Source organism: Argopecten irradians, chromosome 8 (genome assembly GCF_041381155.1).
Source record: "Argopecten irradians isolate NY chromosome 8, Ai_NY, whole genome shotgun sequence".
Classification (NCBI taxonomy): domain Eukaryota; kingdom Metazoa; phylum Mollusca; class Bivalvia; order Pectinida; family Pectinidae; genus Argopecten; species Argopecten irradians.
In genome coordinates this window covers 35,687,931-35,823,952 of record NC_091141.1, presented here as the reverse complement: position 1 = coordinate 35,823,952, position 136,022 = coordinate 35,687,931, and the positions used below count along the sequence as shown (strand labels likewise).

The 136,022-nt window shown below is 36.0% G+C and overlaps 3 protein-coding genes and 1 long non-coding RNA gene across 5 annotated transcripts; 1 reads left to right on the top strand and 3 right to left on the bottom strand.

Annotated features, from left to right (window-relative positions):
- Positions 1-30,668: 30,668 nt before the first annotated feature.
- Positions 30,669-35,714, bottom strand: LOC138330230 (uncharacterized). Of its 2 annotated transcripts, XR_011209542.1 has the most exons (3): positions 33,874-35,714; positions 32,609-32,760; positions 30,669-32,009 (listed from the first exon to the last, which is right to left on the bottom strand). It is a non-coding gene; the product is annotated as an uncharacterized lncRNA (long non-coding RNA). The 2 variants fall into 2 exon arrangements; XR_011209541.1 differs by having other exon boundaries at positions 30,669-32,760.
- A 29-nt stretch (positions 35,715-35,743) lies between these two features.
- LOC138329861 (inactive phospholipase C-like protein 2) lies at positions 35,744-106,757 on the bottom strand. The gene is given in 20 exon segments (XM_069277151.1): positions 35,744-35,775; positions 36,020-36,166; positions 36,441-36,579; positions 37,195-37,373; positions 37,692-37,871; positions 38,880-38,985; positions 39,455-39,553; positions 40,047-40,079; positions 40,081-40,213; positions 41,280-41,403; positions 42,688-42,773; positions 46,758-46,767; positions 50,692-50,785; positions 53,931-53,997; positions 55,043-55,176; positions 56,049-56,178; positions 56,621-56,663; positions 69,146-69,364; positions 70,509-70,658; positions 106,481-106,757. Coding segments are annotated over 20 exon segments (2,382 nt in total).
- Positions 106,758-106,979: 222 nt separating this feature from the next.
- On the top strand, positions 106,980-124,693 carry LOC138330229 (ubiquitin carboxyl-terminal hydrolase 44-like). The gene is made up of 17 exons (XM_069277694.1): positions 106,980-107,077; positions 109,307-109,429; positions 109,908-109,985; positions 110,421-110,461; positions 110,993-111,151; positions 111,311-111,361; positions 111,940-112,006; positions 112,406-112,548; positions 114,798-114,987; positions 115,433-115,554; positions 116,104-116,253; positions 117,053-117,146; positions 118,369-118,501; positions 118,793-118,861; positions 119,143-119,251; positions 119,631-119,827; positions 120,203-124,693. Exons 2-17 carry the CDS (start codon positions 109,319-109,321, stop codon positions 120,670-120,672), a joined length of 2,184 nt encoding a protein of 727 aa, XP_069133795.1. The 5' UTR covers positions 106,980-107,077; positions 109,307-109,318; the 3' UTR covers positions 120,673-124,693.
- A 980-nt stretch (positions 124,694-125,673) lies between these two features.
- LOC138330228 (ruvB-like 2) lies at positions 125,674-135,462 on the bottom strand. Its single transcript, XM_069277693.1, has 15 exons — positions 135,339-135,462; positions 134,796-134,850; positions 133,993-134,117; positions 133,605-133,677; positions 133,070-133,199; positions 132,547-132,613; positions 131,311-131,417; positions 129,646-129,739; positions 129,113-129,236; positions 128,666-128,760; positions 128,056-128,174; positions 127,487-127,606; positions 126,891-127,020; positions 126,350-126,467; positions 125,674-125,803 (listed from the first exon to the last, which is right to left on the bottom strand). Exons 1-15 carry the CDS (start codon positions 135,345-135,347, stop codon positions 125,778-125,780), a joined length of 1,392 nt encoding a protein of 463 aa, XP_069133794.1. The 5' UTR covers positions 135,348-135,462; the 3' UTR covers positions 125,674-125,777.
- Positions 135,463-136,022: the final 560 nt, after the last annotated feature.

Genomic DNA, 136,022 nt, shown 5'->3' with positions numbered 1-136,022 from the left:
TCTGTTGTGTACACTGTTACACTGACCCGATCTCTCTGTTGTGTACACTGTTACACTGACCCGATCTCTCTGTTGTGTACAGTTACACTGACCATCTCTCTGTTGTGTACACTGTTACACTGACCCGATCTCTCTGTTGTGTACATGTTACACTGACCCGATCTCTCTGTTGTGTACACTGTTACACTGACCCGATCTCTCTGTTGTGTACACTGTTACACTGACCCGATCTCTCTGTTGTGTACACTGTTACACTGACCCGATCTCTCTGTTGTGTACACTGTTACACTGACCCTGATGACTCTCTCTGTTGTGTACACTGTTACACTGACCCGATCTCTCTGTTGTGTACACTGTTACACTGACCCGATCTCTCTGTTGTGTACACTGTTACACTGACCCGATCTCTCTGTTGTGTACACTGTTACACGACATGACCCGATCTCTGTTGTGTACACTGTTACACTGACCCGATCTCTCTGTTGTGTACACTGTTACACTGACCCGATCTCTCTGTTGTGTACACTGTTACACTGACCCGATCTCTCTGTTGTGTACACTGTTACACTGACCCGATCTCTCTGTTGTGTACACTGTTACACTGACCCGATCTCTCTGTTGTGTGTACACTGTTACACTGACCCGATCTCTCTGTTGTGTACACTGTTACACTGACCCGATCTCTCTGTTGTGTACACTGTTACACTGACCCGATCTCTCTGTTGTGTACACTGTTACACTGACCCGATCTCTCTGTTGTGTACACTGTTACACTGACCCGATCTGTGTTGTGTACACTGTTACACTGACCCGATCTCTCTGTTGTGTACACTGTTACACTGACCCGATCTCTGTTGTGTACACTGTTACACTGACCCGATCTCTCTGTTGTGTACACTGTTACACTGACCCGATCTCTCTGTTGTGTACACTGTTACACTGACCCGATCTCTCTGTTGTGTACACTGTTACACTGACCCGATATCTCTGTTGTGTACAATGTTACACTGACCCAATCTCTCTGTTGTGTACAATGTTACACTGACCCGATATCTCTGTTGTGTACACTGTTACACTGACCCGATCTCTCTGTTGTGTACACTGTTACACTGACCCCGATCTCTCTGTTGTGTACACTGTTACACTGACCCGATCTCTCTGTTGTGTACACTGTTACACTGACCCGATCTCTCTGTTGTGTACACTGTTACACTGACCCGATATCTCTGTTGTGTACACTGTTACACTGACCCGATCTCTCTGTTGTGTACACTGTTACACTGACCCGATCTCTCTGTTGTGTACACTGTTACACTGACCCGATCTCTCTGTTGTGTACACTGTTACACTGACCCGATCTCTCTGTTGTGTACACTGTTACACTGACCCGATCTCTCTGTTGTGTACACTGTTACACTGACCCGATCTCTCTGTTGTGTACACTGTTACACTGACCCGATCTCTCTGTTGTGTACACTGTTACACTGACCCGATCTCTCTGTTGTGTACACTGTTACACTGACCCGATCTGTGTTGTGTACACTGTTACACTGACCCGATCTCTCTGTTGTGTACACTGTTACACTGACCCGATCTCTCTGTTGTGTACACTGTTACACTGACCCGATCTCTCTGTTGTGTACACTGTTACACTGACCCGATCTCTCTGTTGTGTACACTGTTACACTGACCCGATCTCTCTGTTGTGTACACTGTTACACTGACCCGATCTCTCTGTTGTGTACACTGTTACACTGACCTGACCGATCTCTCTGTTGTGTACACTGTTACACTGACCCGATCTCTCTGTTGTGTACACTGTTACACTGACCCGATCTCTCTGTTGTGTACACTGTTACACTGACCCGATCTGTGTTGTGTACACTGTTACACTGACCCGATCTCTCTGTTGTGTACACTGTTACACTGACCCGATCTCTCTGTTGTGTACACTGTTACACTGACCCGATCTCTCTGTTGTGTACACTGTTACACTGACCCGATCTCTCTGTTGTGTACACTGTTACACTGACCCGATCTCTCTGTTGTGTACACTGTTACACTGACCCGATCTCTCTGTTGTGTACACTGTTACACTGACCCGATCTCTCTGTTGTGTACACTGTTACACTGACCCGATCTCTCTGTTGTGTACACTGTTACACTGACCCGATCTCTCTGTTGTGTACACTGTTACACTGACCCGATCTCTCTGTTGTGTACACTGTTACACTGACCCGATCTCTCTGTTGTGTACACTGTTACACTGACCCGATCTCTCTGTTGTGTACACTGTTACACTGACCCGATCTCTCTGTTGTGTACACTGTTACACTGACCCGATCTCTCTGTTGTGTACACTGTTACACTGACCCGATCTCTCTGTTGTGTACACTGTTACACTGACCCGATCTCTGTTGTGTACACTGTTACACTGACCCGATCTCTCTGTTGTGTACACTGTTACACTGACCCGATCTCTCTGTTGTGTACACTGTTACACTGACCCGATCTCTCTGTTGTGTACACTGTTACACTGACCCGATCTCTGTGTTGTGTACACTGTTACACTGACCCGATCTCTCTGTTGTGTACACTGTTACACTGACCCGATCTCTCTGTTGTGTACACTGTTACACTGACCCGATCTCTCTGTTGTGTACACTGTTACACTGACCCTATCTCTCTGTTGTGTACACTGTTACACTGACCCGATCTCTCTGTTGTGTACACTGTTACACTGACCCGATCTCTCTGTTGTGTACACTGTTACACTGACCCGATCTCTCTGTTGTGTACACTGTTACACTGACCCGATCTCTCTGTTGTGTACACTACACTGTTGTGTACACTGTTACACTGACCATCTCTGTTGTGTACACTGTTACACTGACCCGATCTCTCTGTTGTGTACACTGTTACACTGACCCGATCTCTCTGTTGTGTACACTGTTACACTGACCCGATCTCTCTGTTGTGTTACACTGTTACACTGACCCGATCTCTCTGTTGTGTACACTGTTACACTGACCCGATCTCTCTGTTGTGTACACTGTTACACTGACCCGATCTCTCTGTTGTGTACACTGTTACACTGACCCGATCTCTCTGTTGTGTACACTGTTACACTGACCCGATCTCTCTGTTGTGTACACTGTTACACTGACCCGATCTCTCTGTTGTGTACACTGTTACACTGACCCGATCTGTGTTGTGTACACTGTTACACTGATGTGTTGTGTACACTGTTACACTGACCCGATCTCTCTGTTGTGTACACTGTTACACTGACCCGATCTCTCTGTTGTGTACACTGTTACACTGACCCGATCTCTCTGTTGTGTACACTGTTACACTGACCCGATCTGTGTTGTGTACACTGTTACACTGACACTGTTCCGATCTCTCTGTTGTGTACACTGTTACACTGACCCGATCTCTCTGTTGTGTACACTGTTACACTGACCCGATCTCTCTGTTGTGTACACTGTTACACTGACCCGATCTCTCTGTTGTGTACACTGTTACACTGACCCGATATCTCTGTTGTGTACACTGTTACACTGACCCGATCTCTCTGTTGTGTACACTGTTACACTGACCCGATCTCTCTGTTGTGTACACTGTTACACTGACCCGATATCTCTGTTGTGTACACTGTTACACTGACCCGATCTCTCTGTTGTGTACACTGTTACACTGACCCGATCTCTCTGTTGTGTACACTGTTACACTGACCCGATCTCTCTGTTGTGTACTCTGTTACACTGACCCGATATCTCTGTTGTGTACACTGTTACACTGTTCCGATCTGTGTGTTGTGTACACTGTTACACTGACCCGATCTCTCTGTTGTGTACACTGTTACACTGACCCGATCTCTCTGTTGTGTACACTGTTACACTGACCCGATATCTCTGTTGTGTACAATGTTACACTGACCCGATATCTCTGTTGTGTACAATGTTACACTGACCCGATCTCTCTGTTGTGTACAATGTTACACTGACCCGATATCTCTGTTGTGTACAATGTTACACTGACCCGATATCTCTGTTGTGTACAATGTTACACTGACCCAATCTCTGTTATACACTGTTACACAAATGTATCGTACATTTATCCTCAAAATAAAGTGAGCAAAAAACAAAAATAAAAGTGTCTAGGCAACAAAAATAATGGCAAGTACCTGAATATGACTAGAAAGTTAATATTATGTAGGTTATTGTGTAATATATATAATAACTCCTTCATTATCTTGTAATACACATGTTTATCTATAGACCCAATATACATATCTTCTCAACTTTTCTGACGATTTATAAGAATGTTTTTAATAAATGTTGTTAGTCATGCAGACTTTCAATGCCATAATGGAAGGTAACAATTTGGAAACTTTCGATAACAAATCTATGGTTGGTGAAAATCCTACGTGACTTTGTAAAAGTCGGCATATCAGTTCATAAGTCTAATCAATATTGCGGTTGGAGTTCTTACTCTATGAGGCTTTACACTACGTATATTGGGCCTAACACATTCAACATACAAACTTCTTGGGGTACACATGTGAGACTGCAGTGTGTATACATGTGTAACAAAACCTCACTCATTTACACATGTTATTAAACCTTATTTACACAAAGTTGTGTACTAAAACCGTCCTTATCTACACGTGTGTAACAAAACTTCCTTCATTTACACATGTGGAACAAAACTTCCTTCATTTACACATGTGGAACAAAACTTCCTTCATTTACACATGTGGAACAAAACTTCCTTCATTTACACATGTGTAACAAAACTTCCTTCATTTACACATGTGGAACAAAACTTCCTTCATTTACACACGTGTACTAAAACCTTCCTTATTTACACATGTGTTACGAAACCTCCCTCATTTACATGTGTGTAACAAAACCTCCCTCATTTACACATGTGTACTAAAACCCTCCTTATTTACACATGTGTTACAAAAGTCATGTGTACATGATATTTTGCTACTTGCAAACTCTCTCTGCTACAAATGAACCATATTATATATCTCCTCGTTTGCACGTTTAAACAGAAACCTTTCCAGGAGTCACAAGAATTATTTTGTGTATATGTATGTGTGTAACATAAACTCCTTATTGTGCACATGTGTAAAACACAAATCCCCTCATGTAACATAAAATTCATTATGTAGTACATTATCTAAAACGAAATGTTAACAAAATTGTCTCTATGTAAGACAGAACTTGATGCTAAAAACAGATTACTACAGAATAAAAAGGTGTTATTATAGATCAATTAACATTATACAGGACATCCTTGTTAGTGAACCTCGTTAGTACCCTAATTACTACTATACCTACAACAGTATCACAGTTAACTAACAGCCAATCAATGAAGGTGTCACAATTAATGCTTCTGTACAGCACACACACAATCACTCGGAAAGTCGTTGATCAGATATATTGTAACAAGAGATATCCCAGAGGGATCTTTGCGGCAACCATAGAATGATCCATGTCTGTGGAAAAAATATCTTTTTCTGGGTTTTTTTCTGTCTTTTTTTACTTTTTTTGGTCATCTTTTTCTCCAATTCATCAAAAAAGTGTTACTATATAGGGTCATAGGGGAACAATTGCAAGGAATACAAGAAAGAACCCTTCAGTACTTTCTGAGAAATAGTGTCAACAAGAACTTTTTGGCAGATGGACAGACGCGAAACCACAGACGAAAAGTGATTAAATAGTCCACCATCAGATGATGGTGAGGTGACATAAATAGATTCAATGTTCACAAAACTATTGTAACATAACTCTGTTTAAAGAATATAAATAAATATGAAATTTTATAATAAATGCAAAATTGGTTTTGAAGACGTTCATATAATTTGCAAATGAATAATTTCTTGGATCACATAACCACTTGCTTTGATTCGTATTAAAAGCACAGCATGGACAAAAACTACACGTTTGAATATACTAAAACAGACAAAAATCAATCTCACATTATTACAATGTATTCATAATGAAACCAAATGTCTTAAAAATAAGAACACTTTAGGAATTATATAAGAGGCTTCAGTAGAGACTATTTACATAATGTTGCTATTATGCTGATGAGAGATTCTTGGCAGAGATACAATGTATTTTGACACCCATGTACCGTTGAATGATCTTTATCCGTTTTTCTATCACTCTAAAATGAAATCTGTACTCTAAGTGACAAAGAAGAATCTAAATGTAAGCTTTGAGAAATATCCTATCACTACTATCTGTGATAAAGCAAAAATTAACTATTAATTGTCAAAATCTAAAATGGCCGTCTGTTGTTCACCTTGATCAATCGGTCACAAAATGCAGTATAATTGAGACCTATTGGGAACCGAAATTCTATTTTTGCATATTACAGAGTTATCTGCCCTTGCAGGAAGGTAGTTATGCTTCCGAGTGTTACTTTGTACTTTTCAAATAAAATAACATAATTTCATCCACAAAGTAATGATGTCATTATCAATACCAACCCGCAAGGGAGATAACTCTGTAATATGCAAAGGCGGAATATGGAGTTTGAAAAAATCTTAGCAGTAATTTCTGAGAAATAATGATGAAAACTCCAATAGTCAATTACAATGGAACCTTTATATAAGCCCTGCAAGCATAAAGGTTTGTTCAGTACTGGTTTTCATCTAGCTGACCTCACCTATTACTATAGGCTATCTACAAATGTATAGACTACTATGTAATGAAAAAACAGCAATTATGGCAGTGTGTGGTTACTTTAATATTAACTCATTCACCCCTGAAGACGTCTTTAAACTCTTCTAAATCAAACACTAGAACAGTCCACTGTGAAATTTCGGGGGCAAATGAGTTAAGACAGCTTTATGCCAATTAAATGTTATTCCTGTCTAAACATAACAAAAGTAATACACATGTTAATTAAATTCCAATTACAGTTAGAATGATCTTTTTTATTTTAGATGAATAAATAGCTTGGTTATAAGTTAATGTCATAAAATAAAAATAAAATAAAAATTGCACTTTTATAAATAAAAATGAAAATGAATGTCGACTAAAAGGTCACAAATCAAATAAAAATCATTAAAATTAAATTTAACTCAGTGAGGACAATAATCTCATTTCTTAAATTAAAATTGTGCGATGTATGAAACTCTACAAATTAATGGTATTATACTACATTTCAAATTATGGAGGTTTTTAAATATTTTTGGCTTAAGACCGTTGATAATTTTCACCTGATAAGATTTGAGGAATTTATACAATTATACAGAAAACTGTATGCCATATATTTATGATGAACAAATTTTTTAAATTGAGCAAGTCAGTAATTCACTCTCCATGCATTTATACAAATCTACAATTCACCGTCCAATTTATACAAATCTACAATTTTCTCATTTATACATGGACAGTGCATTTTGGAAAAAAAAGTTGTATGACAGAGGAGTAACGTCCTGAAAAACTTCTGCATTTAATAAAATGTCCTACATACCTGTACATTTGTGCTATGGCTATGCCCTTGCCAACTTCCAACATATTTTGCACCATGTCAAGTGCCCTATTCCTAGCTTCTATTAGCCATTATGGTTATAAATATTGATACTTGTATCATGTTTTTTATCCACATTTTCATCCGCAATGAACAAACAACCTATCAAAAACAGTAAAACTTCAAAATTAAAGAATTGAAATGAAAAACATTTTGTTTACTTCATAACAGAATGGTTTTGAGAATGATGACATGGTCTAATTAAATTATACAATTAATTAGCTATGATAATATCAATTCTACAACTTTAACAATAGTAAATTACATTTGTTCTTCGAAGGTTCAGTATATATATTACAAGAGGTGATTGCTCTGCTTAAAATGAATATATGGACCTATACCATCAGTGAATTAAAACAAAATTGACATACATGTATGTAGACCAAAATCTGCTATACATAACATATTTCATTGCTAATACATAAATCTCCTAAATAGATGGAGGGAAAATCAGACTTGAGCACACCGTGGACAACTAACACACACAAACACTTACAATATAATACACATCTTATTTACATAGGTATAAAATGTACACAATGCTTTTTCTCCATGGTTACATATAGCTATATATAGAACAATTTGTGATCTAGATTTCTACAATATAATAATCTCTTGAGTTCTATACATTACATATATATATATATCTCGGGATATCGATTATAATTCTATCATGATATATTCTGTCCCTTTTATAATATATACATTTTAGTTATGCCATATATCGTATCTCTATGTACATAATAATAGATCATTACGGCTTTATATGATGAGCATTCTAAAAATAGCTCTGTAATACATCGAGAACTGTTATTGCTAATTAAAAGATAAATTAATTACCAGCTCAAAACAAACGGCTATATAATTATAAACACACATCACAAAATCAAATCCAGATAATCATCGTGAATAATATAATCATGATAACCATTGCAATGTAAAAAATATTTGAGTAATATACTTAAGAATTAATTTTAACAATGTTTGGTGTAAATAATACTTACAATCTTATATGAAAAAAAAAAAAAAAGTTTTGTAAGACGATCCTAAATTCAACAGTAAAAATTTTCTTACCGATATTAAAAACAAATTACGTGAAACTTGGTTGATACGAACTCGGATAATTCGACAACCCGGCCTAATACGAAGTACTTTGCCGGTCCCGGCCGAATTCCCTCTTTATTTTTGTTTAAAGAACTTGCATAATTCAAAGTCGGAAAACTCAAAGAACTCGGATAATACGAAGAAAATATTGCGTCAGAATGACAAAAATCATACGTAAAATGTTCTTATAACTCGAACTGAGATTTTTTGGACAAGAAATTGCCGAAAATGCTGATTTCTTTTTCATTAATCTATGGTAACCATAGAACGGCATTTCAAAATATATATATATATGTTTTCTAGTTATAATTTGAAACTAGTTTACATATACCAAGTAAAGAGATAGTCAGTAGACATGACAACTCGCTTAATTCAAACACTCGGATAACTCGAAGTTTTATCTCAGTCCCTTTCAGTTCGTATTAACCGAGTTCCATTGTACAGTTGAAAGAGTTGGTTATACGTTGTTGTTGAATGGTCAAACGATGTCTCCGTTCATACATGGATATCATTACAACAAAAACAGCTTATAAGATCAATCTTAGTATTTTATACCACATAGTAGGCTATTTCTAGGGGTCAAAAATTCAAAAAAATTCTGTACAAATTAAAAAACTAAAACATAGTGATTTTAAGTTTTCACAATCTGGCTTTCAAGGTAAGCATGATTAAACCTTTCCTTAATATTCCCCAGATTAAATTTTCGTTAATTCAGCAAAAGTAACAGACTATACACTATTGAATGGTTATTAATTCATAGTCTGTGCATATCTATATGTAGCTTTCCTAGTAACAGCCAGTCAGAATCATCATGGAGTTGCTCAGTCATGGAATAAGTCAAAAGGACAGGTCCTAACAGTTTTATAAAGTAAAGGTGGTATGTCTTCAGGACAATCTTGTGTATGGGACTAGCCAATTGGGTGTTTTGTATGTGTTTTGTATGGAACCAGCCAATTGTGTGTGGTTTGTATGGGACCAGCCAATGGTGAGTTTGTATGGGACCAGCCAATGTTGTGTTTGTATGGGACCAGCCAATTTCATATGGGACCAGCCAATGGTTTGTTTTGTATGGGACCAGCCAATGGTGTGTTTTGTATGGGACCAGCCAATGGTGTGTTTTGTATGGGACCAGCCAATGGTGTGTTTTGTATGGGACCAGCCAATGGTGTGTTTTGTATAGGACCAGCCAATGGTGTGTTTTGTATGGAACCAGCCAATTGTGTGTGTTTTGTATGGGACCAGCCAATGGTTGTGTTTTGTATGGGACCAGCCAATGGTGTGTTTTGTATGGGACCAGCCAATGGTGTGTTTTGTATGGGACCAGCCAATGGTGTGTTTTGTATGGGACCAGCCAATGGTGTGTTTTGTATGGGACCAGCCAATGGTGTGTTTTGTATGGGACCAGCCAATGGTGTGTTTTGTATGGGACCAGCCAATGGTGTGTTTTGTATGGGACCAGCCAATGGTGTGTTTTTTGTATGGAACCAGCCAATGGTGTGTTTTTGTATGGGACCAGCAAATGGTGTGTTTGTATGACACCAGTCAATGGTGTGTTTTGCATGGGACCAGCAATGGTGTGTTTTATATGGACCAGCCAATTTCATATGGGACCAGCCAATGGTGTGTTTTGTATGGGACCAGCCAATGGTGTGTTTTGTATGGATCCAGCCAATTTCATATGGGACCAGCCAATGGTGTGTTTTGTATGGGACCAGCCAATTTCATATGGGACCAGCCAATGGTGTGTTTGAATGGGACCAGCCAATTTTGTGTGTTTTGTATGGGACCAGCCAATGGTATGTTTTGCATGGGACCAGCCAATGGTGTGTTTTGTATGGGACCAGCCAATGGTGTGTTTTGTACGAAACATCCCAATTTCATATGGGACCAGCCAATGGTGTGTTTTGTATGGAACCAGCCAATTTCTTATGGGACCAGCCAATGGTGTGTTTGTATGGGACCAGCCAATGGTGTGTTTTGTATGGAACCAGCCAATTTCGTATGGGACCAGCCAATGGTGTGTTTTGTATGGGACCAGGCAATGGTGTGTTTTGTATGGGACCAGCCAATGGTGTGTCTTTTATGGAACAAGCCAATGGTTTGTTTTGTATGGGACCCCCAATGGTGTGTTTTGTATGGGACCAGCCAATTTTGTGTATTTTGTATGGGACCAGCCAATGGTGTGTTTTTTTGTATGGGACCAGCCAATGGTGTATTTTGTATGGGACCAGCCAATGGTGTGTGTTTGTATGGGACCAGCCAATGGTGTGTTTTGTATGGGACCAGCCAATGGTGTGTTTTGTATGGGACCAGCCAATGGTGTGTTTTGTACGAAAATATGGGACCAGCCAATGGTGTGTTTTGTATGGGACCAGCCAATGGTGTGTTTGTATGGGACCAGCCAATGGTGTGTTTTGTATGGGACCAGCCAATGGTGTGTTTTGTATGGGACCAGCCAATGGTGTGTTTTGTATGGGACCAGCCAATGGTGTGTTTTGTATGGGACCAGCCAATGGTGTGTTTTGTATGGGACCAGCCAATGGTGTGTTTTGTATGGGACCAGCCAATGGTGTGTTTTGTATGGGACCAGCCAATGGTGTGTTTTGTATGGAACCAGCCAATGGTGTGTTTTGTATGGGACCAGCCAATGGTGTGTTTTGTATGGGACCAGCCAATGGTGTGTTTTGTATGGGACCAGCCAATGGTGTGTTTGTATGGGACCAGCCAATGGTGTGTTTTGTATGGGACCAGCCAATGGTGTGTTTGTATGGGACCAGCCAATGGTGTGTTTTGTATGGGACCAGCCAATAGTGTGTTTTGTATGGGACCAGCCAATGGTGTGTTTGTATGGGACCAGCCAATGGTGTGTTTTGTATGGGACCAGCCAATGGTGTGTTTTGTATGGGACCAGCCAATGGTGTGTTTTGTATGGGACCAGCCAATGGTGTGTTTTGTATGGAACCAGCCAATTTCATATGGGACCAGCCAATGGTGTGTTTTGTATGGGACCAGCCAATGGTGTGTTTTGTATGGGACCAGCCAATGGTGTGTTTTGTATGGAACCAGCCAATGGTGTGTTTTGTATGGGACCAGCCAATAGTGTGTTTGTATGGGACCAGCCAATGGTGTGTTTTGTATGGAACCAGCCAAGGATGTGTTTGGTATGGAACCAGCCAATTTCATATGGGACCAGCCAATGGTATGTTTTGTATCGAACCAGCCAATGGTGTGTTTTGTATGGGACCAGCCAATGGTGTGTTTTGTATGGAACCAGCCAATGGTGTGTTTTGTATGGAACCAGCCAATGGTGTGTTTTTGTATGGACACCAATATGGACAGCCAATGGTGTGTTTTGTATGGGACCAGCCAATGGTGTGTTTTGTATGGAACCAGCCAATGGTGTGTTTTGTATGGGAACCAGCCAATGGTGTGTTTTGTATGGGACCAGCCAATGGTGTGTTTTGTATGGAACCAGCCAATGGTGTGTTTTGTATGGGACCAGCCAATGGTGTGTTTTGTATGGGACCAGCCAATGGTGTGTTTTGTATGGAACCAGCCAATTTCATATGGGACCAGCCAATGGTGTGTTTTTGTATGGGACCAGCCAATTTCATATGGGACCAGCCAATGGTGTGTTTTGTATGGAACCCGCCAATTTCATTTTGGGACCAGCCAATGGTGTGTTTTGTATGGGACCAGCCAATGGTGTGTTTTTGTATGGAACCAGCCAATGGTGTGTTTTGTATGGAATCCAGCCATTTTCATATGGGACCAGCCAATGGTGTGTTTTGTATGGAACCACCAATTTCATATGCCAGCCAATGTGTTTTTGTATGGACCAGCCAATGGTGTGTTTTGTATGGAACCAGCCAATTTCATATGGGACCACCAGCCAATGGTGTGTTTTGTATGGGACCAGCCAATTTCATATGGGACCAGCCAATGGTGTGTTTTGTATGGGACCAGCCAATGGTGTGTTTTGTATGGAACCAGCCAATTTCATATGGGACCAGCCAATGGTGTGTTTTGTATGGGACCAGCCAATGGTGTGTTTTGTATGGGACCAGCCAATGGTCGTATGGGACCAGCCAATGGTGTGTTTTGTATGGGACCAGCCAATGGTGTGTTTTGTATGGGACCAGCCAATGGTGTGTTTTGTATGGGACCAGACATTGGTGTGTTTTGTATGGGACCAGCCAATGGTGTGTTTTGTATGGGACCAGCCATGGTGTGTTTTGTATGGGACCAGCCAATGGTGTGTTTTGTATGGGGACCAGCCAATGGTGTGTTTTGTATGGGACCAGCCAATTTCATATGGGACCAGCCAATGGTGTGTTTTGTATGGGACCAGCCAATGGTGTGTTTTGTATGGGACCAGCCAATTTCATATGGGACCAGCCAATGGTGTGTTTTGTATGGGACCAGCCAATGGTGTGTTTTGTATGGGACCAGCCAATGGTGTGTTTTGTATGGGACCAGCCAATGGTGTGTTTTGTATGGGACCAGCCAATGGTGTGTTTTGTATGGGACCAGCCAATGGTGTGTTTTGTATGGGACCAGCCAATGGTGTGTTTTGTATGGGACCAGCCAATGGTGTGTTTTGTATGGAACCAGCCAATTTCATATGGGACCAGCCAATGGTGTGTTTTGTATGGGACCAGCCAATGGGACCAGCCAATGTGTTGTTTTGTATGGGACCAGCCAATGGTGTGTTTTGTATGGGACCAGCCAATGGTGTGTTTTGTATGGGACCAGCCAATGGTGTGTTTTGTATGGAACCCAGCCAATGGTGTGTTTTGTATGGGACCAGCCAATGGTGTGTTTTGTATGGGACCAGCCAATTTTCATATGGGACCAGCCAATGGTGTGTTTTGTATGGACCAGCCAATGGTGTGTTTGTATATGGAACCAGCCAATGGTGTGTTTTGTATGGGACCAGCCAATGGTGTGTTTTTGTATGGGACCAGCCAATGGTGTGTTTTGTATGGGACCAGCCAATGGTGTGTTTTGTATGGAACCAGCCAATGGTGTGTTTTGTATGGGACCAGCCAATGGTGTGTTTTGTATGGGACCAGCCAATGGTGTGTTTTGTATGGGACCAGCCAATAGGTCATGTTTTTTTTTGTATGGAACATGGGACCCAGCCAATGGTGTGTTTTGTATGGGACCAGCCAATGGTGTGTTTTGTTTGGGACCAGCCAATGGTGTGTTTTGTATGGAACCAGCCAATGGTGTGTTTTGTATGGGACCAGCCAATGGTGTGTTTTGTATGGATCCAGCCAATGGTGTGTGTTTTGTATGGGACCAGCCAATGGTGTGTTTTGTATGGGACCAGCCAATGGTGTGTTTTGTATGGGACCAGCCAATGGTGTGTTTTGTATGGGACCAGCCAATGGTGTGTTTTGTATGGGACCAGCCAATGGTGTGTTTTGTATGGGACCAGCCAATGGTGAACCACCAATGTGTGTTTTGTATGGGACCAGCCAATGGTGTGTTTTGTATGGAACCAGCCAATGGTGTGTTTTGTATGGGACCAGCCAATGGTGTGTTTTGTATGGGACCAGCCAATGGTGTGTTTTGTATGGGACCAGCCAATGGTGTGTTTTGTATGGGACCAGCCAATGGTGTGTTTTGTATGGAACCAGCCAATTTCATATGGGACCAGCCAATGGTGTGTTTTGTATGGGACCAGCCAATGGTGTGTTTTGTATGGGACCAGCCAATGGTGTGTTTTGTATGGGACCAGCCAATGGTGTGTTTTGTATGGGACCAGCCAATGGTGTGTTTTGTATGGGACCAGCCAATGGTGTGTTTTGTATGTACCAGCCATATGGGACCAGCCAAATGTGTTTTGTATGGTATCCACCAATTTGTATGGGACCAGCCAATGGTGTATGTTTTTCATAGGGTGGATGGTCTGTTTTGTATGGAACAGCCAATGGTGTGTTTGTATGGGACCAGCCAATGGTGTGTTTTGGTATGGAACCAGCCAATTTCATATGGGACCAGCCAATGGTGTGTTTTGTATGGAACCAGCCAATTTCATATGGGACCAGCCAATGGTGTGTTTTGTATGGGACCAGCCAATGGTGTGTTTTGTATGGGACCAGCCAATGGTGTGTTTTGTATGGGACCAGCCAATGGTGTGTTTTGTATGGAACCAGCCAATTTCATATGGGACCAGCCAATGGTGTGTTTTGTATGGAACCAGCCAATTTCATATGGGACCAGCCAATGGTGTGTTTTGTATGGGACCAGCCAATTTCATATGGGACCAGCCAATGGTGTGTTTTGTATGGAACCAGCCAATTTCATATGGGACCCAGCCAATGGTGTGTTTTTTTGTAATTTCATATGGGACCAGCCAATGTTCATAAGGGACCAGCCAATGGTGTGTTTTGTATGGAACCATGCCAATTTCATATGGGACCAGCCAATGGTGTGTATTTGTATGGGACCAGCCAATGGTTGGTGTTTTGTATGGGACCAGCCAATGGTGTGTTTTGTATGGACCAGCCAATTTCCATATGAATGGGACCAGCCAATGGTGTGTGTTTTGTATGGTATGGGACCAGCCAATTTCAATATGGGGTACCAGCCAATGGTGTGTTTTTGTATGGGACCAGCCAATGGGAGATGCCTATGTGTGTGTTTTGTATGGACCAGCCAATTTCTGATTTGTATGGGACCAGCCAATGGTGTGTTTTGTATGGGACCAGACAATGGTGTGTTTTGTATGGAACCAGCCAATTTCATATGGAACCAGCCAATTTCATATGGGACCAGCCAATGGTGTGTTTTGTATGGGACCAGCCAATAGTGTGTTTTGTATGGGACCAGCCCATTGGTGTGTTTTATAGAGAACCCAGCCAATGGTGTGTTTTGTATGGGACCAGCCAATTTGTGTGTGTTGTATGGGATGTGGCGTTTTGTATGGACCAGCCAATGGTGTGTTTTTGTATGGGAACCAGCCAATGGTGTGTTTTGTATGGTACCAGCCAATGGTGAGTGTTTTATGGTGTGTTTTGTAAGGACCAGCCAATGGTGTGTTTTGTATGGGACCAGCCAATGGTTGTGTGTTTATATGGAACCAGCCAATGTGTGTTTTGTATGGGACCAGCAAATGGTGTGTTTTGTATGGGACCAGCCAATGTGTGTTTTGTATGGGACCAGCCAATTGTGTGATTTTGTATGGAACCAGCCAATGAGTGTGTGGTATTGCATATGGGGACCAGCCAATGGTGTGTTTTGTATGGAACCAGCAATTTATATGGTATGGGTGATTTGCCAGCCAATGGTGTGTGTTTTGTATGGGACCAGACCAATTTCATATGGGACCAGCCAATGGTGTGTTTTGTATGGGACAGAGCAATAGTGTGTCTTTGTATGGGAACCAGCCAATTATCATTTGGACCAGACATTGGTGTAGTGTGTTTGGAATGGGACCCAGACAATTTGTGTTTGTATGGGACCAGCCAATGGTGTGTGTTTTGTATGGAACCAGCCAATCGGTGTGTTTTGTATGGAACCAGCCAAATTTCATAGGCTGGGACCATGGCCAATGGTGTGTTTTTGTATGGGACCCAGCCAATTTATAATGGGACCAGCCACTGTGTGTTTTGTATCGGGACCAGCCAATGGTGTGTTTTGTATGGGACCAGCCAATGGATGTGTGTTTGATATGGAAACCAGCCAATGGTGTGTTGTATGGGACCAGTCCAATGGTGTGTACGGGACCAGCCCAATTTGTGTTTGGGGGGACCAGCCAATGGTGTGTTTTTGTATGGGACCAGCCAAATTTTTATATGGGACCAGCCAATGGTGTGTTTTGTATGGGGACCAGCCAATTTCATATAGGGACCAGCCAATGGTGTGTTTTGTATGGAACCAGCAAGCCAATGGTATTTTGTATGGGACCAAGCCAATGGTGTGTGTTTTGTATGGGACCAGCCAATGGTGTGTTTTGTATGGGACCAGCCAATGGTGTGTTTTGTATGGAACCAGTCCAATGGTTGTGTGTTTTGTATGGGACCAGCCAATGGTGTGTTTTGTATGGGACCAGCCATGGGTGGTAAGGTATGGTACCAGCCAATGGTGTGTTTTTGTATGGCTTCACCAGGACCACCATGGTGGTGTTTTGTATGGAAGCCAGCCCAATTTCATATGGGACCAGCCAATGGTGTGTTTTGTATGGAACCCAGCCAATTTCATATGGGACCAGCCAATGGTGTGTTTTGTATGGAACCAGCCAATGGTGTGTTTTGTATGGGACCAGCCAATGGTGTGTTTTGTATGGAACCAGCCAATTTCATATGGGACCAGCCAATGGTGTGTTTTGTATGGAACCAGCCAATTTGTCATTTTGTATGGGACCAGCCAATGGTGTGTTTTTTTGTATGGACCAGCCAATTTCATATGTAACCAGCCAATGGTGTGTTTTGTATGGAACCAGCCAATGGATACAAGCCCAATGGTGTGTTTTGTATGGGAACCAGCCAATTTCATTATGGGACCTGCCATGGTGTGTTTTGCATTGGACCAGCCAATTTCATAAGGGACCAGCCAATGGTGTGTTTTGTATGGAACCAGCAAATTTCATATGGGACCAGCCAATGGTGTGTTTTGTATGGGACCAGCCAATTTCATAAGGGACCAGCCAATGGTGTGTTTTGCATGGGACCAGCCAATTTCATATGGGACCAGCCAATGGTGTGTTTTGTATGGAACCAGCCAATTTCATATGGGACCAGCCAATGGTGTGTTTTGTATGGGACCAGCCAATTGTCATAAGGGACCAGCCAAATGGTGTGTTTTGTATGGAACCAGCAAATGGTGTGGTTTGTGCATATGGACCAGCCAATGGTGTGTTTTGTATGGGACCAGCCAATTTCATATGGAGGACCAGCCAATGGTGTGTTTTGTAAATGAACCAGCCAATTTCATATGGGAAGCCAATGGTGTGTTTTGTATGGAACCAGCCAATTTCATATGGGACCAGCCAATGGTGTGTTTTGTATGGAACCAGCCAATTTCATATGGAACCAGCCAATTTCATATGGGACCAGCCAATGGTGTGTTTTGCATGGGACCAGCCAATTTCATATGGGACCAGCCAATGGGACATTTGTGTTTGAATGGGGACCAGCCAATTTCATATGGATAGGACAGCCAATGGTGTGTTTTGTATGGGACCAGCCAATAGGTGTTTTTGTATGGGGGGGGACCAGCCAATGGTGTCATTTGTATGGACCAGCCAATGGTGTGTTTTGTATGGGACCAGCCAATGGTGTGTTTTGTATGGAACCAGCCAATTTCATATGTGGGACCATCCAATGTGTGTTTTGTATGGGACCAAGCCAATGCGTGTCATAAGGGACCAGCCAATGTTGTGTGTTTTGTATGGGAAACCAGCCAATTTCATAATGGGATCCAGCCAATTTCCATATGGGACCTGCCAATGTGTGTTTGCATTGAAACTAGCCAATTTTCATATGGGACCAGCCAATGGTGTGTTTTTATGTAACTGGCTCACCAGCCAATTAATGTGTCTATGGGAAGCCAGCCAAATGGTAGCCCAATGGTTGTGTGTTTTGCATTGGGACCAGCCAATTTCATATGGGACCAGCCAATGGTGTGTTTTGTATGGAACCAGCCAATTTCATATTTTAATGGGACCAGCCAATGGTGTGTTTGTATGGAACCGCAAATTTCGTATGGGACCAGCCAATGGTGTGTTTTGTATGGGACCAGCCAAATGGAAGTTTTTTTGTATGGGACCAGCCAATGGTGTGTTTTGGCATGGTGACCAGCCAATGGTGTGTTTTTGTATGGGACAGCCATGGTGTATGTTTGTATGGGACCAGCCAATGGTGTGTTTATGTATGGCACGGACAGCAAATGGTGTGTTTTTGTATGGGACCAGCCAATTGGTGTGTTTTGTATGGGACGTACCAGCCAATGGTGTGTTTTATATGGACCCAGCCAATGGTGTGTTTTGTATGGGACCAGCCAATGTGTGTGTGTTTTGTATGGGACCCAGCCAATGGTGTGTTTTTGTATGTACTACCAGCCAACTAGTGTGTTTTGTATTGGGACCAGCCAATGGTGTGTTTTGTATGGGACCAGCCAATTATCATATGGATGGGACCAGCCAATGGTGAGTGTGCTTTGTATGGGACCAGCCCAATGGTGTGTTTGTTATGGAACCAGCCAATTTTCATATGGGACCCAGCCATGGGTGTGTTTTGTATGGAACCAGGGCCAATGTTCATATGCAGACAATTTTATTATGGGGACCAGCCAATTTCATAATGGGACCTGCCCATGTGTGTTTTGTATGGGACCAGCAAATTTTCATATGGAGACCAGCCAATGGTGTGTTTTGTATGGGACCCAAGCCAATTTTATATAAAGGGACCAGCCAATGGTGTGTATTTGTATGGGGGACCAGCCAATGGTGATATTTGTATGAACCAAGCCAATATGGTGTATTGTTATGGAACCAGCCAATTTCATATGGGACCCCGAGCCCAATGTGTGTTTAAATGTATGGGACCAGCCAATGCGTGTGTTTTGTTATGGGACCAGCCACTGGATAGTTGGTGTTTGTATGGGACCAATCCAATGGGTGATGTTTTGTATGGGACCAGCCAAAGTGTGATTTGTATGGGACCAGCCAATGGTGTGTTTTGTATGGGACCAGCCAATTGATGTGTTTTTGTATGGGACCAGCCAATGGATGTGTTTTTGAATGGGACCAGCCAATTTCTATATGGGACCCAGCCAATGGTGTGTTTGTTATGGGACCAGCCAATTCCTATGGATGTTTTCATATGGGACCATCTCAATGGGGTGTGTTTTATGTATGGGACCAGCCAATGGTGTGGTTTTGTATGGGACCAGCCAATGGTGTGTTTTTGTATGGTAACCAGCCAATTTCATATGGGACCAGCCAATGGTGTGTTTTGTATGGGGACAGCCAATGTGTGTGTTTGTATGGGACCAGCCAATGGTTGTGTTTTGTATGGGTCCAGCCAATGTTGTTTGTATGGGACCAGTCCAATGGTCGTGTTTGTATGGAGACCATGGCCAATGGTGTTAAATTTGTATGGGACCAGCCAATGGTTGTGTTTTGTATAGGAACCAGCCAATGGTGTTGTGTTTTGTATGGAACCAGCCAATTTTATACAGGGGACCAGCACAATGGTGTGTTTTGTATGAAACCTAGGCACAATTTGTGGTTTAGTTATGTGGACCAGCCAATGGTGTGTTTTGTATGGAACCAGCAAATAGTGTCATTTGTATTGGGAGCAGTCCAATGGTGTGTTTTGTTGTATGGAACAGCCAATAGGTGTGTTTTGTATGACGACCAGCACAATGTTGTATTACTAGTAGCCAATAGTGTGTTTTGTATGGGACCAGCCAATAGTGTGTTTTGTATGGGACCAGCCAATGTGGTGTTTTTGTATGAGACAGCAAATGGTGTGTTTGTATGGGACCAGCCAATGGTGTGTTTTGTATGAGAGCAGCCAATTGTGTGTTTTGTATGGGACCAGCTAATGGTGTGTTTTGTATGGATCCCAGCCAATTCATATTGCGACAAAAGCAATGGTGTGTTTTGTATGGGACCAGCCAAATGGTGTGTTGTGTATGGGACCAGCCAATGGTCCGTGTTTGTATGGGACCAGCCAATGGTGTGTTTTGTATGGGACCCAGCCATCTTTTTTATGGATCCAGCTAATTTTCATATGGAACCAGCCAATTTCATATGGAACCAGCCAATGGTGTGTTTTGTATGGCAACAGCACATTTTATATGGGACCAGACCAATGGTGTGTTTTGTATGGGACCAGCCAATAGTGTGTTTTGTATGGGACCAGCCAATAGGTGTTTGTATGCGACCAGCCAATGGTTTTTTTGTATGGGGACCAGCCAAGGGTGTGTTTGTATGGGACTAGCAATGGTGTGTTTGTATGGGACCAGCCAATGGTAGTGTTTTGAATGGGACCAGCCAATGGTGTGTTATGTATAGGGAAACGCCACAGATGGTGTGTTTTGTATGGGGACCAGCCAATGGTGTGCGTTGTAATGGGACCAGCCAAGTGGTGTTTGTTGAGACCAGCAACTGGTCTGTTGTGTTTTGTATGAGGACCAGCAATGGTGTGTTAGTATGGGAAACCCAGCCAATGGTGTGTTATGTATAGGAAAAGCCAATGGTGTGTTTTGTATGGGACCAGCCAATGGTGTGTTTGTATGAGACACAGCAAATGGTGTGTTTTGTATGAGACCAGCAAATGGTGTGTTTGTATGAGACCAGCAAATGGTGTGTTTTGTATGAGACCAGCAAATGGTGTGTTTGTATGAGACCAGCAAATGGATGTGTTTGTAATGAGACCAGCAAATGGTATGTAGGTTTTTTTTAGAATTAGGGGATGTGTTTTGTTTCTGACTAGCTAACTTATTCAGTTTCCTGACCCACTATATTATGGTGTTGTACAACTGCTTGACAATTTTTTCAGCTTAAATTTGATCTGCTAGGAATCATCCACACCATTTTGTTTTTCATCCTTAATCAATCCTGAAGAACTGGCAGCTTCTTTCATCTGTAATTAGAAAACCAAAGAATTAAAACTAGAAAATCAAATTATTGCTATTAGAAAATCATAGAATTGTATTCAGAAAACCAAATAATTGTAATAAAAAAATCAAACTTTCTTACACATCAACAAAACATCAACATCAGGATATGAACAGTCAAACCTGTCGATGAAGACCATCTAAATAAGTAAGAAATAAACGGTCTTTATAGACAAGGGGTCTATATCCACAGGTCAAATTGTGTGAAAATTGACCAGTTGGGGCTCCTGGAAAGTAGTCTTATTAAGAAGATGGTCTTTATGAAGATGTGGTAACTAAGGCAATGTTGACTGCATTGTGCCTTGTTTTTAATTTTTCATTGTTTTCAGCAAAAACCCAAAGATAATAATGCATGGATGGTAAAATTTGCGGAGGGTTTTTAATTTTGCTAAATATGCAGGTTCATTCAAATTACGTGAAAAGAAAAGCCCCACTAATAAGTTCCAAACAGAAAATAGTGAAACTTTACAACTACGAAATTTAAGAACGATACAGTAGACAAATGCTAATTTTAAAACCGTTTGATATTGTTGGTGTCTCAGATCTTTGACATAAACATCAAAATTAATATATATACCGTATTCGCTGTAATTAGCGCCTAGGGCGGTGGTAAATAATTGTAACAAAGGGGGCGCATTATTATTGAACCAAAATATTAGTTTTAGACGAAAAAAGTCAGCCATATTTTAATTCTTTCTGTAAATATGACTCCTTAATCTTTTACACTAAACATGCACATGTCTTTTAACCTTTAAGATGTATTGTTATGTCATGATTCACATGTAAAAGACTTGAAAGTTGTAATATTGGATACATTGGTTATATCAGCGGCATCACGTGTTGTAAAACTCAATGCTATTTCCATGGGATGGGAACGTTTATACAACACTTCTCAAGAAAAGGGGAGGGGCACTTACAGGGGGAGGGGCGCTAATTATGGGGAATATGGTAGTAAGCAAACAAGCTAGCTGAATGAAGGGATGGGTGGTTTAACCTTAGAGAAATATGTGAGAGAAAGCTTTCCTTATGGTGAAGATGGGACCATTACCTGTCTTAGATAATCTTGACATTCCTTCTTTGCCTGTACCCATTAGGGTAGCCTGATGACCCTTAGGACCCGCACATTCCAAGCAAAATTTTCCGTGGCCTGAAAATTTAGATCATAAGTCATAAGAAAGATAGCAACAGCTGTTTAAGGCAGCCTATAGCCTATGAGAGCTTAACCTAGCACATGTGGTCCTCTTGAAATGCCATCAAAAGCCAAATGCCATGTTTACCTTTCAGATATTGCTACGATAACATCAGCTCGGTTTATTGTACTTAACTCAATGTCGTACAAAATGGGTGATAAATACCATAAAAATCAATGCAATTTGCAATGATATTTCAATATATTTCATATTCAGCTGGTTTTAAGTAGTTTTGCATTAACTGACTGTAATCCAATACATAAATAGAACTAAGTATTTTTGGCCTACCTTTGTCCATTGTTTGAATAACAATGACGCTTTACCTTTTAGACATCTTCTTGCCTTGTTATTGACCCGCTTGATTAAAGTTATTTCCCAAGTCATCATGTGCCAGATCTTGTAGTCCAGCCTTCTGACACAGTAGTAACTGCAAGAGAAATACAATCAGTAAATATCAATATATCTAGTGAAATTTCCTATATATAACAAACTAGCCTGACATTTGTTTAACCTTAGCTGCAGTTGCGTTGTACAGGCTTAATCAGCCATTTTTTTTTTGCATATTTGTACCAAACACAAATACTTTTCAACAACCTAGTGGATCAAGAACATTGAAATCTTATCCCAATTAAAACTATGACCATGGATCCTTATCGTCCCTGTGTGCCAATTTTGAGGGTCCCCGGTGGCCGAGTGTTTAAGATGTCTCAACATATTACCACAAGCCCTCCACGTCTGGATCGCGAGTTGGAATCCCGTGTGCAGGTCAGTACTGACCGCTGGTCGGTGGTTTTTTCTCCTGCTTTCTTCCAACAACAAAAACTGGCACATCCCTACATGACCCTTGCTGTTAATAGGAGATTAAACCCATGCCAATTTTCAATGAAATTGAATGATTTTAAAATTTTGACCTTTGAGGGGACACTGCGGCCATTTTGGATTTCCATGCACTCTTCAAAACTCTGACATGATTACTTCAGTGTCCTGAAAAATATTCCTTTACAAACAATTTCTTTGAGATCAGACGGATAATTCAATCACTTACACGGGTCATGACCGGAAATCTGCAGAATTCAATCACAGTTTTTACACAGATCCACCAGCTGAATGGATAAAGTGAAACTTGAGTTTCTAGAGAATAATTAACAATTCTGTAATACTTTTACTCACAAATATCTTTGATTGCAACTCAGGATTTGACACAAAAATGGGTCAATAATTAGGTACAAATATGTAATACTCAGACATGATCATACTTTTACATTCTTAGATACTCTCAAATTCGTCAATGGATTCTGAGTATAAAATTCTTCTAACCCATGAATAATTAACCAACTATATTATAGGGATTACATTATCCTAACAATCTTCATTAAAGTAAAATTGGTATTATCGGTATATTTGAGCATATACAACAAATTACTATGTTCTCTTCATAAAGTAAAATTGCTAAATGGATACTCTTGATGATTCTACACAATTTTGTTTTTCTAATTCTCCGCAGAATAGAGAAAAACATGCAATTCTTGCACTCATTATAGACCACTCATAGACTTCAGGACCTACAGTCTAGAGTACTGATATTCAAAGCATGACTCAGATTTCTATCTGTACACAATTATTGGAAACTTTTCAGTTCTATCTTATCAAAATTCACTGCTTTTCGGACGCAAGCTTTCATTATGTGACGGTAAATTAGCGAAAGGTCTGCAAAATAGCAAGTATCTGCGGCACAATGTATTTCTAGTATTTGGCGTTTCATCCTCATGACTAATGCTCCTCATATCCCAGTATACAGAATTTTTAGTTTCAAGGATCTGTGCAGTTACGCAGGGATGCAATGTGTGTATAACACCAGTGAATAGTATGAGAGCCCAATTGATAATATCCCTCGCAAAATTGCATTTCATGGGTATACAAAAAACTGTGTGTTTTACATCTTCCCAGAGATAATACTGAGTAATAACCTAAACTATAGTAAGTCAGCAAACGTGTTAGTACTTCTGAACCAAAATCGCCAAACAGATCCCCCCGCCTAGTATGTGATAGAATTCCACAGGGAAATCCTTTTGTTTCGCCTGATTCAGTAAGTTATCTGTCTGTTCTGTCCAAATATTGAGTTGACATTTGACGCCAGACATAACTATCCGCTTAGTGGCTTCATAACACCACATACTGTACATCAATATCTCTCACCAATAATGCGACTCCCTCTCCCGAAACTAAAAGAGTGAACCCAGCCCCTATAAACCCACAACTAAGATGTGTGATACCCATACCACGCCAAACACACCCGTCTCCCCTTACAACTAACAGTTCTCTCCTTTATGGCTTCCCCTCCTTCTTTACAATCTGTCAATGGAATCGATAATACAAACCACATTATTCTTACAATTCACTCCCGAAACACATAAAAAAATTTTAAAAAACGATAATATTCTAAATCATAGTACTCGTATGTAAAGAGGAAAGGCAATTAGTCATAAATAATGAAAAGATATGTCACTAATGATGGGGTTGAAATAATGTTACACATATTCATAGATTTGTTCTGTATATTGTTCTTTTTTTAATATCCTCACTGTCCAATTTGACTGGACTTTATGATCCTGATACAATATTAAGAATACCGAGGTTTTAACAAAAAGTTTTCTGACGAAATTGAGGTGACTTGACAAAGGTTCTAGTCAAATTTGACGATGATTAAAATTCGTTCACTATGAGGGAAAATGTTCAAGTCCATGTACGCTGGGACAAAGCAATACAACCTAAGGCTCCATCTTCCTTGACTATCTCACAACAGGCATGAACCAATGTCACATGAAGTGTGGACGTTATGACTGGTTGGAACACTGATTTTGTCATTATCAACAGGAGACATTCTAGCATATTAAAATATATTATGGCTTCCACGAAGTAAGTTGCATTTAACGATACTATATTTTTCCGTTCAAACAAAATGAAACTACATATTAAACTTATTTTTTTTATAGGAGATAATACTTCTTCTAATCTAAACGATGACTTACCTCCTTGTTTTATAACCATCTGATAGTGATGATTGTTCTGGTCGCCATTTGGACACGACGCGTTGCCTTGTTAGCCGTTATACCTGATGCGTTTTAATTTTGGCGTATTGGACCAATGGCCGCATGCCTCCTTAAAATCCGACAGCGGTCCACCCTGGACATCCTCTCTGTAAGTCGGAGGTACCTTCTCCTTTAATGGCCCATATTCGATGTCATGAAAACACAAAGTAACACTTGATAAATATACAATTAATATTTTTTTTTTTTTCCTTTAAATATACAATTAATATTTGATAATATGTGTAAATTACAGAAGTGGCTCTAATTGGTCATCATGCCCCACATGCTTCTTCAGGTGGCGCACCACCAATGCGCATTCTCTTTTGAATGAATTTAATGATTTTTTTTTCCTTGAGAGAAGTAATAGTAATTAGTCACAGTATGTAGCTTTTATTGCAGGAAAATATCTAAATTTTATAATTGTTGTCTTATTTCTTTTTGCAGTTGTAGTACTGTTAACAGGAATATTGATGGGTTTCTTTCATCTGTAAAACCGCTCATGAATTTTTGAATCTGTGTAATTTTGTGCAATGATCTTCGATGTTAGCTCCGACCAGCGTGAATGGATACACATGAGATGGAGGAGCACATGGCTGCCTGGCATTTGGTCAATTTAAGCTTATGGATAACTTCGCTCAGTGTACTGTTCATGTATAACAGTTTTCAATTCCGATATGTATACACTACCCGAAGGGTGATTCGGGAGCTAAATCGCGCCGCGAGCGACGAGCGACAATCGAGCGAACTCGCCCGGAACTCGCTGCGGATCCGCGCAAGCGAGATCGCTCCCGCGGCGGTCCCGCTCCGCAAGCGATTTAATGCTCGCTCCAGCAGCGATCCCGCTGGCAGCGAGATCATCCGCTCCGGTAGCGATCCCGCTCCGGCAGCGAGATCATCCGCTCCGGCAGCGATCCCGCTCCGACAGCGATATGATCTGCTTCGGTAGCGATATGATACACTTCGGCATCGATTTGTCACCAAGCGATCTGTTGGTAGATATTGACATCGTTTCAGCTTTGACAAACATGCCGCGATGATTACTTAGCATGACACAATCTAAAACTAAAGGGACGAGTATAGTTAGCTAACGAACTAACCTTCTTCAACTTGCTCATCGGAAACTATGAAGAAATTGTTTTAAAATAGAATGATGTGTTAACACGTGCTTTGTGAATCAATCCTATTCAGTATTTAATAAAATATACTATTGATAATATATACAGTATATGTCCATGTGTTGTCTTTCCAAAATTTGACACTAATTCAAGATTTGATATATACTGATCTATTATTAGAATGTGTCGTATAGTTTCGTCGTTTTTATCAAAATACCCCGTTTTTGGCATGATGACATACAAATGGTTGTGAAGACAAATTCAAACAATATGCATATGGCCTGTAATTCAAATGTCTTTAACTAACTGGTATTTTTTACCATCTGAATGATGTTTTTACGATATTGCCTCTTTTAGTTTATACTCAGAATATATACAGTAGATATTTTTAACCAATTCAAATTAATGTCAGATAATTCCTCTCAAAATCCTTATTTACTTTTACCATGCAACGTTATAGAATGCTTTGCTTCATGTAATTACATGTATATGTATGTAGTTTATTTATTATGTAAATTGTCTAAGTACGCCATCATTAGCTGGACATACCTAACGTTTGATGAAAATATTATTTGTATGAAGTGTTTTATACGATGCAAATTGTTTGACACTAAGATAAAAATAAAACAATTGACTGGATGTTGTTACTTGTTACTCGATATCTTCACTGTGCAATATATATTTATCTGGAAAGACCTGAAATCGACCAGCGGGGAAACAAAATACGATGAATATGCCTGTTCAATGTAAAAATACCAACTTCGCATATTCCAGCCAAAACGGTAAGTGCCTGTCATTATATTCATTTTTTCGATACCTTCTTTACTAGTGCTGATAATCATTTTTCAGAGTGTAGGACCGCCATCTTTGCTGTTACTAGCTAAAACGATGTACCATGAACCCTGTTTATTGGAGAATGGCATAGTGATATGTCATGTAAAGGAAAAATATTCTCAACTATCAAAAGAATAGTGCAACGATTTTTCACTTTGCAATTGTTCACGCTAAAATGAAGTGAGTACTCCTTTCAAGATCTAGACGCGATCACTTGGAGTATCAGTACATTTTATTTTATTTGAGTGTCACATATCAAAATCACATAAAAACAACCGAGTTTTCATCAGAGTACTAGTACATATGAAAATATTATGATAATGATATCCACACAAACTGACTTATGAGACACTAATTTGAAGTAAAAAAGGGGGAAAAAACACACACATACACAATTATGTCACACCGAAACGGGTAAAAGAAGTAAAACTGAAAATGAATTGACCGATCGCCATGTGTAATATAAACACGTCTCGTGCTCACAAACGCACGTGTTTCTTTTCAATGTCGGAGCATACATCGTAGCACACACAATACAAAATGCAAAGTCATGTGCGACTTGACTGACAGCTGGCGATCTGTCAATTATATGAAGTTAAAAAACACATATTTTATAAGGTACATGTAATATTTACCTAGCATGTTTTGTATGGGCGGACTGTAAGTTATGATTATCATCAAGTTCAAAGAAATGAGGATTAAAATTAAAAACACAATTATAAAGATCGCTTCTAAAATATCAGTTATTAGTTAACAGTTGTCGGACTCCTAAGATATCCGCCTTTTGGTATCAGAATATATATTGTGGTAACGAGACTTATTTGGTGCGTGACGTAATCGACCCGCAGCTCATCACTATCAATATTTGCATACAGCGCCCGACACGCCTACCTGTGATTTTCAAAACCTGTTTCATAACCATTATTGGTCAACTTACACTCATATACATATCATGATATACACACTACATGTATGTCGCATTCGGATGCATTATGCAAGAAAAAGACAAAACCCAGAAAAAATATCATTACTGTTTATTTATTTGTTCATTTATCTTAAGGTGTTTTAACTACTTGTTCGACGAAATTCGTCGTTCTAAGTAAGATAATAAGAATTAATCATGAGGATGATTAAAATATACATGTATATATATATAATTAGGTTTACGAAATTGTTGTGTCCCCTTGGAAATATAGGATGAGTAGCAACGTTTAATATTAAATAATTTCAATTTTTACATGTTATGCGATTACCATTCTTTGTATAATTCTCATTATTAAAATGTGATACTTTGCACATTTACGTCCTCGTGCAGATACGGATCCAGATACGCCGGAGGAGACGCCATCGGGGATCGTTATTTTCAGCGTTCAAAATTAACGCCTGTCCATCTGCCCTTGACCGGCAATTTTATAGTCAGGTAGACAATTTGTATAATGTAGCTGGTCCTTTGACAGGCAACTTTTGGTCCAGATAGAAGATATAAAAAAACATAAATGGCAGTAGAATTGAAGAAAGGTTGAAGATCAAACTGTACAAAACAAATTTTGGTAATATTCTGGTTTTCGGCCAATTTTGTTAAGAGCCTACGATACTAATCCGGATATGCAGATATATTTTGTTAGTAAAACTATTACTTTGCTAGTAATTATGTAAGCTATAGAGATGAATTGTAACTTTGTAAGGACCAGTAACTTTTAGGGTCAGCCGGTCCTTAGGACCAGCAGGAAAAATTATTTAAGGGAGAACAATGGTTATTTTGCCGATTTGTTATCTGGAACGGGTTTTTTTTTCTTATAAATAAATTTGTCTTGAACTACCGTTTTCTTATATGCTTTTCAGTTAAAAATGCCAATCAATGAGGGACCAACTACGATGAACGACCTAAACCTGTACAATTTTACCTGGATACGGAGGCTGGCTGAAGATAGAGGATTATATATATTTAATGGGGATACAACTTTCGTTTAGATTTCTTACTTTTGCAATTTCTAAAGACAGCTGGAATAAGTAACACATAATTGTTATAATCATCTTACTGATTTTTTTTTTTTTTTTTCACTTCTGTACTTCTCTCTCTCCGTTTTAGTGTACACGGAATGGTTTGATGTATAAAACTTGCAAAACGCACCATTGGATAAAATTTAGAATGGACAAAGTACGATTTCCATTACGGTATTAGAGATAATGCGACTTTTCTTAGAACACACCTGAAGCCCCAAGCTTTGAACCCTGACCTGTGACGTCATGAGGACTCTACAGACTCTAAAGTAGTAGCTATGTTCAAAATGTAATAACTTTTTGTGTCCATTATGATATATATTCATTAAAAATGAAATTATTTGAAAGTAGCAGCTATATTCAAAATCTACTACTGGATGTATGCATTCTGATATACAACGTGTGTTTATTATTTAAAATACATATAATACAAAATATCAAGCGGTTTTTTCCCTTTACATAAAGTGGGGTATCACATAAAGTACATACCTATAAAACTTGAAAGTTTCATGAAACAGCCTATAGCCTCACCTGTAATTATCTCCTATTGTTCTGTCTTTCACACGTAGTCTCCATTGGCCAACAAAATACCTTACCTGTATACCTAAATATTCAGAATGTTGGCTAAGTGTGAACCTTATGCATTATGTTGCGATAAGTTGTAACACTTAAACAAAATAAAGAATCTGAATCTGAACATCGATTTGTAAGGCACAAATACCTGTGTACATGTCCGATACATGTTTAATATATTCTCAATCACAGATATAGTTCGGAATACACTTGGAAATAGGGATTTATACCATACATATATTGATGTACCTATCGTAGATGAATTGCCATCTCTGCATAATTATACACAATAAAATGTACATAATAAGTATATCCGCGGTGTTTAGAACTACATATACATGTACACGATTATTATATTGCTAATCACCAGTATATATCTTTGTCATTTAATTCTACTGTAATTTGGCGGTTCTAATTCTATATAACAAGTTTTTGAGAACCGTCATATCACAAATATTTATAATTTATCAGGAGTGGTATTTTTCGACCAATTTGGTTTTGATGAAATAAATTCAGCTTTCATATAATACAGTACATCCGACGACTTGTTGATATTTTCGCTCAAGTTCATTCATTAATGTCTTTACTTGAAAATAAAACATACACGGATCAGACGAAAAAAATGAGGCTGAAAATGTCAATGTCTTATACCAATAGCAGATATCAAGTATTGAAATCAGAATACTTCCGAATATAGCCAATGTCGTGCTGCGTTAATCTCTATACCTGTATACTGCTGTAACTAAAACGCGTGGTCAACCCTGGCTAATTAGGGGGCTAACCAGATTATGTAAGAAGGGTGTTTAGTGACCTGTCACGCTTTGTTGATTAGCACACGTCACGTGTCAAAATATCAGTCCACAGGTAAGTTATAGATGGACCATCATGTAATTGCCGTATAATGTCATATTCGTAAACAATTATAAGTCCTTGGTTTACAGTAAAATATACCGTTCGTACATAACATATACAAATGTAACAAGTGTATCAAGCACTACATGTATTTACTTCAGAAACACCCATGTATGCACTTCAGAAACACCCATGTATGCATTTGTACATGAAGATATATGTTTCTGGTTACATGTATATGTATTTTTATACCAGAAACTGCAAAATTATTTACAAATGGCATGTCGAGAAAGAACAATGCAAATGTAATGCACAATGTCAGGAATTTAACATTTCTGATAGTTGCTAGATTTCGGATATCCAATTCTTTAACCAATAATGATAATCTATATGACCAATAAATGTACTGTTGAAGATTGTTTAAAAAGAAGAGAAACACGTTTACAACTATAAATGAATTGTGTATTATATAATTCAAACTCGCAAGTTTTTTTTTTTTTTTTTTAACCCCCCGCCCTAATTTTTGTCTATGATCTGCGTGTATTGAACAACGAAATACATTATATACATATTTTGTTTCTTTTCGTTATGTTGAATTGGTTCTTGATTATACAGAAACATGTTCAAATGGATGATTAAATATGACCATTTTTTTCCGAATTCTTCTCCTTTTAAATTACATAGTGAAAATTGAATATTCTCGAAGTTTGATAATTAAGTAATTTGTTAAAACAGAGATTAGATTTCTAGTAAAAAGATACCGAGCCGTGCATGTTTAAAAGTTTACGCAAGGCAGAGATAATGATAATTTCATTATTAAAATCTCTGCACAAGGTGATGCCTTTAGACTGCTTATACATGTGTATTTTAGCCTACTGTATAGACCACTACAATCCGCAGGTGTCACAACACTTGACCATTAACCGACTTATTAACAACATAATTATGGGTAATTGGAAGTCGTGGGAAACATCCTGTAGCTTTCGCTGACCACAGGGGGTCCATCTCCATCCATACAGGTAAGAGTGACACGCGAGCTGATCCTCTGGTTGTACCTGGAAAACAAAGTACCTGGAAAGTGTCACTCAAACTGATACTACGACCAATCAAAACAATGCCCGCTCATCAGTCGGTGACTCTGTTGTCATGGCCTTGACTATTATCCAGTTTTATATGTCAACACGAAGAAAATAATTTTCAAGAATGAGTACCAGGTTTAGTTTTAAGTACTGCTAGTAACGACAGTGACCACTGTGCACACACACGGTCTACGTTAAAAAAGCTATGTTTTCAATCAAATGAAGTTGGTGATGGAAACTTAATTCCATAAGCAGATAAGCCGAGTTCTATTATTAATCAAGGTTAATCACATTTTACATTCGGTATATTACACCACGACAGAGACATACATAGTATACTATCTAAATCTCTGCGAAAGGATAGACCATTGATTATTTACTCATGATTACATGATAAGAACTGTGAACACTCGCTGTTTTCTGCCAGGTAAGGTAGGTCACTTATATCCGAGACATAAGAAACATATATTATTTCTTGAGACATAAATGGTATAAATAGCTATCTAAATCTCTATATGAAATAAAACAATTTGATTGAGTCGATTGATTGATATCAATTCCACTGGGATACCAACCTACAGGTATACAAGGGAGTCCATACAGGGATGTCACAGGTAGGTCTGATCAACCAACCGTGAAATACACACCCGTGTCAATGGTTGTCCCATGCCTTGTCCTGGGGCGTAGTACAGGTGTGAAGGCTATGTTACATAATTACACCGGACACCTGAGAATATGATGTGAATGATGAACAATTTAAAGTGCAACATTGGAGCGGTAGGACTACCACGTGCACGCGGCCAGTTATTTGGTTATTGTACGCAAAAAGCAAAGCTAGAATAAAACTAGAATAGTAAGTTTCGTATTCAATTTCGAGACCTCACATGAACCAAGCACTTAAAATCGTATACGTACATATGTATGCAGGCTAGTGCAGACCACATATTAATAGTTACAACATATATCTCAAGTTCCTTGTTCAACATTTATATTTGCATGTCGTTCTAAAGAGCCTGAATACATATGTAAGTTATGTTTGAATAGTTATTTATCGTTGAAAATGCCAACCAGAACACATTACATATGGTATCGAGAATCCTAAAATACTTAAAAGTGTTGCTTAAAATATGATGAAATGTAACTATCAATTGACTATTTTGCATATCATAAAGTGAATCTCAAAACATCTGACGAAAAAAATATTCAAAATACTAACTTTTTGACTCTGAAAACTGGACGAAATTCGAGATTTAGACACTGTATAATGCATATGGCTGCCGTGCGCTTGGAACACCGTAAGGTGCTTAGTAAGCTTGTATTATGAACAACATGCGAAATCAATAGTAAGGAAACATTTCTACTTCTCATTGTTTTGTTTAATCCAAACTGATTTCTGCTTAGAATGGATTTGTATCGCTTATTATTAAAGTAACCCGTATTCATGAATAGTCTGTTTCCTTATTATCAAAGTATCAATTTATTGCCCGCTCTGTGCATACTTTTTGCATAGTATAAATATATACTATCTGTATTAGGGCCATTATATCATTTTATTTATCTTGTACGTACAACTTAATATATATATTATACGTACAAGAAAGTACATGTATCATGAACGTACAACTCAGTATCTATGGCTTGTACATGTACATACAAGACATGTACGTACAAGATAACACCTTATATGTATAAGATAAATAAAATGACATAGTGGCCCTAATACGCCGCCGTGGGCTTTAGATGATACGTATATTTTAATTTTAAAAGCATGTTTTCGTGATTTACTGAAAAAGTCCTTTCCTATCATTATAATACCATCAACATATTGGTGATGACTTACCTATATCTACACCGTAGACAATTCAAACAAATTTGCCTAATAATCCATCCAATCTGGTTTGTAATAAAGCTGTAATAAAATCGTTTGAATGTTTAAATTTTATGTATGTTCAGAAACTTCTACACATGATATGTTCAAAGGCCTATTGAACTCAGTTTCTGTCAGCTGTCAAACTAATGTCAAAACTTCTATTCTTCTGACCATAAACATATATCGACATTCTCAAAATGGTTTATTTATTCTAACACTGAAACACGATCGTAAGAGGTTTGGAACAATGTGATACTTGCGTCTATAGGAGAACTGTTGGTAATTATACGACAAAAGAGGGTAAGAGCTTCTGAGAAACTTTGAAATTACATGTATATCGCTGAAAATATCATCAGTTAAAACTAATGACGCAATATCAATTAACTATGCGATATTGTGTATACGTCATGTACATAAATGTATATCTGGATAATAATGTCGGTCACAATGTCTTCCTTTCCCGATGATTTCAATATAACTGCGTTCGAAATATATATTTCTGGTTCAATCCTATATACCCCGTGACTTCCGGTAGAGATAGACTATCAAAAGATTTAAAATACAAATGAAACTAGAAATTTTGTTTTATGATTTAGACCTCGTAAGCCAGACAGAAGTAACCAAATGATGTCAACGAGGTCAGTTTATTAATTCTGATCATGGAATCACTGCTTATTCGTGTTTGTGTCATTATAAAGATATAAAAAGCAAGACCATCAGCGTGTGAATGTCATTATGACACATGTATTCATCTGCTAAATTTTGGGACAAAATTGTTAAAGGGTTAAAATCAAGATGCAGATAGTTGTGCATAGATCTATTTAGTTTTATTAGAAAATATAAAGCGTACCAAGTAGTACACATGATTATTGATCATTGAGTAATTTCACCAACGTACGTTTGGAATCCATGTCAGATTTAAGACTATTTATATATGTTTTCCGAGTATTTTGTTCTGCTATATATTTGAAAATTATAGCTTGTTTTTAAAAAATGTCATTATCAACAGGGACATGTGTAATCAAAACAACATAATCCTTGATCCCGGTATACGGTTGGCAATGCAACTATACAAAGTACATGAAAGTCTCCGCGTTAACTTCACGTTGTTAAATTACACTTACGTAATTGAAACGTACATGGTATGGATGTAAGAGTAAAGGCTCTTTCATTCTTCCGGAATCGTTATTTTGTATAATAGATAATATGATTTCCCGATATTTCACTCTGTACTTGTATATGTCTGTTCCAAATAAATGTCACAATGACCTTATTCAACTACAAGATACTACAAAAGGAATTTGTACTTACCGTGAACATTCAGCGTAATTCTAACATCTTCCTGTAAACAATTCATTTATGTGCACATATAGTCTTGTTGTCGATTCTTTTCCATTTTGTTAAAATAGATTATGAATATGAAAAAAGAAAATGATATACATTGTATAAGACTTACCATGCCATGACTTTTCGAAACTGCTTAAATGTCGTACTAGTAACTGTTCCCGCTCCGAGACAGATATGATCGGCGGGCGAATCCGCTCTGAGGGCGAGCGGTCTCGCTCCATGAGCGGGCGAATCCGCTCTAGGAACGAGCAGCCGAACTCGCTCTACGAGCGGGCGAACCCGCTCGTAGAGCGGGGAGGACAGCGGGCGGATCCGCTCTGTGAGCGATGGATCATCCTCCCGTCCCGCCGCGATCCCGCTCCAACCTCGCCGCGATCCCGCTCAAATTCCAAGCGAAAGCTCGAGCGATTTTTCGCCCGCGGAGCTATTTACTCCCAAATCACCCTTCGGGTACTGTATATTCTATTCTGAATTAATAGTTATGTGATTGGAGCTAGTGTAAAAATGTGTAAGCCAAGCCATGTACTGAAGAGAGTCAATTATATCAGATTATAAAAGACTAAAGATTCTTGAGGGACATACGAATTACAAAAATGAAGATGTTCCACAGCTGAAATTCCCGTCCCACAAATTTACCTATTAACTTAATAAATCAATATTTTTGTCAGGAATTTAAATTTTCTTTCATTGCATCTGCTCCAGCATGGGGCCTGAGAATGCCAATTATCCAGACTGAGTTGGTATTTCTTCAAGGATCATTAAAACTTACCTGTTTGCATACATTCGAAGGGGACAGTGTACTGAGCTATAAATTCATCTCCTATAAACTCATCGTCTAACACAGCAAATCGGACGAGGGCAAGCTCAGGTAGGTTGATCTGGAACTCGAAGCTCTCGTCAAAAATAGGACAGTAACCTGCCAATATAGAAGTAATAACATATAGAGCCCGTCAACACAGTCTTCTCTTTAGCAATCAATTCATTCGCTGGTACAAATTGGACTTAAACAATATTATTAATTTTCTATCTGAAACAACACATAAAATCATTTTTATGGGTAAAATTTTTTCTCAATTTGGGCTTTAAGGTAGAAAATTATAGTTGCAATATGTCAAAAATATTATATTTCAGTCAATTCGAAAGCTGATTTAGCAAAAAATCAGCGAAAATATCAACATTCATTTGAATACCATTATGAGGCACAGTCTTGGTCCGCTCCTCAGAGCAGTCAGCTGGGATCCCGGATATCTCTATGGTAACGTACGGGTCCGTAACGTCCCCTCGTGACCCTGATCCTTTTGGCTTCGGAAAATGTTGACCACTTATCACCTAGAATACAGAAAGGAAGGAATGTTATTGCTACAGGGGGGGGGGGGGGTTCCTGTAATAACTTAAACCTAATAACTACTTTCAGGATCTAATCCGGAAACAAGAGATCCCAGAGGATCTTTGTGCCACCAAGGATTGATCTATGTCTGACAATTGACAATAGGATCTTTTCTCTACTTTTCAAAATACAACTATCAAAATCCAAGATGGTGGCCTGTCAGCTATCTTATTGATCGATCGGTCCCAAAATGCAATATGCACAACTAGGGCCCAAGGAGAACCTACATAAGAAATTTAAGAAAGATTCCTTCAGTACTTTCTGAGAAATAACGGTAACAAGCTTCAACTACCAAAATCCAAGATGACAGCCAACTGTCCATCTTGGAAACCATCTGATGATGGTGGGCTAAAGATATCATCTACGGAAAATGTTACGGAAAATGTCAAAAGGAAATCAAAGGATACAAATGTGATTTCATGAATATAAACTACAGCAAATAGGTTCTAAACAGTAAATCACAAAATTTTACATCAGAATCTAAACAGAACTGAGGCACAGATGGATATCTTGGTCAATTTAACACCCAGACGGTGAGGTTTGTGGGTGAGAGTTACCTTAATATGGAGAATTTGAGGGGAAACCCCTGGAATGACTTCCTTCGTGTTTGCGCTGAAGTAAGCAATCTCCTCCCTCATAATGGACGGTTTGAGTATATAGCCACAGTTACCATTCTTCAAGAACCAACCATTGTAGAGGTCCATCATAAAGCCCGGTGTCTGGTAGTTCATCGCCACTGTCAAAAACAAAATTCTACTATCAAAAACACTAAAAATAATCGACTATCAAAAACAGTAAACAAAACCTTATTCCAAACATTTGATGAAAATGGTCTTGGAGTTTTACTTTTTGCAGAAAAATTCTGAAGCTCATATCAAACAACCTCGTGAAGTTTATCAAAATCATGTCAAATCTGTCTTAAGAAAGACGTTTTCAAGTGCTTCTACGATGATTCTCGAAAATAAAGCCCCGCGAATAAGTTTCAAATAGGAAATAACAGCTATACAATATTATTTTTACATCACAAAGAATTGAAACCCAGTTTGGCACTTACCCATCTGACACCCACAGTTCCAGAGGTCTCGTGGGTTGTAGTTACTCGAGTCCACCCTCATACTGTTGGGGTACACACGACTGAGAAAACGTTTGTTGTGGTTCACAAACTCTTCTGGACAGGTCATGGCTAGTTTCATAGCTACCGATTCGCTGAATGAACACATCTCCCAATATTTTTCTACAAGAAACACAAGTAATTATATTCCTACATTTTGTGTCTGCATCAAGTTTGACATATATATACATAAATTTATTCATTTATGATCAAGGGCTGTTAAGTATACAGTGAAACAAAGTTATAACGAACCCCTGGGGACCAATAAACATGTTATAAGCAAGTTCTTTATAAACATATTTTTTTGTATTTACATTTTGTAACTATACATTTTCTACAAAATATCAATTCCAGTTTGAGCTCTCGATAAATAATGGCATCACTGTCAATCTAGACATTAAATCAATTGATTATTTACATCATCAAATCAACCATACTTTTGAGTACATATATGGAGCCTTGCCCTAGTTTCATCAACATTCCTTCATTTGATGAAACTCCTTAAATCTCCATAGGAAAGCAATACAGAAGTTAAGAAAAAAATGTTCAGTTCAGGAACTTTCCTGAACTTCTGTAATGTTGTCCTCTGGGAATATATCAGATCAGAGTTTTCTTAGCTTAGTTCAGCAGTTTTCTTAAGGTAAGAAATATTCATGAAACTGAACATCTGATGAAGTTGATAGTATACACACCATAACGTACTCAAAACATCACATAACAAGAGGCCCATGGGCCTTAATGGTCATCTGACTATTGGCACAATACAACAACTCAAAGTATATGGTAGTGGCAAACAATTAAGGCAATACAAAATAACTCTTTTATTAGAAGAAGCTCAGGTTCTGATATATTTGATGAATTAGCTATGAATAAAGGTCCCCTGATCTCCACCATGCTACAAATCCATTATAACAGTCCCTAGGCCTCTGAGTTATTCATAAGAAGTCGTTTAAAAATCTTAGCCTATTTGACCCTAGTGAACTTGAATGAAGATCAAGGTCATTGATTTGACCTATAAACCTATACTGATTGTGTATCAAATATCCTTATATGAGTGTTTTCACCACCATCGTGAACAATTAGGTTAGGATGATATTTAGTCGATGTACAGTACTGGACAGTTATACTTACGGTTTTGTTGAGAAACTCGGAAGTCCTGGAACCTCACGGACACACAGTAGGTGACGAGGTCGGACAAATCCTTTCCTAGTTTAATTTGTTTATTAGCTGAACTGTCCTGGAAAAGTTATAAAAAAAGTTTACTGTAAATACCTCATTCCTGTCACTTCGTATAATCAAATATTTGTTGTATATTAATCACTATCTCCAGATAAATATTATATTTTTTACATTTTATATATCATAATGTTTAACGCAGGAATTTAAATATTCAACCATAGTGACAAGGTTTCTAAATTTGTCAATGAATTAAGGGTTACCATATTTGATGCAATAAGATCCCCATCCCTATAAACGCCCCTCTCCCCTTTTCAGGCCTCAATTTTGACTTACATACATGAAATCTGTGTAGGTCTCTTTATTTGATTTCTTTTGCAAATTGATTAATGTTTTACTCCATGCAATCATTACTTGAAAGGTTACTCCTATTTAGCACCCCTTCATTTTTTCAATTCCTTTGAAGTGCTTATTGGGTTGAATACGGTACTATCAATCTGGTTGTATCTGATATGCAGTTTTGTGTTTACTTTGGCTTTGTTGTTTTTCTTTTTCTCTCCTTCTGAGGATTCGTCTTCATCCGTGACATATTCCTCCTCTAAAACACAGTCCAGGGGTAGCTTCTTACTCTGTCAACACAAATTAATGTCAAAATTTAAATCTAAAGGTTTATATAAAAATAAATCATTTTAATAAACTATGATAGCAGAGAAGAAAATATAAAGTGGCCAGACAAGGTTTTACAACACAGAACACTCACAACTCTTGACCAAAGTTCTACCAGTTAACATATCTTTAATTAATCTAAATGACCACCAAATTGAATGTTCTGGCCAGTCATGTTTCACTATATTTTTCATAAAAAGATAGCTAAAATACTATTTTTCATGTCAAGTTTAACCTCTTAATGACCTTGACATACCCCTCTCGCTATGTGTGACCTTGACATATCAACCTTATGTATGACCTTGAACATACCAACCAACCTTATGTGTGACCTTGACATACCAGACCTTATGTATGTATGACCTTGACATACCAACCTTATGTATGACCTTGACATACCAACCTTATGTATGACCTTGACATACCAACCTTATGTGTGACCTTGACAATGCTCACCTTAATGACTACTTTACCGCGAGGTCTTCAGGCGCGACGGTAAATCGGATGCTCCTTGGTCAAAAGGTAAAAGGACTAGTCTATCACCAAATGTTGACTGCATACACTCGACCATGACTTTTTGTTGTTTGATACTACAGTGGTTCTCTATAGATAATATCAAGTGGGTATCTGGAAATTAAAAATTAATTACTGATTATGGCTGAATTGATAATATCGGCAAGTATTTGGAAATTAAATATTCATTACAAACGGTGTTATAAAAGGGGGGTTGAACTAAAAATCCCTGCACTGACCCACAACATGCCAGCTACAAGGTTTCAATATCTCTTTTGCACATTTTGAAAAAAAATATTAGCAGGTATCTGGAAATAAAACAATTAATTACAGAATTGGCTGAACTGATACCCAACAATTATCCTTCAACGTGCCAGCTTCAAGGTTTCAACAAATTTTACACAGTTGATGATATATGACCTTGCATGGAGGTCAAGGTAATCTAATACCCTTGTTCATCTTCAATATGCCATTTAGAAAGCTTCAACATTTCTATTGAACATTTTGAAGATAACTCACCTTGCATGAAGGTCAAGGTAATTTATTTGAACATTTCTGTAACCCTTCATCTCAAGTTGATAAAGGAATATTGTATCAGATTTCTATATCACTTAGTTTTTGATAAAAAAAAAGTTTAAAAAAAAAATTTAGATATCAAATTTGTATAACCCCTGACTTTTAAGTTGGATAAAGATTTGATGAAAATCTTCACACAAAAAGTACACAACATCCAGTTGAACTTTTATAGAAATTCAGTATTTTCAGGATATTTAGATTTCTTCACATTTATCACACAAGAGGTATATGATACAGATAGACAAGTGCCTTCAAATCCAAAAGTCAGATTTCATTGACAACATACTTCTCTGCCCAAATGTATGTCATATATAGCAGTTAACATCAGGACAGGTGGAAGTAGGTTTAGATTACATATATATCATAAAGCCAGTTATTTTCACAAAGAGGATATTTTTTGTAATTTCACAGGACAATGCTTTCAATGATTTTTTACAAGCTAAATTTTGAGAATTTACTGAGACATACAAACCCATAAAGCCTAAATATGTACATTTCAAGCCACTAAAATTCAATTTTCTTGATTCTAGAGAAAATAGCGGAAATTTTGACCCCAGAAAAAACTGCTACACGATATATCCTTACCTGTGTGTGTATACTTACTCGGATATATCAAATAAATGTTTGTTGATGGTTTCTATGACAGACACAAAGGTGATTTTGGTAGTTAGGGTACGGCCATGTTTGATGATTGGTTCTCCGTTAGGTCCATCCCAACAGTCCACTGTAAACAAACAGGTGAGGACAATTTAGTCCAATATACAGGTCAAGAAACTATAATAAGATTGATGTTGACAAAATATAACAGTTAAAACGACAATTTAATTTATATTATACAGGTGAAAAATCTTAATTAGATTGACGATGACAAAGTAAGAACAGGTGAGAAAAATTGAAATCAATATACAGGTGAAAAAACTATAATAAGATTGACAATGGTAAAGTTATAATAGTTAAGGACAATTTCATTCTTTATACAGGTGAAGAAACTATAGTTAGACTGATGAAATTATAACAGTCAAATATATGGACAATTTGATTTAACATACAGGTGAAAAAACAGAGAAAAACAAAGTCATTTCAACATATAAATCTAGATAAAAAAAACAAAACAATACGCAGATTATGTTGCAATAGAATATACAATTCAGTTGAAGTTTGTTTGAAAAGTAATCCAGGTGAAATTCTTTAGTCTCGTGTCCAGAACTTGAAACAGCTCTACAGGCTTTGGACATGGAGAGCTAGTGGTAGAATTGTATTGAGCAAGCTCTCAAGACACAATATTGTTGACATCTTATCCCAGAAAAAGTAAAACATTTCAATCTTCCTCCTCCTAAAAACTTACGATCCACATAGCGACATTCCTTATTAAGGGACCTGATGTCATATGCCTCTACACTATAAGGACCTTTGACCCCAGTGGGCCTTGTTTTACTGTCGGGCCAGTTAAAAACTTACAATCTACACAGCGACATCCCTTATTCAGGGCCCTAATGTATGCTTCTACACTAGAAGGACCTTTGACCCCAGTGGGCCTTGTTTTACTGTCGAGCCAGGTAAAAACTTACGATCTACACAGCGACATCCCTTATTGAGAGCCCTGATGTATGCTTCTACACTAGAAGGACCTTTGACCCCAGTGGGCCTTGTTTTACTGTCGGGCCAGGTAAAAACTTACGATCTACACAGCGACATCCCTTATTGAGAGCCCTGATGTATGCTTCTACACTAGAAGGACCTTTGACCCCAGTGGGCCTTGTTTTACTGTTGGGCCAGGTAAAAACTTACGATCTACACAGCGACATCCCTTATTGAGAGCCCTGATGTATGCCTCTACACTAGAAGGACCTTTGACCCCAGTGGGCCTTGTTTTACTGTCGGGCCAGGTAAAAACTTACGATCTACACAGCGACATCCCTTATTGAGAGCCCTGATGTATGCCTCTACACTAGAAGGAGCTTTGACCCCAGTGGGCCTTGTTTTACTGTCGGGCCAGGTAAAAACTTACGATCTACACAGCGACATCCCTTATTGAGAGCCCTGATGTACGCCTCTACACTAGAAGGTCCTTGTAATTGGTCTTTCATTAAATACCTGAAAAAATAACAATAAAACAATAAACAAATATCAGTACCTTACAAATGCCAGGGAGGGGTATGGCTGTCAAGAGATTCAGGTGCAGGTTATACGCAAAATCAAAACCCACAGTGGGTATTTGTCAGTTCCTGAACTTAGGTCAGTGGTTTTTCTCCTAGTACTGTGGCTTCCCTCAACCACCTACCCCAGACAAGTCCTAATAGTACCCTGGCTGTTAATATGCATCAAGCATAATAAGCCAAATTCAACCTCATTTTGGCCTCAACCTTACAAGCAAGAGATGAAGAGTCAATGAACGGTCAAAACCTTCTATCAATTGGCCATCCAATAACATGTAGTGACCTTATAATGTCTATTTGGCTTGGCTATAATGGTTTAATATTCTATTAATTAACAGCCAGGATCATTCATAATGTGCCGTGTTTAGAAGGTGAAGGAAAGCCAGAGTACTCTGAGATAAGCCATCAACTAGCAGCCAGTATCTGTCCAACATGGAACTTGAACTTATGACCCGGAGATGGAAGGCTTATGGCAATGTGTCGGGGGACAATTTTCTGCTTGGCCACTTCAGCCCTAGCTATATATTCATATTCATCAGGATTGATATTGAAACGCTGTACCGTGTAGCTTCTCTGTTATAACTTCAGAGTTCCACTGAAAGTATACCACATAAATTGATGGTAATTGTGGTAATATGTCGAGACATCTTAACCACTCGGTCACCACGTATTATGTGAACTGGCTATGTCCTTACATATTATGTGAACGCGCTATGTACTTACGTATTATGTGAACTGGCTATGTACTTACGTATTATATGAACTGACTATGTACTTATGTATTATGTGAACTGGCTATGTACTAACGTAAACTGTATTATATGAACTGACTATGTACTTATGTATTATGTGAACTGACTATGTACTTATGTATTATGTGAACTGGCTATGTACTTACGTATTATGTGAACTGGCTATGTACTTATGTATTATGTGAACTGGCTATGTACTTACGTATTATGTGAACTGGCTATGTACTTACGTATTATGTGAACTGGCTATGTACTTACGTATTATGTGAACTGGCTATGTACTTACATATTATATGAACTGGCTATGTACTTACATATTATGTGAACTGGCTATGTACTTACGTATTATATGAACTGGCTATGTACTTACATATTATATGAACTGGCTATGTACTTACGTATTATATGAACTGACTATGTACTTATGTATTATATGAACTGGCTATGTACTTACATATTATATGAACTGACTATGTACTTACGTATTATATGAACTGGCTATGTACTTACATATTATGTGAACTGGCTATGTACTTACATATTATATGAACTGACTATGTACTTATGTATTATATGAACTGGCTATGTACTTACGTATTATATGAACTGGCTATGTACTTACGTATTATATGAACTGGCTATGTACTTACATATTATGTGAACTGGCTATGTACTTATGTATTATGTGAACTGGCTATGTACTTATGTATTATGTGAACTGGCTATGTACTTATGTATTATGTGAACTGGCTATGTACTTATGTATTATGTGAACTGACTATGTACTTATGTATTATGTGAACTGACTATGTACTTATGTATTATGTGAACTGGCTATGTACTTACATATTATGTGAACTGGCTATGTACTTATGTATTATATGAACAGACTATGTACTTATGTATTATGTGAACTGACTATGTACTTATGTATTATGTGAACTGACTATGTACTTATGTATTATGTGAACTGGCTATGTACTTATGTATTATATGAACTGACTATGTACTTATGTATTATGTGAACTGGCTATGTACTTATGTATTATATGAACTGGCTATGTACTTATGTATTATGTGAACTGGCTATGTACTTATGTATTATGTGAACTGGCTATGTACTTACATATTATGTGAACTGACTATGTACTTACGTATTATATGAACTGGCTATGTACTTACGTATTATATGAACTGTGACTATGTACTTATGTATTATATGAACTGGCTATGTACTTACATATTATGTGAACTGACTATGTACTTACGTATTATGTGAACTGGCTATGTACTTACATATTATGTGAACTGACTATGTACTTATGTATTATATGAACTGGCTATGTACTTACGTATTATATGAACTGACTATGTACTTATGTATTATATGAACTGGCTATGTACTTATGTATTATGTGAACACGCTATGTACTTACGTATTATATGAACTGACTATGTACTTACGTATTATGTGAACTGGCTATGTACTTACGTATTATGTGAACTGGCTATGTACTTACGTATTATGTGAACTGGCTATGTACTTACGTATTATGTGAACTGGCTATGTACTTACGTATTATGTGAACTGGCTATGTACTTACATATTATATGAAACTGGCTATGTACTTACATATTATATGAACTGGCTATGTACTTACATACTATGTGAACTGGCTATGTACTTACATATATTGTGAACTGGCTATGTACTTACGTATTATGTGAACTGGCTATGTACTTATGTATTATATGAACTGGCTATGTACTGTACTTATATTATATGAACTGGCTATGTACTTATGTATTATATGAACTGGCTATGTACTACATATTATATGAACTGGCTATGTACTTTATGTATTATATGAACTGGCTATTGTACTTACATATTATATGAACTGGCTATGTACTTATGTATTATGTGAACTGGCTATGTACTTATGTATTATATGAACTGGCTATGTACTTACATATTATGTGAACTGGCTATGTACTTACGTATTATGTGAACTGGCTATGTACTTACATATTATATGAACTGGCTATGTACTTACATACTATGTGAACTGGCTATGTACTTACATTATATGTGAACTGGCTATGTACTTACATATTATATGAACTGTCTATGTACTTAACGTATTATATGAACTGGCTATGTACTTACGTATTATATGAACTGGCTATGTACTTACATATTATATGAACTGGCTATGTACTTATGTATTATATGAACTGGCTATGTACTTATGTATTATGTGAACTGGCTATGTACTTACATATTATGTGAACTGGCTATGTACTTACATATATGTGAACTGGCTATGTATACATATTATATGAACTGGCTATGTACTTATGTATTATATGAAACTGGCTACTGTACTTACATATTATGTGAACTGGCTATGTACTTACGTATTATATGAAATGGCTATGTACTTACATATTATATACTTACTATGTACTTATGTATTATATGAACTGGCTATGTACTTACATATTTTATGAACTGGCTATGTACTTACGTATTATGTGAACTGGCTATGTACTTACGTATTATATGAACTGGCTATGTACTTACGTATTATATGAACTGGCTATGTACTTACGTATTATATGAACTGACTATGTACTTATGTATTATGTGAACTGACTATGTACTTATGTATTATGTGAACTGGCTATGTACTTAAGTATTATATGAACTGGCTATGTAACTGGCTATGTACTTACGTATTATATGAACTGGCTATGTACTTATGTATTATATGAACTGGCTATGTACTTACATATTATGTGAACTGGCTATGTACTTACGTTATGTGAACTGGCTATGTATTATGAAACTGGCTATGTACTTACGTATTATGTGAACTGACTATGTACTTACATTATTATGTGAACTGGCTATGTACTTACATATTATGTGAACTGGCTATGTACTTACGTATTATGTGAACTGGCTATGTACTTACGTATTATGTGAACTGGCTATGTACTTACGTATTATGTGAACTGGCTTTGTACTTACGTATTATGTGAACTGGCTATGTACTTACGTATTATTATTATGAAACTGCTATGTACTTATATTTGACAACTGATATGTTGTTACCATATCAAATATGTCACATTACTCTGATAGTAACTGGCTATGTACTTACGTATTATAAACTGAAAAACATGGAAAAATTACAAAATTTTGACTATGTGTAACTGCTATGTACTTACGTAGATATGAATGATATGTAATTTGTATGTACTACGTATTTATGAGAAATGCTTGTCCTTACGTTTTATTGAACACTAGGTACTTAGATTTATATGAACTGCCTTACGTATATGAACTGACTTGTACTTACTTAAATCTTCGACTTATGTATTATGTGAACTGACATTGACATCTAACCTTAAAATCCTTCGACCTTGACATCTAACCTTAAAATCCTTCAACCTTGACATCTAACCTTAAAATCCTTCACCTTAAATTTAACCTTAAAATCCTTCACATCTTGACATCTAACCTTAAAATCCTATCGACCTTGACATCTAACCTTAAAATCCTTCAACCTTGACATCTAACTTAAAATCCTCGACCTTGACATCTAATCCTTACACCTTGAATCTTACCTTAAAATCCTTCAACCTTGACATCTAACCTTAAAATCCTTCAACCTGACACTACCGTACCCTGAATCCTTGACATCTAACCTTAAAATCCTTCAACCTTAAAATCCTGACATCTAACCTTAAAATCATTCGACCTTGACATCTAGCCTTAAAATCCTTCAACCTTGACATCTAACTTTGAAATCCTTTGACCTTGACATCTAACCTTAAAATCTTTCGAACTTCATTGACATCTAACCTTCATAATGCCATAAATACTTTGACCTTGACATCTAACCTTAAAATCCTTTGACCTTGACATCTACCCTTAAATCTTTCGAACTTCATTGACATCTAACTTTCATAATGTAACAAAATAGGTGTACCTTAGGTATTGGGATATATTATATCAATGGTTGTTTTTGCGGGAATAGTTTTTTCATTTTGTTTCTTTATTTTTTTTTTTCTTCGATACACAAAATATTGAAAAAGCTTCATACAAACTCTGAAGGTCATATTGCAAAATTTTTAAAACTGCTAAAATCTAATTTTCGTTTTTAGTTAAAAACTCAGAATTTTTTCCCAAATAAATAACAAACTAAGAAAATTTCAAATTGGAATTGGGCAACAAAATACTTTGAACTAAATAATGTCCGAGACTAAATTAATTCAATTCGAACTAAATAATGTCCGAGAGTTAATCAATTTAGTTCAGATATGAGTGCTAGACTCAGCTAGTATCATTCTAATAGAAATATATTACATAACCACATTCAGCTAGCTAACACAAAGACAGATGTCTATATACGACAGACAGACTTCATTATCTTTATAGATGATAAAATCTGGAATGTTAATTAAATAGCTCTTTGATTATTTTGAAGAGTTTTCATTCTTAAAGCAGCTACCGTATTTATCGTAATTATAGCACCCAGCACGGTTAAAAGTTGTAACAAGGGATAATATGGGATACAATGCTGATGTTATAAGAATCACACAATTGTAAAAATTTGATAAATCCATGGGATGGGGGGGGGGTATGGTTGGATATAACTTCAACTCCTGCTAGAGGAGAGGAGCACTTAATTACAGGGAAGTGGCGCTATAATTACGCAGAATACGATATATACATCCCGTTATTGATTTTGCATAATTCCTTACTGGTTTAAATCTTCTAGGATGGGTTAATTAATATGATTTTCGTTATTGTGAAGATTTTCTTTAGTAGTTATAAAGCTTTGAAAGCCCAGGGAAACAAATATTCACCCCAAAGAAGGACTATATCTATTCAAGTTAATACATTTACTTCTCTAAGGAAATTCAATTAAAAGCTGAAATTTATGCTTAGGCCAAAAAAAATTGAATGTCTGTTTAGGGTTACAAGACTGACTCTAATTTTTACCCCCTGTCCCTAATTTTTTCCCACTTTTCTACGAAAAAAAATAACTAAAAGTTGGGAATTCAATCTCAGACTCCGGTTTCAGCCATTATTTTAGAGTGAAAGACACTAAAAAAAATCCTCACGACCTACCGACCCTATTTTTTTTTGTCAATATAACCCTAAACAGACACATTATTTTTTTGGGCACATATGTGTCATACACTTGTTGCATTAACTCAATCATCCCTGAAATTTCATAATAAACTAGTCCAATCTTTGATTTAGAAGAGTCCAAACATGTCTACAGGGGTGAATAAGTTAGGCTCCCAATGGCCCTTTGGCAATCCAATAATGAAAAGTTATTTAAAACCTACATGTACCTTCTTATATACTCGATAATTTACTGTGAAAATTGGAAAATGTCTATCATTGTTTACTTGAAAATCAACACAAAGCAGCATATGAAAACTGTTGGTCTACATTTAATAAGTATGAAGGCATGCCCCTGTTACTCTTGGCGCCAGTGTCTTCTACAATGCAGTGTTTTGTATTCCCTGGAGTGATGACATGCTAGCAACAAACGACTGTTATATATGGACAATCTATAACATAATCCAATCTAGAACTATTCAAATCCTGCATTAATCCGATAATACCCAGAATTCGTTTTGTACAAATGTAGTCTTGATAAGTTAATTAAGTTTTGGCATTTTTCAAAGAATTATCAAGGGTGCTGTTGGAGTCTTCTGATGAAGTAGTAGCAATATCTACAGTAATTTGAACCATGAACCCAGTATGGTGAAATTTAACATCTGTAATACTAATAATTAATTTTTCTTTGTTTCTGGCTTTCTGATTGGCCTATTCATTTTTTGCATTCCACAATGAAAAAAAATTTCCGGGAATGGTGCAGAAATCCGACGTTATCGTGACGTCATAATAGACGCATTTACGTTGCGCATTGATTTGACAAAATAATCCCTTGGAAAAATCAATGGAATCGTATATGTAAACGTATTTCAATTTATAAAATACCTTGGAAAAATCAATGGCCTGGAAAATTAATTATAAGCATTAAAGTCAATTTTTTTTAATTCCATCGGAATTTCTTTCATACCCTGATGAAATTAAAAAATAGTGACTTCAATGATTAATTAATCAATTTTCTTTCGTGTGCGATTTACTTTTGGGAATTTCACGATCCACTTAAATTTGCGAAAGTTCATCCCCACAAATTATCATCTACATTATATCTATTGATAGGATCTTCACTACTTGTTTTTTTTTTTTTTGAAAAATAATGAAATTTAATAGCCGCAGAAGAAAGTTAGTTTAAAGTAACTAGAATCATAAACTCAGTATAGAAAACAAACTATCTTTGCTGAATGTCTAACAACTTGAATCATGAATCAAAAACAAAGTTGAGAGTCAAATTTCAAAAATATATCTTACATAATCCAGTTGAGCCTCGTTAACTTATCTAACTCAAAGACCTCGTTAAGTTCAAAATATTTTATTGGACTAGGTTAAAATTTTATGCAGTCAGATCTGTCTGTAAAGACCACCCAAGAGACAAAGGGAAATGATTTGAAAATGCATTGAAATTGACAATTTTAGACCCGAAAATAATGGTCTTTGTTGAGAAGGTGGTCTCTATACAGAGGTGGTCACTAAGGCAGGTTTCACTGTATACAGGTATTCATGATTCAATAACTTGAATAGTTTGATAATTGAAGTGATACCATGGTCTATTAACTCATTCACCCCTAAAGTCACATTTAGACTCTTCTAAATCAAAGATTAGACCGGTCCATTATGAAATTTCAGGGTTGATGACAACATTTCTCAGAATTTAATGCTGTAATATCTATATATATTAATAACATCAATAAACATCAATAAACATCTCCTGAAGAACAGCGGCAGCTGGGAAAACGTTAGAGATTGATCACAAATTTGTTTTAGTTTTGTTTTTTCTATTTAAATTCCATCACAAGGATATTTCAACATTGCCATTAACATATCAACATTTATTTATTAAATATATATATATACTACTGTCATATTTTCAATAAATTTAACAAAAATGTTAATAAAATCCATCTTACCATCAATACCAAGATGGCCTTTCAATTTTCCATCTTTAGAAGGCTCAAATTTATTTATTATTTCCAAACATTTCTCTTTTGTTACTTTCTGCATCTGTAAAGGAAGTAAAACATAAAATTAAAAACCGGCAATTACAACAGACATAATTCAAACTTTATTTAAAAATTTAACACCTAAAAGTATGAGACACCTATAAAACATAGGAGTTGATGTAGCAGACATACATAAATAATCCTTAGTTTGTTGAGATGAGCTGTAGGTTATTTCTAAACATTTTATTCAGTATGGAAAATATGGTTTATGTAATGGTATTATCACACAACCAATTAACACTTTATGTTTGACATTTCAGTGACTAATATGATATATGCATTGTCACCTTCATCAGACAATCTGAAAGTAATCTCTCAAATTTGCAGGTAAAGGAAGCCATCTATATATGATGCAATGGGCCTGTATTAAATCAAGACGAGACGGCATATAAGACTGTTGTATATATATTCGATCATGTCATAGACCGAGAGTATCAAAACCGAGTCATTTCGGCCATTAAAATGCTTATGATAGCATATTGTTGTATAAGCCCCGATCTTTGTACAAGCATCGATCTTTGCATATCATTTCAAAGACAGCACATACGTTTTTACACCTTGATGTTTTAATGCTACCTGATAATTTTTTCTGATGAAGGTGACAGGATACACAGTGTACAATATCATTTCATAGCCATGTTTTACATTGCATATTATTGGCAGAGAAAATGTATATTGAGCAGTGACAAGATGATGTGCTTAGAAACTGCTGGACACATTATGAAAAACTGTACTCTCTAATCCACTCATCCAATATAAGGACTGAATAAACAAACCAAAATTGATTTGGTTTATAAGTTTAACATCCTATTAACATCCTGGTCATTTATGGATGTGCCAGGTTTAGATGGGGGAGAAAAGGAAGAGTATTCAGAGAAAAACCACCGACCAGTGGTTAGAGTGTACCTGGCAAATGTCATACATTGGGATCTGAACTCATGACCCAGAGGTGGGGGGGGCTTGTGATAAAATGTCAGGACATCTTGATCACTCAGCCAGCGCAATAAAATCCTAATTCAACATATCTGACACTTATCATTTATAAACAAATGCTTTTTTTTCTGAAATAAAAATTGATAGTTGGTTTTGCAAACTATTCATATTTGTATCATGTCCAACAAGAAATGTCATTGTTACCAAAAATTATGATTCTCCAAAGTTTACACTTATTAGACCTCACACTTATTGACATTTGACCTTACACTTACTGACATTTGACCTTACACTTATTAACTTTTGACCCTACACTTATTGACCTTTGACCTTACACTTACATACATTTGACCTTTAAAAACTTTTTACCTTACACTTACATACATTTGACCTTTAAAAACTTTTTACCTTACACTTCTTAACATTTGACCTTACACTTATTGACCTTTGACCCGACACATATTGACCTTTGACCTTACACTTAATGACCTTACACTTGTTAACTTTTGGCCTTACACGGTACACTTATTGATATTTGACCTTAAAATAAAGGTCACACTTGACCTTGAAATGAAAGCCTGCTATATATATATATGTATGGTTTATCACTGTATGATGTAATGTTCATTAAAAAATGAGATTTGATACGAACTAGGTAAATCCCTGTGAGAGACAAGATATCGGGACAATCTTAATGTTTCCCGTACAAAATACATTGACATTTCAGTAATAAGGACGACATCCTGTTGATGTGTCAGAATAGTAATAACGATAAAAAAAAATCTCTGCACCTAATAACACAGAACGACCTGGTGCAGAGACAAGATAAACACTTAGGAAATACAGTACTGGACTGGCTTTATTGTACAACGGTCGTAATCAGTGGTGACATTTATGTCACACTGAATCCCCACCCCTGGGGACCCTGATTAGGTCTTGGTGGTTATTCGAGACCACAGATTATCACCTGTCTGGCCTCGATCCATACAAAAATTAAGCCCGTCCTCTACGAAAAATAAAAATACTTATGAATGGGCAGCGAGTCTGGCATCGTTAGTAATGCTGTTACAAGGTTAGGGCAATTATGTTTGTGATTGGCTAGACATCGCCGGGCAAAAATGAACGGAAATGTTCGCACTAAAAGGACAACATCAGAAGTTTTAAGCACCTATAGACATCTCTACCATTAAAGAAGATCACGATCCGTAGTAAACATGGCTGTCCAGACAGTTTAACAGTTGTCTTTAGATTGAGAATTACCATAGCAACAAAATCAATACAAATGTTATGAGTCTGGACTGTTGAATAACAAACAATAAAAGATATTCTTAACTTGTTCACCATCAAAAACAGTTTTGGACTCTTCTAAAACTATAGCTGGAACAGTTCATTACAGAACATCAGGGGTAAATGATTTAAGCTTCGGAAGGTGTGGTTTGCTTGGTTTAACAGCCTGGTCATTTTAGGACATGCCAGATTTATTACTAGGTGGAAGATTGCTGGAGTACCCGTAGAAAAATCATAGCCCTGCGGTCAGTAACCCACATCAGTTTTAACTCACATCCCAGTGATGGAAGGCTTGTGGTTATGTGATGGGATATGTTAACCACTCGGCCACTGAAGCCCCTTTAAAACAATATATAAATCCTAATAAGATTTATTTTTTATATATATATAGACCCTTGAACTTCTAATAAAGAGGGAACAAGAGTCAGTATTGCAATATGCTAAATTCTATCAAATAAATTCCCATTCATCTAAGAATGTTTCTGGTCAAGTTTGGTTAAAATGCAATGAGACCTTTATAACTAGTAGCAGTTTTGAGGAAATGTTGACAGGTGACGAATAAACAACACGCTGTAGCATAATCTCACTAAGAAAACCAGGTAAGTTAAAAACAATGACAAGAAAATCTTCAGGTATATCTTACAAATCCTGTATATTCTACTGATAAGCCGTAAGGAATGGTTCTCGGTTTCTTTACCATTTGGTTCCACTGCAGATATAAAAATAGCTTCACTTTGGTAATTTTGGACCACTGACATATTATGAAATCTGAGACAGGAATAAATGAGGCAAGAAGTTACAGCCAGGCCTGGCTAAACACGAATGTGTTATGATTGCTAAGACATGTTTACAGACTGGGGTTGTTAGGGGGGTGGGGGAGGGGGAGGGGGGTGGGGGGGACGGGGAGGGGGGATCTAAATACTCACCCCTTGCTCCGCTTCTAAAAATAGTAACAAATCATCTGTAGAGAGGTAGTCTGCATTACTTGCATATCTGTAAAGATAAAAAAAAAACAAGAGTAGATTTAATTTGTATTAAGCCTATGTAGGAGTTTCATGTCAAAGAAATTTAGGAATTGACAGCAATATGTCTTTGCTTTCAACTTCAAATTACCAATCTATAATGGCAATCTGTCTATTTCAAATCATTTGTAAGCAATGACATATAGTGAAATTTGTTTCTCCAAACACTTCTGTATAAAGACCACATGCTTTATCAAGATCTAGTATTGTCTTAGGGTTACAAATGATCATTTAGAGCACAATTTTGACATGTGTATAAAAATGCATGGCTTATATATAGAGACCACTTTGCCCTTGTCTCTCCGGTGTTGTATTTGATTATCAAAATCAAATATCTTATTTACACATTTGATCATGAGAAAGTACAGGGGCTGTGTTTGTGAGAACTGCAATGCTCCCCTATTGAATTATTAATTTAAAGATCTAAGAGCTTAGTCTAATGCCCATTGGTCTCTTGAATTTCTCAATATCCTGCTTTCCTTTAAAATAATTGCCCATATCATAACAATATATGTAATTGTAAAGGAAAAGTAAAGTACCAATTGGTTCCTAAGGACTTTTGAAAGTCTCATAATTCTGATTTTTCATCCTCAAGTAATCAAGGTCATTTGTTATGAATAAAAGCATTTCAGAACTTGTACCTAAACCTTTACCTGGTAATTTTGGTCAATTGGGCCTATTGACATTCTCAAACTCCAGCATTTTTTCCTTTAAATGATTTTCTATGCTCATCACAACTTATATATTATAATTCTACTAGTATATCGATGTAGAAATGACTGTCATGGATGTTACGGATAACAGTATTTCACAATTAATTTGAATTAAAAGCTTGACCAATGCAAGGTGATTCCATACCCCTCCCTCTCTTTGAGAAGCAAGCTTAAAATAAATGCAGAGAAACTACACACAACTAATGGAATGGAATGAAAAGTTGTTTAAGTCAATAAAAGATTAAAATTTCATTATTTCGTAAAATTAAAGATAAATGATAAATAAATATGATTTTAACCTACCGCACCAATAGAAAGTAAATCTCCGGCCGCGTGGATAACTCCTTAAATAAAGTAACAAACTCATCACTATGTATCCTGCCTCTTGGACTTGTCCAACCCTCTATTGAACCATCCGTCTTCTTCAATTCAAATTCCTGCACAAACAACATAAGACAATTAAGAATACATCAAACCTTTTTCTTTTAGTTTATCACCACTCAAGACAATTTTCAAACATAAAAAAAAACATGTGAATTGTATTGTTTGGAGGCCATTATGGCAAGTGTTTTAGATGTTTAGTTGAGGATTTTGGTGTCTGCGGTGAGATTGCTTACCTTATGTTTTTGGTGTATGCGGTGGGATTGCTAACCTTATGTTTTTGGTGTATGCGGTGGGATTGCTATAACCTTATGTTTTTGGTATATGCGGTGGGATTGCTTACCTTATGTTTTCGGTGCCTGCGGTGGGATTGCTTACCTTATGTTTTTGGTGTATGCGGTGGGATTGCTTACCTTATGTTTTTGGTGTCTGCGGTGGGATTGCTTACCTTATGTTTTTGGTGTCTGCGGTGTGATTCCTTACCTTACCAGGTAGATTTTTTGGTGTCTGCGGTGGGATTGCTTACCTTATGTTTTTGGTGTCTACGGTGGGATTGCTTACCTGATGTTTTTGGTGTATACGGTGGGATTGCTTACCTTATGTTTTTGGTGTATGCGGTGGGATTGCTTACCTTACCAGGTAGATTTTTTTGGTGTCTACGGTGGGATTGCTTACCTGATGTTTTTGGTGTATACGGTGGGATTGCTTACCTTATGTTTTTGGTGTATGCGGTGGGATTGCTTACCAATGTTTTTGGTGTCTACGGTGGGATTGCTTACCTTATGTTTTTGGTGTATATGGTGGGATTGCTTACCTTATGTTTTTGGTGTCTGCGGTGGGATTGTTTACCTTATGTTTTTGGTGTCAGCGGTGTGATTCCTTACCTTACCAGGTAGATTTTTTTGGTGTCTGCGGTGGGATTGCTTACCTTAAGTTTTTGGTGTATACGGGCAGGAGAAATGTTACTATTGAGCTTGTTGATGAGATTGACCACTTCTCCCTCTTCTAACAATCCAGCGGGATCACTGGTCTGGTCCTGAAACATTTCTAGTAACCAAGTACACAGTGGTCAAGGAGCATAAACCATCGTCTGAACATTCAGATGTCCTTGTATGTAAGCGCCCATGTTCCTATAAGCGGCCTTTTTGAGGCCTCAATTTCAATTGTTCACATATAAATAAAGACCAAAGCTACACAAAACTGTCTAGATTTGCAATAATTTCGTCTTGTTAGCACCTTTTTTATTTTTTCAATTTTTAAAAAGTCCTGGGCGCTTATTGGGTACAATACGGTAGGTTTTACTTCTGAAGGTTTAACATTTCTGATACTTCAATTATTATAAACGATCTTATTTAGCACATTTTCATGTACTTGTACTACACTTAATTATCATTCATTCTTGTCATGATTTTTGTTTCTGTTTGTTTTACAATGCAAAAAGTATTCAAATAAAATTACTAAGTACAAGACCCTGACAGATAGTATAGACGAAAAGGATATGCGTCTCTCATCTGCTGCATTTCTTCGATAGCTTCTGGAGTCGCTGCAACAGACAAAACGCAATGTCAATACTTCAACATCAACTACTGAATTCTGAAAAGATAATTAAAATGTCTGATGAATAACAAACACTAGCCATATTACTTAAGCCATATATTGTGAGAAAAACAAAAGAGCGGCCTTGACAATTGTTATTTAAACTTTTTTCAGATGTTTTTGTTTTTTGTGTGAAGCTTGTCTTTACAGAGTTGTTAAGTGTTGACAGACTTTGGCATGATACATGATAAATACATAGCTCTTGTAACAGACTGGCTCTTTTTTGTCATATTGTTTTGGTTTTGTTTGTTTGTTTGTTAGCTACAACTGATGTCAATGGGTTTTCTCCAATTACTATAAATAGAACGTGAAACACAAACAAACAAACAAAACTAAGCCAGCTAGAATATAAACAAACAAACAAAACTAAGGCCAATTTTACTTTTCATCAACGTATCTTTGTGTGTGATGAATTTTTGTGTATTACGTGGGTATAAATATATCATGAAAATTTATCAATGAATGAATTTGATCAGCACAGCAAATGACCGAGATGTGAAGTTTGATTCTAATGGTAATTTGAGGGAATTTGAAACAGCAACTGCAACAGTAAAACCATGTGATTATTAATCACGAAATAAATCAACATGAAAAGTAGTTAAAGGATTTGTGCAGCCAAAATTTTTTTTTGATAATACGTCAGGATATTGCTTTGGATGAATGAAAAATTAAGTCCCACCCAACGAATCGACTAGCTTTTAGCGCTATTGGTCGGTTTTGGTCGTGATCGATTTACGGGTAGTGTCGACTACGGTTCAGAGATAATGAGCTAGGTGGTCACGTGGTCTTGTGATGTCAGAATAGTCCGCGGCTACACAAGGTAAGCCTAGTACTATACATGTATACAGCATATATACGTATACGTTAGATCTACAATTTGAGTTTTTTGAGTAAATGGTTATTCTAGCTTTATGATGTAGATATTTTCAATTTCAAAACATTCCATTTACACCATTTCAAAAATTCAAACAAGCACATATCTAACTTTAGATAAGATAATCAGTCCAATTTGATAGCGATATGAAAATGATGTTCGGATCAGTCTGGACTGAGATTTAGATAGCATATGATATAAATTTCTGTGTAATAAAAAAATAGTATAATGTTACACTATCTTTTTACGAGTAAAATTTAGCATCAGTATATCTAGAATCTGTGTTTTTATTTCAAACATCTGCTATAACGATGCAAACACGGCACAGTTTTTGAGTAAAAATAAAATGTGGACAGATACATGATGTATCAGTTATGTAATATTGGAGTAACAGTACCGAACTTATGCCGAAAATAATATGTATATCTATATTGTTGCCTTTGAAACTTTATCCATAACGTTTACTAAAACGCAGAAATACATCAATGATATTTCTGATATATATTCCTAAATTACAGTTTAAGTGTAGATAGTATATTCATTGTCGACCGTTTTGTATATCATACCGAGATTTAATAGTTTGATATATGAACATTTGTCGTATAATCCAATAAGTAACAACATAAAGTGTTCAAATGAAAATTGAAATTACTTGCATACAGGCATTATAAATAGATATAATGTCAGATAATATCTTGTACCTTTTTAAAAATATACTAAGTGATATTTAAATAAGTATATTTACTGTGATAATGTTGTAACTCTTCTTGTATGACTATACATGTACATTTAGATTGGAAACGGTGAAAATACATGCTTAGAATTTTTAGTAATACCTTAGAAATTACGGAAGATTGCTATATGCCTTCATAAAATCTTCATTTTAAAAATGGAGGTGACAATAAAAAACCTAGAGCATATAGATGTACGGGGTTTCCATAATTCAAATCACAATCCAATTAACGGATGTCCTAACCTGATTGACAGTAAGACAATAGCAAATACCCGATAAAGTCCACCGAATAGCAAATTGCCCGCGGCCAGGTAATTACAGGTGAGTTCGATGAATGGCATTGTGAATAGGTAAACAACATCCTGGTCCAGTTATTACATAACCATCAAACCAAAGGCATGGCTAATTATATATCTATATCGGTGTATCTACTCGTATATCGATTAAAAATTGAAAGCGACCGCACGGTCTGAAAAAAAATTGTTTGTTTTGCTTAATATCTCAATTATTTGATCTTTTAAAATATCAAAAATAAATTCTTTCTACCACATGTTGAAACGTTTTACGGTATTGTAATGAATGTATCTCGATTTATTCGGTTAGCAACACACAACACAATGTTTGTAATGATCAATCATCAGCGTGTACGTATGTCAAGCATCATATCCTTGATGCTTTAATCAAGGATTTCTTAAATTGTTACGTAAAATTTCATTTTACAGTCACAAACTTTGCAATTCACTATGTATCAAAGTTGCAGACTACAGGAAAATATTATCTGAATAAAGCTTACATGTATTCGTTGCTGAACTCCTCGACAAAAAATCCGAAACTTTTATTTCTGTGTGGATTTTCTTTCATAATTACACGAAGATACCTGCTATTAGAGCATAAATTAGAGTATTTGAAACATCGAATTTCACTCTTTTAGTTATTTATATTCGAGCCAAAGTTATTGTACGATTAACTTCATGCACTCAAAAGTAATCATAAAAATATTTGATCGGCTTTTCCTGTGACCGTCGATGTAAGTGATAGCACATCAGTTATAGTACAGCTATAAGCCATGGACTATTATGACGTCACACGGTTTAAAGCCAGAAAATATGCATAATCGGGTAGTCAGAAAATTTGACCTCGATATCGGCGGCTTACAGGTTATTCTGGTCGCGCGCGGCACGGAGAGGTTTCTACACGTGCTAATAAAGCCATTCCCAGCATAAACTGAAATTATCATTTTTGACTGCACAAATCCTTTAAGCATAACAAAGGGCCCGATGGCCTTAACGGTCATCTGACAGAAATGTTGTTAAGCATTATAACAAGAGGCCCAATGGCCTTAACGGTCATCTGACAGAAATGTTGTTAAGCATTATAACAAGAGGCCCAATGGCCTTAACGGTCATCTGACAGAAATGTTGTTAAGCATTATAACAAGAGGCCCAATGGCCTTAACGGTCATCTGACAGAAATGTTGTTAAGCATTATAACAAGAGGCCCAATGGCCTTAACGGTCATCTGACAGAAATGTTGTTAAGCATTATAACAAGAGGCCCAATGGCCTTAACGGTCATCTGACAGAAATGTTGTTAAGCATTATAACAAGAGGCCCAATGGCCTTAACAGTCATCTGACAGAAATGTTGTTAAGCATTATAACAAGAGGCCCAATGGCCTTAACAGTCATCTGACAGAAATGTTGTTAAGCATTATAACAAGAGGCCCGATGGCCTTAACAGTCATCTGACAGAAATGTTGTTAAGCATTATAACAAGAGGCCCAATGGCCTTAACGGTCATCTGACAGAAATTTTGTTAAGCATTATAACAAGAGGCCCCGATGGCCTTAACAGTCATCTGACAGAAATGTTGTTAAGCATTATAACAAGAGGCCCGATGGCCTTAACAGTCATCTGACAGAAATGTTGTTAAGCATTATAACAAGAGGCCCAATGGCCTTAACAGTCATCTGACAGAAATGTTGTTAAGCATTATAACAAGAGGCCCAATGGCCTTAACGGTCATCTGACAGAAATGTTGTTAAGCATTATAACAAGAGGCCCAATGGCCTTAACGGTCATCTGACAGAAATTTTGTTAAGCATTATAACAAGAGGCCCGATGGCCTAACAGTCATCTGACAGAAATGTTGTTAAGCATTATAACAAGAGGCCCGATGGCCTATTAACGGTCATCTGACAGAAATGTTGTTAAGCATTATAACAAGAGGCCCAATGGCCTTAACAGTCATCTGACAGAAATGTTGTTAAGCATTATAACAAGAGGCCCAATGGCCTTAACAGTCATCTGACAGAAATGTTGTTAAGCATTATAACAAGAGGCCCAATGGCTTTAACAGTCATCTGACAGAAATGTTGTTAAGCAATATAACAAAGGGCCCAATGGCCTTAACGGTCATCTGACAGAAATGTTGTTAAGCATTATAACAAGAGGCCCAATGGCCTTAACGGTCATCTGACAGAAATGTTGTTAAGCATTATAACAAGAGGCCCGATGGCCTATTAACGGTCATCTGACAGAAATGTTGTTAAGCATTATAACAAGAGGCCCAATGGCCTTAACAGTCATCTGACAGAAATGTTGTTAAGCAATATAACAAGAGGCCCAATGGCCTTAACAGTCATCTGACAGAAATGTTGTTAAGCATTATAACAAGAGGCCCAATGGCCTTAACAGTCATCTGACAGAAATGTTGTTAAGCATTATAACAAGAGGCCCAATGGCCTTAACAGTCATCTGACAGAAATGTTGTTAAGCATTATAACAAGAGGCCCAATGGCCTTAACAGTCATCTGACAGAAATGTTGTTAAGTATTATAACAAGAGGCCCAATGGCCTTAACAGTCATCTGACAGAAATGTTGTTAAGCATTATAACAAGAGGCCCAATGGCCTTAACAGTCATCTGACAGAAATGTTGTTAAGCATTATAACAAGAGGCCCAATGGCCTTAACAGTCATCTGACAGAAATGTTGTTAAGTATTATAACAAGAGGCCCAATGGCCTTAACAGTCATCTGACAGAAATGTTGTTAAGCATTATAACAAGAGGCCCAATGGCCTTAACAGTCATCTGACAGAAATGTTGTTAAGCATTATAACAAGAGGCCCAATGGCTTTAACAGTCATCTGACAGAAATGTTGTTAAGCATTATAACAAGAGGCCCAATGGCCTTAACGGTCATCTGACAGAAATGTTGTTAAGCATTATAACAAGAGGCCCAATGGGCCTTAACAGTCATCTGACAGAAATGTTGTTAAGCATTATAACAAGAGGCCCAATGGCTTTAACAGTCATCTGACAGAAATGTTGTTAAGCATTATAACAAGAGGCCCAATGGCCTTAACGGTCATCTGACAGAAATGTTGTTAAGCATTATAACAAGAGGCCCAATGGCCTTAACGGTCATCTGACAGAAATGTTGTTAAGTATTATAACAAGAGGCCCGATGGCCTTAACAGTCATCTGACAGAAATGTTGTTAAGCATTATAACAAGAGGCCCAATGGCCTTAACAGTCATCTGACAGAAATGTTGTTAAGTATTATAACAAGAGGCCCATGGCCTTAACGGTCATCTGACAGAAATGTTGTTAAGCATTATAACAAGAGGCCCAATGGCCTTAACGGTCATCTGACAGAAATGTTGTTAAGTATTATAACAAGAGGCCCGATGGCCTTAACAGTCATCTGACAGAAATGTTGTTAAGCATTATAACAAGAGGCCCAATGGCCTTAACGGTCATCTGACAGAAATGTTGTTAAGCATAATAACAAGAGGCCCAATGGCCTTAACAGTCATCTAACAGAAATGTTGTTAAGCATTATAACAAGAGGCCCAATGGCCTTAACGGTCATCTGACAGAAATGTTGTTAAGCATTATAACAAGAGGCCCAATGGCCTTAACAGTCATCTGACAGAAATGTTGTTAAGCATTATAACAAGAGGCCCAATGGCCTTAACGGTCATCTGACAGAAATGTTGTTAAGCATTATAACAAGAGGCCCAATGGCCTTAACAGTCATCTGACAGAAATGTTGTTAAGCATTATAACAAGAGGCCCGATGGCCTTAACGGTCATCTGACAGAAATGTTGTTAAGCATTATAACAAGAGGCCCGATGGCCTTAACGGTCATCTGACAGAAATGTTGTTAAGCATAATAACAAGCGGCCCAATGGCCTTAACGGTCATCTGACAGAAATGTTGTTAAGCATTATAACAAGAGGCCCAATGGCCTTAACAGTCATCTGACAGAAATGTTGTTAAGCATTATAACAAGAGGCCCAATGGCCTTAACGGTCATCTGACAGAAATGTTGTTAAGCATTATAACAAGAGGCCCAATGGCCTTAACGGTCATCTGACAGAAATGTTGTTAAGCATTATAACAAGAGGCCCAATGGCCTTTAACAGTCATCTGACAGAAATGTTGTTAAGCATTATAACAAGAGGCCCGATGGCCTTAACAGTCATCTGACAGAAATGTTGTTAAGCATTATAACAAGAGGCCCAATGGCCTTAACAGTCATCTGACAGAAATGTTGTTAAGCATTAATAACAAGAGGCCCGATGGCCTTAACGGTCATCTGACAGAAATGTTGTTAAGCATAATAACAAAGGCCCAATGGCCTTAACGGTCATCTGACAGAAATGTTGTTAAGCATTATAACAAGAGGCCCAATGGCCTTAACAGTCATCTGACAGAAATGTTGTTAAGCATTATAACAAGAGGCCCAATGGCCTTAACAGTCATCTGACAGAAATGTTGTTAAGCATTATAACAAGAGGCCCAATGGCCTTAACAGTCATCTGACAGAAATGTTGTTAAGCATTATAACAAGAGGCCCAATGGCCTTAACAGTCATCTGACAGAAATGTTGTTAAGCATTATAACAAGAGGCCCAATGGCCTTAACAGTCATCTGACAGAAATGTTGTTAAGCATTATAACAAGAGGCCCAATGGCTTTAACAGTCATCTGACAGAAATGTTGTTAAGTATTATAACAAGAGGCCCAATGGCCTTAACGGTCATCTGACAGAAATGTTGTTAAGCATTATAACAAGAGGCCCAATGGCCTTAACGGTCATCTGACAGAAATGTTGTTAAGCATTATAACAAGAGGCCCAATGGCTTTAACAGGCATCTGACAGAAATGTTGTTAAGCATTATAACAAGAGGCCCAATGGCCTTAACGGTCATCTGACAGAAATGTTGTTAAGCATTATAACAAGAGGCCCAATGGCTTTAACGGTCATCTGACAGAAATGTTGTTAAGCATTATAACAAGAGGCCCAATGGCCTTAACAGTCATCTGACAGAAATGTTGTTAAGCATAATAACAAGAGGCCCAATGGCCTTAACGGTCATCTGACAGAAATGTTGTTAAGCATTATAACAAGAGGCCCAATGGCCTTAACAGTCATCTGACAGAAATGTTGTTAAGCATTATAACAAGAGGCCCAATGGCCTTAACAGTCATCTGACAGAAATGTTGTTAAGCATTATAACAAGAGGCCCAATGGCCTTAACAGTCATCTGACAGAAATGTTGTTAAGCATTATAACAAGAGGCCCAATGGCCTTAACAGTCATCTGACAGAAATGTTGTTAAGCATTATAACAAGAGGCCCAATGGCCTTAACGGTCATCTGACAGAAATGTTGTTAAGCATTATAACAAGAGGCCCAATGGCCTTAACAGTCATCTGACAGAAATGTTGTTAAGCATTATAACAAGAGGCCCAATGGCCTTAACAGTCATCTGACAGAAATGTTGTTAAGCATTATAACAAGAGGCCCAATGGCCTTAACAGTCATCTGTCAGAAATGTTGTTTAAGCATAATAACAAGAGGCCCAATGGCCTTAACGGTCATCTGACAGAAATGTTGTTAAGCATTATAACAAGAGGCCCAATGGCCTTAACAGTCATCTGACAGAAATGTTGTTAAGCATTATAACAAGAGGCCCAATGGCCTTAACAGTCATCTGACAGAAATGTTGTTAAGCATTATAACAAGAGGCCCAATGGCCTTAACAGTCATCTGACAGAAATGTTGTTAAGCATTACAACAAGAGGCCCAATGGCCTTAACAGTCATCTGACAGAAATGTTGTTAAGTATTATAACAAGAGGCCCATGGCCTTAACGGTCATCTGACAGAAATGTTGTTAAGCATAATAACAAGAGGCCTGATGGCTTTAACAGTCATCTGACAACCTTAGCATCAGTTAAATAGGAAAAGAATTAAACACAGTTTTTCAAGATGGCGATTTTGGTGATTGGTGGCTGTTACAGCCATCTTGGACTTGAGATCAACCCAAACAATATCACTTGTTCTGGACCACGTCCGGATCATTTCAGGCAAGTTTAAGCAAAATCACACTCGTAGAACTTTGAAAAGAAGTTTGAAATATGTTTTCAAAATGGTGGGTTAGATGACATGAAATGTGAAATAAAGTCTCCACCAAAACAAGTTGGTTTTCAGCAAACGTACAACTTAATCAAACATACACAGGTACAAAGTTCACCTCCACTGGTGAGATTTTACATTAAAGCCATAAAACATTAAAGATTTCCTCAATTGGATCTAGATTTACTCAATAAATCAATACTTTAACAGTATAAATCTAATTCGCGCAAACATTTCTGAATTATAGTCATGATCATTTCATGGGATTAAATTTTATTCTAATGTTCGATGTAATTGACAAGTAATCGTGAGTGTGTGTGAAATTGAGACTTTAACATTGATTCAATTATAGACCATTAAAATCAATACTAGATATTTACCTTCACTTGTAACATGAATGTGGTAAAATACTGACAGACCTAATCTGTGGTTGCTAGGAAACTCTTTCTCTCATACTTCACAAGGATACCTAAAGGTTGCTCGCTACTTGATGGCGTATTGTCAACTCTGTCTTACACAAAGGGGGTGTATTATCATTAGACAGTTCACACACATTGAACAATGATGTGAGGTCATCAATACATGTTATTTTGCTTAAAACCAGAAAATCAAAATTCAGTTATCAGAGAATTGTCAACCCATGTCTGATTATTTTACGCATTACATTTTTGCAACCACATTGATGCCCTGTAAGATCACAAAAATATCCCGGTGCAAATGACTACCATATTCGACCCAATAAGCGCCCCTACCCCTTTTGAGCCTCAATTTCAATTGCCCAGGCAATAATAAAGACCAAAACTATATAGGTTTGTAATAATTTGTTTTATTAAGTACCTTTTTTTGGTTTTTTCCTCCAATTTTTTTAAATGTCCTGGGTGATTATTGGGTCAAATACCATACATAACTTTACAGAACATTTCAGAAACTTTGATGCAAAAATAGTACACAAGAATTTGTTCAAGCCCTTCAGGATTCCTAGCACTAGATCTACTACTCCCAAAAACTTCCTGAATGATTATATGATTAACACCCAACTTCATTACCATTCAGAAGATTTAAGACCCCTGCCTAAGTTTGGTGAGCAGGAAACAAACGTTATTTGTATCATAAATCTTAATGCACCATTACAATAAAACTTGATTTCTACCATTTTGAGCTTAAACAAAAATAACACATTTGCTGGAAAGTTTTAGTACTGACAGAGCTCTCATGCTGCTGAGGCTTCGATGTCAAATATTTTAGGCTAATGGTACCAAAGACACATGGAATATTAATACTGTCAGTACTAATCATTAAAGTACCATATTCAACCCAATAAGCTCCCATGTCCCTATAAGCACCCCCCACCTCCCCCTTTTGAGGCCTCAATTTCAATTGCCTGGACCAAAAATATCAAAACTGTATAGGTTTGCAATAATTTCATCTTATTAAGCACCTTTTCATTTTTTCAATTTTTTGAATGCCCTTGGCGCTTATTGGGTTGAATACGGTATATTTTACTATTTGAACACATGAGGTTGATGACTGGTGATAAATCACATATATCTATCAATAGTGTCCATTGTTGGCAATCTCTACAAGCAGTATATACACGTATATTCAATAATTTATAAGTGCCGAGAATATAAGAGCACTCTAAGCTCTCATCGAATAAACTTCACAAATGGTTCTATTCAAAACCACTCTCTCGTTATTTCTCATGCATGATCTCATTAAAAAAAACAATTTGAGGGAAGGGGGGTTCCCTAGACGCTTACAACAATTTCATACGTCTTTGCACCAGCTACTGTGCTATACCAACGTATCTGATCATCCCGGCTGGCCAATCATCAAACTAATACAGATACGATGCCAAGCCAAGTTGGGGGATCAACCTTTTTCCAATAGATCTTATATAGATAATGTGAATATCTGAGATCTCCCCCGCAACACAGAGCTCAATTCACACATCTGAAAGAATTGGCAGCACTTGACTATCAGAATCAATTCATGAAGCCGCATAACAAGAGAATATCTGTTAACGTTCTTGCTCACTTAAGCCGTCTAACACAAGTGAATTTTTTTAGTATACTCATCTGGGCTAGTTGTAGGCTTTTATTTTTGTAGTTTTGTATATTTTTGCAACATCCCTTGGGCTAGATCTAGTTTTGCATATTGTAATTTTGTATATTTTAGCAATCTCACTTGGACTAGTTGTCATCAATCCATACATTCTGTAAGTAAGCTGACCTTGGCCTTTAATACTGAATATTCACATTTCAACATTTTTATTTAATATCTTGTTTATCATAATAAAATTTTAGTATTAATTAGATTAATTACAATACCTCCCTTACATTTCCAAAAAGATTATCTTTAATTACAAAAAGGTTAAATAATCATCTGGTAAACGATAACAAAATATCTGAATCAACGATCGGATCAGTTGAAATTCATCTACTTATAAATCAATTCCTTCCGAAAACCATGATCAGTACAACAGTAACAAATCACAACGTTCAGTAAATTATTCGAATATTCTGCAGGCATAATATAACTATAACATCAAGCAGTTTTACAGATTTGTTAGTCCCCGGAGTCTAATAGTGAATCGAAGATGCGAAGCTCCAGAAAACCAATATCATTGTATGTATTTAGGGCAATCAGCTGTTTAAGGTAGATAACAGAGACTCTCCAAAAAGCTATCAATTTCATGGTCAACATCTGTGATGCCGGGATCTTCTTCGCGTAGAGCTCCCTCGCTTTGACTAATCAAATACCCATGCAAACATACAGACGATACAGAAATATTAACATCACTGTTACAGATTCTGATTAAATTTGTAACACAGCAGGCTAATATTCTCTCCAACGACAGTCATCGGTAATGATGCCTGTCCAATGAAATGATGATCACAACTTAAGTCAATTGACCAATCAAATACGGGAATGTTTTTGGAACTGACCAATCAGATAGCGTGTTTTACATGACTGCGACTTGGTTCAAATTCTGATTCAATGACGGAGGTCACTACATATAAGTAAGAGTGATTAGAACTATCTATAAATATTCATGTCTTTCTGTCCAGTGATGTCACCAATTAGACAGGAATAGACAGATCAGTAGAATTAGATATAATGCCTTAGACCAAAAACACCAGAGCATCCAGTAGACCCCTGAGAGTATGTTATTGACTCCCAAATATCAGTTTTGACTCTTCAGAGTTTGCAGCACATGTCTAGGTGTGTGATATGTTTGGACTCTTCAGATTTTTTATTTGACTTCTGAATCTGCTAAAAGTCAAGGGTCAACTGGATGCCCTGAACATCAACCTGTATATACCCTCCCCCCCCCTCCAAACTCCATATCAGAAAATAGCAGAATCCATGCTTCTGAACAACTGATATTTCATTTATTTCTTTTAAGTATGAGAAAACAAAATCTTTGATCGTTCATAAGGGCAGGTTTATATCTTATCTTTTGTGTAAGATTTTGGCTGATCACCACTCGGCGAGCCTTATGCTGGCCAGCAAAAAGCTACAGGATGGCCGTCAGTGATGGTGTGTGAAAACCTAAAATGTTTCCTGTAATACAGCAGAAACACCACAAAACATTGAGACATTCTACTGTAATCAGTTCGGCATTAAATTCTCTTACAGATCAGCAATAAAGACTTGTTATATTGAAATACTGTGGGATGAGGAATTCATGTTAATTACACAAAGCTTGTTTTATGGTGAAATTCCCTCTGCATGTAATATTTGCCATGATAAGAAACGTTTGTTACAAAATATAATCATTTTAACTGGTGTATCTACTGTGAAAATAAAAACATTGTGAAATGAAGATTTATAAGCAAGAAACCCAGAGTTTGTTCCCTATCGAAGGCAGTGGCTATGTTTATGTGAAAATCATGTGTTCTATTACATTGGTGTTTATGTAGATCGAGACTCAGGTGCTTAGCCAAGCTTTGCTGTTAACTACTAGATAGTTGAGAACAAATTCTTTCCTGTAGGAACAGTATGCAATTTTAACTGGTCAATACTAGCCGCAATTTACTTCTCGGCTAGAAAGAACTTCCTGTCAGCCCTATCGGTTGAACATCGTTGACTCGTTAGCCAGAAAGTCACAAGTTTTATGTAATTACCCTGCATTTGCCTATTACAGAGTTATCTGCCCTTGCCAGTGTAGATATTAATTATGAGTAATATGACGTCATGTACATGTTTGTGAGTGTAACGTCATACTTTTCGAGGAGAAAAAAAGACCTAAATTGCGCCCACAAAATAATGCCGTAAAATGGATAACTAACCGCAAGGGAGCTAACTCTGTAACATGCAAAGACAGAATATGTTTATGTGAAAATCATGCGCTCTTTTACATTAATTTATGTAGGAATTTTGACACTTACATGTGACAGTTTTACTGCTGGTCGTGAGTAGACATGTGAGTCCGGTTACCCAGATATTGGCCTCATCCGCCGTATTGGCGATCAAGTCCATGGACTCAAACTCATCCCCATAGATCACAGAGAATGCACACTCGTCCTGGTAAATTCCGGCGATCTCTCGATTCTTTAATGCCTCGGTGTTCTTCCCAACTCTAACCTCCTTGATTATTTGTATAGGTACTGCAACACAGAAAATATCATAATCAAATCTTTTTTCACCTTCTGATCAGAGAAATTGCAATAACAAACGTTTTTGTCATAATCCATCCGAAAATACAATTAGCAAGACTAGGGTCCAAGATGAACCTACATTTGATATTTCAGAAAGATCCCTTGGATTTTACCTGAGAAATATATAGCAATAAAAATTTTTAATGATCATAGTTAAACATGACTACCTGTCGGCCATTTTGTTTTTAAAAAATTTCTCCAAAAATACAATTGGCACAACTATTGGGTTTAAGATGAACGTACAATTAGGAAAGATCCCCTTGTTGACCACATGAGAAATAGCAAGAGTCAGTTAACTTTAATTGTCAAAATCAAAGGTGAATAGATCTCTCATTATAATGGCGATAAGCTGAAAATCTCTTCCAAATGAAAATAAGTACGGTAGCTATATGGAAATTACCATTCACATATTGAACATGAAATGATTAATTTCTATTGATGTGGCCTTGGTCTTTGCCTTCCAAGGTAGCTATCACATTGACCTTCGACCTCCTGGCCAATATTATTTTATATCCCTGCCCTTATTCTATCATGTTTCCCACCTCACATTTGACCAAAGTTTCCAAGTATTTTCATTCTTTAACTTTAATGCCCATCTCGAATTCGACTTAAATTTCAAAGTATTTTCATTCATTCATTCATTCATTCATTCATTCATTCATTCAATTCATTCATTCATTCATTCATTCATTCATTCATTCAATTCATTCATTCATTCATTCATTCATTCATTCATTCATTCATTCATTCATTCATTCATTCATTCATTCATTCATTCATTAACTCTGGCTAAGCGTAGAATTTGATTTTTTAACAGAGATATGATATATATAATGATCACTACCGCCTACATATCCCATGGGAAACATTAACAAATGATTAATGCTCAAAATAAAGCCATTTGGACTTCTTTCATAATCAGGTTTCCCTGGCACTTTAAAGCTGAGAGTTAGCCACTATAGTAATGCGTTGTGAGTATTGATCAGGCACTGACTCTGACACACATTAGATCCAATATTAACATTCATGCTCAGCTTTTGACAGTTAGGAAAGATGCTTTCATCACGATTGGTTTCAACTTTTTAGGACTTACTTCTGGCTTTGTGAGCCTTTTTCGAGGTGGGGAACCATCGTATTTCTGTCATATCTGCATTTAACATAAATGTTCGATGATATTGTCGGCTGTTTGAGCGCACTTTTATCAATTCGCTTCCCTTCTGCATAAATGACAGGCAGTCCTGAGCTGTAAATAAAAACAAAAACAATTATCAGTTACATGTATATTTCACAAGAGGCCCATGGGCCTTATCGGTCATCTGACTATTAGCACAATACAACATAGTAGTTTAAAGATTTTAGCTTATTTGACCCCTGTGACCTTGATTGAAGATCAAGGTTTTTCATTTGAACAAACTTGGTAGCCCTTAAGCTTTATCCCAGCATGTCACATGCCAAATATCAGGTCTCTAGGCCTCTTGGTTATGAAGCAGAAGTCTTATCAAGATATTTCAGCCTATTTGACCCCTTTGACTTTGAATGAAGGTCAAGGTCATTCATTAGAACAAACTTGGTAGAGCTTCATCCAAGCATGTCACAAGCCCAATTTCAGGTCTCTAGGCCTCTTGGTTATTAAGAAGAAGTCTGTTAAAGATTTTCACCTATTTGACCCCTGTGACCTTGAATGAAGGTCAAGGTCATTCATTTGAACAAACTTTGTAGCCCATCATCCCAGCATGCTATAAGTCAAATTACAGGACTCTATGTCTCCAAGTTTTGGAGAAGAGGTTGTTTAAATGTAAAAGTTGATGCCGGACGGACGCCCCACCACAGCATAAGCTCACTTGCCCTTTGGCCAGGTGACCTAATAATGTAAATGTACAATAGACATTAATATTTGTGACAACTTATGTGAAGATGGAATACATAATACTAAAACTGTTTCAGAACAGCAAAGCTTGCATTTGACAGTCTTAGAAACAAGAGTTTAACTAAGCACATTTCGGCCAATTAAGCTTCTTGTAATTTTAAAAATTCTGTTCTTTGTGTATTAATATGATTGCCCATTTAATCCTGTAACAATATAGACAGTAATATCAATACCTTCACATTATCAGGTATCATGTGGTACGTGAATCAGTCCCGTATGGCCCATTGGGCCTTTTGAAATTCTCAATATTTTGTATTTTCTCACTTAAAATATTTGTTGGTACCAGAAACAACACTTATAATCCTATACTAATGTAGAAATCAATGTCAGTTGTTACAGATAACAGTATTTCAATACCTGCACCAAAACTCTACACTCATAAAATTTGGCCCATGGGGCCTTTTGAAATTTTGAAGATTTTGCAAATTCTCCCTTAAAATATTTGTTGTACAAGAAACAACACTTATAATCCTATACTAACGTAGAAATTAATTTCAATTTTTAGCAATAACTGCATTTCATTTATTACACCATAGCCTATACACTCGTATAATTTGGCCCATTGGGCCTTTTGAAATTCTCAAGATCTTGCATATTTTCTCCCTAAAAATATTTGTTGATGCCAAAAACAGAAATAAATGTCAGTTGTCACAATTTGTACTAAAACCAATTAGCGCATTTCAATTCTTGCACCATAACCTTAATATAATTTGGCCCATTGGGCCTCTTGAAAGTCTCCATTTTAAAATGCTATGTTTGTAGCTTACTTAAAATGATTGTACACGCCCAACACAACACTATAATAAGCTTATATTAATGCAGAAATCAATGTCAACTATTACAGATAACGGCGCTAGCATTTCACAACTTGCACAAAAACCTTAACCTAAAACAAAAGCCGCCAGCGATTATGCAGAAACCAGACTGATTTCATGTCGGTCCCTTTCTCTCTTCAATAGACGAGCTGAAAATGTTCCAGCATTATACACATGAAATGACACAAAATGATCAATTCCTAATGATATAAAATCATAGCTTTCAAGAAGTTGGAATCAAGTCAAAAGACTAAAAACATAACTCATTAAATATCAAAGAGCTGCCAAAAACCTTTCAGAAGAAATTAAGTATCGGAGGGAGTGAATACCTACAATATACACAGTTGTATTATAAAAGTTTATAAAACTGAATGCGCAATGCTACATTTTACGGCACAAGCATGGTATTTTGAATTCTTACTTACAATGAATTATTTCATCGTCTGTCATATAAATGTAAAAGGAGCGGGTAGGTGTGGTTTGTACATAGTGTTAAATACGGTCTCTGTCACTCATGCTAAAATCTTTGGCTCAGTCGGTAGAAATGTAGATTTTCATGTAGGAGACCCAGGTTTGATTCCTGGTTGGTGCACTTGACAGAAGTCATGTGAAGTCTCCCTGTTCTTCTACATATATATAAATAGATTTCTACTTTTCTCAACCAAGTGTTTTTCGTGTGCCATTAAACTTCATGTATTTCAAAGGCAGTAATTAGATCAAAGAATTTGCAAAAGATATCTCCAAAAAAATGTTTAAAATACAGATACAGTAGAAGCATGGAATTTTAGATCACCAAATTAAATTATTGTGAAAAAAATTGTCAGTTAAAAAAACATAAGTTAATCGGTTCACAGGAACGTAAGTGCACTGAAAGTTCATCCTTAAGTTTCTTCCTGCAATAAAATGTCACATTTATTTTTCAATTGTGAACAAATAACGCCAAAAACATTATGGTGCCTATTTCCTTTCTATAATGGTAATGAAAAATATTGACAAAATGGCAGGGATACAAAATTATATGATAATTGCTAGTTTTTCAGATTACATATGAAAAAAAAAATCTGAATATTGAATAACAAATTAAATATAATTTTTTCAGCATGTAACATTTTAAAGAATTGTATGCGACAATAAGATGTTATGTTATATAGATCCTTATTTTTCTGATTACATATGACAAGAAAAAAAAATATTGAGAGTATTGAATAACAAGAATTATTTTTCACTATTTCATGTTTTGTAAAAAATATCTTATTGGCAATTCAGGAAGAGCTAATGAAAAAGAGGGTAAAATGGTAAGATTATACAAAGTCAATTGAAGTTTTACATTTATGACACAAAACCGCAGAAAACAATTTATCATAACAACAATTTTATACTGCACACAGGGCAATCTGGTCAACCACACTGCTAAACAAAGGAAGTCAACAGCAAGTTCAATAATTCATGTATGACATTTCCGTGTCAGCAAAACAAAACATTAACAAAATCAGCATTTAGGCAGTATATATTTGAATATAGACAAGAATTGTATTGAAATGGATGCATCTCTCGCAAATCAAGTATTCCCACTGAAATTTTTTAATATCTATTTCTTGCTAATCAAGTTTACTGCTATCCCATGGAAACATTTTTTTGTTTATCTAAACAATGACCTTGACCTTTGTTATTCTGTTCTGAACAGCAAAGCCGATTAAATGCAAGCACTCTTGGTTAAGAGGAATTGTTTTAAGTTGAAATTAAATCGGCCAAAAGACAACTTGAACTATTGCTAGGAAGTTATTTTTTCACTTTAAACAAGAGCTGTTGGAGAACAGCAAAGCTCGCCTATTCAGAAGAAGTTGATGTTCAAGTATTTACTATTTAAACATGGAAATATGACAAATTAACAGACTCAAAAAAAAACCTAAAGGGCCCCAAATTGGTTGTATTATCACGTTCAGCATCCATACACATTAGGAAAATAAAATCATAAACATTTATGATGACTTATGCTTAAACAATTGACAAAATAGAAACTTGCTCAAAAACTTTAACATGGAAATATGACAAATTAACAGACTCAAAAACCCCCTAAAGGGCCCCAAATTGGTTGTATTATCACGTTCAGCATCCATACACATTAGGAAAATAAAATCATAAACATTTATGATGACTTAAGCTTAAACAATAGACAAAATAGAAACTTGCTCAAAAACTTAAACGTGAAATGGGACGCCAACGCTGACGGTGACGCCGGGGTGACAACATTAGCTCCCCCTATTCTTCGAATAGGCGAGCTAATAAAAGTGACTTTGGTCTTTGCTTTTGAAAAGAAATAATCCCCAGGAACATCATTTTGGTAAAATATAATATATATAATATAATATATAAGCAGGAGCAGAAACTTCACTTTTATAGACTATGATGTCTCTCAGCCAGGGGACAGAACCCAGATCCTACCTCACAGGGGCGAGCTCTCAACGAAAGGTCAAAAGCTAGGTGTGTCAACTGAGACGTTAAGAAAGCAGAAATTAAAGTCAGTTAGAAAGAATAGAAGAGATAAGATCCTACGAAAATGTATAGTTGAAGATGGGAATATTTAAGAACTGAAGGTAGCCATTATCACTATAATGTAAGACCGGGGGCCTGAGAGCCCAAGGCACCTTTGATTTTGTGTTACAGTAAGAAGGGCCCTAGGGGCCTCTAATTTTTTGCCTGTTTATATATAACTTTTATGATTTTGCTGCAAAACAAATGTACTATCATTTCTTTCATTTATAAGTTAATGAACAGTCTTTGTTTTAGACAAATGAACTTAATATCAGCGGAGTTGGGGCCCCCAGATTCTTTCATTTTCTTTCTTTATGGAGAGCAGAGGTCTCCATTTGCAATAAAGTTTATGTCTTAGCCTGGAAGGACTGTATATTAAAATGTAGAAATATACATTGGATAACTAAGTAGCAGTAATAATAAGTTCGGGGGGATGTTTCTGGAATAATTACTTAGCCCAATCCTGATGATTGAGCTGAACAAAGTGGGTGGTTTTTGTGTAAAAACATCAGAAAAATCAGGAATGTGTATTTATATGTAACACAAACTCGTTGATTTTTTTAATGGTCTTATTAATGACTGCCTATGTACATCAGAACACTGCCGTATTGTAATGTACATAAGTTCGTAACAGTTAATGACCCACCAGCCACAGAATGCACTGTTTATAAGTAAAATTCGTATAGAGATACATGTACATCATCTCTGTGTGTGCCTGCCTTGATTTGCTATGATTATACACATCATCCCGTTTAAAGTAAACACTTAACTATATATCCTACCGTTGAACCTATAAACTACCCCGGAATTCCTTAGTCTTTATACTTAAGAAAGTGGTTACAAATTCACGAATTAGACCTATAACTTTGTAGTCTAATTGTCAGCACTATTTCTTTCTCTTAAAGTCACCGAAAAAATGTTAATTAAAAATCATCCTTTTTTTTTCTCTCCATCTTAACTTTGCCAAGAACACACTTCATGTGTGTATATATGTGTCAGTACATTATCGATTTGAAGCAGACATTTGGCTTCTCCATGGACAATCAAGTTAAAAAAAAACCATTTCTTTATTTTGTTTACATTCTCAAAAGAATGGTGTACATTTGTATGCATAACTTAAAACTGTAGGTAACTGATATTTCAAGATTATTTCTTAACTCTAATTCTGTATAATATGAAACATTCATGATTACCAGATGGTACAGAGATATCTAATTATCGTATTAAACAAATCATATTTTTTCTATATTCATGGATCATAATTAAATTTGATTAGTATTCTGTTGTTCTTGCAAAATAATTTTTTTTTCTATTACAAGTGTACCTTCTTTTTCTTTTTGTGTAGGTTTCATTTTGTATTATAGCTTTCATTTTGCATATAACTTTAATTTGTGTAGCTTTCAATAAGTTGTGTAGCTTTCAATTTGTGTAGATTTCGTTTTGTTTAGCTTTCAATTTGTGTAGATTTCGTTTTGTTTAGCTTTCAATTTGTGTAGATTTCAATTTGTGTAGCTTTCAATTTGTGTAGATTTCAAATTGTGTAGCTTTCATTTTGGTAGTGCTTTATTCCTGCATCAAAATTGGCTTGTAAACAGGTTTTATTTAGGATAACGATGGTAAACAATTCATTTGACCTGAAGGAAGTTCCTGGGAAATGGGGTCAACCATTATAAGCCTGAATATTAGCCACACCACTTGCCATTTATTCTAGTACAATTACCCTGGTAATTCTGCTCATTTCTAATGCATGTAGGTGAACATGTCTGCCTGGTAGGAAAAGATTGATTCATACATGTATCTAATCCAGACCAGCTATATAGCACTGCGGACCAAAGCAATGAATCTAAAATGGAGGTCTTCGCTGCTCTTCCGCTTTAATTCCATAGCTTGTTTCTATGACCTTTTAACAGCCAGGGTTATTTAAGTTCGCGCCAGGTTTAGGAGATGGGAAAAAGGTTGGAGTACTGGAGAACAACCATCAAACTACAGTCAGTAGTTAGCAACTACCACACATTGAATTCTAGTTAATTTTCCAGCATGCAAAAATATTTTTTTATGCAGAATGACCACAAATGATATTGAAACCCAGGTGGAAGTCTTGTGGTAATATGTCGTAAAAATGTCCAGGTATTTAAGGCCCAGAGCCCATTTTAATGAACATTTTATAACTTTAAATTGAATATCCTAGCTAGCTTATGACTAACCACAGAGAGGCATTGCAATAAGCTGTCATTTGGGAATTTTCCTAATTGAATTCTGTAATGCTTTATTTTCTTAATGAGTTGCTTCATTTTAAGTTCAAGAAATGCTCATAAAAATGGGGCTAGATATAATATGGTATTATAGCTCAAGTCTTTTACAATAATTAAACGGTAATCAGGCTAAAAATCTCAGGTATTGAACAATATCTTAATATAGCTCTGAATTTACAGTTTTTGAAAAGTCTGTGGCCTAATTCATTATAACATGGTAATCTATTTACTTTGAAAACAGAATGGCTCGCAAACCTATTAATAAGAATATTCATAATTTATGACATTGATCGGGTCGATCATTGTTGACCTCGTAGCTTAAGCTGTAGAGCATCTGGCTAAAGTTTGGAGGTCCTTGGTTTGAGTCATGGATTTAGATCTGGTTAACACTGCAATTAAGTCTCTCCTGTTACACAAATTCTCACAATGTGCTAGTGATCAGAGGTCCTGGGTTCGAGTCACAGTCTGGCTCTTACATTTTCTTCTCTCCTCTTACATTAATTCTCATAGTGTAATGTTTGTTGAAATAAATTCCCTTTTCGGACAGCTGTATATATATTTCAAGTATGAGGCCCAGATATATCTATTCTCTAACCAAATTACACATATTTTCGTGCCAGAAATGGAATATGTCATACCGAATTCCATATCAGCCTCAGGCTGATTGTAAATGCATGTCAAAAGGTGTCCACAATCACTATTACCATACATCATTACACATTCGGACAATCAGACTGGTTATCGCAACACTGCTAGAGGCTATAAGGCTTGTGCTTGTCGATTAGTAAAAGGTAATCATGTCAATTTAATGATAGATGTGGTTAATATGACATTTACATTGAGTCAAGGTGATAAGTCCTTAGAGGAGCTGTGAGGGAACATGTTTCTGGTAATAGACATCTATGTATCACCACGGTGACAACATCAAAACAACAAGATTTCGGTCAATGTGGTTCATACCGGAACACCATGAAATGGTGTATCTGAAAACCACAGGAATTCAGTCACATTAGTGAAAATATCAGCACAATAGAGCTGGAGGCCCATTTTATTGTTGGACCTAATTATTCCATTTTCTCCATTCTCTGAGCTTTACCCACATCATAGTGTCGTACTTTGTCATTTCAAACTCTATCTAGCAAAACCAGACGATTTATCATACTCATTATATATTGAAGGTCATCAGAAAGGTCATTGATGGAGGTCAGAATGGTCAGTATGTTATTTCAGTACGATATTCTCCCTCATCAGATATTCACGGTCACCAGTTCAGAAAAGGTCATAAACGGAGGTCAACATGCATGATCAGTATATGTTATTTCAGTACAATATTCTCCCTCATCAGATGTTCAAGGTCACTAGTTCAGAAAGGTCATAAATGGAGGTCAACATGCATGATCAGTATATGTTATTTCAGTACAATTTTCTCCCTCATCAGATATTCAAGGTCACTAGTTCAGAAAGGTCATAAATGGAGGTAAACATGCATGATCAGTATATGTTTTTTCAGTACAATTTTCTCCCTCGTCAGATATTCAAGGTCACTAGTTCAGAAAGGTCATAAATGGAGGTCAACATGCATGATCAGTATATGTTTTTTTCAGTACAATATTCTCCCTCGTCAGATATTCAAGGTCATTAGAATAAAGGGATTTCAGCATGGTCAGTATGTCATTTCAGTATGTTTCTCTCCCTCTTGATTCTTATTTTTGTGCTAAACCAATCTTGAATAGGATTTTAAAAGTGCAATGAAGAATTTGTGTAATTTCAATAATGGGTATATAAGCGGTATACAAAATATAATTAGAGAACAATCATATTTCTATGCAGCATTTCTGCAACACTAAAACACTAAAATAAGATTACTGTTAGAGTAGTTCATTTACAGTATACTCAAGGTCACCAGACTGGTCAACAAGGTCATTGGGTGAGGTCAGCGTTGTTGAATATAACTTCAGTATAATATTCTGCCCAGTCTGATATTCAAGGTAGCCGAATGTCACCAAGGTCTATAGATCAGTGTGGTCGATACAATATTCTACTTCATATACTCAAGGTCATTAGAGGTCATCGAGTCAGCAAGGTCAATAGGGGAGGTCAGCATGCACGGTAAGTGCAATATTATCCCTCATAATTCATAAGTCATCTAGGCATGGAAAATTCAGAGACGGGATATTCAAGGTCGCTAGGGATCATCGGGTCAGCAAGGTCAAATGGGGAGGTCAGCATGATGTTCTCCCTCACATACTCAAGGTTGCTAGGGGTCATCGAGGTTACTAGGGGAAGTCAGTATGGTCAGTATGTTATTTCAGTACACCAGTTAATATGTGTATATGGCACACAGACACAACAACAGGCAGCACTATACATCACTTCTACTGAACAGCCAAGGTATACAGCCGAATACATAAACATATTTTTGTTGGAAAACAGCTAACTACCTTCAGGCTATAATATAATTAATGCCATCTGGTAATAAATCTTTAATTATTTACTGATCATGCGTTTTTACCAAAGAACATTTGTCAGTATGCCTGGCTACATGGAGGGGGATGTTGTATGAATTGCCCCCAACCTCTGAATGGAAATTTAAAGTTGAAAGCCAACGTGGGACCATTTAACAGTTAATATGAAACTTCAGGATATTCTAGGTTTTACAAGAAATGGAGGTTATATCTTGACTTATAATGATATGATATAGGTCAGAAAATCTACAGATAGAAAGATTAAGTCCTGAGGCACTTTAAGACTGTATGTATAGCTGGGTTGTTTTTGTTTGTGGGTCAAAATTTTCATAACTTTGATTAAAAGCGGAAAAATTTTAAACTTCCAATTTTTTTTTTTAATTTTGTGATAAGGTGGTTACAGTGAAACTTGCATTAGTGACCACCTCTGTAAAAAGACCACCTGCTTAATAAGACCACTTTCATATTGTCCCAAATGGACATTTCTAAAACAATTTGACCTGTGTATAAAGACCATCTTGCAATATAGACCACCCTTTCCCTTGTCCCTTGAGTGGTCTTTATAGACAGTCTTGATTGTACATATTTTACCTATTACTTTTGAATTATATTGTGGATGTAATTTTCGTGACCACAAATGTTAATCTAATGTCCAGAGCCTGGTAATGAACATCCCTTAACTTTAAGGAAAGTCTTAACTAAAATTTCTCCATAGGAAAGTGTTACAATTAAAAGTAAGGAAATTTTTTTAAAATCAAATGAGTCTTCCTTAAAATCTGTAATGCTTTCCTATGAAGAATTTTAAGTTTGGGGATTCCTTAAATTCAAGGAATGTTCATGAAACTGGGCCTTGCGCAAAATCACATAAATATCAACTCTGCGAAAATAATGGCTAAACCAGGGCGTGCGTTTTTATAATAACCTGCATTGACCCCTAAAACTGCAGATTAGCCGAATGGTAATTAATTGTGTCCTAAATCTGTGGTAAGTATAACAACATCAGCACCTAGTGGTGTTATAGCTATATAGGGTATCTGCCCCGTCAACTGTCAGATCATCAGTCAAACTGGAAGTCCATTCTCTTTGATTTATCGGGTTTTCTAATATCCCCCAAAAAGCCAATCATATAACCAATGTGATAGTATTGGTCCGACGCCTCTTATGACCCTTAAACACTATCTGTGTTAACGTTCATGTCTGCATATATGGGTTATAACACATTCACCCCTGAAGACACATTTGGACTCTTCTAAATCAATGATTGGATCAGTCTATTATGAAATTTTAGGGGCGAATAAGTGAACACATCAGCCACAAATATTGATCTCTCTTCCACACTCGACAAAAAATAAACAAATGTTATTCAACCATAAATAGAACTAAAACAAAAATCTTTGTTCAATATCTTTATCCCAAATCTCTTCCACACTTGAAAAAAACCAAATGTTATTTAACCAGAAATAGCAACGATAGAAAAATATAATTGATCAATATACTTTTTTTACCAAATCTGACACCGATATTGACCCTTCCACAGTCGACGAGTCCTTGACAATGTATATATGACCTTATAGATTTCCAGTGATTCTGTTATTCCCTTTATATATATTCTGACAGTACCTCACTAAAAGGCCATTATTATCCAACGAAACATCACAGAGAAAGATAAATGTCAGTCTACAGTTTTTATTCCAATACTGTGCATATGAGGCGACAGTGTCTATTGTAGATACATATAAGCTTGTGTTGTAATGATATTAAACCCTGGAACAATCTCAGTCGATTGCTGTGTGTATGTATGATATTCATCCCAGTGTATACGATGTTATAGAGATAAAATTATATTTAATTAGTCTAGATCAGTGATAAAAGAGCTATCGCTCAATTACGTCTCAAGGAATATTGACATTTGCATTTTTTTAAAGTTCTTTAAAGGTTTTAGTTTTTTAAGCTCATTAGATGGGAAGGACTGAGGTGTCCATCGTCCTGCATTTGTTCATTTGCCAAAAAATTACAAAATTGGCTTTTTCTTCAAATCTGCTGGTAATCCTTTTATCATTTGCTTTGCTATAGTCTTTTACCATGTGGATTAAAAGCTGGTTCAGGTCTGCCTCCCCCTTCTAAGATGGCCATATTGTTTCCACAGTGATTGGTTAATGAATGACCTTTAACCTTTCATGATTATCAGATATCCACAGTGATTGGTTAATGAATGACCTTTAACCTTTCATGATTATCAGATATCCACAGAGATTGACTAATGAATGATCTTTAACCTTTCATGATTATCAAATATCCACAGTCATTGGTTAATGAATGACCCATAATCTTTCCTGATAATCAGATGGGGCAACAAGTGGTTAAGATGTCTCAACATATTACCACAACCCCTCCACCTCTAGATCGTGAGTTTGAATCCCTCATGAAGCATTGCCAGGTACTGACCGCTGGTCGGTGGTTTTTCTCCAGGTACTCTGGCTTTCCTCCAACAACAAACTTGGCACATCCTTACATGACCCTGGCTGTTAATAGGACGATAAACTGATAATAAACCCAATGATTATCAGATATTCACCATGATTGGTTAATGAATAACCTTTTACCTAATTTCTTGATTATCAAAATACACAGCAATTGGTTAATGAATCAACTCTAAACTTCTTGAAAATTATATCTCCAGTGAACTTTAACCCCTCTTGGTGATCAACAAACTCACACCTCCAGTCCATTTTGACCTGTACCTGATTATCAGGCCTATAAACAAAGGAAATGATGCATGTTCCATCGAACTGTCGGGAAATCCTGGCACTTTATACCGCTAGCGATGAGAGACACTTGAGGACGTGCCCTCAATTCACCCATTTACTAGTATCACAATTTCCGGATTTACAGGCTCTCTCTATTGATTAGGGTTTTAAACACTAATGTTGACACAAATTACTTTCGCCGTATTCTAAGCTACAGTTGCAGACGACAACAAAAAAGTGGCAATAATGATTTGGCTATTTTGGAGGATTTTTTAGGATATTTCAGTAAGAAAACCTAGTCAACAAGTTCCTAATTTAACCAAACAATAGATAATACACTTGTAAACAAAAATGCTACGTACAATATATGTATACCCCTGCCAGTGGCACGTGTTGTATTCCTGTTCCTTTCCGTTCTTGTAAAACACTGATGATTTCCAATTTCTTCTGCTTTTTCTATCAAATTAAGTCTTTCACTTGAAAGGAGAATTACTGGTATATATTCTCCAAATATTTCTGTGCTTTCTTTTGTAAAAGACCATAAGAGAATTCAGTTTTCCTGAAACTAATTCTGATTGAATTCCCCTTTTCCAAGACAAGATTCCAAGATTACTTTCCACTGACATTTTTCTGCTATTGAATGGCTTTATATATCAACATGGTTTTCCCTGATGTAGGTTTTCCTCATCCCTGAAGCAATATAATTGCTGAGGACTACTAAAATAAATTGATTGGCGTCCCTGGGTTTTTGTTTGGGTTTAATCAGATTAACATCCTTTTGTAATTAACAGCCAGGATCAGAATCATTGAAAGGAGTGCCAGGTTTAGGTGCAGGAGGAAAACCGGAGTACCCAGAGAAAAACCATCCATCAGCTATCAGTACCTGACAACTGCCCCACATGTGATTTGAACTCATGGCCCAGAGGTGGAGGACTTGTGGTAAAATGTCAGGACATCTTAACCAGGTCAGAAAGATGACAACTACTTAACATTTGTAAGTTTTTAGTAAAATTGTTAGAGTATGTTCTGTAAAGTGATGAAGATTTGATAAGTATATATCTAGCCCAATATATGTTGATTGAAGATTTGATAAGTATATGTCTAGCCCAAGATATGATGATTCACATCTCAGAAGTGCAATGGAGCAAAATCATTTAATTTTGATTTTTACACTATACAACAAACACTTACATTTTATAATCGGCTTTGCTATGATCAAAATATTAATGCCTGTTTCGGTTTGATTGGTCTAACAGCCTACTATTAACAGACATTCATTTAAGGAAGTGGGCGGCTTGTGTAAACACTTGCGGATCGGCTACCATAGCCTTTAATGTCAAGCAAAGAAAACCAACAAATGCTGAAAACAGAATGCATTAGCTAGAAATTTGGATGTATTGAAAAAAATCAAGCTCAAAATGTAAAACAGGGAATCACAAATCACACTTTTGGGTCGCAAGTTCTAATCCTATGTGGGGCAGTTGCCAGGTACTGACCACTGGTCGGTGGTTTTTCTCTTGGTACTCCGGCTTCCCTCCACCATCAAACTTGACATGTCCTTAAATGACCCTGGCTGTTAAAAGGACATAAAACTAAACAAACCAAATGTCATAGGGGTTAACTCTATTGGTACAAACCACGAAGTAGCTCATCAGGACGTCGACCGATTAAATGATAATTAATTCTCTTGTCTAGTCAGCCGACAAAATACGTACAGAACTTTTAATTTCCTAAGCTTCTAACTAAATAACAAATGTTTATTGATGATGGCATTCTTCCATGGGCCTGCATTTTCATTATCAATGTCTCTATTATAGTATACAGGATACCGACCTGACAACAATAATGGTTTTAATTAAGGCCTATATCATAGATGATTGCTAATGTGTTTTGAACTCAGATGCAAATCATCAATCGCTATCAATTTTTCATGCCTTTGTTGGTTTTTTTATAAAGCTGTCTATTTACAACATTTCGAAGCGTGTAAGCCGATAACTTATTGAGTATTAAATATTAACATAGCATCACATTACCAGTAGCATTCAACAAGCAACTCTTTACTGCATCATCTAATCATGTATCAGATTAGGTTTAATTATTTGTACTAATTAGCACCGCTTCCATTAATCAATCTAGTCAAAGGTTAGACTTTCTATACAGAGCTAGTAGAATCAATGATGACTTTTAAGGGGCACAAAAGAAGCTTTAAGAGTTCTAAGAAAGCTATATAAGAACCCTGCATTCAAGGGAAGATAACAAAGTTTACAGTTCCCAGCTATATAAAGGCCACCACACAAGGGGAGATAATCCATACATAAACCTCAAGTTCCAACCTATATCACAGTCCCTCTTTCTGTCATTGTACACACAAACCCTTCACTCAAGGGGAGATAACCCACTCACAGAACCTAAGTTGTAATCTATATGAAAGCTCCCCCTCTGTCACTACACAAGAGTCTAACATTCAAGGGGAGATAACCCATTTGCAGATCCCTTATATTCAGTAAAGCTTTCTCCTTCATCGACTCAAACTGCTTATATCAGCTTCAGCTACCCTTTTACCATAACTAATAAAAACTTGATTCAAGGGGAGATAATTCATAGACCATTAATACCTATATTATACCAAAAAAAAATCCTCAAAAATTACACAAGAACCATGGACACAAAGGGAGATAACCCATTATAGACCACAAGTTCCTTTTTATATGTATAGATTCCCCTTTTTTGATTATTCTGATATATTGTAAGAGCCCTATAGACTCAGAGGGAGATAATTCATCATAGACCATAAGTACCTAGTTGCGTGTATACAATCCTATATTTCTGATATTACACAAAGGGGAGACAATTCATAACATTATTTGAGTACCAAGTTGTATTTATAAATCCCATTCTATGTTTACTCTGATATATCATAAAAGCCCTCGAGTCAAGGGGAGATAATTGAAAGTACCTTATTGTATTCCCTTTTTTGTTTCTTCTGAAACAATATAAGGACTCTGCACTCAAGGGGAGATAATTCATTATAGAACCCTAAGCACCTTGTAGATTCCCCTTTTTGTTTATTCTAATATAACATAAGGACCCTGGACTCAAGGGGAGATAATTCATGTTAAGCCCCCTTCTCCTCCGACAGGAGATCTAAAGTACTCTGTGTCAACAGTTATTAAATAGGTATTGTGTCATTACTAATGACAGCACCTTCCACTTATTTCGAGGACAACAAATAGGATTGAGTTTAATAGAGGAGGAGAGGATAGGGCATTGCACTGGATTCTGAATTACATCAGCAAACAAAGTGATTCCAAGCCTACCATTAATGTGTAACGACTTGTTACAGAAACAATTTGCCGTGCTTTTCACTCATTGTCCAATGAACCTATTACATGTTCTACTTGCGCTACTTTAAATGTACAGAATCCAATTAGTCTGCAATTCTCCATTCAAATTCATGCAGAATACAGGATTCAAAATAATGGTGGACCAAAAACAGGTCCTCTTTAATTCATTCTAGAGCTTATTCCTTCACATCTTATATCACAAAACTTAATCTGATCAACAAATAGAAGGCAATTGGTTCTTTTTAACAAAACTTCAGTTTTTTCCCCATCTTTTTCTCTTTTTGGTGTAAAGGATAGCAAATTTGGAAATCCGAATTCTGCCATGAATAATGATAGAGCTAATTAGACGTCAACAGTAAAATCCATCTTTCCTAAAAATAAAACCAACTTGATATATACTGTCTAGTTGTAAAATTGTCTGACTGCAAGTACTCTTAGCTTCAACAGCTAAACCTTTCTCAAACATTTAAAAGATTGATTTATCAAACTTAATCTGACAATACTGCAATCATTTGTTTGTATGGTGATTAGGCTAATCGTAGTTTATCAACAATTTCCCTATCATGATAAATTTGTTTCTTGTCATACTCCTATCACAAAACTTTACAATTCTTTACCTACTTGCTGATTTTAATTATCACTGATTTTATATATATATAAAAAAAGAATACAAAATACTAATTATGTGATTACACATATCTGTGACAACTAAACAGGACCCTGGTTTATATATATATTTTTTAAATTTTATTTTTCATTGATTTCCTTTTATTATTGATCACTTAATTACTTTGTGTGTGTGAATGTGCATGAACAAAGAATTAGTAGTTTGTCAAATGTCAATCAAGCTACCCAAGTACAGCACAGGACTTTGCATTAAGGCCAAAAAAATAATATGTATGTCTGTTTAGGGTTACCCGACGGACCCTAATTTTTTTCCCACTTTTCTACAAAAAAAATAAATAAATAAAGTTGGGATTTCAATTTCAGAATCCGGTTCTGGCCATTACTTTTGAGTGAAAGACATTTAAAAAAAAAAAAAAAAAAACCTGGCCTACCGACCCCATTTTTTTTGCCAATGTCACCCTAAACAGACATTTTTTTGGCCTAATTATAATTAGCATTGTTTATACTCAAGGTGTGGCTACAATCATTACAGTCTGAAGTATGTGGTCAGTACAGTCAGTTGGACCCTGAAATAGGTGGTCAGTTGTCTAAGTAGTGGACCCAAATGACCCATGACTGAGTTTGGTGTATGAGCAATGCTGTAGGTATGGATGTTGAATGTAAAACATTCTTCAATTTATACACCTGGCCCCGGCATCAGTCATGGTCCAGAAATGACCAATGACCGCTAATTAAGGCCACCTAATGGTCACTTCCCATTATATAAACTGTTATGGTCATTGAACCACTCAATCACGAGTGGAATACTAGTGGTAGAATGTCAGACACCTAAACCACTCAGCCACTGTGACTCAGAGGTGGAGGCCTAGTAGTAGAATGTCAGACACCTAAACCACTCAGCCACTGTGACCCAGAGGTGGAGGGCTAGTGGTAGAATGTCAGACACCTTAACCACTCAGACACCTGTGACCCAGAGACACTGTGACCCAGAGGTGGAGGGCTAGTGGTAGAATGTCAGACACCTTAACCACTCAGCCACAGTGTGACCAAGAGGTGGAGGACTAGTGGTAGAATGTCAGACACCTAAACCACTCAGACACTGTGACCCAGAGGTGGAGGACTAGTGGTAGAATGTCAGACACCTTAACCACTCAGACACTGTGACCCAGAGGTGGAGGGCTAGTGGTAGAATGTCAGACACCTTAACCACTCAGACACTGTGACCCAGAGGTGGAGGACTAGTGGTAGAATGTCAGACACCTTAACCACTCAGCCACAGTGTGACCCAGAGGTGGAGGACTAGTGGTAGAATGTCAGACACCTAAACCACTCAGACACTGTGACCCAGAGGTGGAGGACTAGTGGTAGAATGTCAGACACCTTAACCACTCAGACACTGTGACCCAGAGGTGGAGGACTAGTGGTAGAATGTCAGACACCTTAACCACTCAGACACTGTGACCCAGAGGTGGAGGACTAGTGGTAGAATGTCAGACACCTTAACCACTCAGACACTGTGACCCAGAGGTGGAGGACTAGTGGTAGAATGTCAGACACCTCAACCATCAGCCACTCACTGTGATCCAGAGGTGGAGGACTAGTGGTAGAATGTCAGACACCTAAACCACTCAGCCACTGTGACCCAGAGGTGGAGGACTAGTGGTAGAATGTCAGACACCTTAACCACTCAGACACTGTGACCCAGAGGTGGAGGACTATAGTGGTAGAATGTCAGACACCTAAACCACTCAGCCACTGTGACCCAGAGGTGGAGGACTAGTGGTAGAATATCATGCACCTCAACCATCAGCCACTGTGACCCAGAGGTGGAGGACTAGTGGTAGAATGTCAGACACCTAAACCACTCAGCCACTGTGACCCAGAGGTGGAGGACTAGTGGTAGAATGTCAGACACCTTAACCACTCAGACACTGTGACCCAGGGGTGGAGGACTAGTGGTAGAATGTCAGACACCTTAACCACTCAGACACTGTGACCCAGAGGTGGAGGACTAGTGGTAGAATGTCAGACACCTTAACCACTCAGCCACTGTGACCCGGAGGTGGAGGACTAGTGGTAGAATGTCAGACACCTAAACCACTCAGCCACTGTGACCCAGGGGTGGAGGCCTAGTGGTAGAATGTCAGACACCTTAACCACTCAGACACTGTGACCCAGGGGTGGAGGACTAGTGGTAGAATGTCAGACACCTTAACCACTCAGACACTGTGACCCAGAGGTGGAGGCCTAGTGGTAGAATGTCAGACACCTTAACCACTCAGACACTGTGACCCAGGGGTGGAGGACTAGTGGTAGAATGTCAGACACCTTAACCACTCAGACACTGTGACCCAGAGGTGGAGGCCTAGTGGTAGAATGTCAGACACCTTAACCACTCAGACACTGTGACCCAGGGGTGGAGGCCTAGTGGTAGAATGTCAGACACCTTAACCACTCAGACACTGTGACCCAGGGGTGGAGGACTAGTGGTAGAATGTCAGACACCTTAACCACTCAGATACTGTGACCCAGAGGTGGAGGCCTAGTGGTAGAATGTCAGACACCTTAACCACTCAGATACTGTGACCCAGGCATGGAGGCCTAGTGGTAGAATGTCAGACACCTTAACCACTCAGACACTGTGACCCAGGGGTGGAGGACTAGTGGTAGAATGTCAGACACCTTAACCACTCAGACACTGTGACCCAGAGGTGGAGGCCTAGTGGTAGAATGTCAGACACCTTAACCACTCAGACACTGTGACCCAGCGGTGGAGGACTAGTGGTAGAATGTCAGACACCTTAACCACTCAGCCACTGTGACCCAGGGGTGGAGGACTAGTGGTAGAATGTCAGACACCTTAACCACTCAGCCACTGTGACCCAGGCATGGAGGCCTAGTGGTAGAATGTCAGACACCTTAACCACTCAGCCACTGTGACCCAGGCATGGAGGCCTAGTGGTAGAATGTCAGACACCTTAACCACTCAGACACTGGTAATCACAGGTAGCAGACTATCAATAGAATGTGGATACTTTAGTCACCTCTACTGACCCCACTGTATACACAATAATCAGCTTCTTTTGTCGATCAGTAACATAACAAAAGTAAGTTATTATGGTATGTTGGCCTATTCAATATTGAAACCCTATTTATGTGGAACATTATTGTATGAAGATGTAACTGACTCTGAAACTTACTACCGAGTACATTGTTCAACATATTATGATGGCTTGTAATTGGACGCCTGCACCTTCGGGATATTATACTGCCCAAAGTCGACACTAATTACGTGACTTGGGCAGAAAGCTGGCGAGTATAATAAGCTTGTCGACATTATTGGCTGACCACACAGTGACCGGTAGCTCTGGACACCAGTAATTAGTACTCATTTAATAAACAAATTTACAAGCCTACATATATTGATTGATGTCATATAGAACCGAACAAGTATTGATCCATTACGTCTGAAAGTCTTACAGGGAAAAACATGGATGAATACAAAAGTTAGAATCCCCCATGAATGCCTGTCTTCATACATTTGGCTAGCACATTCTTACATATATCTCTGTTTGAAATAAACCTCAAATCTATTGGGACTTTTTTGCACCTCAAGCCAGAGAGCTATGTCTGTCTTCTTGCTCAAGTCTGACGATTTCATATAGATTAATCTAGCAGGGGAATTTTACAATACACTTGTATCTTGTTGCACCAAGAGCATTACAAACGCAAGTTCATAGAGCTCGCAAACGAGAATTAATTAAACTGTTTCTCCATTGAGAGACAACAAGGTATTAATATACCAGACAAACAATTCTGTACCAATTATAATATATTTATATACCGACAAACCATTATACACTGAATGTAATTTATTATTATTATATACAGACAAACTATTTGTACTGATTGTAATATATTTATATACCAGACAAACCATTCTGTACTGATTGTAATGTATTTATATACCAGACAAACCATTCTGTACTGATTGTAATGTATTTATATACAGACAAACCATTCTGTACTGATTGTAATGTATTTATATACAGACAAACCATTCTGTACTGATTGTAATGTATTTATATACAGACAAACCATTCTGTACTGATTGTAATGTATTTATATACAGACAAACCATTCTGTACTGATTGTTAATGTATTTATATACCAGACAAACCATTCTGTACTGATTGTAATGTATTTATATACCAGACAAACCATTCTGTACTGATTGTAATGTATTTATATACCAGACAAACCATTCTGTACTGATTGTAATGTATTTATATACAGACAAACCATTCTGTACTGATTGTAATGTATTTATATACCAGACAAACCATTCTGTACTGATTGTAATGTATTTATATACCAGACAAACCATTCTGTACTGATTGTAATGTATTTATATACAGACAAACCATTCTGTACTGATTGTAATGTATTTATATACAGACAAACCATTCTGTACTGATTGTAATGTATTTATATACCAGACAAACCATTCTGTACTGATTGTAATGTATTTATATACCAGACAAACCATTCTGTACTGATTGTAATGTATTTATATACAGACAAACCATTCTGTACTGATTGTAATGTATTTATATACCAGACAAACCATTCTGTACTGATTGTAATGTATTTATATACAGACAAACCATTCTGTACTGATTGTAATGTATTTATATACAGACAAACCATTCTGTACTGATTGTAATGTATTTATATACCAGACAAACCATTCTGTACTGATTGTAATGTATTTATATACCAGACAAACCATTCTGTACTGATTGTAATGTATTTATATACAGACAAACCATTCTGTACAGATTGTAATGTATTTATATACAGACAAACCATTCTGTACTGATTGTAATGTATTTATATACAGACAAACCATTCTGTACTGATTGTAATTATTTATATACAGACAAACCATTCTGTACTGATTGTAATGTATTTATATACAGACAAACCATTCTGTACTGATTGTAATGTATTTATATACAGACAAACCATTCTGTACTGATTGTAATGTATTTATATACAGACAAACCATTCTGTACTGATTGTAATGTATTTATATACAGACAAACCATTCTGTACTGATTGTAATGTATTTATATACAGACAAACCATTCTGTACTGATTGTAATGTATTTATATACAGACAAACCATTCTGTACTGATTGTAATGTATTTATATACCAGACAAACCATTCTGTACTGATTGTAATGTATTTATATACCACACAAACCATTCTGTACTGATTGTAGTGTATTTATATACCACACAAACCATTCTGTACTGATTGTAGTGTATTTATATACAGGCAAACCATTCTGTACTGATTGTAATGTATTTATATACAGACAAACCATTCTGTACTGATTGTAATGTATTTATATACAGACAAACCATTCTGTACTGATTGTAATGTATTTATATACAGACAAACCATTCTGTACTGATTGTAATGTATTTATATACCAGACAAACCATTCTGTACTGATTGTAATGTATTTATATACCAGACAAACCATTCTGTACTGATTGTAATGTATTTATATACAGACAAACCATTCTGTACTGATTGTAATGTATTTATATACCAGACAAACCATTCTGTACTGATTGTAATGTATTTATATACAGACAAACCATTCTGTACTGATTGTAATGTATTTATATACAGACAAACCATTCTGTACTGATTGTAATGTATTTATATACAGACAAACCATTCTGTACTGATCTAATTTTTATACAGACAAACCATTTTACACTGAATGTAATGTATTTATATATTCTGTGCCGATTCTAATATATTCATGTATCTCTGACTAACAGTCTGCTAGTAACAAATAATCGGTTAAATAGCCACAGTGACGAAACAGTGAAGCGTTGAGTTCCGATTCAGAAGACCGTTCTAAACATAGATCATTGTATAACGAACCATAAAAGTATGAGGAAGAGGTTTGCATGAATATGATAAATAAATCCATTCATAGAGCCATGAGCAGACGTGGACTCAACTGTTGATAATTTTCAACTGACCGTGTATTCACTAAGCTAATGGCCATATAGTTATAGCAAACCTACATGAAAAGATGCCAGCAGTATAGTTACAACTGATGAAAAGACATTTTATACACCACCCAACACTTATATGTATTTACAGAACTTTCAGTGCTACCCAGTCAAATGTTAACATCTTTATCTGGTTGTAGATTCAAATAAACATCAAAGTAAAGATGGAAAAGGCAATATCAAAGAAAATAAAATAAACCAGAAAAAAAAAATAAACAAAAGAAAAATAAAACAACTTATCAAAGAGAAATCTTGGTGCAAAACCACAAAATAATTTTTAACAGACAAAAGAAAGATGATTTTTTTCTCTGCTTTTCTGTCTTTACTTTTCCATGGAAATAGTACTGTCAAAATCCAAAATGGCTGCCTGTCAGCCATTTTGTTTTTGTAGAAGTTCTAAAATGTAATATGTATAACTACGGGAAACCTACTTATGTGATTTTAAATATATATCAAAATTAATGGAAAAAAGTGAAAATGAATGTCAAAATCTAAGTTGGCTGCCTGTCAGCCATCATGTTTTCTGATCAATCCAAATATGCATAACTTTTCCTCAAACATTAAAAAAGACATACATGAAACATCCGAGAATGACTGACCCTTTAGGTGAAATCAAAAATGTTTACAGACGGTCCCAAATGTATGGAATAGCATACCATCTGATGATGGTGGGCAAAATCAATGTATTTCATACTATTACTGTGTACGTGTTCTCTGCTTCAAAGATGTAAAAAAAAATAAACCAAATTTTAGTTATTTTCCATGAAACTGATAAAACAGTAATATTGCTGGAGTGAAGGCTTATAAAATTTCTCGCTCACAGAAAATGACTTCTAAATGTCGCAAATGCAGGCATTGAGCGCGGCAGCTAATAAATACCATAAGTAGATTATGAAAATCGCGCCAAAATGCTTTCAATTGGTAATGGACTACGAGAGAATTCAAAAATAAAAGTCACATGTGATATTACACAGGGCGGAGAAACATCCATAAAACATTTTTGCATTTCTCTTCAAATTATTAGAAATGTTAAATGTGTTCTTGGATATTACATTTGGAATGATTTTGCCAAATAAATCCGTTTTCAAATGCCAGAGATAATTAGTGTTAATGACAAAAATCTATTAGTATTCCGTAAATGAAAAATGATGTAATTCTGGTTTGCTGTCTCCTTTCGAATTGGAATTAACCAGCCATGTTATTCTTTGTCTACCAATGCCACCATGGATTGACAGAATGAATGAAGATTTCTTATTTTTTTAAAGAAATTATTAGACAGATAAGGGATATGGCATCCGGCATATCAAACATATAATACTCTTTTTGTAAATAACAAGATACAGATCTTTATGAATGAAAGAAATCTGCCGTGATGAATTTCATCACATCTAAATTTTGAATATATGGCTTACAGTAATTCATATATCTGATTGATAATGAAACCTCGTGTGGGAAAAACCACTACTCAAAATTTAAACAGAATTTTTTTATTAAAAATATATACACCTCATTTTCTCTCAGAATCTCTATATAATTTTTATACCAATAATCATCATGAGCAGTACACAAGCTTTAAGCCACAATCCTTTAATTCTGGGTCACTTTGGCCTATATATGGTTAGGTGTCTGATATTCTACCACTAGCCCTGAGCAACCTCTGGGTCAGAGCGGCCAAGTGGTTAAGGTGTCTGACATTCTACCACTAGTCCTCCACCTCTGGGTCACTTTGGCCTATGGTTAAGTTGTCTGATATTCTACCACTAGCTCTCTACCTCTGGGTCACAGTGGCTGAGTGGTTAAGGTGTCTGACATTCTACCACTAGCCCTCCACCTATAGGTCATAGTGGCCGAGTGGTTAAGGTGTCTGACATTCTACCACTAGCCCTCTACCTCTGGGTCACTGTGGCTTAGTGGTTAAGGTGTCTGATATTCTTCCACTAGCCCTCCACCTCTGGGTCATAGTGGCCAAGTGGTTAAGGTGTCTGACATTCTACCACTAGCCCTCTACCTCTGGGACACTGTGGCTTAGTGGTTAAGGTGTCTGACATTCTACCACTAGCCCTCTACCTCTGGGTCACATTGGCTGATGAGTGGTTAAGGTGCACGTGTCTGACATTCTACTACTAGTCCTCCACCTCTGGGTCACTTTGGCCTCCTATGGATAAGCTAGGTGTCTGATATTCTACCACTAGCCCTCCACCTATAGGTCATAGTGGCTGAGTGGTTAAGGTGTCCGACATCCTACCACTAGCCTTGAGCAACCTCAGTGTCAGAGCGGCCGAGCGATTAAGATGTCTGACATTCTTCCACTAGCCCTCCAACTCTGGGTCACATTGGCTGAGTAGTTAAAGTGTCCGACATTATTCCAATTGCCCTCTACCAGACCTCATGCAGTGGCTAAATGGCTTAGGTGTCCGACATTCAACCACATGCACTAGTATAGCCTTCCACCTCAGGACGATACTGGCAGAGTGGTTAAGGTATCGGACATTCTACCATCAGTTTGAAATCATAGAGCAGTTACTCTGTACTTTTGTAATTCAGTGGATTCTGGATATTTACTGAATATCTGTAAAGAACTTGGTGCTCCGAACATTAAATGATGAGGGTGCAATTCACTTTTGATGTTCACAATATCAAAGATACTAAATTTGTGTGCTTTTAGATTAGTAAAAAAAAATATTTAATGCTAGATCTATTCATATGTTTCACTTTTACCACTACATCTTTCAAATATCAAAGATAAAAAAATTGTGTGCTTTTAGCAAAGAATACTAGATGCCAAATCTATTCGTATATTTCACCATTCCATCTTTTTATTAGCATATTCCAAACTTAGATCTATTCATACATTTCACCATTCCATCTTTTTAACAGCACATAGAGGACTTAAATAGGCGTAGCCTGATGTCTGATCCTTTTGATGTATATAATGTCAATAAAATATTGCTGGAATTGAAATTTATTCTTACATTTCACCATTCCATCTTTTTAACCGATACTCCAACCCGGATCGACTTACATTCTGTGATAAAATGCACAAAAGGCTTTTTATTTATATCCGTATGCATGGTGTGGGAGTGTTGCAGCTATATACAAAATCAATGATCCACCGCACCCATTCATCACCAAAGTGAGAGACAGAGAAACCATTCCTTGTTACCAGGGCCAATATCATGATGGCTGCCGAGTGGAGCAGACGCCAATCAAAATATCAATTGTATTCAAAATTCTGTAGAATCTGCCATCGTAAGCATTGTAAATTCATTGAAGATTGTTAATATTGTCAAGCAAAGGTACTTTATCTATAAGTTCCATTGATAAAATGTAAATTTCCTGTCTGAGCTTTTAACTATATTTTTAAAATACCAGCATGGTATACATTAAATATCAGCTTCCTCAATAAAGATATTATACATCCTACATTTTATAGCAGTAGTATATAGTAAATATCTATAGCAAAAAAAATGGAGTAAGTTTTTGTGATAAACAGTACTTTGAATTCTACACTGAACCTGTCTATATAGACCACCCAAGGACCAAATTTGGAACACCAAAAAGTGGTCTTATTAAGCAGGTGGTCTTTATACAAGGGTGCTCACTTACAGTTTTTGTTATAACAAAGTGGTTTTCATAAACAGGTGAAAATAATTTAACACTGACAATGTGGGAGCAAATTTGGGACCAGAAAGTGGTCTTATTAAGCAGGTGGTCGTTATTCAAAGGTGGTCACTAAGACCTGTTTACGTACTTTATTCTCAGTTTTATATCAATTACAAATGTTCTATGATTTGAACTACATGCATAACCACTAAAACAATATTGCATGTGTGCTGTTACTATTTTTGTTCTAGAATTGAAAATTTGTTTTAAGAAATAACAGACGATATCAAAATGTTTTCCATTCTTGTTTACATGATTCACGTTGAAGTACCTTCACATAGAATATCCAATGACCATATTTCATGGTCATGCTTATTAAATCAAATGGCTTCAAAACGACATCCAAATCATGCTGATGCTTAAAAGTTATTTATAACTCTTAAAAGATGTAGTTTGCTTTTTATTCTTGACAAACTTTGTTTTCATTTGTTCATAAAATCATAAAGTGCCATTTGAAACCAATCTGTGTAAACTTGAAATGAAAGCAGTACAACAGCTAGTGCACAGATGTGTGCCTATGTATATCCCTACAACACTACATCCTTGGTTATGTAAAGACGTACAACGCTACATCCCTGGCTATGTATAGACGAACACTTTCAGTTGATCATGATCAGTCCATCACAAAATTACACTGAATCTCGCACTAGAAACTAAAGGCTTTTGTTAAGTCTTTTGTTAGCAAGTGGCAGACAATCAATCTATCTATCATGAATTAAATATCATGTATGCACATAAAAACACTGAGATGTATACATGTGGAGCCTGACACCAAACACCTCTTATCAAAGTGATGCTGGATTCAATGCCGTGAAAACCAGTAAAAGGAATCTCTGCATGAAGAGTATAAAGGCTGGCTTCTTCTAACGTTTTTGTTTTATTTCATAAAAAATTAACGTAAAGATGTAAAATTACAAAACATGATCAACACAAAAAGATAAAATTAGAAATGGTGATGGTGTTTTTTTCCCTAATGTATTGCATGATAAAACTTGTTATATTGTTTACAAGGAAGCAAATTATGGTCATCCTTAAATGATTTTAGCTGTTAATAGGACATAACTTGGCTGTTAATAGGACAGAACTTGGCTGTTAATAGGAGAGAACTTTGCTGTTAATAGGATGTAACTTGGCTGTTAATAGGATGTAACTTGGCTGTTAATAGGACAGAACTTTGCTGTTAATAGGATGTAACTTGGCTGTTAATAGGAGGTTAGTTGGTTGTTATTAGGATGTCAAGTCTAATAAACCGAACCAAATCTGAACTGTAATCAACAATGCAATTTGGATAGGACTATGTCATATTAACTAGGACAATCTGAGGTTTTGGAGGTGGATGAATGTGGAAGTACCCAGAGAAAAATCACCCACCTACAATGGTTCCTTAGCAATGTATTATTTAAGGATCAATTTGATGACAGGTTTTTGAGGAATATGACTGAGGGAGTACCCAGAGAAAAATCACCCACCTACAATGGTTCCTTAGCAATGTTATTTAATGTAGATAATCTTCAAGGATTATTTAAGGGTCAATTTGATGACAGGTTTTGGAGGAATATGACTGAGGAAGTACCCAGAGAAAAATCACCTACCTGCAATGGTTCCCTAGCAATGTTATTTAATGTTAGAATGTCTATCACGTCTTTACTACACTTGGCCACATCAGCAGCAACGCTATCAAAACATCAGATACAATGTATCATGTTTAGTGTTAGGCTATAAAAGTTGATGTATCAGAATCCGTGTTAATTTGACTCTTGCTCTCCTGTCTTGTCTTGCTTCCCTTGATAACAAACATTAAGATGATATTGATGTTGAGCTATCCCTGGAATGTTGTTTATTGGCGTAATATTAATGTTATGATTGTGTAGAACACTTCGACACCGCATCAACAAGAGAACTTTGGTTTTTAACAAATTTCACACAAAGTTATTAATAGATTATTATAAGCAACATTCTGTCAAGATCTATTTCTCTTATGTGTATTCCACATTATATTCTAAGATTTACTTATCATGATTCTAAAACTGAAATGCCAAACCGCACCCAATGTCAAAAAAATCAAATTGATATGCCTGGTTAAACTAACAAAATACAGGAAATCATTCCTTATTATTGTAAAAAATTAATGTACATAACCTTATAATTCATTTTTTTTATGAGACTCAGAGCATCAGTATTAATCCACATGTACACAAAGCTACCAAATCCTTCTGATCTATGTTGGAAAAATATAATGAAATTAGTTGTAAAAAACATTAATATCTAAATATTTCCACAAGATTTTTTGCAGTTCTCCTGAAGTGCCGATCGCAAACAATGTAAATAAATAAAAGTTAACATTTTAAGTCAAAGAAAACAATTAAAGTCAAGGGAAATAATTACTGTCAACGTGAAACCAGTAATAAACTCTAAGAGACATGAAGCGGAATATGTGTAGGATTAGGATGACTTAGGTGTACGTACGTAGGTGAATGAACTTTACATGCACTCGAAATAGACGCTACTAAGATATTCACAAATCCAATATAGTCAGCCTTTGACCAGTCACTTTACAGTTGTCTAGCCTAAGAACTGTATCAAACAAAATATCTATAGGCAGTTTCTTTTGTGATGTATAGTTTTCATTTCATCTTGTAAGTAGAAACCTTTGTGGTAAGCTAACAGAGCACAAACATCAATGACATTTGTAATAAAAATTCTTATTTTCATATTTATGGTTTCATATATCTATACGAACCAGGAAAACATTATACAGTTTCTATTACACACAAAGACAGTTTCATGTTATAAAGTAACAGATTTGTATTAGCTGATTGATAGCTAGAGAAAATTAAAATCAATAAGAGTTGTGTTATAAAGTTATATAACGCCACTGACTAACTTCCCAGCAACGTATACGTAGTAACAACAATATCGCCAGGAAGTGAGGTAGAGGTATGTAACGAGTACACGCTCCGTGCTAACGTCTGGTATGCCTATACAGTGACTCCATGACCAATCATTGATCGCGACACATGTAGAAATAGACATCACCTGGACAAGACGATAAAATCCTTATATGGTGTCGTCTTACAATGGTCTTCGTGCATCGATATCTGCATGAAGATGTAAATGAAACCTGAGGAGGCTTGTTTCAGTATTTGCTGTCATAAAAATGTAATATTATCAAAAGAACCTGATGTTTACATACATATAAATATGGAGTGAAATCCGGGACATATTAAATATAAATCATGAAGCAAAATTTAGAAAGATTTCATGCATGATGGAGTGAAATCTGAAAGGACTTCATAGCTATATAAATAACTTTTGGTGTGAAATCAAGAATGATTTCATACATACAAATCATGGAGTGAAATCTTGAATGATTTTTCATATGTATAAATCATGGAATGAAATCCCGAATGATTTCATACATACAAATCAGGAAGTGTAATCAAGAAATTTCTGAACGATTTTATACTGATTATAACCCATCGGCATGGAATAAAATTTAGAATGATTTTCTATACATGAAGTGAAATCTGGAATGATTTCATACATACAAATCACAGAGTGAAATCTGGAATGATGTCATATATACAAATATTGGAGTGAAATTTGGAATAATTTCATATATACAAATAATGGAGTGAAATCTGGAATGATTGCATATTTACAGATAATGGAGTGAAACACGGTGATCTAGCTAGCTATCTGCTTTCTCCTAATTTAATCAGAAATGTGGTTGAGATGTCAGAGATATTCATGATCACTAGCTAGCCCTAGGCTTCCACATCAGGGTCATGAGTTCAAACTCATGTGGGATACATTGTAGCCATAGTCATGTACAAGCTCCTTGTAATGTCGGTGTTTTTTCTCTGGGTACTATGACTTTCTTCACCTTCTTAAATGACCCTGGCTGTTAGACCAAAACTAACCGAGCCAAACTCAGACACAATCATGACGTGACTGGCACTGCTTCATGTACACAATTTCATCTGCATTTCATTATATTAGGTGCAGATGACTTCAATTATTTTTTTGCCAATAATAGATATAACCCCATGAATGCAAGAAAGTCATATATATAATATAATGTTTATAACCCCCATGAATGCAACAAAGTCAAATAAGTGCAGCATAAATAAAAACATATTTTAGGTTTCTTGTAAATCATGAATATTGGAATTCAGTACTCACTTAGACAAGTCCTAGACTCTTTTCCTGTGGGACTCACCTAATTTTTGAAAACACTCATGTATTTTTCTGTATTGGAACTTATCAAATTTAGTGTTCTAGACTTGCCTTCAAAAATCCTCCATAAATTGCCGATAAATCTGTGAGAAATCTGAAGATGTAAGTCATCAACCAGATATAATAATAAAAGTTGATATTGGTTTGCTGAGTCATGATAAAATTTATAGAAAATTGATTGTTACTGTTAATTAAACTCTTATTGACTTTCTTTCTTCTATCTATATATAATATATCAGGTGGAAAGTCCCCGTCTTTTATCAGCTTGACAAGATCTATACATGTCACTTTAATAACCATCGATTACTGGTAAATACTCCCCTCAACTAAAGTCAAGGGGTAATTAATTATAAATGTACAGTGTTTCTCCATCTCATTCATACATAAATATATGTATTAAACATCATGTCAATTTTCCTCTAGCCTAACGTATAACATGACAGCTAAGTGTTTCGCCCTACCTGTAAGCTGACTCGTTAATTAAAGCACAACTTAATTAAGAGATAAGTAACGAAGATTAAATCACGTCAGTACCAAATCTGAAAACACTATATATGGATTTAAGAGAACAGATAATCAAGCAAACTTTCCCATATTTTTTTTTTTTTTTTTTTTTGCATAAAGAAGTAAAATCATGGATTTTATCATTAAATACTAGTACTCTTCGCTGTCCAAGGTTTGAAACAGACAGAAATTGATTCTGGAAAATACAGGTAGGAATGTCCGACTACATTATCGATTTTAGTTTTATAATAAGAGTTCTAGTCAATTTCAGATAGCCTCAGTCAGTCAACCATGGCAGATGATGCATGCCTTGAAGAAGGAGACAGACAAACATTTTTAAATCATTTTGAAATTTGAATATTTACCTCCGATTACCAGCCAGGGTCATGTAAGGACGTGCCAGGTTTGATGGTGGAGGAAAATTGGAGTAACCCGAGAAAAACTACTGACCAGCAGTCAGTACTTGACAACTGCTCCACACGAGATTTAAACTTGTGACCCAGAGATCAAAGTGGTAAGGTGTCATGATCTGGACATCTGAACCACTCAGCTACCATAGCCCCGATAATACAGTAAAAACAAAGTTTGGATGATACAGATCAAAACGAAAAAGAGAACAAAGAATTATCAGCAGTAGTATCTCTAATAAAGCGGATGGAATATGACCTTATTATCAGCTGGCTGGCATATAGTTATTGTCAAGCGAAAATTCTCGCAAATCCATGATTGTGTATTTACAATTATGATTACATGCATATTTTCTGATGGATATCTGCTTGGTAGGATCATTTATCTGTATATGACATTTTATAAAAAAATCAGAGTACTTTTCATGTACTTGATGAGAACTGGTCGCTAGCCAGTATATGTACTTCAAGTTGTGAGATTGACGAAGACTAATTTTCAAGCTTGTACTCCAGCTTTTCCCCTACAAAACCTACAAATAGCACATCCTTAAATGACCCCAATGGCTATGAAAAGGATGTTAAACTTAACAACTGGAATCCAATGAATTTCACACGTTAACTTTGGTGAATGAGGAAGATAGTTTGACATATATATTTATATGCTACTTTGTAAATGTCAGGATTGTATATGAGACGTAACTGATGATATACCACAAGCTTTGGTGAAAACGCATGCAAGTCAAATTTCAAACTATGAATTTATCTAAAAAAAATTTAAAGTGAATTCAAAGCAGATCTATGTGTTTCAAAAGTAAAATGTGTATTTCAAGCAGACTTGTTTCAAAAAGTGACTTTCAAGCAGACATGTTTCAAAAAGTGAATTTCAAGCAGACATGTTTCAAAAAGTAAATTTCAAGCAGACATGTTTCAAAAAGTAAATTTCAAGCAGACTTGTTTCAAAAAGTGAATTTCAAGCGGACATGTTTTTAAAGTAAAATGTTAATTTCAAGCAGACATGTTTTAAAAAGTGAATTTCAAGCAGGCTTGTTTTAAAAAGTGAAAAGTGAATTTCACACAGACATGTTTCAAAAGTGAAATGTGAAGAGTAACACTGTTCATAGATAATATTATATGTTTTAACACACTACTAAAGTTTCATATCGTATAAAGAACAGTGCCCTAGGCCTGTAGGAATTTGCTGATGACGCTATGGATAATGTTAAGATACAGGATTTGGAGAGATAAGGGAATCTAACACATCCTAGTGCCAAAAGTTCACATCTATCATTTACAGGCAGTTAAATACAGAGTAACTTGTGTGTATTTTTGTCAATGTTGGGACTGTGGTTCTAAAAATATCCCACACTAATATACTATCATTGTTTACAAATTAGTATCTATTTTTATCATTTTGTAGCATGCTAAGTCTCTCTTTTTTCTAAATTACACTTGACAGGGAAAAAAAACCTGATACAGATAAACGAAGCAGCATTGTTTTCTTATTTTCAACCTTACCAAACTTATACCTTCCAGAAAATATTAATTAATGAATAAAAATCAGATCAATTATGTGTCAAGTTTCAATTTCGACTTTAATATTGAAAACTATTACAGTCACAGATAAACACAAATTTAATAAAATATTGATTTTGAAAAATAAAATTTGGTTTTTGTCAAGCTAACAATACTTATCACAGTGCATATTCCCAAAATAGTCGCACCTAAACACCATCTGTGTTATCTTACTCAAGTTAAAGTCTGATATGATAATTTCATTTAAATAAATCATGCAAAATTATGCATATTCTCTAGAAATATATAAAAGATTTGAATAATATCAATTATTTCTTGATGTGAAGTGTGTGTCTTATTTCTCTCATTACCATATTTTTAATTTTTATTTTGTAAACTTTAAAGCAGATGATTACGGTATTTAGTTATTGACGGACACTCTAATTAACCCCCCCCCCCCCTTTTTAAAATATTCATCGCATATTTATAGACAGGGAGGCTAAAAGCACTTCCACTTCAGAGCTTTTAGAAGCAGGAATATGATCATTGTTTGGTGCATATCAATATCAATTTATTGTAGACAGAATCCTTTAATGATGTTGTACCTAACCATGCACTCATCAGAGCACCATTCGACTCGCTCAGAAAGACAATTAAACAAATTTAAAGTCTCCCACTATAAACCAATAACATGGTATTTCACTCACCAAGATAAACCGTTTCAGTGCATTGATATTAATGAAGAAGAGTCCATTCAAAGGTCACAGTGACCTATAATCCTTGTATGTGAAATCATCAAGTGGCATATAGGTTATATTTTCCTAGCCTAGATCGATGGAATCATATACAAAGTAAAGATGAAAAAAGTCGACATAAGTTGGGTCTTTTTTTCTCTTGTAAAATTAAGGTTAGAGGTATCGCCATGACACCCCGCATACCTTGATGGACTATTACACCAGTATGTTATCAAATAGAATCCACAACCTAGATAAGTTCTTTTTCTAAAAATGTGGGTCAAAGGTCAAAATTTAGGTTACAGTGACTGGCTTTTGGTATTCGACACACCATCTAACCAAAGTGGACCCTACCCATAACAATAATGAAATTATAACTATGATGTCTTACAATGGGAAAGTTTTTTTCTTAAATTGTGACCAAAATGTCAAAACATAGGTCACATGAGTGACCTGACCTTAAAATCATGCCAAACACATTAATATTTTATAGGTGGACCTTATATAATCATGTGAGTTAATTATAATTAAGAGAGCCTGCAGAAAAGCATTTTTTAAAATTAATTAGGTCAAACGTGAAATGTCTTGACAGCATTTATTAGCCTGATTCTGGTACGCATCCTCACTTGAAAGGACCAATATATATACATGTACACCAAGTATGAATTTGTTCAAACTAGTGCCTTATAACATTGAAGCCCAGGATCTCAGAAGAATTTTCTTAAATGAAGGTGAACAAATAAAGGTAATGTACGTTCTTTTACTTTTGAATTGAAAATTGTATATCTACGTTACCAAAACCAAAATGGACCTATTATATCAAAATATAGAGTATGATCTATGGAAAGAGTTGTTGATATTTATTCGTCAAATTGAAGAAAAGGTCAATATATAGGTCAAAGTGACACAGCTACCTGACATAGTCTCACCTAAGTAAATACACATGATACATATAATATTCCAATGCCTTACAGTACAGGTGGTAGAGTCCATGTCTTTTTTTTCTTAAATTGCAGGGTCAAAGGTAAAATATGTAAGATCAATGTTACAGGAAACCTTATTCTGATATGTGACACACTGCCCCATCTACACAGACCACGTTTACCCGTGAGGGACTAATTAGCTAATGCTTACTAATTGGTCTTGCATGGTTAACAATCAGCAATCAGAGTACCTATAAAAGCTGCAGTCTCTGCCAAGAGTTTAGAAGACTGTGAGAATTCAAACATCGTTATATATTTACTACATTTCGATCACTCTAGCTGCTTTAAAGCCTGCAGCATGATGCCAGCATACACAGAAGTATGTTTTCAGTATATATGCTGCAAATTTGTAAAGGATATCTTTCTGAACCAACTGAGCTCTAACATGACACTACTAGTTGGCCTAGAGCTAAAATGACATCATACATGCACAGGTGTTTGGCAAATCACTAATACATGATGTGCAAGTTAATTAATATTTTGAGAAATTTAAACCTTAGGTTGCAAACAAATTGAGAGCTTTGACATTGGGATTTGGGCTGATCAATATTTGGTCCAAGAATCTTTGACGGCCCTAAAAAGGGGATTATTGTTGAGGTACATAATGACATCGATGTTGATATTCCCATTTATTAATCCTGTAATCTCTCTTAGAGTTCACTGTGGTCCCCTTATTCACCTTTCACAATAATTTTATAACTTGGTACAAACTTGGCCTTGGGTCACATTTTGTTATGTTACAACAGTTGTTTAATTATCACACGGTTGTCTCGAGGATACTATGTTACGAAGGATGTGGTATATACATGTATATGTAAATTATGACTTGTTTCCTTTATGTTAAAAGTACTATCTGTGGTATTTTAGTACATAAATCTATAGTATTTGTGTATATTAAGATAACTGTATCATTTAGCATTATGACGTACAATAATATAATACTTGTCACAAAAATGTTTTTAAAGCCAAATAAAATAATATAAATGTTTCTAATACATAATGGTGACCCTTTAAAAAAGGAGGGTTTTTTTTGCATTCTTTGTTTTTCTTCATTAATTTTCTTACAACAATGAAATCCAATCTGATCAAAACACTATATAGTACTATACCATGGATTTGATTCCATGAGTAGGTAACTAGGTATGCTAAATAGTAAGAATGAGAGCTTACATGTACAGCTCAGAGATGAAAATCTTGCACTTTATGCAAGACAAACAATATTTTTGTTTACTATTTGTTTGCTTCGTGATTAAATTGGTGTATATATATATATAGATATATATGAAAGCATTGATTTTATAGGGAAGGTCAGCTTATACAAACGAAAAGATATAGGTATATTTGCGTTGCCTAAGAATATTAAGATATTGTGTGAGCCGTTATTTTACAGAGGTAAAATTGAGTGTAAGGAATGGTAACTCTGGTAGACATCGATCAAAAATTCCTGTATCCCTACAAATATGAGTACATCCTTCAGTGTTTTATTGTAGCCAGATATATTAATCTTGAAGGGAAAATATGGCATATACACGATAAATATGGGGAAAATAATGCATTATAATACAACCCACTAAAGTCATAAATGCACGACTATATAGAAACATATCTATAAGTAATTCATTGAACTCATTTAATGAATCAACAGCATTTAACAAATTATGTAACTCAGGTACCCATGGTTGTAGCTGTTCATGCATAGACCATAACTGAAATGTGAATGCATGCAGATACTAATAGTCCAATTGGCAACAGGTGTGCTGGACTCCAGTTAATTCTTTTGCTCCTTATGATTAGACCTTGAAGGTGACATTTCTTTCCTTATTAAGAATTCAACCCACTTATATTAATTAACTTTGCTAATTAGTGTCACGCTGTCTCAATGCCATGCCTGCGTTGATTAAATGCGTTAATGCAGCAGAGACTTTGATCCGATCATATAATTATACACAGTTTATCACTGATGTCCACACAGGGTTTTAACACTAGAAAACGGATGCTAAGATCATATGGTACATCCGAAGTAAAGGGCCCGACTCTGACGCATATTACTAAACAGAACCTCATCAATCTGAAGAGCACTACATCTATCTCTAATACACAGGGTGTGTATTAGACAGTAGGAACTTCACAGCTGCAACAAAAATAAACAAAACAAAAATCTCACCAAAATATGCAACATATTGCTGTTATCAAGCATTAAGTTTTACTCACCTGTTGCTATCTTCCTCTCAGTTGGCATGCTGCTAAAAGACACTGTTTTCTTTCTTATTGGTTTTCTACTTCCATCCCTGTTCATAAAACTACTTTTCCTCGGCATGACTTGCCCAGAGACATTAGTCTCTTCCTGCGAAACTTGCGTTTCATATTCTATAACTTTTGCACCTTCAACACTTTCAGTATCACCATTTACGAATACATCCTCAGATTTCTCTGCATAATTAGTTTCCAAGCTACTATCAGCAGTGTCGGCACCCTGTTCTTCCGCCATGTTGACATTTTATATATAATGGAATCGTCCTGAGACAGGGGTGTTTGCTTGTTGACAAATAAAAATTAAATCATCTAGATGAAACGATGTCAAGTAATCAACTAATAAATTTTATTGTTAATTTAGTTAAAATTAAGTTTTACCGTGGAAATTAAGATGAATTAAACTGAGATAGTCCATTAGTGAAAAACACCCCCACTTTTATTTATTGGACTTGTCGTTGAGGAATTCTGGGATGTGTTTTTAAAATGGAGTCCGTGTGATTTCCTGTGGTGCTGTCGTAAGCAGGAATAAACATCTGAATATGTTGCTGCACCTACGTAAGACTGATAGTAACTGTCGAATACATTATTTGAACGTAGACATTACAATTACGTGCCTAGTTTGTTTATGATAATGATAAACCGCGGCCATGCTGCATTATTTTTGCAGACACCAAACACATAAATCTTCAGAGATTGCAACAAAAGAAATCATGAACAGGTTGTGGACACTCCCGTATATGCAGGATAGTCCTGCATTTGAGTAACAGTCTTGTATTTGAGTGATAATTTTGTTACGCAAATGCAGGATTCTGTGAAATGAAAACTGATAAAGTTGTTTTAAACATTGTTATAATAAGGGCATCATAATTTTTGCATGGCATCATTACTAATACAACTTTCCACATTGTTACTCAAATAAAAAAGTTAAACAAATTTCATTATCTAAATGTTTGTTAAAGTCACAAACAAAATCACCTCTATTGCTTACTACGGGGCTAAAAATAGAACACAGATGAAATTCAATCAACCATGACATTTGCACTAAATATCTCTAATGGCCATACACTGTAGTATATGGAGATGTAACAGACCAGGATTCGTACCAGGGACCCTCCGAACACTAGCCGAGTGCTCTAACAACTGAGCTACATGGTCAACGATGATCAACCCAGTCCAATCCCGCTACACTCCTCCCTCCTTTCTCAAAGCCCTCGAAGACTTACGAGACCCTTCCAAACACCACCACCGTGGGTTATTTAGTTGGGTGCCGATTTTGCAACAGGAGAGGAAAAAATGTAGCGGCCAGACCAGGCCCCGATTTCTCGAAACAAAAGTGCAGACTTAAGTCAAAACTTAAGCTTTTCTCCTTATGTAACTTATATGAAAATTTATGACTTAAGTTTGTTTCGAGAAATCGGGGCCGGGACTCTAACCCGGGACCCTCCGAACACTAGCCGAGTGCTTTACAGACTGAGCTACCTGCATGGTTATCGAAGATCGACCCAGTCCAATCCTGCAACTGAGAGCACCTAAATTGTCACTTGAGATAGATAACATAATTCAATAGTTCATAAACAAAAACATAGAGTCTTCAATCAGTTATATGGCCTCCTGAAAATTATGAAGCCCGTTTTTTATACAAATTTCATATGTTGAAATTGTAAACCTCAAAAAGGTCTACTTAGTAACCCCCTATGAGGAAATTAAAGGTTTTTAATTTTGCATGTTTTGACCAGTTCTTTCTGATGGTACAGTAAGATTTTTGACATTTTGAATCAATTTGGACTTGCTAAAATGGCCTTAAACGCGGGTTCAAAATCGGGAGTCTGGATCCTCCAAAATAGGAAGGGTTAATTTGGCAAGTATGCTCCAGTGTTAAGTAAACACAGAGATTTAGATCTATTTATAGGCCTAATATACTATCTATGTCTCTGGTAAGCACTATTACTCGAGAAGGTATACAAAGTCGAGGACAGTCATGGCTGTATCCCTATGATTACTAGGGGGTGTACATGTAGCGACAGTGCAGTATTTGAGAAGATTGAAGCCAGAAAATGGATAATATACTTCAATAAAGTAACAGCAAAACATCAATGTATTCATTTTGTTTTAATGAGACTAATTCATGTACCACATGATACCTTATAAAGTTTGTGCAGGACTAGTATTTCTATTGGTGACGAAATGACGTCAATAGATGATATCCTGCGCTAACGACATTTCAGCGGAATACAAAGAGTTACATTCCATCACCACTGGAGATACTTATTTAGTTTTGCACAAATTAAACATTATCAGGTATCATGTGGATCTGTTCCGTTAAAGACCTATTTTAGATTTCTCCACAAGTTTTACCAATGGGATTTAGCTAAAACTTTAAATTGCTAGGAATGATCCTGAGATAGTCCTTATGACCAAGAGTTGTTTATCTTTCAGACTGTCCAGCAGCCGTTTTGTAACAGGATTGCGCTATTACAGTTTTCCCGTACAAGATCTACATTATGTGTCTATTTAAATGAATGTGTTGATGTTGCAAGGTGCTTAAGTCAGATAAAAGTTAACTTATTCACCCCTGAAATTTCATAATGGTCTGGTCTAATCTTTGATTTAGAAGAGTCCAAATGTGTCTTCAGGAGTGAATGATCATGAATTAAGGCCCTTTGGTTTCTTGTATTACTCATGTGCTCTGTTCTAACATTGACAACCTGATGCATGACAAAACTTTATTTTTAATGATTTTGCAAGGAATATATATAGATTAATTATTGTCATTTTCTTTTACAGAATAAATTCTTCATGGAAACTTGTCATCACCTCTCAAAATGCCGCCCTAAATGGAGCAGTTGTTCCATAATAAATCCACAGAAATGGATGTGCTATATCTGTGGTACGACAGAAAGCGTCTGGGTAAGTTTGGGCATCATCTCAATCAACTATGAAAGTTATCAAATCATCATAGGTGTCATCAATACCTGATGGTGACTAGTGGCGCCAATCCTACTTTTATTCCGTCTTTGCATATTACAGAGTTTTCTGCTCCTGTGGGTATAGGTATTGATTGTGACCTCGTGTGTTTGCGAACGTAAAGTCATACTTTTCAAGGAAAACAATATGGGTTTTGCTCACTAAATGATGATGTCACAGTCAATACTTACCCACACGGGAGGTATGTAACTCCGTAATATACGCAAAAACGGAATAAGTTCCCCCAATATGTGATGGTTTAGTGGTTCCAATCATATTTTTTTATAAGCTTCCTGAATACTTAAGATAACTCTTAATATTTGACTTATAAAGATCATTCAATGGTGGTCACAGGTATCAAGATCCTTTTGAGATCTCTTGTTATATATCTTTCATGGTGAAATCTGTGATATTTTTGTAGGCCTGCTTAAATTGTCCAAATGTGGCTTGTGGGAGATTCAACCAAGAACATGCCTTAAACCACTTCAAGGATAGCAAGGTAAGCTTTACTTATCAATACAGTAAAAAAAAACTTATTTTTGTCACAACTTTGTTTTTTTGTGTTTACACCAAACAACACTTTTAATAGCGATTTAATTTCACAATTATCAGGTAAAAAGCGGTTGAAATTTTAATAAAAGACATCATGGAATCGAATGTTTGGACAAAAAAAAGGGCAGAGGATTGATAATTTAGATGAAAAGGTCAAGGGATCCAGAGTTTGGGCAAAAAGGGTAAAGGACTAGAAGTTGAAGAAATCAGGGAAGGGTTGAAAGTACGGACAAAAATGGATGTGTATTGTACATGTCTTTAATATTTTAAAACTTATATGATCTAATTAAGTTCCATGGGCCTCTTGTCAAATGAACATTTTGTACCATGATCATTAGCTGCCATATTTACTCAAATGTTAATATTTAATGTTGAATTTCAGCATGCGCTGTGTATAGAAGTCAACTCTAAATATGTCTACTGGTAAGTGATTGAATTAGATAGTGTTATTACGTTACACGGAACGGAAGAGAGATCATTGATAAAAACAGCCAATACAAAGTATTTGATACCAGTAAGAAATGTGATACATAATAGAATCAGGATAGTTTTTAAATGGCATAACCAAATCATCTAAAGCAAAAATTTGTGATTTGTATTAAGTTGTTCCGCAATAATGTAAATTAATAAATTTATTATTTTAAAGATTTTTTCAAAAAATATTTGCAAGCATTGTCTGTCAATATAATCCAGAGGACGGACTTGCTGAAGCAATTAAATTTACCTTATAAATAGGTAAATTATTAAGTATTATAAGTATGGTTGGTTTGACATTTATGATATAGAATACTGGGTGGAAATAACAACAGTGATAGTAACCACTAGAAAATCGAGGATGGTAGAATAAATTATTGAACTAAGATTCTACTCTGATCAAATATATTATTCTCCGTCAGAAGTTTGAAAAATCTTTAAAGCATTAAGGTTTATGATGTGTGTTTGACATTTGTACAGCTACCTATGTGATGAGTATGTAATGAACGACAATGCAGCAGGAGACCTAAAAACAATACGCAGTGCTCTTAGTGCCATTGCAACACAGACCTTTAATGATGTGGAGACGAAAGGCATCAAATTACTGAGGTCCTACTCTCATACCGCCATAACCTCAACGTAAGTCATCTCTCATACTGCCGTAACGACAATAAACATCATAAAATTACTGAATCTCTTAACAAATATTTAGGAACATAGATTGTGATGGACCTCATATTTTGAATGATTGCTTGATATTGTTTTGTAATAATTTTGAGAATGAATTTCTTTCTTCAGATATACCTCTAAAGAAGATGACAGAATAGCTACAGCTGACTGGCACAGAAGGTTAGTCCAGAGCCTAACTCTATTTGTCCTTTTCTTCTAGAATACAACTTTGATCACTCTGTTTGTCCTCTTCTATTTCTAGAATACATGTATCTTCCGATCACTCTATCTGTAGCTTTTCTGCTTCTCTAAGTTCTTCTATATATCAGCTGAAAGATCATTAGTGGAGACTTCTTTTCATACAATTTCTTACAAGAGCAAAAAGCAAGTTGGCCTCAGTGTATTCTTGATCTAGTAGTTTAGATGTCATAGCTTGTCATCTTTCAAATGATGGTTTGAAAAGAAGGGATTAAAAACAGAAAATAGTATGAAAATATATCACCGTGTAGAGTTTATTGTTCTGCATTGATTTGCCACACCATGATGGTCGCTACCTTGAAAAAATATTTTGAATGTCTTCTGTCAGCAGTTTTATGGTGGGGATCAAGAGCAATATTGATTTAAATATTTATTATTTAGTAATTATCTTAATTATCTCTGAAAAAGGATTAACAACATGCAAACTATTCAGATGATGTTAAAGCGTTTGGGCCTCTTTTTATTCCAAAAAATATTCATGTTGAACTGATTTTTTACAGACAAAAAGTCCTAGGAAAGACATTTGCAGCATGGCGGGCTTATATTTTGGATGAAAAGAATAAAAAGGTATGGATACTTTTGATAGAATACGTACAAAGATATTTATGTTTATAACATATTTAAAAACAAGAGCATAGGATGATCTTTTTAGGAATGTTAGATTATAAGAATCCAGATTAGGACAAATGATAACCTGATAGTTGTGCTATACAGCTACAATTTTCTGTAATTAGAAATATAATAAGGATTTGTTGAATGTTGAATGCCAACCTGCATGACATTCAAAATTAAAAAGTTGTATGTCGAGCTGCACAACACACAACATTCAAAACATGGTAATATTTCTACCAGCAAACTTTTAAATGTTGTGCAGCTTGACTATGACATACTTTATATTATGAACTAAGACAAACTTGTGGGTGAGAATGCAATGATAATTTCTTTCTCGCCTATTTTGACTTTCAGACCCCGAAAAAGAATCAGAAACAGGAACAACTGTCGCCTACGTCAAGTCCATTTATGCGAAAGCGTACACTAATTCCCGGGATAACAGGCCTACGTAACCTTGGCAACACTTGTTACATGAACTCAATCTTACAGATCCTCAGGTACAGTCGGAAATGTTTGTTGTGTGTTTGGTTGAAGTAAACATGGACTTTAAAAAAGTGTTAATAGAAATGTTTGTCAGAATAGTGCTGAATTTTGATAATTTTATTATACATGCAAAGTTTCTGATAATTAACTAAAAAGACTGTAGAAATTGTTAAGGAAGATAATGATCCAATACACCAAATTAAATATCCTCAGTCCTACGAGTAAATTGCACAAACATTTATTTATTCCTAGGTACATGTGCCACATTTGCTGCAGCTTTAATAAATATTCATAAAGGTTGCAGTTTTAAAGCTGACAATGCAAGTTAAAAAGTATACATTTGAGATTGAAAAAAACAACTTTTGAGTTTTTTTCAACATATTTTTTTTAATTTGTTTCTGAGACAACCCCTTGCGTTTCTAAGACCGGGGAGTCGCCATTTTGTTTTAACTCTGCTTGGAAAAAACACCGGGTACTGACCCCTATATAAAGCGCAGGAACCAATCGCACATGGAATCAGTTGAACGCTCGCTGTTCAAGGTGTAACAACTAACACCTGACCATCCTCAATACTCCAGGGGTTCTGATCACCTATGATCTCTACATCCCTGAACTATCTCATAGTGAAAAGACTTTCTTTGAAGACTACAGAGAGAGCGACACCCAACTTCAAAACCACAGTCAACCACAGTGTACCGTTATAACGCTTTTTTGATGTACATCAAAGGACTAAATTACCATGTCAGTCATCTAAATGTTTTAATTAAAAGAGACCAAAAATTGTATACAATCTCAACAGAAAAGATTGCTGCACCCATTAAAAACATGTAGTGTTTGTTTGATTGGATAATATGTCCGCATCAATTTCTGATGGAACCAATCAAAAAAGGGGAATTTGAATGATGAATTATTCATGATACCTCAGAAAATGCAGCTTTTGCACCAAGGGGAAAATTAATGTTTTGGACCAAGTATAAAAATTAATAGATTTCTTTATAGAAATGGTTATATTTAATTAAGAATGATGTGTTTATAATCTATTGTTGAAACAGCAATTTAGAACAGTTCCGTGAATACTTTATGCACCTGGAAAAGCTGTCCCCTAAGAGTGATGTGCCCCCAACACCTACAACTCCGATCCCCATGGCCACCCCACGGACATCGCCAAGGATACTAGCCCGTCAGACATCACTCGTCAAAACTCCCCACCTTAGTCGACAGTCCACCGTAGAATGTTTTAAAGGTAAGTGTTCAGTTACTGGTTAGTGTCAAACAGCAGAAAGGAAATTATGTTGAAGTACATTATTCATAGAATTTGTTTGCAACAAAAGGGGAGAAAAGTGAAAAAGTAATGGGCTTCTACAAGGAAATAATCCAAGTTAGGTACACTCTACCATTTTAGTTACATGGCCACTATCAAAGGACCTAATCCATTGTTCTACATATTTTTAATTTAAAACTCAGGATTTGATTAGCATTACTGATTTTATATTAATACTATGTCATCCAGTACAGTATGAATTTATTGTCTATTCCTTTTAACCATGGTTTACTGTAACACTTGATTTGACATCAAATAGTTTCCAGTATAGGTAGCTTTATCCAAACAACTAATGCTTAGCTTAGTAAAGTTCTGGTGTTTAGTTTTATCCATTACAACAATTAATTCTACCATTCTGATGTCTGCAGCACTTAATGACCCCTAAGAACACCAAGAAAGAAGGCCTGAGTGGAGGTTCCACATCTCGGACACCGGTCAGACGTCAGCTTATTTGTATCCGAAACTAATTTTGAAAAAAACCTTTATTATTATTTTTTTAATCTCAAATGTATATTTTTTTTAACTTGCATTGTCAGTTTTAGTTAATATTCATAAAGGTTGCAGCTCTATAAATATTCGTAAAGGCTGCAGTTCTGATAAATATTTGTTAAGGATGCCTTTCTAATAAATATTTATAAGTTTGTCAAGTAATGAAAAAACATCTAATTGTTTTAATTAAAAAAGACCAAAAATATTATAAAATATCAACAGAAAAGATGTAGTGTTAGTTTTATTGGACAATATTTCCGTCTCAATTTCTGATGGAACCAATCAAAAAAGGGGAATTTGAATGATGAATTATTCATGATACCCAGAAAATGCAGCTTTTGTACCTGGGGGAAAATTAATGTTTTGGACCAAGTATAAAAATTAAAAGATTTTTTAATAGAAATGGTTATATTTAATTAAGAATGATGTGTTCATAATCTATTGTTGTAATAGCAATTTAGAACAGTTCCGTGAATACTTTATGCACCTGGAAAAGCTGTCCCCTAAGAGTGATGTGCCCCCAACACCTACAACTCCGATCCCCATGGCCACCCCACGGACATCGCCAAGGATACTAGCCCGTCAGACATCACTCGTCAAAACTCCCCACCTTAGTCGACAGTCCACCGTAGAATGTTTTAAGGTAAGTGTTCAGTTACTGGTTAGTGTCAAACAGCAGAAAGGAAATTATGTTGAAGTACATTATTCATAGAATTTGTTTGCAACAAAAGGGGAGAAAAGTGAAAAAGTAATGGGCTTCTACAAGGAAATAATCCAAGTTAGGTACACTCTACCATTTTAGTTACATGGCCACTATCAAAGGACCTAATCCATTGTTCTATATATTTTTAATTTAAAACTCAGGATTTGATTAGCATTACTGATTTTATATTAATACTATGTCATCCAGTACAGTATTAATTTATTGTCTATTCCTTTTAACCATGGTTTACTGTAACACTTGATTTGACATCAAATAGTTTCCAGTATAGGTAGCTTTATCAAAACAACTAATGCTTAGCTTAGTAAAGTTCTGGTGTTTAGTTTTATCATTACAACAATTAATTCTACCATTCTGATGTCTGCAGCACTTAATGACCCCTAAGAACACCAAGAAAGAAGGCCTGAGTGGAGGTTCCACATCTCGGACACCGGTCAGACGTCAGCTTATCTGTACCGTGGAGGCCAAGAATTTGTCAGCAGAGAAAATGTAATGTACTCAAGAAAAATCAATGAAATCAACGACTGTAGTGATAATAATAACCAGTTGACCCCTATAAACACTTAAACTCATTCAACCCTAAAATTTCCAAATAGACTGGTCTAGTCTGTGATTTAGAAGAGCCTAAATGTTTCTTTCGGGGTAAGTCAGAGGCCAAGGTTTGAGTTATAGCACTTAAAAAAACTGAACTCAAACCTGTGGATTCTGATTTAAACATCTAACTGATTAAACTTAACTCATTTACCCCTAAAAATACATTTAAACTCTTTTAAATCAAAGACTACATCAGTCCATTATGAAATTTCAGGGGTGGATGAATTAAAGAGGTCTTTATATGAGCTATAATCAACTTTCACTAGTCTAGTTTAATATTGTTTTAAAACTCTTCAATAAATATTTGATAGGATTGATTTTGTTTTTAATCAGTATAATACAGACAAATATTTTCTGCTACAGTAATATTAAGATTTGATGGTGATTGAGATTTACTCACTGTGGGAAATAAAACTTAACTGACCTTTAATTATATTTGTCCAGTTTCCTGCACCAGGAGTTGAATGGTCTGTTCCGTGTGTTATGGTCGGGCAGATGGGCCCAGGTTAGTCCTCATGCCCTCCTACAGGCTGTATGGTTGGCCATCCCCACCTTCAAGGGCTACGCTCAACAAGACGCACAGGAGTTTCTATGGTAACGTGTTGCTGTTTAGTAGAATGCAAAATGCTATTATTTTACATGATAAACAAGAACCCTTCAAGTAAAATGATATTTGTTTTTCTTTCCATGATGTAAATTTGGGTGTTTTTAGCCGGTTTAAGTACATTTTCAGATCTTACATGTTACAGTGATCATATCTTCATTAGAAAATTTCTGTATTCACAGACTAGTAACATTGTATATGTTTAGTTAAAGATGCTCCACCACCGACAGACCAAAAATGATATTCATCATTTGAACAATAATTGGTGTTTGATCGTGTATATAATAGTCTAATTAACACAAAAAATAATATAAAATAATTTATTTTGCCTTTGGTACATGCGCATTCAGTAGTTCATTTCATATAGGATATAGTAGTACGGATTTTTTTCGGGATGCAATTAATTATTTTTCATATTTTTAACTTGAAGTAAAATTAGAAGCTCAAACTTTTCAATGGTGGTGATTGTGTAAAGTAAGTAACTTTTGTAACTGAAGAAAAATACTAAATCGTCTGCTCCTGTTTTTAATAGTGAAAAATACCATTTGTCAAAAGCATCTTTAAAAACAAAAACCACTGTTACAACAGTAATTTGAAAATTGCAAATATTTTGACAAGTATTATCCAAATGACAAGTACATTAGGGACTTCCTTTGATTGTTTATTTAACAAATTGATATCACCTTTAATTTGGATAGAAGAAAATGTTTGTAATATAGTTCTTTGATGTTTTCCTATTGATTCTTCAGTAGTAAATGTTAAAATATATTTGTCTTTCAATACATTCAGTGAGCTTCTTGACAAGGTACAACAAGAACTTGCTGCTGTTAACGATGCTAAGGATATAGTCAACGAAACATTCCAAGGCGAACTCGTCAGTCAGGTAGGATCTACTGTAAATTACCATGGATTTCCTGTTATCATACTTAGATCAATCAGAAAAAATATATTGTTCTATGCCAAAAACAATAGTAAATACCTATCTATGAAGACCAACCCATGGACAGAGGAGAACTGGTCTAAATAATCAGGTGGTCGTTATCCACAGGTCAAATTGTGTTGAAACTGTTGGGACCCTAGGCACTCGTTACAACACATCATTTATGCACCATATTAGTTCTTGTCTTTATGCTTGATGTATGTTTAGATGAGAGTATACGTGAAAAGGTCACTTTATTATTACTGATACCATTGTAAAAATGTAAAATAAAATAGCAGACCACAACTTAGCTTCATGGTCAGTTGCCAGGTACTGACTGCTGGTCGGCTGTTTTTCTTCAGGTACTCCTGGCTTTCCTCCACCAACAAACCTGGCATTTCCTTGACCCTGGCTGTTAATAGGATGTTAAACTAATAAAACCCAAACCCGAATACTGTTTTAGGCGACCTAAAAATGCTACAAGCAACTCACCATTTCCTTGTGGTTGGGGTAGTAGGCCTGTTCAATAAGTGGGAAATTGTCACGACCTAGTTTCTTCTGAATTTTGATCAATTGAGAAAACTGAAATGAAAAGTTATGTTTGATTGAAATTTGATAAAGAAGTCATGCCACCCTGCTTCAACTAAGTTCTTCAATTCCTGTTAATAATTTCTCCAAATATATGAATTTAACACCACATAGAAATCCGCGGAAAGCAGATAGAGCGAATGTATAGAAATGTAATTCGGATATAGGAATGTTGGTATATCTAAATAAGATTGACTGCCAAGAACTGGTCTAATGAACAGACGGCGGTGGTATATTAAATATCGCACAGACTGGCTGTGTGATCCAGATAACACTGACCATGCTGTGAAACATGTCGTAGCTGGGGAAGTGGCGGTATTTACACTTCTTTATGGTGACGAGATATTAAATGTATGAAAATACCCTTTGTTAGGACCATGCCATTTTAATCCATTGTGTTTATAAAGGTATTTTGTAAAGGTGGTCGCTATGGGAAGTTTTACTGTAAATAAATGAAAATCAATAAATAAATGAACAAAAAAAAATTAAAAAATGTTTTAAGATAATAATTATAATATTCAAGTTTGAATGATCATAATTTGATTTTCTTTCCAGATTGAGGATGTTTGTTATAGTGTTACATTCTCCTTGTTTGCAGGTAACTTGCTTAAAATGCAAGAATATATCGGAAACCCACGAACCCTATATGGACTTATCTTTGGAGTTTCCTGAACGCTACCAAATTACCAAGAAAAATATCAAAGTTGCTCAAGACATGTGTCATGTGACAGGTATGTAGTAAAATCTATAAACACACTTCATGTAGTTCTTTGTATAATGATGTTTTGTGGCAGACAGGACTGCGGTGTTTGACCCTGGATGTAGGATTCAAAAGCTGGAGAGATGCTGAAAAAAGTATCTGATATACATTAAACCTGGAATGCTGTTGTAGGATATTATTCAGACCTAAATACAACCAGGTTTTGATAACCTGGAACTTTTGAATTTGTGACGACACAATCATTATGTTACCTTTTGTTGTTAGGAAATAATACATTATTCTTTAATATCTTTGATTGCAGAGATGCTGGCCAAGTTTACTGACATTGAGAAATTGGAAGGGAAGATCTATTCCTGTGAAAAATGCAATAGTAAGTATGAAATTTTAGGTGGCTGGTCTCCTAACACAGCCCTGTCTCTTTGTGTACATGATATAAGACATTGTCTGTCTTACCAGCAGTATAAAACAAATCATGTTAGATTTGATCGGAAACATCATAAAGTGATGTTTTAAACACTATAAGTGAAAGGTTTCCTTCCTGTGCTGATTGGATCAGTCACATCCGTTTAAGATGTTTTAAGCAAATTTTGTCAAATAATATCTCTGACATCAAGGTAAATGTAATAATAACCATATTGTTGTACTTACCAGAAAGCAGATCCGGGAAAAGTCCAGCGAAGGTGCTTTACACAGAGGCTCAGAAACAAATACTGGTCAAGAAACTACCTAATGTGCTACGTCTTCATCTGAAGAGGTTCAGGTAAAAGAAATTTTTCTGTTTTCATACATTTATTTTACATTTACACTGTAGTGCTTAGAACACTACACCTATTTGATTTTGATAAAGGTTGGTCGTGACCAAAATGTTAAAATTCACCAACGTTAGTGTTTAACAGAGATGAAAATATTTCTTAATTGAGGATTTATTTAACATTTTAGAATATATTCATTTCATAATGAAATTCATTGCCAATTCCATTAACTCATTCACCCCTACAAATTCATAATGAACTGTTCCTGCCTTTGATTAAGTAGAGTTCAGATGTATCTTCAGGGGTGAATGAGTTATATTGGTACCAGCGGTTGTACTCACCTCATATCTTCCTAACATATCTCTCAACATTTGTTTGATTAATTAGGTGGTCCGGGCGATTCCATCGAGAGAAGATTCTCACACACGCTGCTTTTGACGAGCTGTTAGACATGAAGCCGTTCTGCGACACCAGTCAGGGAGGAACTGAGGAGTACCAGTATCGCCTACAAGGAGTGGTCATCCATCATGGCAAGGGCTTTGGCTGTGGTCACTATACCTCATGTTGCTGGAGTGTCGAGGGAGGTCAGTCAATCTTAACACATTATTTAGTATAGCTGGTTATTCTTTGGTCAAAATGTTCATAATTTGGAACTCAAACTAGATATTAAATTTTGATGTATGAATCCTGGTATGTTTTATTGTGCTAAGGTGTAAACGTGTAGAAATGTGTTTATCTATAGAGACTTTCCAAGGGAACAAGTAAAAATGGTCTCTATACATAGGTCAAATTGTGTTAAAATTGGTAATTTAGGACCCATGGATTTAGGGGGTGGTTTTTATATAGAGGTAGGCTCTAAGGCAGGTTTTACTGTACATGTATGTCTTCTCATACAAAATAAGTGTTATAATATATGCTATGATATAAAAAATTGTTTTGACAAAAATTTGACTTTACAGATTCGTGGGTAGACTGTAACGATGCTAGAATGAGGCTGTGCCAGCTAGAGGATGTTTTACTGAGTCAGGCCTATATACTCGTCTACACAAAGGTCAAACAAGAAAATAATAACGCATGTTCCAGAGTATCAGCCTCAACATCACAATACATAGACTCACAAAGCTCAGTGAACTCAGACAGTACAGACCTATTCAACTCACAAATTACATTAAACTCAGAAAGTACGGTTAACTCAGAAGATACAGACATGTACAGTCTGAGTGGGCATGAGTTCACACCTCCTCTACGACGTCTTAACTCATCACAAATCATAGACAAGGACATTACATTCAACTTCCTCACCCCTGTAGAAGGCCATAAAATCTCGGCAGCCGTCCCACTCTCCGTGGGTTCTAAACGAACCAATCAGGATCAAACACAAAACATCGGTGAACGTGTGAGCAAACGACGACGATCCTTGTTGTGGTGAACGATGGTTGGTTGTATGATAAATCTTGTTGGCAGTGGTAGATCCATTCTAATTTATTTCATATACAAGCAGCTAAAGATTTTTATCATCAGAATTTTACAGATGAATGCCATATTTTTTATGAAAATTGACTCCGGTTTATCTAACTCTTGCAAAGTATTATCATACACTATTTTAAAGGAGTGTTACTACAGTAAAACTTTCATTTATCACAAGAAAACAACCAGTTTGATTCATGAATAGAATCTTTGGGGCATGACAATGAAATCACATTCCAAGCAGCAACTCATTATTGTCTAACCAAAGCTTGGACATTCATGATTTCCCCTAGGGTTGAGATTCCATTGTCGAATCCCAAAAGATAGGGAATAGTTATTTCTCCCTATATCATATTAAAGAAACGATTTCATTGCGACATGATCATGGGTCCATGGAAAGCACATACAAATTGATTGCATCAACAATGTAAGCCACAGCTACGCCACATGAATTGTTGACATCACTTAAAGATGCTCCACCGTCGACAGAGCATTAATGATATTCATCATTTGAACAATAATTGGTGTTTAATCGTGTATATAAATGCCTAATTAACACAAAAAATAAAATGAAATAATTTATTTTGCTTTTGGTCCATGCATAATCAGTACTTCATTCCATATAGGATATAGTGGTACAGATTTTTTTCGGGATGCAATTAATAATTTTTCATATTTTTAACTTGAAGTAAAATTAGTAGCTCAAACTTTTCAATGGTTGTCATGTTATAAAGTTTTGTAACTGAAGAAAAATACTTAATTGTCTGCTCCTGTTTTTGATAGTGAAAAAATACCATTTGTCAACGGTGGAGCATCTTTAATGGTTTTGCCCATACCACCTGTTAAAAAAATGTGTGCGCAATCTTGTCATACGTAAGGGTTGGTTTAGAGAAATCTCTTGTAGCTAAAACCGGTGAAGGATTGTAGCAAAATAATTTTCTGTTACAGTAGTTTTTGATAATCTTTATATAAATGCTACATTGATAGACTCGGGTGAGCAAAAAGTATGAAGTCATATATTTGATTAATGTTTTGGTCTTATCTACAAACAAAAAAAAAAAAATGTGAAAAAACGAACAATAAGATTTGTATATGCTCTGTCCATTGCCACCTCAGTTGGTAATTTATCTATATGCATCATAAAATGTGTATTTTAACTTTCAAAGTATTTGTGTATTACTTTCCTGATGTTCAAATGTAGGGATGTATGTCCCTGTAAGATTTTACTTCTCTTTATGATGGTATATGTCAGATATATACCTTTTGTTCTAGACCTAAAACTGACAATCAAATGATTAAGATTTATATGCAACTGTACTGTGTATAAATTCATACGAATTCACAGTGATAAATGTCCTCACATTTGTCAATTTCTAGCATTAATAAGCTGTATAGGTTATATTGCTGGTCATTCTCTCCATTGTATTCAAAGGTTTTAAGTTTGCGGAAATTAACTTTATCACGATTATAGCAAAATTAATCCCTTGCAAAAAAGAAAAGTTTAGTAAGTTTTAGTTTTATATAGTGTACATAGTGATACGGTCATCTTCTAGCTTCATACTATGGGGAATTTCCCTTTAGCGCAGCCGAAAGAGCAGCGGATCAGTAAGTATGGTTCGTGGGTTCGAGCCCAGCTATGTAACAGAGCGAGAGTACTGTGCTGCCAGCAGGGCTCGAACCCACGACCCCAGACTTACTGGTCTGCCGCTCTACCACCTGAAGCTAGAAGGCAACCATGTATAATGTATAATTAAAACTGCTAGAAAAGTATTCAATGTTTCTATATTTCTTATAAGAAAACATCTTTACATTTCCTTAAAAAAAATTGATGGGTTGTGAGCAAATGTCCTGTGCTGTATGGAAACTGCTTAATCTGACTACCTCGATATTCAAAGGGTTGATTATGATCAAGGTCGTAATATCTACCCCTGGACTATGTTATAGTAAAACTGAAAGCTCTGTGTGCAAGGACAGAATTGAGACGCATAGTTTTTGTCATTTAATGTACATCAAAGAATTGAATAAGGGTACACTTTATGGCGTTGAAGTAAGGAAAATTCTGTAGGCCTGCAATTGGTCAGTTTATCTATCCTGAAATGCCTTCAGTTTTGAAGTGTCGAGGATGGATTACAGGAAACTGTTACATTGACGGTTATCGATTATATATTACTAGATTTTGGGTAGTACAAATTCTAGAAGACCGATATCTAGTTCAATTTATTAAGTCAATATGATGTCTTATGTGGCAGGGTATTGAAATGTATTACCTATACAGTGTTTTGTTTTGGAATGGCATGAATTTTTTTTCTTCTCTCACTTTAAGTAATTTTAGCACTCCATAAATTTTTTGGGGCTTTTTAATGATGTTATTCATCATTCTTTTATATATTTCATGCCATTATCAAGCATACAAATACTTTCATTATCTATTTTTAACAATCCATTTATAATGACAAGAACTTTACAGTGAATACCAAGTGATAGTGAACAATTGACAGTGGTAAATCTTAGAAAAGTCCTCAATATAATATGTGAAAGAAATCTGTATGAGAAGTGCTATGATTAAAAAATATATGTTGATTACATGACATAATGATGTAAGTAATTAACATAAACTTCTTTTGCAATGGCAAACATTTTTATACACGTTTTGTTGTATTCAGGGATGCTTATTTGGTAAAATCTGCACATCAGTTTCGAGTTTGTATTCTGATTTCATTTTATACTGTATTCCACCCAAAAAGCACCAGGGGCGGCTGAAAATTTTTAAAATATTAAACATTGCTTAATAGGACCAGATTTAGGCTAAGATTTCACAATATTATTGCACAGAGTAAAAGTATTAATAAATTTACAAAATAAATCAAATATAAATATCTTCACAGTTGTCAGTCTGTATTTAAGTCAATGTAAATGAAATTGAGACCTTACATGTAAAAAGCACCAGGGGCGGCTGAAATTTTTTAAAATATTAAGCATTGCTTAATAGGACCAGATTTAGGCTAAGATTTCACAATATTATTGCACAGAGTAAAAGCATTAATAAATTTACAAAATAAATCAAATATAAATATCTTCACAGTTGTCAGTCTGTATTTAAGTCAATGTAAATGAAATTGAGACCTTACATGTAAAAAGCACCAGGGGCGGCTGAAATTTTTTAAAATATTAAACATTGCTTAATAGGACCAGATTTAGGCTAAGATTTCACAATATTATTGCACAGAGTAAAAGTATTAATAAATTTACAAAATAAATCAAATATAAATATCTTCACAGTTGTCAGTCTGTATTTAAGTCAATGTAAATGAAATTGAGACCTTACGTGTAAAAAGGGGAAAGGGGTGTTTATTGGGTCGAAATAGTACATGGATTGTAAGCATTGTTGTGCAAAGTATTTTTCTTTACAAATGGTAAGTGATAAATTTATTCATTAGCTAGAATTAGTTAACGAGTGGTTAAGATATGCGATGTACCAACATATTACCACAAGCCCTCCACCTCTGGGTCGCGAGTTCGAATCCCATGTGGGGCAGTTGCCAGGTACTGACCGCTGGTCGGTGGTTTTTCTCCGGGTACTCCGGTTTTCCTCCACCAACAAACCTGGCACATCCTTACATGACCCTGGCTGTTAATAGGACGTTAAACTAATCAAACCAAAAAAGAATCAGTGATGTTTGCATGAAATATACACCTTCATTTTATACAATGTGAATTGTTTTTAACATATTGTTTATGTTATACTGTAAACTGGCTTTTTTTTAAGGCAACTAAATTTTGTGATTTCAATTTTGAAGTCAATGAATTACATGTATGTTGATTGCTGACTTTACAGTTCTAAATCAAATGGCATGTAAAGAAAGTTGGTTTACGGTATAAGTTCAGATGCCAAACAGTTTTAGTAGCAAATGAAATTAGTCCATATATTTTTGTACTGTGTATTGTATTTCAATATTGTCAATCAATAAAAAAAATAACTAGTTTACGATTGTTGTATTTGTTCATTCTCTAATGTTACTTTGTATAGATACCCACACAAGAAATTATCTGTGCATGTTTTCAGTGTTTGTTTGAATGGATCTTAATCGAAGTTTGGCAAAGAAATTGTTTGTAGGAAGGAGAGCAGAGTTTATATAAATATTGATGCTGACCCTCTGGGACAGATGGAAAGTAGATTTGACTTCTTTCAATTACTACTAGTCATAAAGTTCTCAATTGATTTTAACTAAATTTAGCCAGAAACATCCTTTGGGAAGGAGGACAGAATTTGTATCACTGGGCCCGCGGCATGCTGGGTAAGACCAAAGGAGGTAATTCGAGGGAAGCGACTACTATACATAAAGAAAGAAATACTTTGATTCAAATTGCATCAAAAACATCTTTTGGTGTATGGCAGTAGATATTAAAGTAAATAAAGGTCTTGCCTATACTAGCCCAAAATTGTTACAAAATTAATGTGATAGTAATTTCTTTTCAATTATTCTAAGAAATGTAATGTGTTACATTCATAAATGCAATATTCAAATGACTGATACCAGGACTCTTATTTATGATAGAACTTTGCAATATGGAGAAATGCTTAGCCAACATTTCTGTCTGTAAAACTTCCGAAATTATAGAGTTACTGATGACCAGTAACACATGGAAACATTATATTACATTTCAACAATCATTAGAGATACAAGAATATTTTTTAAATGGTGTATTTGTTGTGATTGAAACAACAATAATTGTTTATTTCCACGCCCTTAAGCTTGATACTTGACATAACCCTCGGGAGTATTGATGATGATATTTCCACAAACATTCGACAAGATCATAGAACATTTGAGAAATGGTGCATTTGATGTGTCAGATCAGATCAACAATAATTGTATACATGTATTTCCATGTCCTTGATACTGGATGAATCTTCGAAGTATCAATGGAAATATTTCCACAAACATTCAACGATAAACCAGAGTATTTTGTAAAATGGTGTATTTGATGTGATCAGATCAACAATAATCGTGAAAGTCCTGTACAATGAATGACTCAGCAGACAACACAATGAGGAATTCTGGGATATTAACTCGTTTCCATAGCGTCTGTGGCTGTAACAGAAAACAAAGTAACATGTTACTGATGATCCACATAGCATTAGGTCTAAGATTAAAAATAAAACATAATATCACATATAGTTAAGTAGACAGATTGCTGCTTATGAAACAGATAAGCATTATATAATGATCAAATGATTATTTAGGGCTACTAGGTCCAAGATAGGAATATTAAGTATGAAACCTGTAGAACCACATCTAATTAAGAAGCCCAATTACTGCTAATGAAAAAATTTCTTAATGATTATCACATATTAAAGCGTTTCATGATTAATACACTTTAGCTTTTGCAATATCGTTTAATATCGTTTAAAACATGAGATCATCAGAAAATATGCATTGGCCATTAATTACAAATGAAAACTATGCAAGAACCCCAAATGGTATGTAACAACGCTTTATACTCGCACACGCACATGTACATATTCAGTATTGGATCAAATGTATAATGCTCTTGTGTGGTACCTGGGCTGTTTGATTAACGGCTGTCAAACAATCAACTTTATCTATGTTCTATAATTAAGGCAACTCTAAACTTACATGACATCTCGTTGAACATAAACTCCTGTTGATACTCCTTTAAGAATTGTGTAGATCTTGACTCATCCAGGAATAAAGAGTAAACTCGTTTGATATCATCCACATCCACCTCAGATCCCTGTGTCAGGAGAAAAGTCCAATACTTAGAGTCAACCTCAAATCAACATTCAACAACACAAAGGATTTTATCTGATAAAAGCTGATTATAGCACTATGTGTAGTTCTTTAGAGATAGTATTCAAAAATGTTTTTACATTGCTTCAAACATTTCCAATTGCACTTACCTTAAGTTTAAAGCAAGGTCATTTTATCCATTTAGTAAAAGTTGGAACAAAAATGAAAAAATTATCATAAAAAATAGAGAAACAAATTTTAAATTTGTTTTTGAAATTTCATTCTTTAGAATTTGATGACTACAAAACTCATATTAAGGTGAAATAAGAATCCTCTACTGTAAGTTTCCAAGTGTTCCACCATTGTCTAAAACAGATATAGTGGGGTATTTTCTTTGATTGTGGACCGATATCGAGACATTTCTTACCTTTCTCTTTCGACACACCAGACTGGCTACTGTGATAAGTTGGATAGCGTATCTAAGCGACGTCTCCATTCCGATTTTCGTCAGTACTGTCAGTGCATCATCTGTCATCTCTACATCTTCTTCTTCACACCTACACATACAACATACTTGTTATTGATGGTACACAAGAGGCACATGAAACCTCAACTGACTGCAGGAAGGTATTAATTGTTACATCTGATTTTCTAGGAGTGGAACAATTTTATTTTTCAAAGAAACCAAAGATTACCTTGCAATCACAATTGCTACCTTCCTAGCGAAGTCTTTGAACACTAGCAGTTTTATATCATAATGCAGGTTTTTAAAGGATTTTTGGGACTTATTTTTTATACCTAATAGGTTTAGGCTAAAAAAAGAAGAGTTCAAATGTAAATTGATAATAAACTGTAGCCAAGGAATACAAGATGGTTCCGAAGATTTGACATCAGTAATATGTATTTTAAGCAAAATTATTTGTCAAATATTTTTAGTTCTTAAACTAGACAGCAGTAACAAAACATTGATTTCTGTTGGTAGTTTAGAATCAAGTTTATTAATTGAAGGAGACCAGATTTTACCTAATTTTGAGGATCTGTTTGATCTCTTTTTCCTCGTATGGAGTTGTGGCGATGATAAGCAATCTGTCCAACATGTCAATAGGTATACCGTGGGGACTCTGGTAATTTGTGCCTCGGATCCTGAAAATATAAAACACATTTCACTATGAAGTCATTCTTGTATATACCGTACTTTATACATAATTCTGTTACTGGTTCTATAGGGAAGCCTCAAAATGATATAGCCGGTTATTTATGCAGGTTATATTTTTCACAATCTGGTGTTCAGGATATGTATTTGACCCACTATAAGCCCCAATTTGCATAACCACCTTTCCCTCTTTTTGAGGCATCAATTTCACATTCCTCAAATTAAATACAGACTGATACTGTGAAAACAGAGTAGGTTTCTCTGTTTAATTTCTTTTGTATAATGATGAATAGCATAATAATTATGCTGTACAATCATTTAGTGAAATGTTAGCCCAAATTAAGCATCTCTTAATTTTTTCAATGTTTTAAGCATGCTGTTCGTTATTTGTGTCGAATGTAAATACAAATGTTTTTTGAGACATTCTAAATATTTTTACCTTGTGATACCCCTGTTAGTGGCCATAATTAGAATAGGAGCCATGTCGTCCTCTAGGGCTCTGTTCAGGAAAGAGAAACACTCAATGTCCAACATGTGAACCTCATCTACAAACAACACCTACAACAAAAGAAAATACATACATGTACACGAAGTTCTTTTAGCGATTAAAGCTGATTATAATTTCACAAATCTTGTCTGTTTAAAATTTCTTTAATATTGGGACTCTGACAAAATTTCTCAAGAAACTCTAACATTAAATTTTCAAATAACATACTTTGTGAATGTAAGAAAAAAATTTAATTTTTTATCTCCATCATTCATCAAGAGTGGGTAGGAGTGCCTCCAAATTTTTCTACAAAGATACTGAACTTCTGAAATGCCTAGTTACATTATTGGCGACCAGCTCTTATCAAGTAATAATTCTCTACTTTGCATGGAATTTGTATAACATAACAGTTTTAGGGCTTCTACACAGATTTCTACAAAAAAAAATGCCTAAACTTTTAAGTGTAATTATACAAAATTTAATACACATGCAACGTTGAGAATTTTACTTGTCGAGAACTGATCACGAGCCAGTATTGTTTTGATATCTATTTACTACTCACCCCAGGGACAATTTCAGCCTTCCCTTCCTCTCTCCACTCCGCCACTTTACTGTTGATCTGTTCTCTCACTTCTCCTTTGATTTCTCCGGTATCACCTGTGTAACCAAATGTACATTATACAATCATGAACGTCAGTTGAGGTTAATCCAGGATTTATGAACCTAGATAATCTTAATCAAAGCATTACAACTGATCGCGATAGTGGTAAAAACACTCAATAGTGTGTCAATATTGTATTTATGATATCATTATTCAGGAGAGTTTTTAAATGACACAGTTTATAATACTTCAACTTCTATTTAAGATATTTACATTGATTTACATACTCTGTAGTCTGTACTCGATATAAATACTACATTTATTCATTTTGATGACGTTTCAAAATCAAATGAAATAATAACTCAGGAAATTGAAGCATTCTCTTGTTCTTGTGACAAGATAATTTACCTGAGAAGAGAGCGAGGAAACCTTGTGTTCTACTGTTAATAACATCAATCTCGTGTAACGTCACGGTATGGACGACTTCCTTTCTCTTCTGTAACTCTCCCTCTGGGCACTGTACAAATTTGGTCTACAACACAAACAACAATCTTTGTCATTCAACAACAGATCTTAGAAGTTAAAGCTCAACATTGATAGATTGATATGATTCAATTGACAGAAGGATCTTTTTCTCTGCCTTTGATTTCTACACATAATGCTTTAAGAATTTACCCAAAAATCAAGATGGATGAATATCTGAAGTTTTTTGTATAAATTATTCATTGAAGGATTCCTTTTATTCCTTATTTCTATCCTGGTATTAAAAAGATGTCTGGCTCAAAATTAACGAGTAGGCTTATTTCCTGATGACAAATGTTTAAGATCATCTAAAACAATGTTATAGACTTATTTCTACACAAAATACAAAACAGATTTTCTAATTGATGTTCCTTCTAATAAATTCTTTCTTGTGAATGACCAGACAATATTTCACTTACCTGGGCTCCCATTGCATCATAATCTCGTGCTCGCGTAAATGATCGTCCCAGCTTTGTGATTTTGCCGGTGGCTTTATCTATTGTTATGATATCACTGAAAACAATAAACAAAAAAATGCTTACAATTTTAGTATTTAGAAATAAAATATTTTCTTGTATTAAAAATGTGGCTAAAAACATCTTCAGTGTATTATAAAGGACAACTTTGAAAATTAGTGAATACCAGAGATCATTACTTTTTCATTGATACATACCATAGAGCATTAGCTTTTACTGTAGACTCAGGATTACTTCGAAAGGCACGGCTGCATTACTTCATCTAAATGTGAATGGCCTGTATATCTAGTTACCGATGCGTCTATACACACGAATGCCAGTAATGAAGCGATAAATATATTCTGGTTGTGCAGCGCTTGTTTTTATTGGTCGACGTATTTTTTATAAACACCCCTATTTCCTCCATCAATGTCGGTTTCCCACGCAGAGTTTACAGATCTGGTCTTGAATCAAAACGATTCTGTACTATTTGGCGGTAGTGTTGCAAACTATCCAGTGTTGAAAATGATACAATGTCATGTATGTTAAGTAAATTCACAATTAAATTCAACAATATCCGACATTTCTAACATTTACACACCTTCATGTCTGAAATATGTTTGTAAGCACATTTCAATGGCTCATATCTCCGACAAGGTTTCGTAGAAGAAATTTGTACAGTCAATGGACCGAAGTATTCGTACAAATTTTAGCTACGACACAAATATAGCCAACTCAAATTTTAGAAATTAGTTTGGGTAAATTCCAAATGATGTTTACATTTATTCAGTTTCACAATGTCTATTCTTAGTTAATAAACTTTTTAAACTGCAAAACCTTACCTGTTGAGTGTTACCTTTTGTTGCAATTTCCGGTAAATCAAAGATGGAGGTGTTTTTGAACAGAAATACGTCATTTTTTTATGTGTGTTGTGTTTACTTGGATTTTCCTTATACATTATAATCGGCAGGTTTGAAAATTCGTTCTAGAGGTGTTCATGCGTTCTTTGACAAGTATTATGACTCTGAAATACCTGCGACTGCGGGAGAGTGCCATCATATTCCCCTGAACTCAACCCTGCTGGATTTATATTAGAATGACAAGGGACGGAATGAAAAAAACTCTCGACTTTCGTACAATTTTACAGAATTTTCTGTGCTTAATTCCTTGACAGTCATTCCTGACATGTTACTTTCCAAGCTGTTTGTAAACCGTGGTTGTATGTAAAGTTCATAAGAATGTAACTTCAATATATCGGGTAGTTGGTTCTGTACACCGTACAGTAGAGAGGTCATGTCACTACCGCGTCACATCTTAGTGATCATGACTTGATCAGTGTTGTTTTTGTGGGACTGGACTTATTAAGTCAGGCTCGATTAATCGCCACGCCCATACTTTTATCCCATTCAATTTGTGCATGTAGTCATCAAAGAAACTTCCTCTGTTTGTTTGTGTAGTAATACACCGCTACCTTTCAAAGTAATCCTGTGTCAACAGTAATTGGTCTATACCACATACCGTTAGTTGACAATCTATTCCTTTACATTTTCCAACTTTTGAGAAAATTTCATCCTAATATTTTTGTTCACAAACACACACACACACACACATTTATAAGAGTTCACTTACCCTGCTTGTACTTTTTCTTTTGTTAACGACTCAATCATCTTCTGTCCCAGATCATATATTGTTTCCATTTCTGTAGTTTTTAGTGTGAGTTTTCCAACTTTGGCACCCTGGAAATTCAAGTAAAACTAAACTCAAATATTTGGATAACTTTACAGATGCTCCACCGTCGACAGAGCATAAATGACATTCATCATTTAAACATTTTTGGTGTTTAATCGTGTATATATATGTCTTATTAAAGGGACAATTCACTCAGGCTAATTCTTTTACATAACTAAGAAGCAAAATATAGCATTAATGTATTGTTCTACATTTCTTATGAAACATGTAACGTAAAATATTGACAAATTCCACGACATTGTTAAGTATTTTAATTAATATCGTTGAAATATCAAATGGTTGATCAATACGATTAAGCAAGTACAGTATGGACGCTGTACCCATACCCGAGCCAAAGTCACGCACGTTAAACAAATAAACTACATAACCACTGAGAAGGTGATAAAATGATTTTTAGGCAAGACAATTCACCTAATAAGGTAAACACACTACTGTCATAGCGATTCGAGCAGTTCTAGACAAAAGTTGCATTACTCTACGAGCAAGGGACAGGGTTCGACATACAAGAAGTTCGACCACAATGTGTAATGGCGGACAGCGAGCGAGTCTGAACATCTTCACACATGTCACAACCATGGGCTTTTCAGGCATATCACAGTAAAACCGACTGATCTAATTTTCATTAGAACTGGGTTTTTCCGGTATATGTACAAATTTTAATGTTCTCTTAGACTGAATTGTCCCTTTAACACATAAAAAAATATTAATTATTTATTTTGCCTTTGGCGCATGAGCAATCAGTACTTCATTCCATATAGAATATAGTGCCACTGAATTTTTTCGGGATGCAATTAATTATTTTTTTTTATTTTTAACTTGAAGTAAAATTAGAAGCTCAAACTTTTTAATAGTGGTAATGGTGTGAATAAAGTATCTTTTGTAACTGAAGAAAAATATTTATCGTCTGCTCCTGTTTTTAATAGTGAAAAAAAATACCATTTGTCAGCGGTTGAGCATCTTTAAGTGTTACTCTGGTATCCCCAAACGATTTTAAAAATAGCAGGTTAACAAGGATGGACTGTATTTTAATCACAATGCTTTTTTTTTCTTGTTTCTTTCCAATTGTTAAGGGCAGTGGAATCAAATACTACATTTATTTGACTACAGTAGACTTACCGTGCCTGTGGCTGGTCTGTCTATTTGTATTTCCACAACTTCGCCTTCTATTATTTCAGTCTCTTCTCTGAAAGGTTTAAAAAGACAACATAATCAATAATTAAATTCACAGGGCTACTTCAATAAAAAATTACTGTCTTGGTTTATAACACAAAATTTCAGAATTTATCACTGAGGCCAAATGAATACATAATTATATGTTCACAACCTTTTAACAAAGAAGGGTCATGTTTTTTTGGTTTTTTTACTCTCTTCATCAGTTTTCTTGTAATGATTGACTGTGTTAATCTATTTTAGGTTTCCACAGACTATATAGGGTCGACAGGGTTTACGGAAACACAAATGTTTTTTGCATGGCCTAACATTGATATCCAACTCAAGAATTCATAATGACATTCTAAAGACAGTTCCATTTTCATAAAGGACTTTATTGTCAAATTGTAATTATAACATATTAGGTTGCTTTCAAAAGAAAGGTAAGACTTTCAATGTTTTGTCTTGAACATGAATTCAAACTACTCACTTAATTCGAACACCGATAGATTTTCTGAATGCTTGCGTCAATGCTTCTGTTTTGCTCATCTCAAGAGAAAAGATTTCACTGCCTGCTATACTGGTGAAGGGTGTGTCTGTACCTAAAGCTTGGGCCATAGCTGAAACAACACATCTTTATGTATCAGGATTTTTCCCCCAGCATTTGGGTAAAAGTTACCGTGTTACAAAACCCATCAGAACTCAACACAGCATGCATCAAAACCTCCTATTTATCATGGTAACAGATAAAACTATGAACCCAAGCCTCCATTATGTTACCATAGTAACCGTAATTGTTACCATAGTAACCGTTATTGAAACATGTGATGTGCTTTTTGTTGCACCAAATAATAAAGCTTGCAACAAAATTGATCCACAGGCTAATGTGTTACTGGCTGTTAGTTACCTTGATAGAGTCAGTTGTATATGAAATATAACCCCAATATCACATGGGGTTACTTTCACTGCCATGGATATAATTATAGTGATAATAACCCCTGGAAATAGCAGGATGATGTACCTACCCATAGCTATGGCAGTTTTTCCTGTACCAGGATGACCAGCAATAAGACAAGCACGTCCAGCAATCTTTCCTTCCTAATAATAAGAAAAATATTTATGATGAATCATAAAACTTTCAAATTCAGTCTTTGTGTATTCACAATTATTAAGCGATGGAAATGGTACATGTATAGTAACACACTATTTGAGTGGTTTTTATTTATTTTTATTTGCTCTGATGACAGCTGGTGTGTCAAAATTTCTGACCTTTTAAAAAGCCTAGACTCATAAATTCAACTCAATATTTTTCTGACCACAATCCATTCTTAAAATTCTGAAATGAACAATAATTCTATAAGCTTGAAAGCTCTTATTGACTTTTCAACATCAGGTAAATTACAATATTCCTACTTTGATCATCTCCAGAATGACTCCTGCAGCTCGACGAGCCTCCACCTGGCCCACCATGCCTTGGGACACATTTCTGGCATCCAATGCATCATCAAGACCCAATCCTCGGATATGGGAATGTGCTCCTACAAAAGTAATTTTAATAGACATCATAGTAAAGGTTTTTGATACCCAATAAAGACATTTGATGTAGTGATCATTCTGTGTGCATCGAGTCCTAAAGTCAGAATTTTGGATAAACCTTTAAAATTTCTTAAAATATATTTCTTAAGTAGTGAGTACAGTGTGAACTTTTTTAAGAGACGAAAAAAAAGACCCACAAAAATAAAAGTAGATAAATCACATCTAATTTTTGTATTCAAACTAGTGTATCTAAACTAATTGCATCAATTAGAGTACATAGTCACATACATGTTTCAAGGGAGAAAACATTTTTAAAAGAAACTTTTCAATTCAAATTTTTTGTGAACAATTAGCTGTTAAAAGAAGCGAAAATTATATTATGCATAACAATTTATTTATGTTAATGATTATTTGTTTTTCTCAATAGCTCTAACGAAACCATGCACTTTAATTTGCAACTATAATTTAAATGCAATGTAATTAAATAATTAGCAAAACTGAAATGCTGAATTTCAGTGGTGGCTAGTGGTATCTTAAAATAAAACAATTTTTTGAAACTCAACAAACGTTTAAAAGTCTTGATAAACAAAGTGAAAGAGGAGAGTATCAAACTTGTCACACATCTTTATTTAATTAATTTTAATATCGTAATCATCCCAGTCCTGGATAAATAAACTTACCAATTCTCTCAATTCTTGTAACCTCTCTCACTTCCTGAACTTTTTCAACTGTTGGCTAAAAAAGATAAAATCAACATTCCTATTGGTGCATGAAGCTATCTATAGACAGCCATATACCCTGTATTTTGGCTTCGTTCTAGAACTATTATCATTTTTATTTATTTATAACTTTTATATTCTGGACATTTCGGGACCAAAATCTATAAAATCATAAAATGTTTCAATATGTATTAAATAAACTATGCCAAGACCTAAAATGTTTATTATTTTGTCCCAATATGAGTTGGTATCTGTACTTGTTGATGCTTGCTGTGTCTGGCAGTGTTCGCTGTGACAATTTGTTTACAACTGCGTAACAACACGACGCACGTGTCTAAATCGATCTAAATTAGGACAAAATAAGACGCATTTCACATTAACTCGAATTATCAGTCATCCTATAATGAACTATTTCACTAATTTTCAAACAGTAAGAACACTGTTTTACCATCAGCTGTCAGATAAAGGCAAATATTTATAACGACTGAGCACAGGTTTACTTACCGCCGCCATTGTACCGGTATGTGTGTGAATAGCGCCCCCTATGTCCAAGGGAAGTAACTGTTGGTTACGATTAGAGTTTTCCAGAACGATCACGTTCAAACACGCAAAAAGTCGATTTCGTGCACTGAATTTATAACAATTACAAATTAAGGAGACAGTGTTACCTGATAGATTAAACTGTTACACCTATATGGATCAGGGTTTTATGCAGCAATTAAACTTATCTGGCGATTTATATTACATGATTTAATTAGGCCTTATTTACAGTAACAGGAGATGCGTTAGAATATACTGATTGCATTAGGAAATATTAATAAGGGTAACAATAGATAAATCCAATACCACTCCATTTCATACTTACCAATAACCTTAACAAAAGTCCATTTGCGGCCCTCCAGCGGTCTGATGACATTCCTGTAACGTTATGCTTGGTAAGCAGTGGACAAATTATGAAAATATTTATAATGATATATTGGTGCACTTAGGTTAAATTGATCATTGGATCATCATCGCCACCAATGCTTACTTCATGACTTAAATACCACGTTAGAAAAGCATTTAATTGTTGTTTTTCAAGTCCGCTAAACCGGCCTATATGATTTTTTTTTCATTTTAATTTTTAGAATTGTTTAATGTGTTATAAATGTTTACAATATGTTCTCTCTCTACAATAACTAATCTATT

Bases quoted from the DNA above. Each gene is read 5' to 3' on its own strand.
- LOC138330229 (XM_069277694.1), top strand. From the start codon at position 109,319: ATGGAAACTTGTCATCACCTCTCAAAATGCCGCCCTAAATGGAGCAGT. The intron at 111,152-111,310 runs GTAAGTCATCTC...TTCTTTCTTCAG, and splicing joins CATACCGCCATAACCTCAAC to ATATACCTCTAAAGAAGATG. The intron at 112,007-112,405 runs GTATGGATACTT...TTTGACTTTCAG, and splicing joins TGGATGAAAAGAATAAAAAG to ACCCCGAAAAAGAATCAGAA.
- LOC138330228 (XM_069277693.1), bottom strand. The intron at 133,678-133,992 runs GTAGGAATATTG...TCTTATTATTAG, and splicing joins TCATTCTGGAGATGATCAAA to GAAGGAAAGATTGCTGGACG. The intron at 128,175-128,665 runs GTGAGTAGTAAA...CTTTTGTTGTAG, and splicing joins AGGCTGAAATTGTCCCTGGG to GTGTTGTTTGTAGATGAGGT.